At 52.9% G+C, this 141652-nt stretch overlaps 1 protein-coding gene and 3 long non-coding RNA genes across 9 annotated transcripts; 2 read left to right on the forward strand and 2 right to left on the reverse strand.

Moving 5' to 3' along the window:
* Positions 1–9111: 9111 nt before the first annotated feature.
* Positions 9112–20183, reverse strand: LOC106483662 (uncharacterized). Its single transcript, XR_001292437.2, has 4 exons — positions 20140–20183; positions 19048–19283; positions 10804–10886; positions 9112–10373 (listed from the first exon to the last, which is right to left on the reverse strand). It is a non-coding gene; the product is annotated as an uncharacterized lncRNA (long non-coding RNA).
* Positions 20184–24683: 4500 nt separating this feature from the next.
* Positions 24684–83162, reverse strand: BCOR (BCL6 corepressor). Of its 6 annotated transcripts, none has more exons than XM_067297727.1 (15): positions 83147–83162; positions 63696–63825; positions 62071–62149; positions 58316–61138; positions 57567–57620; positions 56940–57123; positions 48497–48778; positions 47745–48098; positions 42111–42439; positions 41504–41773; positions 35466–35632; positions 28165–28310; positions 26909–26986; positions 26546–26696; positions 24684–25256 (listed from the first exon to the last, which is right to left on the reverse strand). In XM_067297727.1, exons 2-15 carry the CDS (start codon positions 63779–63781, stop codon positions 24962–24964), a joined length of 5298 nt encoding a protein of 1765 aa, XP_067153828.1. In that variant the 5' UTR covers positions 63782–63825; positions 83147–83162; the 3' UTR covers positions 24684–24961. The 6 variants fall into 6 exon arrangements, with proteins under 6 accessions (XP_067153828.1, XP_067153838.1, XP_067153819.1 ...); XM_067297737.1 differs by lacking the exon at positions 83147–83162 and adding an exon at positions 82519–82550 and having other exon boundaries at positions 47745–47996; XM_067297718.1 differs by lacking the exon at positions 83147–83162 and adding an exon at positions 82519–82550.
* Positions 69599–77949, forward strand: LOC106483700 (uncharacterized). The gene is made up of 3 exons (XR_001292448.2): positions 69599–69738; positions 76982–77073; positions 77198–77949. It is a non-coding gene; the product is annotated as an uncharacterized lncRNA (long non-coding RNA).
* An 8944-nt stretch (positions 83163–92106) lies between the features above and the next one.
* Positions 92107–93032, forward strand: LOC136991128 (uncharacterized). Its single transcript, XR_010883162.1, has 2 exons — positions 92107–92326; positions 92574–93032. It is a non-coding gene; the product is annotated as an uncharacterized lncRNA (long non-coding RNA).
* The last annotated feature ends 48620 nt before the right edge of the window (positions 93033–141652 follow it).

The raw sequence follows: 141652 nt of genomic DNA on the forward strand, positions 1-141652 counted from the left end.
GTTGAAGCCCATCATCAGGCCCCTGAAGATTTGAGTTCCATTCCTAGCGCTGCCCAATAGTTTGAACAAATCATTTAATCTTTCCAGACTTCCAGATCCCCTCTATGAAAGAGGGGGAAGCACTTAATGGGGATGGCTGTGAGAATTAATGCACACAACGCAAGGGCTATGAGGGTTGTATTCCTAGATGTGTAACAGGGAGCACTCATCTTGGCTTGCCAAGCCTTTACTCCTGCCAGAGATGGGACACCATCTCCAGAGGTGGCAATTGCAGTGCTGCCAAGTTTTGCAGCAATGTGTGGCACAGAACACGGCTGCCCCTCCCTGGCACAGAGCCTATCCAAACAGGGCTACCCTCTGGGTAGGGCAGTGCCCCTGCAGCAACCCAGCCCTGCTCGCACAGATCCTGGTGGCCGCAGAGCCAGGGCTGCCTGCCAGCTGAGCGCTCGCCACTGCCGTGCTGCCTCTGCCGCCCTAAGCATGGTGGTAAGATCCAGTGCAGTCTGGACCAGCCTGTGCTGCCCATGCCGCCTCACAGCATGCGCCCTTCCTGTGCCCAACCTGCCTGCATCCTGCCTGCCCTGCCCATGCAATGCCACTGTCCCCACTGCCTGCTCTGCTTGAGCTGCCCACACCCTGCCTGCACTGCCCTGCTGCTTGCACAGTCCCACGCCCCAGGCTGGCCTGGCCTGTGGCCCATACCCTGCCAGTGACACCCCTGGCTCTGGCAGCACTGGCCACCTGCATCTCCAGAGGCTCACACAGAGCCCCCTGCAGCCCCGTCAGCCCTTCATAGCCCCCCAGCTCTGCATGGTCCCTCTCCAGCCAGCCCCCACCAACTCCTCCACAGTCAGCACTTCCCAAGTGTCTGCCCCCACTGCTGATATCCCCCCCCACACACTCTCTCAGGATCATACACCTTTCCAAGCACCCCATCATGTCTCGCACACAAGGGCACTCCTGACCTGGCTATATGGTGGCACAGTTGCCCACACCTCTGCACACCTTTTTGCACACCCACAGCCCCTCCACAACCTCCCGTTTCCCCTCTTCCTCTCACCTGTGGCCTCTCTGACACACACAGCTCAGGCAATACTTTACGCAAAGGCCAGCCTCTGCAAGTCTCACCAGAATATAAACAAGACATCCCCTTCAGCTACACACTGCCAAAGGCAGCACCTCACACTGCATGAAGGATTCCCTCTCTTTTGGCCTCCTTTACATACCAGACTGATCTACTCCTTCACTCCTTAATACAGCCACAAGCAGCTGAAGCATGCACACACCTGTGGATGCAGAAGCACTAACAACAGAGGTACATACAAGCCTTCTTTTACAGACAGGGAAAGTGGGAGGAGAGACAGCAGGGTGATGTTAAAAAAAAACTTTTAGCAGAGGCAGACCTGAAAACCCAGGGCTCCTTAGTCACAAGTCAGGGTGCTACCCTTTAGGAAAAGCTGTCATCACTCTTGTAACTGCATTCACCTCAGGCACATGCCAGTTCCATTATACACCTTGTTACAAGTTCTTCATCTCTGCCCAACTTAATACACATCTATACCCCACAGATAAATACCACTCAGGATGTTCTCAAACACTGCTGTAATGAACATCACTGCAAACCCTATGACAGATACAAACACTCCATATCAAATATACCCCTCCACTAGTCTTCCTTTGTATATGCAAACACACAAGTTCTGTGTCCATGACTATGCTACATATATCCCAAGCACTTCCTATCTAGCTATATACCTGCATACTTTGCAGGCAGTGCATGCTTCTGTGAACATCTCAAATACAGCCCCTAAAACTCCACGGCAGTAACTTCCCAAACTCTCTGTCCAGCTCAGGTACCAAGTGTACATTCACATATTCCGTATGGAATTTCATGCTGTTCAAGTCAATAGTGCTTTGCTGGTGGGACAAGTTACACTGTGGTTGCCAAATCAAGAAACAGATCCCTTAGATCTGCATTAGAGGTGGATGCAATCTGCCCAGAATGGAGACTTAGGCTGCTTGGGGCTTTATTCAGCATATTCATTTGTCCACTTGCATTTAATGAATTAGCAAAAAATCATTGTAATATTTATTCACATTTTTGCAGCAAAACATATCTCAGGATCCCATTGTATCTGAGTGCTGTATGAGCAGAGATGGAGTCAGTCCTTGCACCAAACAGAATATGTTCTAAGTGAGAAGATACAACAGCCGGCAACTACTAGAAAGGATGACATTGTGCACAGCTGTTCTATTCTCTCCTCTTACCTTATTACATGAATTTACTTTCAAAATTTCTTATCATTCTTAACATTGCAGTAAACTGCTTTACACCTTCCTGCCCTTTGGACACTAGGAAAGAACATTTTTCTCTCTCTGTCCGCTGATGGCATAATCAGCTCTGCCTTGGTTTTCCCTGGCTTCCATCTCCAGTTTCTGGCCATGAGTGCCTTTGGTGAGATCTCACCCACTTTTTGCTCTTTTCATTGCACAAGGTCAGGTCACTTCCTTGCAAGCGACCTGCTGTGGTCAAGGTTGTTTTCCTTGACTTGGTTTATTGCCTTTTTAATGTTCTTGTGTTTTCGCTGTTTCTCAGGTTGAGCTCAGGATGTTTTTTGCGCTGGTAAGAGGTTAGTACTGTAGAGCCTAGGGAGTGATATATGGATGGTTCATGCTTTCTTTTGGATTTAATTTTTCATCCTCTAGTGCTCCGTGGTGAAAGAAGTGTTTGCTGCTTGCCTAGGGAGACACCTGACATTTAGACTTTATCTTCTGTAAAGACTTGGGCCAAAATTCTCTTCTCTGACTTTGGGAGTGGCAGAAAAGGACACACAGTTGAGGTGAGGGAAGGGATAAAGGTTGTTTTGCATCCTTTTGATCCCAGACTGCAGTAAGGAACTGTACAGCCCTCTGACAAAAATCACTTGCTTCAATTTATAGAGGTTTCTCATTCCTCTGGGCTCCCTGCAGTTTGCACTACAGAAATGTCTCTGGTTCCATACAACTCCTGAGCCTGGTGGTGTAGGAGGAGAAAAGAAGAGTAGCTTGGGATATAATGTCCTAACACAAGTCCAACACCAAGGGAGTCCCCAGTGTCCATTTTTTGGAGCTTTCACAGCCATGCACAACAGAGTAGAATTCAAGGGCTGATGAAAAGGGAAAGAATCTTTCCCTTGAATATTCTGTGCTCAAAGCACTGAAATGAACAGGTCTGGGGGGTGGGTTTGGGGGTTTGGGGGTGGGGGGGTTGGCCTAGACCTAATTTTGTACTGTCCTAACCTGATTTGGCTGCCCCTGCCTCTGGCTCCAGCTCATGTCCTGAGTCAGTAATGTTGATTTAACAGAGAACGATCTGACAGGACTGAAAAAAACAGAGAAAGGAGACATTACTAGAGATAGCCCTCCAGTGGAAAAGAGATAGGTGACTAAATCCTCTAATCTCTAGAGGCACTGGGGAGCAATGATCTTTCCCTCTAGAACACTGATCCCCAAAGAACCAAGCACACTGGCTTTTCCTTAGTTGCTGACTTACAGCTGCTTTGTTGGATGGGGCTACCACCTAGAGATACGAGGGTAGCTGGCTTTCCGCTAGCTCTTCAGCTCCTGGTAGCTGCTTTCCCTACCCCGACCAAACACAGCAGCGGACACTTCTGCAAGACAGGACAGCTCTGTGGGGCATATGAATGGTGGATCATGGTCAAAGATCATGAGAGAGGTTTCTTCTGTGAATGAAAGCTTGAAAGTTTGTGTTTTTCCTACTCCTGAGATACAACCATAATCTGCGTGTAGTCTGTACTGCTTGTGCCCGCATCTACGCCTTCCTCATTATTCAGATATTTGATCTGCAATGACTGATGTTCCATTAATAGCTAAAGAAAAACCCTTGGCATGGTTGCTAAAAGAAGTATGAGCTTTCTATAATTGGTACCATTTTACAGTTGCAGGAACAAATGCTACTTAGCTGGTTTCCCAAGTTTAGACAAGGATTTTGTGCCTCCCTTGATGTGCTTAGCGTGAGAAATCATCAGTCTGGCTGTGTTTTGTGACTGCCATTGCTGGCCTCCCTATGGATAAGTAGTAACCGTTTGCAGAACTGTAGATGAGGATCTTCTGAAGAAGTCTTTTGTTTCATCAAGTACAACAGGCTGCAAAAGTTAGACCTCCAGATTTCACTCCTACACAAGAATAGAGACTGAATTATGCTGCCCAGTCCTTTTTAGCAGCAATTTCACTGGCGGGTTGTGTCTATCCAGTGGATTCTTCATAATTCAGAAAGGTTGGCAAGCTTTCCTTGTCACACTTTGAAAGGAGGCCCGAATGTCCTTGGTCTGATAGAATTTAGAGTGTGTTTAATTTCCATGTCTCTGAAATAAAATAGTATTTATTTTAGAGATTTTGTGAAATACTGTTGTTGTTTTCTAGACTAACCTTTAGAGGTTCTGTATTGCGTGGCGGTATGTTGCCATGGGGATCACCTCACATAGGTGAGAGCATGAACCAATTCATAAACATATACTGGGTGCTTTAAGTTGAGCCTGTGCAATGGCACTGTAGAACTGGAAATTGCTCCCAGAAATCTGGAAGGCTGACTCATGAACACATAGGGAGAGCCTGCTTCAACTTACATCCTTTTCTTCCTATATTTTTTGGTTAGGGTAACTTTTTCATAAGTTACTTTTTTTCTGATGGTGCCATACATTTTCTTCTACCAAATGCAACTTCTAGTAAATTGAGGTTTTAATCTATACATATCTATGATGTAATCAAGTACTTTCTTCTTTTTTTTTCTTTTTACATCACCTGCAATGTAAAAGTATGTCAGTGGTTAATTCCTCCTGCAGAAATCCAGTACAGCATTCAGAAATACTTTGCTGTTGGACAGATGGCTGAAAGGAAATGATTAATCTACTAACCTTGGATTTAGGAGATACGGATTCAAGTCCCTGCTTGCTGCAGACTTTTCATGTGACACCATTGTGTAAATATCCTAGAATATGGGCACTAGCCTCTGTACTTGAGTTCTCAGCCTGTAAAATAGCATCACCCTGTCTCCCAGGGCAAGGTGAGAAGAGTGAAGTGAAGGCACATGGCCCCAGTCAGGAAGTCTCTGCTTCCTTGTAAATGTTGCAGGCACAGCAGCAGGGTGAGAAGATGACTGGGACAGCATCTGCAGTGTGTGTGAGAGAGAAAGGGATTTCAAAATACTTTTTTACAGTTTGAGGGGGGCATACACATATATTACAAACTGTGAGGCTGTTGGATGCTGTGGGTATGGATACCATACAAGTGCCTGGCAAAAGCAAGCCTATTTTCAGGAAGCTAGAGTATAATTTGCAGCTGCTCATGCTGACACAGATTTTTCTATAGTTTCGTGTCTTGAGGACACTTCTATTCTGTATGGGCATAATTAGTGCCAGTGACCATCTCCCGAGGGAGTGTCTGAACTGGAATACAGCCATTCTGAAGACACAATATCACAAGAAGGTTATCTGAACAAAACAGGCACATCCTCCTAATCCCCCTACCTGTTCTCTTCCTCTATCCCCATATCCCATATGCACCCTCTTTCATACAGACGAAGTACACATTAACTCCGCCTTAACACCTCTGAGGGAACAGGCCCAATGTTTGCCAAGAACTCTGTCCTTCCTTGGCACACTACATGCAACATGAGACACATCATAGTCTGGCTAGAAGCACCACATCCACTCTTCCAACTCCCCTGTACAACTCAAATGCACAAGTCCCCCAAAAGGAGTGTTTTTATGTGAAGCATGTTTGTTAAACATGTGTGATGGCCCCTCCAGTGGCTAATCCACTGGGAAAAATGGTCCATGTTTGTTGTTAAAAGTGCTAGCTTCAGACCATCCTGAAAAGCAGAGTTGAAAGCACACAAACACAATGTTCCATGTAATCCCTCACACATCATCTGCAAAAGCACTATCCCCCTAAACAGAGTTTCTCTCTGCCATTTCGATGAAAAATCCATCATCAAAAGTATTTATCTGATTTAAGTGAATCCAGAAACCAAGTCCCCAAGCTGCTGTCTTTTGCAATTTCCTGAGCCGACCCCACTTCTTTACACAATTCATCATTGCTTTCTTCGTGCTCTGCCTGTCGTACCCCTAAGAAACATTCAAAGACTTTGAGTACAGGCCTTAAAAATATACGTGCCCGCACATGGCTCTCTCCACAAATCCTGAGGCTATATAGGCTGAATTCTCTAGGATTTGGAGCTTGGGGGAGGAATGCATCAAGCGGACATGTCAGGGGCAGGGACTGAGAAAGGTATTGCTGGGGTTGTATGTAAAGGTTGATTTGTTGGAGAGAAAAATCACAAACATTCCCCAGCAACTGGGAATATCATGGTCCACCTCCAAGAAGGGCTTCACATCTGGGAAGAAACTGCCTGCGGGTAATTGGGTTTGCTAGAGTTGCCTCTCTAATTAATAACTGATTTGACTCGGAAATTGAAAATAATAGTTGAAATGATGGCATAAGCACAGGGGCATTGGGGCTGCTGCTGCTGCACTATTAAGAAAGGACTTTCCTGCACAGTCTAATGACACTATATGGCAGTTTGAGGAATGTGAAGTTGTTTGCCCAGGAGACCAACAATGTGATAATATTGGCATATAACCTTCTAGTATTTGAGTAATTAGTTGCTTAGCTACTTTGGATAGGTCATTATTTTGCAAACTGGAAACATTTGCAAGTGGTGATATTTTCCTCCAGTATGGTGAAAGAGCTAAACCTATTCTGGCAGTGTTCAACTCCTAGAAATATATATGCATAAATTGTTTCTAATGAGACCATCTGCCTTTTATAGCCCCTTTGGAACTAAATAGTACCCAAAGACCACTCTGTCTTTTAGATATCTGTGGTCAGAAAGCCTATGCCTGGCAATAAAAGTATATAGGTTTTTTGCAGATAGAGAAGCTTCTTGATGCCTACATTTGAAGAGGGGTGCGTGTGCGTGTGTGCGTGATACTGCTTGTATTTGTTAAAATTATTAGAAATCACTGGCCCGAATCTCTTAAGAGATAGCATCTGGTTACTCATCTGCTAAATTAGTATTTTTAAAGACAACAGAAATTCTGATCTTTCAGTTACAGGACTGGGGGAAGCTTTGGAAAGCTGCTTTACTGCGTCGGCATCTCTCCCTATTTGCAAATGCAGCAGCATTACTTTAAGGGACCGCTCCCGGTTTAAAATCACGGCTCCGTCACTGGGGCTGGGCACCTCATGCTGAAGCAGTCGCACTTGGCCCTGCAGCGCGGACGGTGTGACGTGCAGTGGGGGCCTCAGCGCACCTACTGCCCCCACCGGGCCCAGCCAGGCCCAGCCCACGCGGGCAGGGGGCCAGCAGAGGCTTGGCGCCTTTGAATCTCAGAGCAGCTCCTGCTGCCTGGATCGGGCCTAGAGAACAAGCTGGTCCTTTCGCTTGTGCTCATGGCCATACACCGGTTACCACCAAAATCATATGGTAACTCACAACTCAGTACTTGCCCCCCCTGCCCTTCCCTTGGCTGGGGCGGTGGGGGTAGACTAGCCAGGTGATCCCTTTACAGCTAACTTTCAGTCCTTCCCCTTTCAAGCCCTGATGTGGTGACACAGGCCTTTAAAAAGCTTCCCCTGAATGCTTGTTTGTTTGTTTCTTGTTTCGCCTTCTGACCACGTGTCTCAGTGTTAGCCTGAGGCTTCCTGAAGCCATGCACTGTGTGGTTTCCCTTTAAATGTTCTTTGCGGTTTCTCTTCCAGAAGATGGGCCCGCCTGCGCGGGCTCTATCTTGCAGAGACCTCTCGGCAAAGGGGAAAGCAAACAAGTCGCATGGTTTTACAAGCAGCACTGAGGGAGAGCTAATGTCGGTTTTCCAGGTGCAAACACAGCAATTTTACTTGGGCACTTAAAAATATGTGCCTTTTTTTCTTTCTTTTTTAATCCTGTTAACTTGAACATGTACAGCATGGGCCTTGTCTGCCTCAGAGGACAAATACAACCAACCGCCCCTCGCCGCCATCCCCATCCGCCACTGTCCCCATGGCACCAGGCCCAACCATGGCCTCCCCACAGCCTGCCTGGGCCCGCCATCCGGCCAGCCAATCACAGCGCACGCCCTGCCCCACCAGCCAATCGCACACCCCTCAGGGCCTCAGGCTGGCCAATGGGGATGCCCCGTTGGCTGGCCTGGGGGAGGGTGCCAAGGCGGAGGCAGCAGGGCTGTCATGGCGGCGCAGAGAGGCGATTAGCTGCACCGGCACCCCCTCCTTGGGGACAACAGCAGCTGGAGCGAGAAGAGCCCAAAAACCCAGCGTAGACACAGCCCTGGAGGCTCTGTTTTTTGTTTTTTTTTTCAGCTCAATTAAAAGCCATTGGTGTCCCTAGAAAGGCGGGTGGGAGGTTTTTTAGGGTGCACCTGGGCGGTGACCAGCCCCAAGACAGTCAGGTGTTTCCACGATCCTCTGTCTCAGATTAAATATTATCTGCCAGGTCACGTTAATTAGCATTGCATCTGTCATAACGCAGCAGGGTACTGAACTGATGGGGGGAGGATAAACACTTTCCTATTCACTACCCGCTGCTAATTAGTGGAAGAATTAAAAGAAAAAAAGAAAAAGAAAAAGAAAAAGCCGCACTCTTTGTAAGGGACAGTGAATCAGTGCTTTGTGGTAACTGAGCTTCTTTGGGTGAATCTGGGATATCAACATCATCCAAGATTAATCCAGCACTTTAGTCAGCGAACCTAGCGCATGTCTAGTCTTAATTAAGGCCTGACATAGCCATGCTACAGCTCAGGCCAAATGCACATTCAGGAGGCTTTGGGTTTGAGTTTTTTCAGTCATCATTTCTGCACCCCAGGAAAAAAAAAATCTCTCCCTTTGAAATCTCACTTGCCCTATTTCCTCTCAGAGGAAAGTTTTTTCTGGGAAGTTTGATAAAACTCCTTTGGTGTTTTTAGAGCTGTAGTGCTTTGAAATATATCTGAACTTTCCTTTAAAGAACTTTTTCTTTTTTCCTTTTTCTCTTCCTCAGCTCAAACACACTCCACAATAGCTTGGTCTTGTGTACCGTGTGAGTAGGTTAACTAGCATAATAAGAATATCGACGAGTTTATGGTTTATCCTTTTTTATTTCAGAAGACAGTGAAATCCCATTGTCTGTTCTCAGATCAAGTGTCTAGTAATCGCCACGTAATTTCTTATTTTAACGTATGTTACTCATAGTATTTCTACACACTACTGCAAGGGATAGTGTTACATGTGGCAGTTCTTATAATGCAGATAGTTCTGCACTGCCTACATCCATCAACACAGCCGAGTCAGCTGGGGAGAGCATTGGTGTGATCCTGCCTTGTGTAGGTGCACTGGCAGAGCCCGTTGAGTAGGCACCATTAGATTAATGGTTGCTAAAGCTGCTTGTTTCACTCCTTGGCATGCTTGTTATTGTAGTTTTATGCAGCCCAGCTTTACTGCTACACCTGCATTCATGGTACAAGCACTTTGCCTGTACAGGACAGGAGTACTGCACTGCCTACCAAGCACCCTTAATGTAGATACAGAGTGACTTAGTGCTAAGAGGACAGCTGTGAGAAAGAGCACGGTTACTGTTACTCTTTGTTCCAGAGATAATGGGATTTTTAAGATACAGAGAATGGGGAAAAAGTTTACTTTTTTTTTTTTTTTTTTTTTTGTGTAACGGCTGGACCTGATTTTGACATGGTTTCCAGCAAAACACACTTTAGAAGGCAACTTTTTTTTTTTTTTTTTTTTTACAAGCTTGTTTGCAAATACAGGGACTCTATCAGCAGGTTAGGTCTTCTGCAAATGTGTGTCTTAGTGTGGTTAAAGGCTGTCCATACACAAAAGTTACTATCTGGTTTGTAAACCACAGCTACAGAGATCAGAGAGGCACTTCCCTCTCAGCTTTTGTCAGAGCTCCAAGTCACCCTTCTCTGGACTCAGCTACAGCTCTGAGCAGTCGAAATGTCATTGAACATCTTTGTGCATTGCAGTAAAAATAAACAGAAATACACATCTTAATCAAGAAAAGACACCAGCTTTTACAATAAATCAACATGATGAGCAAATTGCTTCTGTTGCATTTAGAACAGTGTGGCCCACATCAGCATTATGTACATGAATGAAATGTTACATGCATGAAATTACATTCAACCACAGGCAGAAAAAATAAAAGTTCAAAAGAAAACTCAAGATGTAGTCAGAGCAGGGAGCTCTCTCTCCCTTCCTTTACAGAAGTGGATCGTCAGAGATCTACAGCAGGCGAGAAGCAGGGATGGATCTGTGGGAAGTCTGAGGAGATGCTGTTTTAGCCCTTTTCATTCTAATTGTAATTTACTCATGTGACAGATTCCCTGGAGAAAGAGGGAGAAGTAACAAGACAAACGGCTACATTCATTTTCATAGGTTTCGGCACTAAAGGGCGGAATCCAAATTTGCAGAGTAATCGCTATCTTGTGGTATTTCACAGGGTAGTGGCGCAAGTAAGAATTTTCACTCCTTACCATCTCCAATATGAGGTGAGTTCACCAGAAAATACTTATCAGAGTGTCACTAATATCAGAGGTGAACAAAGTAAACACATTTTAGAAAACATTTCTTCTTTGTGCTGCAGTGTACCTTGTCTGTAATCAAGTTGAGAGGCTGATACGGAGAAATGTACACAAATGCTTGTGACTAACAGGTTGGTTTTGGGCATACATTTTTGGCGGTGTGTGTGACACAAGTTCACCACTCTACCTGCAAGCAAGTGCTGTGTGGTTGTTTGCTTGGTGAGTCTCATACCTGGTGTCTGAACACTGACAGGTGAATTTCAGCCATCAAGCAGAGCCAGATCCTAGACTGCTGAGCTGTCTTCAACGCCTTTCCTACAAAGACCCAAATTTCAGGCAGCAGACAACGCAAAATGGTTTTATACAGAGTTCGTCTACAGTTCAGCTTTGCTAGTTGGCCAGCTGTGGCTAGCATAATGCAATCACAATCCCACTAGCAGCATTAATGGGGAAATGTTCTTGCAACCAGTTTTCTGAAGGTTACACTGGTAATCTTCCGTCTTATATCCAGTCATAAGTAAACTGTAAGGTAGGAGATGTATGCATTCTTTGTGTGCATCTGAGCACAGAGATTTGTCTTTCCTTTACTTCCCCTTCCTCAAGCATCCCCTTTCTGACATGTAGTAACTTAACTGGCAGCTTTTCCAAAGGAAAATTATATTTATTTCTGGCATCACAATATGGTCAGGAGGGAAAGTGGCTTAATCCCCACCTTCCAGTGCAGGCAACATTCACAGACTACTAGAAACAGCAGCCCTTCCACTAAGTCCTGACATTAAAACTCTACATAAAGTACAACGACTGGCAGGATCTTCTCTTTGTATTCCCCTTTTGCTTTTTCTTGCTTGTCTTCACTTTTAGCTTAGTCTTCTAGTCACCACAGCATCACTCCTCCTCTGCCAGAGGTCAGAGCATGCTTATCAATTCCTGTCTTCAGAAAAAGGGGCATCTTAGAAATCAAATGCCTGAGGGTGTGTCTGAGGTTGTTCCTTCCAAAAGCAGAGCAAACAGGCTTTCCTGGCATACGAAGGTCTTAGCCAAAGCTCTCATAACCTGTGACTGCCAAATAGCTTCTATGCTGAAAGGAGAAGCGTTGTTAGCTTTTCTGCTTGGTCTATCTGCATTGTCCTTCAGATGCTAGAAATCTGCCAAAGAGGACTGGGCACTGAGTGGGAGCTGGCACGCTTTTGACCACTACGTGGTCAGGGACAGGCTACCAGCTTCTCCCTGGAACAGACCTCCTTCAAAGGCAGAACTTTATTTCTTGCCCTGCCTCCTGACATTGCTGGTGCAGAGTTACTCTCCATGTCCCATTAATAAAATTTTTAAAAGCCAATAAATCTCCACTTCTTTTAATAATTCATTTTCATCTGAACAGATTCCAGGTGGGTGTTTAGACTCTCGCTTTCTCCTGGGACTTTGTGGATGGCAAGGAATCTGTAAACTGCACCGTTTAAAAATACCCATGCTGACACACCTGCTCGCAGTCTCCATAACTGGTAATTGCTAGTTTGTCTGGCTGGCTCAGGCTGCCTGTCGGCAGAAGTGCTCAGTGAATCTGCGTCTTTAAGAGCTGCGTCCTTTCCCAATGCCATGCCTTTGGGGCTGTGCTCTCCCTCCCCCAGACCTTAGATTCTCTCTCTGCAGGATGTCAGCTGTCATCCTTGTCTCCTCCCTTCAGTGGGATGGCTTCCTCTGCTCTTACTGTGATAAGAGTTTGTTTTCGTCTCCAACATACCCTGGGCTACTACCGCTCTCTGCATTTTTCTGCTTTGATACCTGCATTTATGTTCTGATTTCTCTCTCTCTCCTGGGGCCATCCTGCTTTTCTTTTCTCACCCAATGCAGCTCTGTTGTAAAGACAGGTATAACTAATAGCACTGAGCTCTGTCAATGAAGCAGAGTTCAATTTACCCTTTACAGAGATCATATGGAATCTGGCGCAGGCAAGAACAGTTGGGCTAAGATTTATGTGGGACTGTTTGTCTAAATGGGTTCCTTACTTCCTTATTTCCATGGAGCAAGGAAGCTGCAGACATCTGCTCTGTGCCTGATACCGCTTCTGATTTCACTGGTAGAAACTTTCCCCAATAGACCGTAGCAGGTAAATTCCCAGACTGGCATTTTTTTTCTATCAGGGGCTCCGTTTCCACAAGGGAGATATAGGCAAGGTGGGGGTTTGCTGTGCAGCATCTCATCCTCTGCAGCTTACATGAGCAGTGGAAATCCTTTGCTCTAGGCAGCTCACACACCACTTTCTCTCTGAAGGAAAGTGGAGACGCGTACCTTGAGGTCCGCGCTCTCAGAAATTGCCCACGCCAGGCACAAGTGCAGAGCAGTTCTTGCTCTGCTCAAGCACTGTGTGTCTTGGCACCTCCGTCCTCCCCGGAGAGAAACCCTATCGTTGTTTTCATTGTTACTCTCGTGCTGTGCCAGAGGCTGATTTGAGATTTGCCAGGGAAGACTGATGCTTCTCTTGCCCAAACCGTGGCAGCACTTTCTCCTCCAGGACAGAGTACAGCTACTGGAAAACAGCTATGGAGTCAGGGCAGGCTTTTGGCTTTTGGACACTTCATGGATTTGGGACTAGACTAAGACAACAGTGAACCACAGACCCGCAGAGACACCCAGGCTCCAATTAGAGATAAATCCAGTTTTATGCCTAAAGGTTATTTATGGCTTTGGAAATGTGTACAAAAGCTCTGCTGTGTCACTTGTGGCCTTCCACGCTGCTGTGAAATAGACCCAGGACTTTGCTGTGCAGATACTCGTGCCTTCAAACGGAAAGGGGCATTCAAAATAATGAGAAAGAGACTGACTGTATACGAGCCCTGTAACAAAATAAATTGAGGGGAATGCGTTAACTTTTGTTTTATTTAACTTTGCCAACTTTCAAGTCAGCTCTCAAGCACCCAGAAGGTTTTACAAAATGTTTAATCTAGCTCAGACAATTTCCTGAACTCCCTAACTGGACCACCCCATTTTCTGAAATGCTGCCAAGAAGCCTTAGTTACTCGTGGGCTCTGGCGTGCTACTCTTTCACAACTTCTTGCTGTCCTCTAACCCCCACCCTTAAGCCGTTGTGCACGCCTTAATATAGTCCAGAAAGAGGAACCTCCTAGACCTCACTGTAAATGCCTGATTAAGCAAGCCATGCCAAAAGCCAGCAACGGGCCTGTCAAAGGATTGGCCCAGCATGTCTCCGGGCTGCACACAGTGTGAGCACGAGCCCGCAGCCTGCCTGTGCTATCGCGCCTGCTCCAGGTGTGCTTTGCCCACCTCCCAGCTCCCCCTGCCTATGGCACGAGCTCTGCACCTGTCTGTAGAAAGCGCAGTGATGCTGCCTGGCACAGATGTATGGGGCCACGGTATAGTCTCACTTTGCCCTGGCTCACGTGCCAGGTTTGCTGTCCTAATGCCTGTGGTATGGACCGCTTCCAGCAGCCGCTCCGTGTGTCCGGCAAAAAGCAGCGTGGGCTCTATCTCAGCATCACAGGAGAGATACTGTGGTGAGGATCACCTGTCTCCTCTCACCTCCACCACTGCAGACTGAGTCTAGGCTGCTTTTCCGGGGCAGTGAGCAAGGAGGGTTGCGTGTGGCACACGGGGTTGCTGTGCTGACTCCAAAAGCCCTCAAAGATGCAACTTTCAGGCCTTAAAAAATGAACTTGTTTCCAGCAGAGTCAGAGTGTAGCGCGGCTTTGGCACAGCTGCAGCTCACTGGGGTATGACTAGTTTTAGTCATTCTCCCGCTAAGCAGTGCGTGCTGTTTGGGGGCTCGCTATTGTGTTTTATCACTGTGCGATAAAAGTTTCCTCCTGAAACTTAAAGTTTCCTGCTGTTCTCCTATGCTTCCCTCTGTTGTCCACCCACGCCACAGTCTCCAAATAAGGGCAGTGAGCTCCCTAGAGCACTCCACCACCTACTCATCACCCTGCTGTCCTTCCTCCCCTGCCTGCTTGTCCTGTCCCTTCCTGGTCACAGAGGAGGCAGGAGGACAGCAAAAACTGGCTGGGCTTTTCCAGGGATTTCTGGAGGGATTTGCTCTCTTTCTCTCCCCAGATCTGAGCCTGACTGGCCCATCTTTAGGATTTTTACTGAAAGAGGTGTCATTCAGCCACAAACCCAAATGCTATAAGAAGATGGGGGGAAGAGGATAAAGACAGCAGTAAGAAAAGTGATGAACTAAACCACAAGGAGCACGTGTCTGTCTGCAGCTCCTTGCTGGCTAAAACTGGCAGAGCTCATCAGAAACCAGCCAGCAGCACTGGGGTCAGACCTAGCCCCGTGGTGGCACCAAGGGGGTGCCCGCTGTGGGGTGCTCGCTCCCAGCACCTGCAGGAGGTGAGGTGGTGTTCCCAGCTCCCCAGGCAGGGTCTGAGGGAGCGCTGAAATCCTCCCGTGCACAGGGCTTTCCTCCCCTCCGCCCAGGCAGGCAGTGCTGCTGCAGGGGAGACCCTGCCGGTAGGGAACGGCAGCATCAGCAGCTTTCTAAAGGCAAATTTTTGCCAGGGGCAAGGAGATTTCTGAGGGAAGAGCCATCCGGCACTAGCAGGGCTCAGTTTCATGTACTCAAGACGTTTGACTTGCCTTGGGGCGTGTAGCTGGCATGTGGCTCTTAGAAGGTCCAGCTTCCTGCTTTCTCTTGCTGGAGATCTCTGCTCTGAGAGTGGTGGCATGAAGGGTCTTATACAGCTTCAGAGTCAAGGAGTTATTGCTCAGGTATTATTTCCCTACCCTTCACAGAATTATTGCAGGAGAGAGAGGATTAACAGGTATGCAAATCAGAGTAGGGCGAGGGAGGAAGATCTATGATAAAAAATTAATAAATGCCACTGTGGTATTGCTTTGCAAGCTCTCAGATGCCTTTTTTTTTTTTTTTTAAAGGAAGCCTAGTGTGTTTGCAGGATGACTGCAGCCCCAATGGGAACAGGGAGCAAACATTCCCCTTCTGGCTCATGTGCTGGGTCAGGGAGCAAGATCTCCCGCATGGCTGTGGCTAGGCATAAGCAGCCAGCACACACGCGCGCACACATGTGCATCCCTTGAGGAACTGTAATGTCTCCTCAACACCCTGCATCTGGTGCTTGGGGCTGAGAAAGAGCCACAGCATCATGCCACACACTGAGCAGGAGAGGCAGCAGGTGATGGCAGAGCACAGTGAAGCCTCCCCGTTAAACCAGTGCCTGAGGCAGTGAAGGAACAGACTCCCCAGCGTGTCCAGCACTGCTGGGACTGGCTGTGGTCCCCAACCCGCTGGGCTGCACTGAGACCTTATGTCGCACTGCAGCCCACATCACACGCCTGCTCCTCCCGCTGCCAACGGCCAGTGCCAGGCAGCAGCCCGGGGGGAACCAGGCAGCCGAGTCCCTCCTCGCTTTGGGCACTGGCCCAGTCCCTTGTGCCACAGCACCTTGCCCTTGCCTAGGTCTGATTTAAGCAGGAGGCAGCACACCTGCAACCCACATCACCTAACCTAGGATCATGCATCCTGTTGGCTGGGGCTCACGGCAAACTAGAGTGATTTGGATAAGTCCCTTAGTGCCCAATCTCAATTTCTAAATAAATCTGCTTTAAATTACATTGATTTATGATTCAGGTATTTTTATTTGATCAGTCAGCAATGCTGCAAAACCTTCAGGCACTTAAAATATTTCTAATCTCCCTGTCCTGTCAGATGGAGGCTTGTTTTTAAACCCCTGAATCCACCAGCCTCTCAGCCAAGGCTCCCAGCGCTGACTCCAGAAAAGAGCCAGAAATGTGTGTCAGCCAAGACCTAACACAAACCTGTCTCCTGCCCTGTTACTGGGGCCTTCTGTTTTCCTGGCTCTTGTACATCACAGTGCCCCAGTGTGACTGGTGTGTAAATTACCCAGCATCTCTGGGGTCTCTAGCTGTCATGTGAGGGTCCCTGGGATTTACCTGAACCCAGAGTGAGGGTGTTTAGGACACTGGCTGTGACAGTACACAGTTCTGGGAATCTAGATTTTAACATTTGTATCAGGAAATCAGCTCTCAGTGTCACAAGGTTAGACAAATACCTGATAAAGAAATAAACCTGCCAAATAAATTTACTTTGCAAAAAGACTAAGCCCTGGAGAAGTCTCTGCTGTGTACTTTAAAAAAAAAAAATGTCTTACACCTTCACTTACGGACTGGCTGAGATACTGCATTCCTCTGCGTTCGTGAGAGAGCGGCAACCGAAGAGGGGTGAGCTTAAGGGAATGTCCTAGGGGCCGTTTGGTTGCAATGCAGCCGTGGGCGAGGAGCAGGGACTATCCTCGCTCTGCCTCCGAAGCAATAGCAGGGGGCCCCGCCAAGCACCGAGCACGCTTGAGCTTAACGTTGTTAGCAACTGAGCCGGATGTTTAAAGCTCTGGCAAGTCAAACGGGCTGAGCACAAAGCTGTAGTTTTGACCTGACCTGTAGACCAGCAGAAATAAACCCCGCCTGGAACTGGGCTTTCTGGAGTTTTCCAGTCTGCGCTGCCCCTGCTGAAACTCCTGCTGCACTCTGGAAATAACCAAAGTACTGGCGTTTCAATCGGGCTGATGCAGAAGTAGGTTGATTTCCTTTGGCCAGCAGTTGTTTACTATTAAGTAACCTTGAAGACAGAGACACTGCTTTGTGTCCACAAAGCCATGAGCTGGTCTGAGCCACTGGTTTCTCCAGAATAACACACCCTTCCTTCTTTTAAAGTTTCCCAACATCAACAATTGTTGCTTGCTGCTACCCAGGGCATTGACTTGAAAACTAACAATGCGCCTTTTTGATGCAGCCTATTTGCATCTCTTTGTTGACTTTGCTAATCAAGCTCACTTCTCAGCCTTTGAAAGCGGTGGTAATCAAAGGCACACTGGCTCTTTGGGCATGGCAGCCATTTCAGGAGAGGTAACCCCTTGGGGACCAGACACTTTTGGTCACTGGGCTGTTAATAGCTATGTCAGGAGCTGGTGGCTGCTCTGAGCATCCAGGCTCCAGATGCACACAACATGCTCGCTCATCTCTCTGAGGGAAGCTACGGGAGACAGCAGAGCCAAGCTAACGCCACACTGCCACCAAAAGGGCAGCACTGAGCTGCCCACTCCTCCTCTCTTGCCCTGCTCCCCCGGCTGGGCAGATCTGCCTCCTTCCCTTGGGCTGCATTCTAGGGGGTATGCAGGCCCCACTGGCCTCCCTGGGAGAGCGGGAAGCTCTCCTGGGTCCGATTTCTACCCATCAGCAAGCACAATCAGCTTGCAAGGGGAGCAGGGGATATTTGCAGTGGGGACTGCCCCCATCCAGCAGCAGCAAGCCCTCTCCTGCAGAGAAACCCCATGGGAGAGTGGCAGCAGCTGCTGCAACTAGATGCCCCAAATACCTAAGTGCTTCCAGCAGCACCAAGGGTATCACAGGGATGGTCCTCATGCTGGGGGGCTCAGTCTGGCAGGGCAGCTTGGTAGCTACGAAGCCACCCTCATGCCTCAGAGCTGGAGAGGCAAAAGGATGAATTGCTCACTTTGTGCTCAGCTCCTATCCCATGCTTTCCTCTGCGTGGCCTGCTTGAAGGGGAAACCCAGAGCAGAGCTAACTAAGTTTAACTCCGCCTGTGAGCTGGCTCACCTCAGAAATGGGATTTTTGTGTAGATTAGCAAATCTCAAAGTTATTCAAAATATTTCCCTTAAGATGTCAGGGGGCGGAGGCAGGTATCCAGCTTCAAACTGTTCAGATCAGTACCCTCAGTGCTCTATACCCCTCACTTCAGCAACACAACAAGGTTAACGGAGAGGCTGCGCCTGCGCCCACCAAGCGGTCAGACACCTAACACCCATTATATTCCTGTGGTCTTTGAGGAACTTCTCCTAAATAAGCACCCACGGACCTCTCATCTAACGTGTGGCAACCAGAGCCCCAGGCTCCCAATTCCCAGCGATGGGCTCTGCAATTAAAAGGTGGTCATTTCTGAGCAGCCAGGCTGGGTTGTTAGAAAAGAGTACCTTCTGCGTGTGTTGGCCCCAGTGTTAAATTTGCATACTGTATTTGCCAAGGGTTATTAGTGTTGATCAGCTGTTAAATAATCTGCCCTTTTCATTTCCGGAGGCCTGTCAGGACTTGCCTTCATGTAGGCTTTTCTTAAACAAGAGTTTTCTGGCATATTGGAATAGGATTTTCATTAGGGAGCCTTTTCCTTGAAATTTCAACAGCTACAAATACTAAACACCGTCTCTGATATCATGAGTGTCTGCCACTTGTGTTGACTAACTCTGTACATCCACGGCACATTAAAATGGCCCCGGCCGAGGAGCAGTGGCAATCGGGCTTTAGACCCACTGACAATAAACAGGCTGGATTTCCTCATTCTGCCAATGAAGGACCTGACAGATGAGATGAAGATCACAGACCCCATGTCAGAAAATGAAATTGTTCCCGGTTAGAAAAGGGCACTGAAAGGCGGGAATATACAGTCTTTAAAAACTGCCTCACCTTATTCCTTACCTTCCAGATAGTCTTTGAGGTTACAGTTGTCTCACGCTCCTGGGAGAAGTTTCAGCTGTGTCTAAACCCTGCCATAAACCCTTTGCGATTAGCCAGCAATAGAAACCCCTCAGCCTTGGGAGGCTGGGGGCATGGGGCTGACGTTTCGGAAGGGGTGGCTTGTGACTCACACGGAAACGGCAGGACAGGGTAAGAGCCGCCTTGGTCTCCTGGTTAGGCAACACTGTTGAAGGCAGCTGGAAAGTCAAGCCAGGAAAAAAAATAGCTTGAGGACTGAGAGAAACTTTGTAACAACCAGCTGGTTCCCGCGCACGCAGTTATATTCAGTACCCTATAAACTGTTGAAAGAGCCCGAAAGGAATAAAACACATGGGTATAGCAGGGAGGCGAAGAGGGTTTTGTTATGCATACGGGCTAGCCTTGAATAGGCCTGTAGGGAACCAAAAAAAAAGGAAAAGAAAAAAGCATTACTGCGTGAGAAATGACCATCACAGTTACCAGCGGGTGACGGAAACCGCCTGCCTCCGACCCGGCCGCTCACCCGCCCCGCTTCCCCCTGCCTCAGGGTTTGGGGCCGGGAGCTTTCCCGCGGCGCGGCGCGGGGCCGGGGGGCGAGGGGGGGGCTTCCCCCGCGCCGGCCGCTGCGGGGAGCGCGGCCGCCGCCCGCCGCGGAGCTGCGGCCAGGCGGTACCCGGCGGGCAGAGCTGCCGCCGGAGATAAGGCGGCGGAGCGGGGAGGGCCCTGCGGAGCCGCGATAGAGACGCTTCCCCGCGCCCCGAGGTGCGAGCAAGGCGAGGCGGCGGCGACCGGCAGCGCCCGCCGCGCCGGGCGGCCCCTGCGCGGCGCTTCGCGGGGAGGCGCCGGCTCCCAGCGCCCTGCAACCCCCCCCCCCCCGGGCCGAGCAGGCAAAGGCTTCGGCTTCTCTCCTAGCCCTCGGTCCTGGGGGCGGACAGCGTTACAGCCCCGGGACAAAATAAAAGCAGCCGAGTGTGAGAAATAAACGATTTGACCCTAACTTCAGTTCTTGGGCATGACCCATAAAGCACGTAAAAAACGTTTTTTTGTTTTTTAAGCTATCTGCCTGCTGCTTACCTCTCTGCTACGGTGACTCAGCTGTGCCCTTGCAGGTACTCTGCATTACTAGGTGACAAAGCAAGAAGTTAGAATTGATTAATTGGTTAGTACCTTAAACAGCTATTCCTGCTCAATTATTGACAGGTTTGTTAATGGATTACTGTTTAAACAATTCTGATATTTTAAATTACCTGGTATTTTATAGCTGCGTATTTACTAAAAAAGGGCACCCCTTGCATCTATTAACATATTAAAAGAAAAATAAAACAGCCAGGCTGATATAATGTACAAGGTGGCATTACTCTGGGTGCTTCCTAAGCTAGGAAAATCTTATTTGTTTAATAATAAGTTAGTCATGAATATGCAAATCTGCATCAGTGCAGTACCTCACTTCTGTCACTATTAATGAGTTGCAAATTAATGTGACAACAAAAGGAAAATCTATTTAGTGGCAGAACTGTGGTTCATACCTGGCTCAAGAGAGCAACCATTCACAGTCATTTCAGTCTGCTGGAGCAAAATGTGCACGTGGTGCAGAAAAGGTTTGCTTCTGGGCTAGCAAACCAGAAATAACCAATATGCTGCCTTCACCCCCAAGCCCTTATGAAGCATTGCCAACCCCATTTTAGCAGTCAAGGAAACAGAAGAGTAAACATGAGTGTGAGATGATGAAGAAGAGAGGTTTATATTTAAAGTCTTAACCTGTAACTTTGGTTATATTAAGGATCAGAAACAACAGAAACATTCCTAAAATAGTCTTTAGTTAAATCAAGGGTAAAAGGGAGCATCGCTGGTAATGATTCATCACACGCTTAACTTGCAGGGAGAGGCCATCTCTTCACTCTGCAATCAAGGTGAGCCCATGCAAAGCATGCTAAAGCGTGAAATGCAGAACTAGCAAGACTGCTGCAGGAAAGAAGACTCCATGTGAGGATCTAGTTGCATTACTTGCAAAGACCTTCACCTACTTCAGATCTGTTAAGAGACTTTTTCACCTGATGATATGCAGGCTCACAGAGTGAAACCTGTTGGATTCAAGCCACTTTCTTCTCCTGCCCATCCTCCTAGCAGGGATGCAACAGCAAATAAGCAAATTGAGAAAAGACCAAATATATGTCTTTGTAACTGCAGCGTTCAACTCATGTCTGGTATAGTGATGCCAAGCCCCCTCCTACCAACACTGGACCCATACTAGTCCAGTATGGATCTGATGCTCTGCAAACAATTTTAAACTGAGCCGATACTATTTTTCAGCTAACTTGCATCGGTACAAGTTCAAAGTAGCGATGTGTACTTTTTTCCTGTATGCACTGAAGTAATGATGCTGAATGTTTAATAGCGGTCCCCCAGTGCTGAGGTATGGCAGCTACCTGCATTTACCACTCCCTGACACCTTGTTCATATTAACGCACAAGCCATGGCTCTCATCTGTAGTTACCATGTTTAGCACAGAAATGAAGGGAGGAGTCAGCTTCAAACTCTTTGATTCCTGGGGCAAGCTTGGCCCCTGGGAGCAGTTTAAGGACAGTTTCCTTTCTGCCTCTGTGATCCTGCAAACTAGGAGCTGGTCCAGCTTCCAAAGGGCATCTGGGCTCTCCCTTTAGCGGATTTACCCCTAGAGTGCACAAACTTCAAATACAAACAAGCGCCAAACACCTCTGGCCCTTGCCTGCCACGCCAGCAGTGTCCTTGGCACAAGTTTCCAGCTAGGCCACTGGAGCAAAAGGGGGAGATAACAGCAAACCAGAAGAAACAAGAACAGCACGCAGAGGGAGAAATTACCCAAACGGGAAATTTCCGGGGCTGCTTCCACTACGCAGAATCCAGCCTAGGTGGGTAAGGCAAGTAGGCCAAGGAGGGGGTTCAGGATCTTGCAGTCCTCAGCAGTATTGCTTATCTGAAGTGAAACCTCCCAGCACTGCCCTCGCTGTGACTTCTCTCCCCTGCCATCTAGCCAGCCTGGAGTGGGGTATTTCCTGATATTTCCCAGCCAGTACCAAGTAAACATTTAGCAATGGAAACTCCCTTGAGTGAGGCTCACCTGCCTGCTCGAGCCAGCAGTCGGTCTTTCCCCGCTGCACCAGTGATTCCCCAGTATCTCCACGGGGCTGCACAACCCCCCAGTCAGCCAAATCCAAGTAATAAGCAGGAGGAATTCAAGGAAGCCCCTTGGCAACAACACAGCACTTCTACCCTGCGGAAGGCAGCATGCGGGCACTGCAGAGTTTTACCACCTCCAGAGGCTGCATTTCTATTTCCTTATTTTTAATGAACCTGGAGAAATGCCAGCAGTGAAACAAGTATCTTTGGCCCACAGAAGATGCAAGTGGTGTAGAGGAGAACGGCTTGAGTCCAGAGGCTGAAATGATGAGGTGGCCAACTCCCTGGCACCGCCACAGAGCAGGATGCAGCCAGAGCTGCCCTAGTCCCCAGTGCTGGAAACGTGGCCAGCACTTTGCCTTCTGCCAGGGGATGGCTGCCCTGCCCACGCTTGCTGTCACCAAGATAGCTCCCTGGGGTCACACTGCCATCTCTCCTCTCCCCATGGGAACTACCTCCTGGGCTTGCCAACTGCAAAACTACCTGTGCAGAAAGCTTCTTGCATCACAGTCTCTCCTAAATCACCCAGAACAGGGTCAGCCAAGCTAGCCTCCTACGATGAGCAGCATGGGACATAAGCCCTGCTCTGTCTCCTAATCTTCCACACTCTCTCAAGCACCCTCACACAAGCTTAGACACAAGGGGAAAAAAGCACTTTCTAAAAGATAAAATGGTTGCGTTATGTCAAGGGACAGCACTGCCGTCAGGTGTTCCATGCCAGGGCCCTATTTATAGGAAGCAGACAGGCCCTGGGGCAGGCACACACTTGCATTACAACAGCATTAGCTTATTACTGTATTTGAGCACCGATGCAAGTGCCAGCATGGAGGAAGCCCAACTGTACTCGGGGCGCCTGTGGAGAGATAGTGGAAAGCTGACTAAGCGGAGACATTTGGGGAGCACGTGCTCGTGATCATTTGAGGAGGAGCTGGCCCAAAAGAGGAAGCTACGTCAATCTTCTGTTCGCCCACGGGGCATGGAGAAAAGAAGTGAGGTATCTGCCACGCACTCGTGAAGTGGTACAAAGCTGATTTATGCTCAGCTCAAACCAGCCAAGCAGTATGCAGCAATCAGATAAACATGCCTGTAACAATTGCTTCTAACCTTCTCCCTTACCTTAATTTTTCTGATTCACCTCTCTTTTCCAGGAAAACTAGGGAATAAAAGCACCCAGTGTGGCAGAACAAGAATGGCCATGGGCGCTCAGTTATAGACCACTGACTAAAAAGGAACTCCAGGAGGTGCATGTAAGCTGGACAGGAGAGAGCATCACCTTTATGCAGAGTCGGGAAAAAAATGTTGGTGCTCAGCTATCAGCTTTACTACTTGTTCTCTGGGGCACCTTCAGGAATGAAGTGTCCTTCTCCCTTAGCTCCATAATGAGCCGATCAGACCCTTAAGAAAGGGCCTGTCCAAACCCAGGGAGTCCAGTCTTTTAGATTCAGAGTTGAGAGTGAAATTCTCTTCCGTGAAGATATGCCCAAAGTGTGCTCGGAGCCCTAAGGCTTTATATTAAAACTAAAGCATTTACCCTCATACTATTTCCCCTCCTCCATAGGCACCGCTGAAAAGAAAATTCAGTCAATTCATCTTAAAAAGATGACAAAGGAGGAAAAATAATTGAACCTATTCACTATCCTTTAACTAAAAGGTAATGCAAAAAGTATTGTGAATACTGCTTTTAAACCTCTGTCCCATAAAAGGCTCCCAATGTTTTCTAGTAACCTTGAATTTAGAAGGGCAATGTAGATTCTACATCAGATTTCATAAAATGCTCTCCAGCACCTGTGCCAGCTCTACTCTGCTTCAGGAAATGCAAGCAGAGCCTCCTTTTATAAACATTAACAAGTCAGAGCTCATTTCACAATCGTGTACAGAATTAATGGAAGTCACTTTAGCATCTTCATTTCTCAACAGTTTTATTGCCTTTAAGAAAATTTTTGTAAAATATAAATACAAAGGCAGGAGATTTACTTACAAAGTTAAAACACAGATCTCAAACATAAACACACAATTCAGAAAATTTAGTTTATGTACAGTTTCAAGCAACTTCAACATATGTTAGTTTTTCAATATTTTACAAGGTACAGAAAAAATAGTTCAAAGTCTTCTTTAAATAAAGAGCATAAAATGTTTAAACATATATAAACAATCCGGTTTGATGTGTGAAAACTAAATTTCACAGCTTTTAAATTAGGATATAAAAGTTCTTACAATTAGTTGATGCGTATGGATATGGTTTAATTTATATTACAAACTATTGAATTATATTCAATAGTGCTTACCTGGCCAAAGCAGGTAATTCTGTAAACAAAAAAAACAAAAATAATATCACGAAGTGCCTTACCAAATTCTGTCTCCCAAACAAGCCACATGACTTTGATCACATCACCTATAAAAAGTATGTTCTGTGTAATCAGTGCTTTGTATGAAACAAAGTCAATGTGTGGGTGTGTTCTTAAAAAAAAAAAAAAAAAAAAAAAGTGTTCCAAGTAATAACAAACTTATCCCAAAGCCTGTGTGCATTTAAAGAAACACTATATAACAATTTTGTAAAAACTGATTGAAGTTAAAAAAAAATTCTTCCAAAATCCATCCAACTGGAATTCAGATCTCTTATATAAAGGAAAGATATTTTCATATTTAATAGTGTCCTTTCTTTACAGAAACAATTGCATTTGAACACATATACATAAAGAAGTAACTGTATATAGTACTGTACATTAAACGGCCTGATGGTTCACCAAAGAATATCGAAGGGAGGGTCCTCATGTGGATGCAACCAGTGAAGCGAGGAGCCAAGCAAAGTCTTGAGTTCACTTGTAAATTCTACCAAGTCCAACAGTTCTTTGCTTTCGGGGTTGAAAGCTTCGAGGTCCTTAGCACAAGCGAACAGCTGACTTAGAGAAGTCTGTTTGTAAAACTCTGCCTCTGTGATTGTGACAACTTCCAGATTAGGGAAGTTGCAACGGAAGATGCGAGATGACATTTTTAGCCTCTTCACCACGTCCGAGAGCAAAAGCCAGTTTCGCGGTCTGTGGAAGCAAAGGAGAAAAGGGCTCAAATAACAGATACTAAGTTACGGACTCCTCGACTGGTCCCCATGTCACAGCACGACAAACCCCTCCTGTACCACTCCCACAAATAATCCCGCTGAAATCAAGAGCGCTGCCCATGGGGTGGAACACAATGGATTTTGGCACACACGTATTTACTTATACTACCTTTACCAACGGTTTTGTGGAAAGAGGAGGAACAGGCATGCAGGGTGGTGATAAGAGACACTGGTTTTGGTCCCAAGCCTATAAACCCAGGGCACACGAGTGTGTATGACAGTAGCCGTACTGACAGCTAGTCACACGTCTAAGGGATTGCCTGACTAAGCCCGATGCAGCATTTAGCAAGCTAGGAGACAGCCAATAATTATAACTGGAAATTTCAGCATCTCCACTTTCAAAGGTGTCTGCATTAAAATAAGCTAACAGAAGATTTTTTGCAGATTAAGAATACGTTTTTTTTTCCATTCAATCTTTGAACTTGTTCACTTCAGAAGACTTAAGTTATATCCATCACATAAACAATAAAAACACACCAAAATCCGTGCTTTTGCATGATTAATATTTTAAACTATTTTGCCCACACCTATCATCAAAATTGGTGCAAATGGCAAACAGTAGTTGTTTACCAAACTAATTTATGTTTTGAAAATAACATATGATAAAACTTTTCAGGTCTTTATTATTAAGTATCTCAGTATCTTCTGTAAGATGTTTTATTTGTTCGATCCAATTCAGGCATTAAAACCCATTCTGCTGCAGAGTCTTGAACAGCAGTAATGATGCCATTTTGTCACCCACAAAACTATGTCCAATGAGCAAAACAGAAAAGAACATTAAACGTGCTAGAAGCACGTGTTTCGGGGATTCCTGTTATCAAGGTGTCCGTCTGGATAAGGGAAGGAATTCTGACGTTTTGTGTTCAAACATCATGCATTCCTCTCCGGAATACGTTGCCCCAAAATAGCGCTTTTTATGCTATTGGCATTTTGTAAGGCATATACAATCGCTGGAAGTTAGTATGAGCACAACAGTCACAATCAAACTTTTTTTGTGCGTTTTACACACTTAGAGCTCTGTGAGCACGGACGAGTCAGCTGCCTCCCCTTTCACCTCCTATTAGGTTATTTCCAAAAAGCCCAGCAGGTATGTATTGATATCTAATTTACATTAGATAAATATAAATGCATTTCCCACAGATGCAAACAGCTGCCATTCCGAATAGATTGTTTCCTCCATTTTTACCCCAAACTTGTATCTGTTCTTACCCCTGAGAGAGACACACTTGAATATTGTAACACGGCAAGGGAGGCTCATCTGAAAATTCAAATTCAAACACATCGCTAAAGCCGTCGTCTTCTTCATCACTTGGGCCAGGAGGATTTGCCAAGATGTCAAATCCAGATTCATCTTTTGGATCTAAATAAAAAAAGAATAAAGATACTAAGTCAGCATTTAAGAGACTGCTGCAGGTCTTGCTTTTTCTTCCAATAATGTGATCTGTAAATAAAAATCAGTTTACTTCCTTTCTAACTTCCTCTACCATAAAAACAAAACAGCTCCCACCCCCACATGCTGCATGTTTTGAAATTTCTCCATATACAAAGAAATAAAGGGTAACATTTGCTCACCGCACACAGAGCTGCCATAGAAATCCCAGTACAAACCAGGGTCATCAACACTTCGACCTTGCAGGTCAGTTAAATACTCTGGAGAGGAAAAAACAACAACAAAAACACACTGATGAGAACAAAAAGCTGGCAAGTTCAGCAGACTGCGTGTCACAGGGAGTCTCGCTATGCATACTTCATACCTTCCATCAAAGAAAATCCACAACATATTCCTGGTGTACATGCTACAAAGAACCACATGCACATACTCGTCTTGCAAGCATTCCTGGAATTCATTTCTCCCCTGCATCCCTTCTCCCATCACATAAAATAATCGCCCATCACAAAAAATAATCACCCAAGGTCTAACAGGGACTGACCCAACCTTAAGCTTCAGTAACTAAGAGCAGCACTTTATTTTCTCGAAACACAAGATAGGCCACACTTTTTATCCTGCACAGTTGTTCTCGACACCAAACTTGGGGAAGAAGCAGTGGCCTCAAAGCAAATAACAGAAAAGGTTTTTCCACACAGATACATTCAGAAGCTGTAAGTATTTTCTACAGACTTAACTTGAGAGATTTGCTAGTGGAGTTGATGAAAAGATACTGGTATTCAAGACATTGAGAAGTCCAAGACACTGAACTTTACTGGAGTCCTGATATAGGTATGTGTTTTGCAGACTGTACCATTTTAAATGGATACGTGGATGAGTATTTAAACTCAATGACCGTGACTACTACAAACATTTTTTGGAAGTAAAATTATTAGGGAGTTCCAGCATCTTCATCCAAAATGAACAGAAAAAACTAAGAACATATTAGAGTATAGACATGTGTAAAGACAAGAACATTTAATATAGTTTCACAGCGCTTCAGGTATAAAATGAGGCTGAACTTGCAAAAAGACAAGTACTACATGGATAAAAAGCTAGACCACAGGAAAATATGATTATGCTTAACAAACAGCTATGAGATTTGGCAAGTTTCTTATTTTCATTTCAAGCAGAAAACGGAAGGCACTGAAACAGCCCACTGACCTCCTACCTATCAAATCTGATAGCAGCATAATCCTTATGTCTAATTAAAAGTTTCAATTAGAAGGAATCAACACCCATAGCTGCGCTTCCCTTCTCGAATCACTGGGGTCTCGCGCGCAGAGACAAAGCTACTTAAGGATGCTCTAACGCTTGTTTGCATGGCAGAAACAACCCAAAATTGGGTCATTTGGACTTTGGGGGCCAGGAAACACCAGCAGGAGCGCCCTGGCGAACACACCTGTGAGAAACGTCTCCATGAGCTCGCTGTGGGTCATCTTCACAATGGTTCTCCCAGAGTACGTAGCAAGCGTTGGATCAGCACCATAGGACAGCAATAAGCGGACAATTTCTAAATGGTCGTTTTCTACTGCATCATGGATTGGTCTAGGAAAAAAAAGAAAAAAGATCATGGTGTTACATTTTGGCACAATACTATTATGCAAATGTGTTTGAGAAGTAACTTCTGACTTCAAATCAAGGTTATTTATAGCAAATAACACTATTAATACAGCTGTCAATCCTCTCATTGTCATTTTTACTTGCACATCATTCCCTCCCCTCTTGTCTTTTCACAGACAGGCTGCTTGGGGCAGATATTGTGTCACATCGATTCACTGCTTTACAAATTTCTAGGGCCAGTACAATAATTACACCACTGTAACAGAAGGCAGGAGTTTGTGTTAATCCTCAAAAATATATTTTGCTTCAAGTCACTCCATCGTTCCAAATCTCTGCCAATTTAACATGTTGAGGAGTGAAGGCTCATTCAGCGAGCCTCTGGGCAGACCCATAAACCAGCTACCCAAAGCTTCTAAATTATGTATATAGAAGTAAGTTATGAAAATTTGCTAGGAATTACACTACCACACTATATCCTCTTTAAATAGTACTTGTGAAGATATTTGCAGCACAGTTCAACCATTCCACTTGGAGAATATCAGAACATGCTATTTTAAGTTTAGTCCATACAGAAGTCCGTACCAATTTTATGCTAGCAACATCAACAATCTATACAAGCTTAGCTATACACTCTGTAAGCCTACAGAAGGATTATTCATTAATACACATGCCTGCAATTCCAGGGTTAGAATTCCTTATAACTAATTATGAATTTCATTAACTTTTGCCTTAAAATTGACTATATATAACTGGAAGTTGACTGTAAGTAGAGCATATTTCACTTCAGACTAATGAAGACATGTTCAAATCCCATCTTTTCCTTAGAAGGCAATGAGCTGGGGACTGAATGCTCAAAGGGGAGTCAAATTCAACAGCCAGGGGTTATGGCAATTCAACTCAATTCTACAGTTCCTCCTCCTTCAGTCTGCCAAGCATAAACACTGCTGTCCCCCAACAAGACTTTCAAGCTATCAAAAAGTCATATTGGAACACAAGAAAAATAAGAAAATACAAAAAAATAAGAAAAAGAAGAAAAGAAAATAAAGAATAGTAAAGTAATAAGGAAAGTATACTGGACGCATACTCGGTGTACCCATTGACTCAGCACCCCAACCTGCCAAACAACACTTAGCTAATGACTGGGGATGAAATTCCCTCCTGCACGGAGGGCCATGTCCCACCAGTGCTCCACACACCAACCTCCCCACTAACCAACCACAGCTTTAGTCTGGATTGCCATCCAAGTGAGCTCAGGACAGAGCACAAGTAGTAAAGCAAAGCAAAGCAAAGCAAGACCAGGGTATAGGAGGAGCTAGAAGAGAAAAGTCCACCACTGTTTTCTCCTTTATGGCACAGCTTTGCTCTTGAAGGAGGACTTGGTGATCCAGCTTAAAAAGAAATATGTTCCAGGTGTGTTTATTCCAAGTACTTTCCAGTAGGCTGCGATTTAGGGCGATTAACATTTGTCACATGCGAAGCACTTGCTCCCATCCTGCTGGAAAGCTGTACGCAGTTTTGCTTCTAACGTGTGCACACTAAATATTGACATGAGGACACGCACTTGGGGAGCCTGAGGCTTGTTCCCTATGGAGAGAGGGCTTACCCCGCACTGCCTCCCTCCTGCACGTGCCAAGTTACCAAAACAGTGGACAAGCAGATGATCCTAAAGCTGCTGATTGCAGTCCTCAGCCAATTCATGCCATCTACCAGACCTCCTGGGCCCAGATACCAGAGACCGCAACACGTGCACGCCTGTAAAGCCCACTTTGGCATTTCTTGGAAAACCAGTATCAAATTTTAAGACCAGAAAGATCCATGAGGATCATTTGCAAAGGGTCAGAATATCCCTTATTGATTTCTTAGGGAAATATGTAATGTAACACAAACTATCTGACACGCTCAAGAAAGCTTAACGTGCTGGAGAGACAGTGCTACGTTTTCTTGCATTGAGAATACAGTATTACCACAGTCCTCTCGCGAGCCCTACCCTCCGGCATCTACCTGTTTTCTCAGTTCTCCACCACAGGGGCTGTCTCAGTATTACGTGTCCGGGTGTGCAGCACCTAACACACCGGGATCTGGCCTGTGCTAAACATCCCAACCGATACGATAAAACAAGTAACAAATAGGGGTGCTGACACGGAAGCTGAAGAAGTATCAGGTGTTTCTGGCTGTCAGCAAGTGTCCAAGGCCCGAGCAGTCAGGTCACAGCACTTTGTGCATTTATAGCAGGAAAGGTCATTCTTGCTGAAAACACTCGTGTCCCCCACTGGGCATGAAGCATCTCTTGCTGAAAGTCTGGCAACGGGCACAGAGAACAGACGAGAGTTAAGGCTGTCTCCAAATGTTGAGGATGCTTTTCCCCCCCCCCACTCTCTCATTTTATTGGAGTCTTTAATTTGGAATTGTTTTCCATTTTAATTTAGAATGAGGATTTTCTGGTTTCATTTTCTTAGGGGGGGAGGATTGTGGGTTTATTGGTTTGTGGGTTTTTTGGTTTTTTTTAAACTGACTTACCTAAATAGCTTTTGAAGCAGTAATGAATTCAAGATGATCCCTTAATTTATTAAAAACAGCATCTGCATCAGCACCCAGCATTTAAAGTGATTTAACAGCACCCGGCCAACTTTCTTAAACAGAGCCAGGGCCTTGCCGAGGAAAGAAAGCCGCAGCCCCACTGGCTGTAACCCCGGGGCAGGACCCACTTCCCCGCTCTACGGCTCACCCTGACCGCAAGAGCACATGCAGACGGGGCAGAGGCTGGGGACCCCCCGCCGCGTGGCAGCCCCCAGGGGCGATGCCTCCCCTGGCCGCGACGCTGCAGGAAGCGGCTGCCCTTCGGCCCTGGCTTTTTCGTGCATGGGAGCGCCGGGCCACAGGGAGAGGGCTCCCTCCAGGCACACTTGCACCCGGCACGAGAGGCGACTTAAAAAAAGGTAACAGGAAGGAAAGGCACAGCAAAACCGCGAGGAAGGAGGAAGAGCGATAAATAGAAGGAAGCGAGGGAAGGAAAGAAAACAGGGAGAAAAAAAAATTAAATCCCCCCCCGCCACAGATAAGACAAGGGAAAAAAAGGAATAAGAAAACACGGACAGACTCCTGTCCTCTGTTTTACCGGCTAGCACGGCTTTCCAGCAGGTCCGTGAGCAGGACCATCTAAAAGCACAGCCAGGTGCCCGTGTGCCCCCTGCCAGGGGAGGCAGAGGAGGGAATCGTTTCAGTCGCGGCAGAGCTTAACCATCCTCCTCGTAGGGCGCGGAAGTGACTCTGGGAGTTGGCAACTTTTTCGGCTGGTAAGAGGGATGCCTTGGAACCCTCTCCTGGGCTTTGCTGCCCAAATAATCCCCCCCCCCACCCCCCCAGCATCCTGGAAAGAAACAGTCTCTGTGCCCGAGGGTACAGTTAAAGGTAGCACAGCTTGTTTTTAAAACAAACACTTCGAAAGGCCCCAGAAGGCTCTGGGGGCATTCAAGAGCTGTAATATCCTACAGGAGACCCACATCTCAATCCTCTCTTGTATACTGTCAAATTCCTACTACTATTTTTACCGCTACTAGAATTAGGGAAACATTTCACTAGGGTTTTATCATTTCACCACCAAATTACAAACTGTTTAGACCAGTCAGGGTTTGCTCTCAGCCTGTCAGGCACCATCGAAATTTTCCTTGATGCAAGGAGAGGCCTCACAACACGTCAAGCAATCTGGTGTCTTGGTATTATATTTTTATTTCCATCTCCTGCGTTACACAAGGCAACCCCACAGAACAGGCAAGGCACAAGTTGCAGGAGGGCAGCTCCTCCAGCTGACTCTTCTTTAACGCAATTAGCTGCTAGAGGGGATCGTTCTGCCAAGACCAACTGAAAGGACACAGGAAGAGAGACATTTTGGCACGGTACTCTTTGAGGGGAGAGGAAAAAATAAGAATAATAAAAAAAAGGCTGAGCTCATCAGTCGCCAGAGAGAAGGATAAAACAAAACTGGCTGCGGAAAGCAGATCTCGTGAACGGACCACAGTGTTGGAAGCGAGGGAGAGACCTCGCTAACAGGCAGGAGATGCCTGCATTTTCAGCATATGGCTTTTTTTTTTTTTTTTTTAAGCAGCATCCTTTCAGCTAGGGCATGCCGAGTAGCTAAAACACGAAGAACAAGGCAATACGGCCAAATGCACCCGCAACCACGCTTGCTAATACCAGGCGTCGGTCTTAACCCCCCCTTGGTGAGCAACTCCACTTAACCGGGGTTCAGTCAGGGGAAAAGCATTCACCTCTTAAGTACGGTCTGCTCTTATTTATAGGTAAGACGATTAAGAGCCCTTAGCGACCGCAGCACCTTTGAGACAGGTCTTAAAGCTCTGGCCCCGTTCAACAATAATCTCTGACGAGCCGGTAATTCGGCAGCAGCATGCTGGCACAATCAGAGCCTGCACACACTGCTAACGATGGCCCCACACCTGGAGAGCCTCCATCAGCACCGGAGTCGAAGAGGGAAAACGTCGGCGACTGCTGGGTTTAGCCAGGGCCAGATGCGCTGTGAAAGGGGCCAACAGAAGGAGACCGTGCTCCGCAGGAAGTATTAGGTGCACGGGCAGAGCGGCAGCACCAAACCAGGGGGGAAGAGCGGCCGCACAATACCTCCACCACCAAAACACCGCTGCCTCATTTCCATTTCACTACAATTTTGTGCTTTGGGTTTGTTTGGTTTTTTATTTGCTTGGGGGTTTCTGGACTTTGCCGAGATTTCTGATAGTGCCTATTCGGAGGCTGAAATTCTAACCTATCTACTGCCCGCTGCACATAAGCTAGACCAGCGATATAGGTAAATAACAGACATCACCAAAGGAGGAGGAGTGAGAGGGCATCTCCCACCAGGTCGCTTTAAGCAACGCAGATCTCAACTTCAGGAAGCTGGGATCAAACTGAAAGCCAAGATTGCCACACTAACAAAAATGGCATATGCAGTTACATCACAGGTCTTCAAGGATTTAAATTGACTGCCTAAATAAGTTAGTTATTACTGTCTAGAAACTTGAGAACTTCCATCACAACCAAAAATGTCTTTGGCTAGTGGAGGTGGCAGAGGGGACAATAAGGCATATTCAGTGTCGTTAAAAAAGCAGGGGAGGGACACGAGGCGTTTTTATTATTAAAAATCTGGATATCTTTCCAAGTGGGTAACAGGTTCAGGAATTCCAATTAAAAAAAGCAAAGGAGTTGAGGAAGACTGACGCTTATTTCCTTCCCCCTAAAAGCTAAAAGGAGAAAAACTTATTAAGGCTCCAAGAGAGAAATGGGATTTGTCTTATGAATGTCACAATTTATTCCACTGAGATACTGAAGTCTGGCCATACCAAAAGGCAGGGGATAATGCTGATCTGAAGTTCCTTATAGAAGCCTCTGTTCTCTATCCTGCTAAATTCTGGGCAACTATACCATCTTTCATCTGTATATTAGATGTGTTTTGGATTCACACTGTCCGTTGGGCAGCTTTTCAAGAAATTAAGTCTGCCATCAAAAAACAAAGGGAACCACAAGCTGAGTTCTGACATTACCATCTATGATCAGATTATTATTATGTTTATTTCTAAGATGCATTTTCCCCAAAACAGCTTCTCAGGATCTACAAGCCAAGTTTCTTTCTTGAAATCAACTCCATCTGTGAGCTGAAATCAAAGGTGGACTCTGAACTAGGTGCTTAAAACTGTTCAGAAACTTTTTGGGGTTATTTTTCTTACACAGGTTGTTCTGCCAAGTGAAACAAAAATAATTTAGGATTCTTTTTATGGCAACTCATTGCTATTGCATAGGTCATGTATTTAAAGTTTGAGAAAGCAGAAAATGCAGTGCTGTTTCTCATCAGTCTAGATAGTTAAGACTTCTCCCTCTCTTCCCTTTTTGTTCATTTTAAAGAAAGGGCTGATGGGGAAGGAATCTGACAATTCAACCATAGTTTCAATGTTTCTCCAGAAACATTTCCTTTCTGCAGTGATGGGCTGGTAACGACTGACCATCATGAACTTCTAATGGACCATCTTCACCAGACCTCTTGGGACTTTGTTTTCCTGACTCCTCCCTTCCCAAGTTGATAAATAAAGAGTTTAAAAACAAAAGAGGGAGACTCTTAGTGATGCTAATTTTACCTCCCTGGCTATTTGGATGATGATAGTGAATGTGATAAACCATTAAAGATAACAAGCTGCAGGAGCTTCACAGAATACAAAGTGACCTGCCCCCAAAATAAATAGATTGAATAAGGTTCTGCATTTACAGAGGAAAAGTTATCCCAAGGTCAGCCCCGCAGAGATGGTCAGAGAGATATTTAAAAATCGGATAAAGACTTTTTTTTAAATTAGGTTATACACAAGAAAGCTTAAAAAAGATGCAGAGTAGCATCGTCTGTATCCACAAAGCAAAAAAAAGCTCAATATCTCTTATGCCCAGTACAGGAACTAAGCATCCCTAGTATTGTGCGAAAGAAAACAAAAAGCCAACATCAGCATAAAAAAAAAAAAAAATCAAGTCCAAAAAAAAAAAAACAACCACAACCGAGCAGATGCAGCTAACAATTAAGCAACTCAACACTTTCATGTAATACACAGAGAACTCACACACCCAATCACAGCAAAAGCCTGAAGTGCTCTGAAAAGTAACACTACTACCGAGGCAAACACCACTCTTTTGGCACAACTAAAAGGACCTGGCACGTATACAAATAGGGCTGCAGCTCTCAGTGTCATTCCTTCCCGCTGTTCAGTTGGGAATTTCACAAACACACAAAAAAAAAAAAAAAAATCACATTAATCTCAAGTCACAACAAAAATGTGCCACCCGCTTTATTAATCTGAGAGAGGAGGAGTTTACCCAGCCCTGAACCTTCCTGTCCAAGGACCAGCCGGCCAGAGGCCACCAAGCAGATGGACTGAGGCAGCGTTACCAGCTTGTGGGGGTTTTGTGGGGGTTTTCTTCGGGGGTAGGAGGAGGATAAAGAAGCGGCAGAGAGGGAGGGAAGAGGCGCTTCCTTTAATTGCTATCGCAGAAGGAGCTAATCTCGCGTCCTGGTGACATTTCCACGGCCGCGCACGGCTCTGCTGGCACGCGGCAGAGCTCAGGCTGCTTAATCTTAGTGACGGCGCTGTTGCTAACCTGGTCCCATCCTGCGCGCTGCAGTTCACGTCAGCCCCGTACTCGAGGAGGTGTCGCACGATGCTCAGCCAGCCTCTGGCACAGGCCTCATGCAGGGCACAATAACCGGCGTTGTCACGATGATTTACATCACAGATCTTGTTTTCCAAACAATACAGAACCACTTCCTGGAAATAGGAGAGGAGGAAAAACAGATACATCAAGTTAATTTGCTACTGCGGAGATGCACGGATTTTTCTTCGTTTAGAGAGAAAGAAAAAAAGGCAAAACAAACAAAATCTGTAAAATATGCAAAAGTTATTCCTCTTCCGGAAGGGACAATCAAAAGGAAAAGAAAAGGCGAAGGTGTTTAAAGTTGTATTTCTTCAGGAGACATAGCAGAGACCACAATTTCTCATGAGCAGACTGTTGGACCAAGCTGTACTGAGCCTGCATCCTGTAAAGAGATTTTCCCACAGTCTCTAATGTTAGCAATCATAGTAAGAGAGGGGGAACATGCAAATTTCACAGAAAAAAATAACTTACAGCTTCCACTTTTCAAAACTTCCATATGTAAAACTAGTAGAAAGGTTTCACTCTTACATTTGCTTTTTTTTTTTTTTTTAAAGCACAAAACACTGCAAGCGCAACAGTAGCACAGCCAATGTCGGTTCAATTTTAAAAAGAAAAAAAACACATGACCCAAAACAAAACACATTTAAGACGCTCAAAGGACAGTTTGCTACCGGAAAACAAAAAAAGCCTAGCTCTATCAAGATGAGGGAAATCCCATTTTCACCCACACTGATTTCCTGCATGCAGAACTGAAGCCAGATGCCAAGTTCCAATAACTACCCTATCGCCGTGGGAAGCCATGTGAATTTAACACAATTCATCTTCCAGTCAAATGTGCCATGCTTGAGAGCCTAGGCCAGACTTGGCGCTATGCTGCCGCACAGCCTTGAAACAATGACTGCTCCATCACTCAACCAAAAATTTGGGCTGGTGCAAGTCTTCCTCAGTTTGTGTCAGATGCGAAAAAGCATTTTAGATGACGCTGTAGGTATAAAATAGCCTCCACGTTCCACGATCAGCTGCAAGCCATTAATTTTGCATTTGCTACCTTCAAAGGTTAAGCAATATTCCTGTGAACCACCGCACTTCTCTCACAAAGCAGCGTGCGCTCGGGGGAGCCTGTTTGCTTTGTCAAAACAAAAGAATAAAATAAATGCTGCGTGCGATGCATTTATTCTCCCGGTTTCAAAATCTACCGGAAAGCCCACAATAATCTGTGCTCTCGGTATACCTGACCTGAGAATTGGTATCTAGGATACAGCATGAAGCTGTTCTTTTAGCAGGCCCTCACTAACCAGACTAAAGTGGAGAACAGCAAGCTAATGAGCTGTCTGTCCCAGGCACGGAAAGCAACCTGGTCACCTGATGCCGGGATCAAGTGCAGCAACCACTTGCAGCTGATGCACGGATCAGTTTAACCCAGGATCCCAACAGTCACACGTCTCGCCAAACAAGGGCTTTTCACGCCCCCGCTAATCACCCGCAAGGCCAAAAAGTGGTCTGAAAGGGTCACTCTTTACCCTGAGCCTTTGCCAAACTGCAAGAAAGGGCTGTGTGAAATTACACCCTGCAGGTACGGATTTTCCTTCAAAGCCAGACCACCCCATGAGGCCGGTGAGCTGAGGGATATAGGTAGCAGAAGCGGCTGTTGTGCTCGGCTCCACTTTCAACCCGCAGTTACTATTTAAAATAGATTCTGAAACTCAAAACAAAAAAAAGAACTTTCATCTATTTTTATAATACGGAAAGGCTCGTTCTAGGGCAGAATACCTACTACTGGACGAAAAAGCTAATTCTGTTGGGCAATTCTATGTTAAGAGGCTATAAGAAGAATGTCATTAACCACAAAATGTAACCATAAAGACCATAAAAGTCTACATTGTTAATTAATTAAATGCCTCATTAACTTTTTTTAACATGATTTATTCAATTTACAAAAAAATTAGCCATCATTGCTGAATATAGGAACATGTGGTGCCACAAACACTCTTTGGTTCCGTAAGCATCTCCCTCTAACGTTAGAAAAAAGCTGCAAAACTGCCATGGGGCAATTTATGTCCATTCAGGTGCTCCATTTAAACCAGCAATCTGAAAATCACTCTGAGTTAATCCGAAGAGTCAAGCTAGCACGTCACCAGCGAGATCCATGCCACCGCCGCTTCTGCTGCCTGCCGTTCGTTAGCCAAATTGCAAACAGTACCATTAAAAGGCGCGTGCAACTATGCATGCCAAGGGTTGATCTGCTAAGGGGTGCCACTCCACTTCAGTAACATGCGCCAGCCCCGCAAGACGGGCTCTCCCACCCACGTTTTGCAGGAAAGCCTTGCCCCTTTCCCCGTGCATTTTCCCTGCACAGATCGCATGCCCTCGGTGCACATCCTAGCAATAATAATAAGCGCTCCTCCTCTCTGCCCAGCCGCAAAACGAGCCCCGTGGGCAAGATGTTATAACTCGAGTGCATCCCTCTCCCCCGCAGCGCCATGCCAAACCACAGAGGCAACGCTCGTCCCCTCCCGGGGTGGGGGGGAGTCCCACAGGAGCAGACGAGGAGCCGCGCGCAGGCAGGAGGCTGTTCGGGAGCTCCGGCTCTGCCGCCGCAGGGGACCCTGAGCCAGACCCTTGCACCAGGCTGAGACCTCTCCCCCTGCCTGAATATCCCCTGTCTTTATGAGTTTTTAACCCCCCCTGGAAACAAACAACATGTTTCCTCCACCCCTATCATACACCATGCATGCCTCTGATTTCACTGCCTTTCCAGGCAGGACTTAGTCCCAAATTCCCAAAGAGTAAAAAACTTTCCAAGTCCAAACACTGTCTAAAAAAGCACCAAGCAGCACAAAGACAACCAGTGCTTCCTCTCGCATCAAATTCATTACGCAAGCCTTCTGTAATTTTTTTTTTAAAGACTTTATACTCCCTATAATTCTCCCTCCTTTTTCTCCCTCCACAAAAAGTAAATTACAGTTTTAAGACTACTATTATCTCAAGTCATTTGTTTCAAATGGAGAAAACATAATGGATTCAAGAGTGAACATACATTGCAATGGGCTGCTAATATCCTGATTAAGCAAGACCTGACGCAGAAGTCTAGTGAAGAAAACGCAGAGCTTTCCAACATCTTCGGTGGGGCTTTGCTCAGACCATATGGATTTCCAGAGCAGAAGACCATTTGCCATACTGTCTTCGAGTAGCCTCATTAGCTGCAGCCATGCAATTTATCTGACTAGACGCAGGCCATGTTTGTCCTTTGATGTTTCACGCTCACGTCAGCTTTTACGCACAAAATGACCACTACATTCCCCCCTAACTATCTGGGGCACTTTTGCACCGTGCAATTAAGAGTGGGGCAGAGGCAGCTGAGCTAGCAGCATTTGGGCTCTCTGCGGGTCTGGGAGCGATAAATGCAGCTCGTCACTCATGGGAAGCAGCTCGGGGGGAAAAGAGAGGCTGGGAATATTACCCACGAAGGGGGGAATTACTTTAGCCTCCTTTTGCAAGCCGTGCTGTCGGCCACCCCTCCTGAGCCAGAGGAGCCTGCGTGTGGCTGGCGGAGGGGCCGCGAGGGTGCCTGCTATTGCCCAGGGCAGCAGCAAAAAGCCCCCACATGCAATGCAGAGCTTGCGTTGCACAGGGGATGCCAACAGGGATGGCAGGAAAGAGGCGTGTGCAGGTGCCGCAGTTCACACTCCAGCCAATCAGCTTCACCCACCAGCCCTTTTCCTCCCCCCCACCTTTTTTTTAAGAGGAATTTGTAACTTCTTGAATACTTCAATTTTTCCAGCCCTGCTCCTAGAATCTTTCCAGAGAACAACAGAATTCAGCTTTCTACTAATTGCAGCTGGCTGCTTGCTAGAGGGAGGGGGGAAAAAAAGAAAAAAAAAAAAACAGGAAAAAAAAAAAAAACTCACACCACTACACAGTTTCCATGGCTGACCAAACTATCACAGTTGACCACAGGCCAAATTAAATTCTGACAGGGTGGTGTGACCACCCACTACTCCAGTCCTTGAAAGACACTGCCGATGCCAAATCACAACCACAGCTCACACACACCAGCCGCTTCCCATTGTCCCACTTTCTCCCGCCTTGCACTCGTATCAACAGGGATTCTGTTACTGACCTTTTAGTTTGGCCTAATAATCAAGGCAAGCAATTTGAGTATTTAAGCATATTAAAAAAGTGTTGTTCACTTGCGCTTTTGGATGAATTCAAGTCAGCTGCTAAAGGACTGCCCTTGTGATCAAAAATTAAAACCCCTAATCAAATCACGATGAGAATGTGTGGCAAGAGCACAAGGTTATCCACAGGCTTCAGGACCTTCGCCTTGGCGAGCTCAGATATCCCTGGCTTTCTGTGACCAACAGCCGCTGCTGCAGATAGCTCCCTCTGCCAGCAAAGCAATCCAAGAGTCCTCAATCCCTGTTTGAGCAAGACACCTGTCTGTAAGCAAGTTCTGGAGCTGCGAGTCCTCCCTTTGACCTCAGTGGGCTACATCTGGCGCAGACACAAGGGTCCCTGTGCAGCCTGCTACGTCCCAACAGTCATCCCAGCTACAGATACCACGCAGGAAGAAAATTCACGCCGACAGTCTGGGGCACACGTACGCTCCTATTTTAGATCCATGGGAAATTTTAGATCCATAGGAAATTAAATCATGTAAATTATGAAGATTACCATGGCAACGTTGTAACAACGACTTCTCCTCCTCCTCACTAGAGCAGAAAGAGCCCCGAGTTAGCACAAGCCTTTGTCTAGGGTAAACAAAACCTTTCCAGACAAATCCTGCCTCCCAGCGCTGGAGAAGGCTTCCCTCCAGGCTAAGCTCTCCAACTATAGAAAAGGGTATTTCAAGGTTTCAATGGGTCTTTGAGGTCAGACAGGCCTCAACCGAGGCCTGGGCTGATTCAGTCTTCCAAAGCGGGGTGCAAACCCCACTCTGAGGTCAAACTGGTCCTCTTCCAGCCAAGGCAAACTTTGTGTTGGGACTGAAGTCAGGGACTGATCTCTGGCAAATCAGTAATCACTCTCAGCAACAAAACACTTCTTTGCAAGATCTAAAGTTAAGGAACAACAACGATGCTCATACCTAGAAGCCCGTATTTCCCAAATAAAAGCATGCCACAAGCCAACAGAGCTGGTGGATTCATCAATTACTGATTTTTGTAGCAACAGGAGGTCTGTTTCATTAGACAACATTGTTCCAGCTATGCCGGGAAGCTCCAGACTTGAAGCATAAAACATTCAGAGTGCTCCTGTGATGCACTTGAGCACGCAAGAGGGCACATTAAGCTTTACAGTCTGTGTCCCACGGAGGAGAAAAAAAAAAACAACCCACAAACAAAATATAAAATTCTTCTAAACTACATGCTCTTCACAAATAACAAAAGCAAAAATCATATGGCTCATTAAAGATCACCATACAGACCAAAAACATATATATGTATCATTCTGTTTGCAGATGGTTTATGTTTAAACAGAAGTGAGCATTACTTATAAAACCTTACCCTTTGCTTGTGCATTCAGGATGCTGCTTACCCTACATTTCCCTCCCGGCTGCCCTAACAGCAGCTGGGACACACTCCCACAGCGACCTGCCACAAGACCTGGAGGAACTCGGAAGGAGATGTATTAGGAGAAGGGGAACATGCAAAAATTCAAAGACCAAACTCAAAACTTCCAATTCTCAAAATTCCCATGTGCACAACTAGAAAGAAGGTTTGTAATTTTACATCTGCAAAAAAGCAAAACAAACAAAAAACCCCATTGCTCCCAGACAGTCCGGCCTCCTGCGGTCACCCCACCGCGGGTGTCCCAGCATCTTCCTCGTGCCCAGCAAGGCACTACCTGGGAACTCCCGCAGCACGCTCCGATCGCACAGCCTGGCACCTCAAAAGTGACTTCCAGAAAAAACATATCATGTACATGACTAAGGCGAAGGCACAGCCCCCGCATCCTAACTGAGGGTACCCAGAAAGGTGCCTTACCTCGTATCCCAGGCGGGCTGCCCGTTGCAGGAGCGTTTCCCCCGCGTTCTTATTGACAATAAGCCTCCGCGCTTCGGGCGGCATGGGGCGGCTCGGGGTGGTCTCCTGAGGGAGGCTCGCCAGCTGCAGCTGTGCGGGCTGGGGCACAGGTAGCAATGAGGGGGTCTGCTGGAGGCGCTCATACAGCTTCTGCTCGTACGGCTTGGCTGGCGAGGAGTCACAGTCTGAAGTAGGCTCCGGTCGCTTCCTGACTTTCCTCATTACCGTGACCTGTCAAAAGCATCGTTATTGGAATTTTCCTGTTCCCTCCTTGCTTTTACAGTACAGCGATGGGGTTACATTTTGCCAGCCAAGAATTACAGTTTTCTACTCGCGTTTAATTTTCTTAAGAAACGTCTACTATTGCTCTTAAAATGCAAGATTCCTCAATACCTGCAATAGCGGCTTAAACTCAGGCAGGTTAAGAGAAGCAAATTAAAAATGTGCAAACCACACACAGGAAAATTCGAAGAAATCACTGCTACTCTGCATGACAGCATGTTAGTTTTAAGCAGGCTGGCTCTGCATTCAGTGATGCTAGTGGACAATTAAGTCTAAATAAAGATACCTTATCTTCAGCATTTTCGATATCTGTGGTGTCATCCCCTGTCAGAGATGACCTCCTTCTCCTCTCCTGCAGTGCCAAGTGTTTTGTTTTACACTGCCGTTTCCCTGATGGCTTCTCACACTCAGTGTATTTCTGCAGCAGAGATGCAGGTTGGAAATCCTCCTCTTCATCTGTGTACAGCCCATCTGTCTTCCGGCTTTCTTTAATTTTCTGCTGTTTGGCAGCCAACCTCGAGGCTGGAGTACAGCTTGGCTGAGCCTGCCTTTTGCTGTTTGCATTGGTGGATGAAAGGCTCTTCATGTGCGGAGACACTGGGAATACAGGCAAGCCTAAATAGGAAGGAAAGGCATTACACGTTGCATGGTGTGTTAAAAGGAAAACATATTGCTAGCACTTAACACAAGCTCCTCGACTGCTTAAGAGATCTACCAATTACATTTTCAAATCATTAATATTTTAAGTGTTCCACATTCAAATTGTAAATAGCATCTTGCAAGTTACGTTATGTAAGTTAATAGTTGTAACAGTCTGATAAAAATCACTAAATAAAATTCTCTGCAACCGGTGCCTGGGTACTGCGAGGGCCATACAGTGCAGTGCTGTGCCAGCTCTGCACTGTGACAGCCAACCTGCAACGGCAGAGCGGAAAGCCGCAACCGAATTTCCTCGCTTTGGGAAAACGCATTTCCTTACCTGGAACTGCCTTATCTGAACGGGAACCAACTTCTCCCTCATCCTGGGCCCTACTGGGCTTTTCTGCCTTTTCCAGGCTTAAGTTCAGGGCAGATACATGAATTGTAGGGGGAGGAGGGAAAAGAGAAAGAAATAGTCGCAGGGAAGAGGTCTTAATGGGACAGCACTGAGGAGTTTTGAGCTTAGCACTTAAGATAGCAATAAGATAGCAGGCATCTCTTTTGTAGCATTTTTACTTTAAAAAAAAAAAGAAAAAAAAAAAGAAAACAATGGCTACTTAAGGAGCCATGGCTGCAGAAGTCCTGTGCAAACTCTCTATCAAAAGGTACAGATATTTCACAGAAAAAGCAAGTGGTTATGTTTTCCAGAGGACACTGACTAGCTGCACCGTGAGGCTGTAAGGTAGTGGAACGCCTCGGACCAGAAAAAGCCAGTGCTTCACAGCCCTTTGCAGAATACTCACAGGACTGGGTTTTCTCCACAGATTCATGCGGTAAAAGCTGAGTCTCACAATCTGGGCCACATGCAAAAAGCATGGTTATTTTTTTCCAGAGCGCAAGCAGGTTTACAACAAAACAAGAACAAGAAAAGTTGACTTTTTATAGTCTGAATTTCCCCTGAGCAGAGAATTGAGGTGACCTCAGAACCAACTCCTTTGGAGAAAATAAATGAATTAAAGGCTGCTGGGAAGGAAGGGACACTTCATCCAGACAATACCATATCATTGAGGGAAGGTGCAGAAAAACTCAGAGCACTTGAAATAGGCTCCTTTGCTCTAAGAAGTCTCTGAAGTGATACTACTTTCAGAACAGAAGAGATGGCAGAAGCAAATACAGCACATGGCTGCCCAGTGAGCAGAGACCTTGATTCAAGAAACTCAATCAAGAGCTGGCCAGCAAAAAACAAATAAAACAAAAATAAAAATCCGGAGTCGTCTTAGTGGGCAGCCTCACACTTTTGTCTCCTTTCAAACAGACCTGAGAACATGACCTGCAGAAGGCTTTCTAGATTAAAGATGAAAACAGAAAACCCTCAAGTTCTTTAGAACCACTTTCTAGAAAAAGATGCATAACATGGCTTGCCAACCAGGTGTCAGCAAATTGATGGGACATATGATGTGCACACTGTTCAGCAAGAATCCAGTCCTTTTGGTTTTTAGACATTGTAATCATGAAGAAAACCCTTCCACCAGTTGTAGACTGAACCTACTGATGCAAGGTTGTCTTTCCAACTCTGCAAACAGCATGAAATAAGAAGAGTGTTTCTAATTCTCCTGTTTCCAACTAACCTAATTGGAGTAGCAAAAAAGCCCAATTCCAATACAGAAGTATCATCATTATCTCCTTAATCGCTTATGAAAAAAATTGTGAAGATGGAAAGCAGCAGCAATGAAGTCTGGTGAGTGCGAAGGGAAGGAAGAAACCGCTGCATGTAGAAAAACAAGAATAGAGAAGAAACAGGTCTGGAGAAGGACAAAAATACAAAAAGGGTGGGGGGAGGGGAAAAAATCACAGAAAGAAAAGCTTATCTCAAACAACTGTGGGCTTTCCCATTCGGGGATGCTGAATGAGACAATAAAAAAGTTTAATCACTGCACAAGATGTGAACTCCAGCCTGCAAGCTTTGCAAAACCTGTGCTGCGCTTTGACCATCAGTGACGACAGTAGACACCAGGCTAAACGTACACCACCGCTACAAGATGAGGAGCAGCAACTGTATGCCCAGGAGCTTTGGGATCAATAAAGTTGCAAGAGGCTGGCACTATCCAGAAAAGGCATGAGCATCAGCCTGGGAAACGCAAGAGATGCGGGTCAAAAAGAGAGGAGTGATTAATCCTTGAATCCCACCCCATCTTTCTGACCACTACATATGGAGCTGGGGGGAGAAAAACAGAGCGGGCAGGAATCTCCCCAAATATCCGTGCAAAGACAAAGCCGTGCCGCTGCCTGATGCGGGCTGTGGCAAGCGTGCCTCAAAGCAGGCTCTACCTCTCCTCCCGTGGGCTGGGCCGGCGGAGAGGTCCGCGGGGAGAGCGGCGGCTGCTGCCGTGCAGCCTGAATGCTCACTTGTTCGGCTCCCATATCCTCCGGCAGCCAGCTCCCGCCTGCCAAGTCCGGCGGCCGCTGAGCTGGCTGTAACCGTACCCGGCTCCGAGGGGCAGGCGGCAGCTTTCCAGGTGCGCCAGAGCCCTCCTGGCTGCTCTTCGTCGCAGCTTTTGTTTCCATGCTGCCTGCACAGCAGCGATTAACAGAACTGCTGGGTTTTCTCCTCTCCCCGTATAAATGGCTGCAGCTCCCCGGGGGACTATCAGAGGAGGCCAGCTACTACATCGCTTGCAGCCTGCAGCACCAGGTTATTGCTCAGCTGGGACTCCAGGAGAGACCGCCACTGCTCCCGTGTTAGCCGCGGGGCTGGGCGAGCAGTGCAATCCCCTAAGCTTGCAGGGATCACCACGCCAAGGGCTTGCGGAGCTGCTGCACCTGGGAGAGCTGCAACGGGCAAAGTCACCACCAAAGCGGGAAGCGGCAGGGCCCCAAAACAATTTTAGGCAAGGCAAATCCCAGGTCTGGTAGCTCTGCTCCTCAAGGACGACCCTCCAAGGAGGTGACAGCCAGGAGATGTCCAGCTAAGGACATCTCCAGAGGTCACCACTTGGTCATCCAGCCACAGGGCACAGACTGGGGGAGAGAAGGGGCGATTGCTCAGTGACAGCTTCACTTGCAACAGATGATTCCTCCCGCAACGAGATACCACAAATTCCTTCTAAGAAATGGCACACTTAAAAGTTTGAGGACTATTCCTGGACAAGAAAAGCTAAACATCTCCTTCCCTATGCAAATTTCATGCAGAGAGCACAATGTTACACAACGGGGAAAAAATTCCTCATCCTAGTGAATTAAGAAAAAGGAGATTCAAAGGTTTACACTTCAATGGGGTTGCAAGAGAGTTAGCAAAGTGAGCTGAACGATCTCTAGTGCCTCTGCATAATGGATGGCGAGGCATAATTTAGTCAGGTTTATGGTTTTATAGAGGCTTCCAAAACCAAAAGGTTTTTCATAACCATGGGGCGACTGAATCTAAATGTCTTTGGGAGCAGTGCGTAAATTGGGAGCCACCTTTTTTTCTTTCCTGAGGTCATGTGTTAGAGAAGTCTATTGCTATCGTGGGAGGCAATGCAGAGGAAAGCTAGAGCATCCTTACACAATGCAGCTTCTTGTTAGTGACCCTCCTTTAATCTCTACAAGGTATCTCTTTCTGAAAGTACAAAGGGGAGCAGGTGATGGGCAGGGATGTTTGAGCTGATACCATGCTCACCAAGGCAGCACACAAAGCAAGGGGGTAAGAGTCAAAGTTCCTTTTTAAGTAAGTTTTGATCTTCTGCTCCACAAATTCTTTTGGAGAACCTTCCCCATCAATAAGCATCAAAGTTTGGGTTTTTCTGCCCTCAAATAATCCTACCGAGGGGAAAGATGGGTGAGAATCTTTAGGACAGAAAGGAAGTCAACAGTTTTGTCTGCTATCGTTTCAGAGATGTTACCCTGGAAAATTCTCACCAGCGCAGGATGACCTGGATTCAACGCTTTCCTTAAGAGATTCTGACATGGGACAACAGGATCTACTTTCCTTATGCTTCTTCCTCTTGAAGTTGTCTCAGCTACACTACAGGTAAAGCCAGCTTGAGGGTGAAATGTTATCAGTTTGACGAAGTTCCCAGGTCTCTGAAGGAAGGAGTCCAAACATTGGACTCAAGAGTTCCCCTTCCGCAGAAATAACTTTTCCTTAAAAAAGCAGGCAGACAATTTGGGGACAGAGGGAGAGCTAAGAGGAAGAGAAGAAGGAAGAAAAGAAAGGAAAAAGTATTTGCAGCTTTTAGGTTTAGAAAAACCTAAAGAAAACTATCTACTGTGCTTAGAAGAGGCAGGGATTCATGGCAAGGTGCAGCAGACGTCCGGGCGGGACCAGTCACATGGACCACGTGCTGGCATTCCCCTTCAGTCCTCCAATGTTGTTACAGCAGCTAACGTGGCAGGAAGGTGGGAAAGACAACTGAGGATGCGCCGGGGGCTGCCGGCATTGCCGCCCCGGTGGGCAGGCCAGCGCAGCAGGGGGGCGGGAGCATTTCCTGCCCATGGGAAAGAATTTGACAGAGTGCCTCAAAGCACTTCCCCAGGATAGGGACTGGGCAGGAGAGGAGACGAAGAGGAAGGGGAGTGAGGGGGAAAAGCAGCCAGACACAAATCAAAGAAAGCTGACGTACTTTGAGGAAGAGACCCCCTTGGGAGAGAGCTACCAGGAAGACCTCTGTGTGCACATGTAGGGCCAGGACATTGGGGAGGAGGGCCAAAGGGGTTTACAGGAGACATCTAAGACAAATCAGCAAGGCATCCTCTTGGAGAGGAGGATGAGCCTCTTTCCTGCAAGCGTGCCTCAGAAAAGGCTGGTAAACTCAGCAGTTCCAGGGGTGATGGAGCCATTGGATTCCCGAGATACAGAACTCTTAGCAGTACTTACACTGTTTTACAGAAGGTCATACCCACTCAAATCTCAGTTGTGGTTAAACACTCTTATGCAAGCTAATAACCTGTTTGCTTTCTTCCTTACTCAGAACCATTCCTCCATTAAATGCCCCCCCAAATCTCTTCTAGAGACATAAACTTCTTTTCCACATATCTATGACAGGACTGTTTTAAAGTCAAAACACACACACGAACACATACAGTTACACACACACACACAAACACATTTTCTTGTCTGCCAAATATCAGCTACAGTGCATTTCTTATAGTGGAGCTGTCAGTCCTTATACAGATGGACATCTACAGAAATATATTAAAAAATTAAAAAAATTAAAAAAACTCTCGACAATTCCTTAACATCGGTGGCAGCATGCGTCACTGTAAATGCTAAAGCCAGCTGGTTTCCCTAGTAGTCTCTGCATACCTTGTTCATTGTCACTTGTTTTGAGGGACTCTTCAGACCAACTTCTATTGCTTTTGGCCTCTGACCTTTTCTTGGTGTGCCTTTCTTCTGTGAAGTCTTTGACCTTTGCAGTGGCCTCTGGCTGAACAGCCTCAGCTAAATCTTTCCTGCTTTGCCGGCCCAACTTGCCGGACGGGGATCTCTCTGGTGACACCTGCTGCTCCCATAGTTCCCTAAGATGCTGCAGGTGACGCTGCTTTTTGGGATGGAGCCCTGTTAATTCAATGCACACCTTCAGGTTGGTCACCTCATTACAATTGGGCTCTTCTAAGTGGTTAGAGGAATTGTTTGTCATTTCCCTCTCAGGCCAGTCATCTAATGGAAAAATAACTAAAAATTAATCAAAAAGCCCCCTCAACTTAAAACAAAAGCTACATTTCACTTTCGGGGCATATAGTCTCAGCTTTACCACCACACTATGCATTTTAAAGGTTCGCTCATTAAGGGTTACATGCACTACAGTAACTTGCACTGCTGTGGCTACAGTGTCCAATGACTACTGCTTTACCCTTATATACCAAGGTTTTTTTTGAGAGAGAGATATATACATATATATATATATACATATATATACACATATATATAATTTTAAGTGAAATGACAGTGCTCGCATTAGTAACTATCAAGTTCATAAATGGAAACACATTAAGCCAAAGGGACGTTCCTTTCACAAGACATTCCTTGAGAGAGACCAAAGGAAAATGCTTATTTACCTTTGCAGATCTTCTTCTTTTTTGCCTTTGATATAACTTCATCCTGCAGTTCATCCATAAAGTTTTCGTGCTGGCTGCCATCATTTTGCACTCTCTCACCAGAGTGTTTACGCTTCCTGTCCAGACGTGGACATGGATGTTGGCCAATATCTTCTGTCGGCTGGTCTTCCGCTTTTTCATATATAGAATGTCTCTCTAAATAACATTTCTCATTTGAGAGCTCTTTTTCCTCTGGAGTTTCAAGAAAGTGACCTTGGTTGTTTTCTGTACTAGCAAAGTTACCTAAAAATAAAAGACGAGACATAATAAATACAAAACAATGCATTGTAAGAAAGTTATGTTCTCTGATCTCTTCAATGTCATTCCCTTACCGGCACATCTCCATCACGACTTACGGTTTACAAGGCATGCAAATAAACACGAAATTGTACTTCAGATCAAATCTCCTCTGGTCAGCCTAAGACGGCAGTTTTCAACAGTTAAGCACTAATCCCCCCAAAATGCACATGCTTTGTGTTGTTTTTTTTAAATCAATATAAGTACACAATTCATAATACATGTATCCATAGAAACATCAAAATACGCTTTTTTAAAAATAAAGAAAAACCTTCAGATATCGAAAGCACAGACCCTTTTCAGAAAGCAACCTCACTCCCAAAAAACCTTGACAAGCAGTAATCCAAGCTTCGCTTTGCAAGGACTTTTTTAATAAATACTTCCTGATGATAATAAAGTAGTCTTTCACTAATTCAGAGTCTTTCTCTGCTTCCTGCATCGAATGCAGATCCTGAGTAAAGGCATTCGCCCCTTCTTCTGGGGATACAAAAGGGAAATACAATGCGCACACGCGCACACGCGCACACACACACACACACAGAGGAATACCACTAAGAATAGTGACAATATTTTACAAAAAGCACTACTTGAATTTAAGGTTATAAAAAGACTTCCTCACTTGAAGTGATCAGCCAGTCACTGTTATCCCATGATCTTTGTCACCTCCTTTTAAAACAGACCACACTTATTCAGGGTGTATTTCCAGCAGCAGTGACCAGGTAAGCCTTGAAAAGCTTACTAGAAACTAGCCTCACGAACTAGCACAAAAATACCTATGTTGCCATGCTCGCTGTGGAACTTTCAGCCTCCCCCCCCACAACGAATCTTCCTTCCCCAAATTTGGAGAAAGCTTAAGCAATTTTAAATGGATGCTTGACTTCAAATGGCATTTAATCATTGTCTTGAAGAGGTATTCTTTCTTGGGCTAAACCAAACTAGCTGGGACACGATTAGGCAGACATGCCGTACAGAGTGCAACGCTGTTAATCAGCTTCCTATTTACAGTTCTCACCAGCAAGTTGGCTTTCCCATGCTTTTTAGCCATCCTGGCTAACTGTTATATTCTTTTCACACGTCTGCTGCTGTTTGGCAAATTGTCTCTATTCTCTATTCCACTTCCCAAGGGCTTAACATCCCTTTTCCTTTTCCTCCTCCTCGCCATCTCTCCTTCTCTCACTTCCCTTCCTGCAGATTCATTTCCCTTCCTGCAAATACATCTGCTCTTTTGCTCCCTTGACTAGTTTTCCCATCCCTGGCCACTCTGACAACTCCTTTTTCCATCCCTTCTCCCTATCCTTCCCCTCAAAACTTACTCGGCCTCCTCCCCCTTACACCCAGCTTTCAGCTTTGGCTCGTCCCCCTGCCAGGACAGCCACTGTCCCCTGTCACCAGTGGCCTCCTCTCCCCTCCCACCCTGACACCTCACCAGCTCCCCCCACCACTATCTAGGCGGTGGCAGCCCCTGGATAAGGTCCAAGTACGTTCACGTTTTTATCTTGAGAGCACCTTCCTACAGCTCTGCCAACACCTTCTGGTTTCACGACCATCCCCAAAATATCTCTAATCAGCAATGGAAGGTGAAAAAAAGCCTCTCTCTGATGAGAATTTTCTTCACCACAACTTGGAAAAAAGCTCTGTGTAGTATCTAGGGCCCTGGAGATGTCTGCCGACACCAGAAGACACCACAGAGTCATTTTACACTGCTTGACAACCTGCCTGTGGTGCTACTTTAAAAACAGTGGAAGATAATTTGGCCAGGAAAAAACAAAAGTTGACTTCTTCCAGGCGAGCAGGATGGTCAGGCTTTGGCCATTCTTCTCTCCGTGAGTCCATCAGGTGTAACACCTGCTCACTTTAAGACTTTAAAATGTAGATTGTCACAGTTCTTTTGACCAGCAATGCTGACATGTTCCTCTACGAGAGTAAAGGGTCAGAAGAAGAAAACGAGTATCTTAGTAAATGACAACCATGCCTTTAAACAACCAGCATCCCCCCAGATCAGAATGAACCTGTAAACACCACACACTTGCACATCTGGCACAGAGATGCTACACAACAGCTGTGCACTATCACCACACCAACAGCAAGATGAATTTTGTTTCACGCAGTATAAAAGAAGCTGGACCAGCAACATTTTAAGTATCACTTCGGAAAGGTTTCTATCAGATTTCATTTTACAGTTTTAACACAATCTGCTATCCTTGCGCCCTTACCTAGGGAAACATGGCACGCTCAGTACCCCTGAACAGATCAGGTAAGCACACTCTCTGCCATGATCTTCGTGTTTGGACTCTTTAGGTCTCCAGCCATACCAGAAACTACACACCACAGTTCATCCTGAATATCCCTAGATTGGGGCAATTTTCCTGCTCGCAACACTGCCTAGCCTGAGAAAAGGCAGGCACATCCTGACTAATTCCCGGAGAAGCCTTTGAAGGGTCAGGAGAAGTAGCAGGCTATACAGGGTTTTGATGGTCTTAATCTTTTGGGCTTGCAGGAAATGGCAATCTAATTCCATTTCGCCACCATTGAAATCAACCGACTTTAGATTAACTCCTTTTCTATTTGCAAGAGGACTTGGCGGAGGGATGCAGGCTGCCTGGTTCTTCACAGATAGTCAATGCTAAAAAATCAAAAGGAGGGGAGAGACATTTGCTTTAACCTCGTTAACAGTTCTTCGCTGTCGTCATTTCTTCTGGGGCACTGCGTGCTGCAGAGAACAGCGCACGTCAATTGAAGTTTGTCCAGAAAACGAGTGGTAGGTCACCACTGACAGCAGTGCCCCTTGCTGCCACCAGGTCTGCAATACCCTTGTCTCTGCCACCCGGAGTCAGAAACACAGTTACGTCCTCGCCTGAAGCCCCCTCAGATGATCACATCTCTGCTGCCGCCAAGCTAAAACGGCCTCTCAGGGACCACCTACTGTACGTGCGCTTCTGAAATTAGGAATATTATATGCACACATTTCTGAAGTTAAGACCATTAGACGAGTGATACCTCCATGCATAAAACCATGTACTAAATGCACAATCATCCTGCATCGACACTGCAAGCCAGAGAAAGTGAAGCCAGGGAACAACACAGGACGCTTAGTTGCATAACTGCACCGCTGCCTGTTTCCTCCCCATTCTACTCCGCTCTATTCCTCCCTATTCAACTGTATTTTTACAGTAAAAGAACAAAGGTTAGTTTCTGTTCAGGACATCATATAACCCACGTGCTGTCATGCTTCTCGCGCAGCTTGCAGCGACACGTCACTGGTACGCTGACCAATGGTGTTAGGTGCCCAGAGGTTTCTCTCCTCGGCACAACGGCGACAGCTTTGCAGAGCATGGCGCCGATGAACTCTATTAATATTTTACCACCAGATTCCACTCTGTCCTCAAACTGTTTTGCAAGCAACCTGGATCAGACACAATGTCTCCCCAAATTAAGATATAAAAGTCAACTCAAAGCACAACAACATAAGCATATCTCGCACGCCCAACAAGGACAAGGAGAATTTATTTGCTTTTGTTTCCCCCCCTCCCACATGCATCTACAACATCCTTTTCTCTGCCCAAGGAAAAGAACAACAACAAAATACTCTGAGTTTTCACATCATCGCTATTCACACAGCGAAGAGGTAGCCAGAAACATACTAAATGCTGAGTTCTCATAGCAACACACCTCTCCGAGCAAGGAGATAAACTCTTAAATGCATTCGTTTCTCACCACTCGAGCACTTGCTAGTCCTGCAGCAGCTGTGAGAACCAGTACCAACAACTCAAACCCTTTCTTACTGTCCTAGAAAAGTAGAAACAAGGAAGAGTTAAGAAGATGCTTCTTCACATAACATTTCTGCCTGAAGCAATATCTCCTTAATGCACTGCTTAAGATCGCACGAGAAACAGTTATACACACGCGCACACACACTACAAAAAGAAAAGAAAAAAAATACAAATTTTCCTTCATTTTTCCATCTTCCTGTTGCTGTCAGCACAAGCCCTGCTTGCGAGCAGGGTCTCCCATGCAATGCAAACAAGGAAACACATCTTAGTATTTAAGCCGTGATTCTTTTGTTCAAATAACATGGCAGCTAAAAACAGCTTTTCCTCTTCCCTTAAGCAACCTCTCCTTGCACTCACTTACGCAAGGTACCTTTTATTTTTTAATCATCATTCCAACTCTTCATTCATTAATGACTATCCAAATGCTAAAAAACTGTATTCAACATCAAGCTCACAACACAAGTAAAATAATTCAGTAAGTCACCTGCAACATCAAATTTTAGGTATCCCATGGGGCAGAGGAAATCCAGTTGATTTTGTTTTCTGTTCAAAGCGTCTCTGCTTGGGAACTTTCCATATTTGTTTCCTTCTGCCTAAGTCTACTGCACTGAACAAACAAGCACCTGCCATCCTCCCTGCAGAGACTACTTTCTTTTTTGCACTCTGTCCCATTGCAGGAAGGTGACACTGACCAGGGCAAAGGACATATTTACTGTTTCAGCCTTTCATTTGTCCAGGTATACACGCAGCCCAGAAAAAAACAAAAGCAACCTATTACCATGCTACGTGCCAAGGGCCACTGGCACTGAGCTCCAATGCTGCAGACGTGTTCTTAAACACTCTCGCAAATCACGGCGTTTCACTTTCACACACAGACACTGCTCTAACTTCTTCCTCATAACCCCACACCTCAAGATCAGGTTTTATTTTTTCCTCAGTTTAGGATTAAGTGGGCAGTGTCTTCCTATTGTAAAATTAGATAAACGGGTAATTATGTTTCTTGATCAAGAAATTCACAGCTTGTAGAATTTATTCAATCTTTCACACTTCAGTATGATTTTCAGTACTGCTAGGAGAGCTTTGCTACATACCAACATGCAATCATCACATGCCCATATTGATGTGTATGTCTATGCCAATAGCTTAAATCACTTGATCTCTGAACAATTCTGTGACTCATGACATATGCATCCCATAATTTATCATGTTTGTGCTACGGCAATGCACCATAGAAGCACTGCCTCAGCAACATTTACAAGTCACCTTGGCAACAAAGCAGCTTCACTGCTGTTCTCATAATGCCCAGCAAATCCTAAACAAGATGGGAGAGAATTAAGACACTTCTAGTTTACCCCTTGGCTTACTTTTCTCATTAATGAGGTAATACAGTGACCTCTTAAATCAGGTGTGAATCTTTTTACCCTTCTCCAGAAGGGAAGATGAAGCTTAAGAAGACTTTCTCTCTCATGGAAAGCGATGCACTGCCAAGCCAGAGAAAAAGTTTACAGAATCAGACATTGAGCAAAATCTTTCATTCGCTTCAAAAGAAGTCAGTACGTATGCCATACAACAAGGAAAATTACAAAGTCCCAGGTAAAGCTAGAAGAAGAGTTTGTATACGATCTGATGGCCCTGTAAAGCGTCGTCTGCCTTTGTTATTTAGCCATTGCTGTTGTTGTTGTATTTGCAGCAGATGCACCGGAGTCAAGGGGGCCAGCAGCTGTTACGGCCCTGGTCCTTCGCTATGGTCCGCGTACAGGGAGGGCAACTGTGCAGCCGCCGGAGCAGACGAGCCCCGCGAGTCCGTCGCATGCGCTGCAGAGTGAAAAAATCGCAGTTTCTATTGTGGTTTCCTCTTCCCCATCGACATCAGCCAGGTAAAGTGCTCCCAGCAGGGGTCATGTGTCAGAACAGCTCGTCAGTTCTGTTCCTAAATTCCCCGCTTACATATGTAAGATAGCACTGCTTTACTTTTAGCCAGACATAGATGAATGCTACATAAAACGGGATGAAACATCTTTGCAGCATCGAGATGCCATGCAGGAGGCAGAAAGTAAAACAAGAGAGGTTACAAACCGTGAACCATTTCAAGCGAGAAAGCTTTAAAGCCAAACACAACAGAGTGGCTAGAAATTGGAGAAAAGGGGAAGAAAACAGAGTTTCTCCTGTGAAAAATTGTTCCAGTTCTCACTGGTGATAAACTAAAGAGACCAGCAGGCAGCACGTATCACCCCTTTGCCCGTTAGCTGGTTAGAGATGTGTCAGGAGTCCCCCAAGCAGCTCAAGCTACACCAGAGTGCCAAACCACTATACTAGAGGCATTCAAGAAGTGTGAAACTCTGCTTCCTGATTTATCAGCTGTTATCCCAAGGGGCAGGAGGTGAAACACCGCGATAAAAAACTTTTACTGAGAACTGAATCTGTACCTGTAAGTATTAGCTACTGTACGCTTGGGCGTACGAAAGAGGAGCTCCCTCAGCAGAACAGATTTGCGCTTTTAGAAGTTTATAGATTCAGCCAAACTCCGAAATATCCTGTCAATTCAGAGCTCGTTAGTAGAGCAGAAGAACAAACTAACACAAGACTGAACATAAATAACTGTTGGAAGCAGAGAAAAGTAACAGTCTCAAACGCATTTTAACCAGCAGACTCAAGAGCCAGAGATCTCACTAAACGATGAATTTAAAGATGCACCACACAGTCAGCGCCGTGTTTTGCAAGGGTGGGCGGGTTAAAGAAACGCTGATCCTCTCTCAGGTCCTTCCCCAGAGCAGGCTGTGCCCCGCTGGCCCGGCAGCCCCCGGCACCCCATCCCTGGCCCCACAGACCACCAGCCCCTCTCCCTGCACAGGGACCCAGCGGCATCACCCGGCTGCTGCTGCGCCCCAGGCTTTGCAGCGCGCCCAGGATGCTGGACCGAACTGAGGACGTCGCAGAGCCCTCCGAAGAGCAAGCAGGGCTGCGGCGACCCGACCGCAGCTATGGGGCGCAGCATGGGGACCGCCAACACAGCCCTGCCTTCCTCCCCAATACCTCGTACACCTGAGAGGGGGGACCGGGCGCTCTGCTTCCAGCTCAGCCTCTCCGTTTTCCACACTGGTACTTTCTCCATTTCAACAATTAAAACTTTCCCTCACTATTTTGCCAGGCCAACTTTTGCTCATGCTGTTATTTCAGCGACAGCAATACCGCAAGTAACTTGATTTAGGTGAGTAACTGAGCAAGTACAATTGACCAGCATGCTCTCTGCCAAAAGCATTAAAGAAAGACCAGAACAATAATTCAAAGTTATTAAATTGCCTGAATGAGATTTTCTACTAGCCTTACTCATGAATCTCCACCTGCAGAAGAGCATGCCCAACAACTAAGTTACACAAGTACACACACACACACACACACACACACACACACGACAAAGTCCTCTTGTTTTGCAATACTCTCAGCATAGGTTTTTTTTTTGTGTGTAGTTAAAAAAAAGTAGCAGAGGGGGGATTAGAGCTCCTTAATTACTTAGGTATAAGTAAAACAGTTTAGAAAGTGATGGAAGCCAGATGCTTACCAGGAGTCCAAAAAAAAAAAAAAAAGTGATTTTGCTTACATAAATTTAAAAAACGCTAATACAGTTCATTTAAGTTTGCCTTTCTTTTAGGCCAGCAGAGGTAGCAAGAACTTTCCACCTTGCCACAGCCTGGAGAGAACAACTAGCGCCACTGGCCCGATGGGGAATTTCACAGCCTCCTGCCTGCCCTCAAGGACCTGTGTCGGCCGGGTGCACCAACCCCAGTCACCACACCAAGCGGTCATCCGGGCAAGCGAGTTACTCGTAGTTTGGAGTTTTACAGCCACAGGCAGAGCAGGTAGGTTATGGGCTTTCCTGCCCCCCATTGTCCTTCCCTCCTTTCTCCCTGCTTTGCCTTAAAGTTATGCTTTTGGTATTTCACTGCATTACGGCATCTTCAGGAAGATAAACTCCTCATTGCTCGAAGCCTCCCCCTCTTTCCCCACCTCTTCTCTTTTCTGCATTTACAACATACCCTTAGATCTTTGCTTTCATTTTGGTTGGTTGATGAGCTACTTCATTATTAAAAGAAGATCTCTTTAAGACAATAACTTTGGTGACAGTTATCATCCGAAAAGCAATAATGCTGACAGATGCAACTGTAACCAGCAACTTGAAGACCCAAAAGTAAGCACAGAGAGCAACGGATGTCACAGAGGTGTCCATACCTACAGAGGCCAAGCTTTGCAATCTCATACATTACTTATTCTAACCAATAACACCCTGATGATATCAAGATTACGCTGCACACTTCAGAAAGCCATCCAAATTCGCTTACATCTGTCATTGTCATTTTGGTCAGCAATGGCATCTTCCAGAGCGACAGACTTTGGCTTCTTTTCACTGTTTCCTTTCAAGTTTTCCCAGTCTGCCTGGCTGAATCTGCAGACCTCTGAGTCTTTGGTAGCTGTTTGGCCTTCTCTCTCTTTCATCTCCAACTCTGAGAAGCGCATCATTGCACGCTAGAAAGAGAATTGATATGAAAAGAAAAGTCTTGCGATAAAAGCTATTTCATTTACCTTACCTTATATGAAAGTATTTCCAAAGAAAAATCTGCTCAAAATCAAGGTTTGAGAGAGGTATCTAGTGTAAGAGTTTAAAATACCTGACTTGTAAAACAGTATAAAAACTTCTAGTATCTATACGTAAATATCCACACAATTCTTTCATATATATGTATATACGTATATATAAATATATATATATAAAAAATGTATACTGTATATAAAAACAAAAACATTCCATTTTGGAGGTAAAAAGAGACAAAAACAAAAACAAAAAAACACAAAACTGTACAATGAATAAAGACGACCATGGCCCACAGACTTCCCTTTGTGTATTTGGAAATGAAATTTAACTCAAAGGTTTATGTAAGAGTCTAGTAATAAAAATTTGAAGAACTGACCTCACAGTAAGCAGCAGGTAGACATAAAATACTGTCCTCTTGTAATCCTTCCATCTATGTAATTAAAATGGGCACTCAATGGATCATTTAGATAATTTCATCCATTTTTATAAGCATAAACCAATTCTTTTCTTAACAATGCAAAACAATTTGGGTTAACTCAACTGTTCATTAAAAGTAAAATACCTTAAGGATATTCGTATACAATATCTGACTGTCATCCCTCAACATCAAACTTCAATACTGCTTCTACACTTTACTACGTATTTGCTCGGTGAAAACATTGCATAAGACCCACTAATACATGGCTGCTACTCCTCTCCACCAAACGTCACGTTCGGCATACTAATCAGAACTTCTGGATACACTTTGCTATCTGACAGTACCGGCCAACTGAGAAATTACAGCAATCGCTAGCTCTAACATAACATGCATTCCTTTTTGACTCCCCTCCATAACTGCAAAAACATTTAATACATACATTAACATTTTAATCAGATCTTATTAAAAGCCCTTTAAAACTTACTAGCGAACACATAAATAAAATCCATATATATTATTATTTACATAACCTGACTTTAATTAACAAACTTGTTTTGCCTTTTAAAGCCATTTCTGACCAGTATGCCCTAACCAAAGAAGTCTTATTTCCCCACCTGTGTTGCTTATATCAACTTTAATACTTGACTGAGACTTACAACAGAGAAATAATTAAAAAGCGCTTTGGTCGTTAAACCACGCAGACTCACCTGTAGCGCCCGCTGCTCTCGGCTGAGTTGACTGGAATCTGCATACAGTTCGGTTGTGACACACTTGAATCGATCACCTACATAACCAGCAGAGTTTGCAATTCTTTTTGCCAATTTAGATGGCTTGGGTTTCAATATTTTGCCATCAGCAGATTCTGCATCATCAGTCCCATCTTTGGTATACGCCTGATTAGTTTCAAGACTCGACTGTGTATTCCCCATACAGAATTGTTTTGCATCGTCCTGCACTTTGCCAAAAGACATAGCCGGGCCATCATTCTCATGAGCAGTTTCCAAGAAAGCTGAAGAAGGCTGAACTGATACTCTCTCTTTATTTTGGCTTACAGATAAATCTTCTTTCCTTAAGCTGAACACTGATGAACTCTGGGCTTGCTTAAAATTATAGGTTTCGTGAAGATCATTATTTCTTCCAAACTCCTCTCTCATTACAATAAAATCCCTGTGCTGAGACGCTTGTTCTACCTTGTGCTTTGTAGGGTCATTAGTCTGATTACTGCTTTCAGTAGCAAAGCCGGTTTTCGTTAAATTTGCTTCACTTTTATCATCTTGCTCATCTCGTAAAAGGTCTGGAAAGAGGTGTTTGTCACTTTTGGCAGAGTTTTTACTGTGGCTGGAGCTTTGGTGCAATTTCACGTTCTTGTCATTGGGTACTTCGAAATGCATCTTCCCGCTGGGTTCGAGGAGCTCTGGCAACCTGCTTCTTAGAGCTGGATCCTCGTAGCGGAGCCTCTCATGAGATCTCGACCTTCTTTCCGATTTCTCATCCTTGTTCATCTCCAAAGCCGAATGCGGCAACAACATGGGATGCACCATCCCCATCCCCAGCGCATCTTGGTAGGTCATGAACTCCCCCCGTCCCGCTGGCAGGCTGTAGGGAAGGCCAGGTTTGGGAGCCAGGTGTCCAGGGAAGAGGCTGCCGTTGGGCAATAAAACTGGATGAGGATACACAGGTCCTTTTCCATGTAGGGATAAAGGGCTTATAGCTATACCCTCCGGAACCGGATACGGGAGGTAACTTCTCGGATAGGGCAAAGGTGGAGAGCGGAACGCCTCGTTTGGTGGCAAAAATATGGGACTCGATGCAAGCGCGTTCTCATTTGCTTTGAAATTAGCTTCCTGACTACAGGATTTAGTCACTTTATTGTTATGCTTTGCCGGTGTCACCGCAGGCTGCCCTATATGCTGTATGACAGAGGCGGTGCTTTCCGTAGAGTTCCTGGTTGTCTTAGTGCAATCTACGTTAGCATTTGGAGCTGGTGACGCGGACGCCGGCCGTCCCCCAGTTGTTACAGACCCTGAACTATTGCTGACAACTGCCTCCGTGCCACCCATCCTGGGGCAAGAAGAACTTCTCTGTTGTGGTATCACCCAGTCTAACGCCTTGTTTTTCAACTGCACGTTTTTTCCGCTCTCCTCACTGGGACTTGGGCCAGGAACAATCCAGGAAGATGATGCTGTGCTGATTATTTCAGGTCTATAGATGGGACAACCATTTCCAGGAGGAAGAGTTTCTTTCTGAACATCGCTTCCAGGTATGAGTGACCCGCCTCCAGCCCTGCTGTGAACCAACACGGTTGGCGTCATTTTTTTAATATGGTCCGATTTGGTGGTTTCTGCATCAACAACTTTTGCCGACAAGTCTAGTGGTTTGTCTGTGACATCTTTGGTTGGAGTCTGCTTTTCTAGGAGCGGGGGCGACCTGCTGTCTTTCCGGTCGTGGCCGGCTTTCCTTACGTGTGGTGTAGCTTGCTGTGGGATTTCACCAGTGTCACTCGTTTTGGGAAGCTTCCCATTAGGCAGCCTCGAAGGCGGGAACTCGTTACTTACATTCATGTATGGCTTTGGGAGCGTGACTGATGAAGAGGGAGACGTGGTAATTCTGGGAAAGTGTTTGTGAAACTCGGCGTAGGCGTCTCCGACCTGCGCTGGCAGAGGAACGCGGGGGGACGGCCGGGGCGAATGCGACAGCAGCAAAGCTGGGTCCGTCGTTATGTTCGTCGGAGCTGACTTCGCAGCAGAGACTCGGGGCTGTTTGCTGTTCTGGATGTGTGGATAGGCATGTGCGTCAACGGGGTTGCCGGGACTGACTCCCATCTTCCACGACAAGCTCTTGTCCGGACAGTGCACCAAGGGTGGGATCGCTGGGGATGCCGAAGCCGCCGAGATCCTCATGGGCGACGCGAGGGACGAGGGGATGTGGGGGGTAACGTAATGGGAGGGGGGCAGGTATAAAAAACGTTCACCGTTCGTACACACGGGCGAGTAAGCCAGATGTTGCGGTAAGCTGTAAGTGGACTGCTGAGGTAGCAATGCCTTGTACATGTTCAATGAATACTTATTTGGTGAGTCAAGAAAAGGATATATAGTGGGCGTAGCACCCTCCATATACGGATTTACCCAGGGGAGCCTTAGGTAACTAGCACCATTGACGCTGAGAGGACTTTGCTTGTCACTTGCGGTTCTGTCCAAACCTAGCGTTTCTCCTGACGGGACAGAGGTTTTTTGTATTCCAGGTGGTGTTTTGTATATAGCGCTGAAGCCATTTGGGGCTTTTCCAGAGACAGCTGCATTTTCTACCGCTTCAGAGGGGTTAGATTTAAACTGTATCTCTGGATTTCTTTCAGGAGTAAATCCAAGACCAGCTATAGAACTTGTAGCATCCCGTGATTTTTCCGAGCCAAGTCCACATAAACTGGAATAGACAATACTACTGGGGACTCTGAGTCCTTCTCGCATAAGTCCAGACCTGTCCATACTCAGAGCCGCGAGACTGTCAATGCGATGTGCTGTAGTGGCATCCACCTTTACAGAATAAGAAGTATGTTACTTTCACATTTCGCTAAAATACTACTACTCACTCATGCTACAGATATGCTCCGATTTTAAAGAGAAACAATACCAATGCAAGTACATTGTCCACTGTGGAAAAAGTACAGAGGTTGATCACATGGGAGAATGTGAGAACAGGAAGCTACAGAACAATATGTATCACCACAAATGTCAATAAAATCTTTCTACATCCAAAATTCACTAACTAGAAACAGAGGTTTGAGGACCTAGAGCCTCTCCAGCCTAGATGCCGGAACTGGCATCATCGGTGGCACTGCTCCCACTCGCAGCCCCGTGCTGCGGCTGCCTCGGACTCCTGGGCCCCAGCCAAGCGAGAGGATGTGGGGTGGGAATGCGGAGAGCAGAGCTCGCAGGAGAGCGGACGGGGAAGGAGGGGAAGCCTCTCCTCCTCCTCCAGGACCTCCCTCCTCTGCAGCTCTGCTTTGGGGCTGGCCACTGCCATGCGATTCGCAAGGTAAGTTTTCTAAGCAAACAACACGAAGAAAGAAATCCACCATCCCTTGACAGCACAGCGCCGAATCACGTTTCCACTCGTTGCTCCCCGTGTGCTCTCGAAGGGGAAAACTGCCAACTTTGCTGAAATGCTGATACACTTAATGATGACACGAACTATTCTTGTTAGACACACTGGTATGCTACATGACATTATCCGTAACAGAGCAAAAGTAAGAACGTGATGTCATATGACAACATACACTGCAAAGTCAAGAGATTAACAAGATAAATAAGCAAAGTCCAATTTCACTGTTTCACGGAAACAATTTGTATGTGCCCAAGCATAGTTAAAATTGCAATAGCAAGGTACTTTAATCATTTCTCCAAAAGGATCATCTAAAAGCAAGGCGGGGTTGAAGCTGATTCAGTTTCAGCTATTAATTTCTTACCACACTGTGATTCAGGTGATTTTCTTCCCTCAACTCCAGTCTGCTTTTCGGTGCATCGCCATCATTAACTGGAATTTTCCTATTAAAAAAACACAACCATGCTATTTGAAAATATCCTGTGTACTTCTTATCATACAAGATTATATCACTGCCATATTTTGATTTCCCTAGAGAAGCCCTATATGATACCATACTTATCCTTCCGTGCATTAATGCACGGTGACTATTTTAGAAAGTAAGGACCATTTGGAAACAGATACAAAGTAAAAAGGGGTTTGACACTAAGAACGCATTGAGTACATTTCTGAGCAACCTCACCCAATGCAAGTGATTTTTGTTAAGGTTTCCTATTTTGCTTCTCCCCCCCCCCTTTTTTTTTCCAAGGAGATTATATACCATTTTAAACATACCCTACTCATGTGCCATCCATAAGCACTGCAGAGGAGAAAATTAAAACGCACACACTAATATCATACAAACATCAGCTGTTCCATGCTAAAGAGGGAGCTGTACATCTGTGCCATACCAGTGTTGCAGCACTGGGACTTGTTATCACAGAAAGCACCGATAAAGAATATACCTTAGTGCCAAATTTCAAATCCCAGGGATAAAAATCGCTGACATGTAGCAGAAGGAAAGTTTCATCATTACCCAAAAGAACTCCTTTCAATCAAAGTACTTAAAGGCACATCATCACCCTAAATCAGAAATGCAATTTTAATATATTTGTTTATTCATTTTTAAAAGATCTACCTTTCCTGCAAGTAGCATGTAAGATTATTACACCTAAGCAACTGGGAGGGAAGCTGGGGCTGGAAGGCGGTGAAGGCAGAAGGAGATGTTTTGGTTGTTTTCCTTCAGTTTCTGTTTGCAAATAGTTTTCCCTCCAAAGACCAAAAACTTTCCCTGGCTTCTGTGAGGCTTTTCACACAATGGTGAGAATACAGGCTCAAAGAGGAGACAGAAAAACACTGTAAAACCACACAAAATTGGCACAGAGAATTGAAAGCATACCTGAAACTTCTGCTGAGTGTTGTTTTTTAAAAAGCTGGATTTTAAGGGAAGAGAACACTGCCAAGTGCCTGCATCACCCCATTGAAAATTATTAAGGAGTATAATTTTAATCATCAAATGAATAGTATTCAGAAGAAAAAAAGGCAGAGACAAAGAGAAATTCACTTCTTGGAGATGAAAAGGCCACTGTCTCTATTTCACAGGACAAGCTGTTTGTTTGAAGGCAGAGAACGCCAAGTCACATGTATGAGCCCTCCTAGCTTATAGTTACTAGAAGAATATGCTTAGGGTTTAATTCTCCCTCCTAAATATGAAATACCAAATTAATTGTAAAAGTGCATTTAAAGGCTGCATTGGGGAGTAATCTCTTTAAAGATTTGCGTCCTTGCTTCACCGACCCAGGTTGCCTGTTAAATAGTAAATCACTGTCTGGCCTACCACTCTTGGGCACATCTTGTTTTTCTCCACTGCCATCACCCCCCTCCAACCAGGACTGGTCTCGATGCACGACGGCAGCTATCTGCTCCGGCGCTAGGGAAGCAAACGAACTCTGAAACCTCACGCTGCAGAATTACGGCGTGGTTCAACTTGCCAGAAGCTTAAATATTTACCTGTCTTCATTAATTCCACACATGCGGACCCTTTCATTGCTCATCCAGCTATGAACGTTGCCATACAGGGGAGTTGCAGAAAGCATGACGTCTTCTTAAAAATCGCTGCTTTTCTTCACAGTTTTATATTCTATTAAAAAGAAAGAAAAAAAAGAAAAAAAAAGTTGAGCAGATTTGTCTAGGAGGAAGTGCAAACATCACAGTGGAGCAGCCAGCCTCCCTCCGGGTAATTAATAATGAATGCAGGATTGGTGCGGGGAGTGAGCTGCCTACGTTAACCGCTAAGGGAGATACCCAGCAATAAAGGAGCAAATTGAGGGCATTTATAGGTCAGAGGAGATGGATCTTTTCCCCAGCGCACATCCACAAAATTAAGAATCATTCCAGGCTATCGACAAATAAAAGTTCCTCCAATGCATTTAATTTGAACAAGAAACGATTCAGACGGCCAAGTACATACCAGTACCCAAACATTCATCTTACGCAGGCTGAAACAATAAAGGGAGACCCTGCGCGCTGGGTGAACATTTGAAACTATGCTTGCACGCACACGCTCACAAAAGACCTGCATTAAGAATGCACGGGAGCAGGAAGTGCATTGCAATAATAGCCACATACCCTATGTATTAGCTATGCTAATTGCTGATAAAGCTTTTACGTGAGGACTTGAAACTGGAGAGGCGCTTCTACAGAAAGAATCTAAATAAAAACCTCCCCTTTAGTGTCTGCACATGACTAACTTGGAGAAAGGGGTTAAAAATAGTAAGTGGGTTGGCGAGCTCCCCACCCCTTGATTTGATTAAGCACCAAGCCCTGGTGGCTTCTGCATTGGAGCTGCTGCTGCTGCGAGTGCTTTCAGTAATTCAATGACGCCTGCTCACTCCAGGGAAAGAAATCATTAGCGGGCTCGCTGGAGAAGTATTAGCAGTCCAAGAGGATCGGCGCTGTGTGCAGCAGGAGAGGCAGGTGAAAGGTAACTGCATTTTCGCGTCCAGCGACGGAGGGGAAATGCCTTTTCCTTCTCTGCACCTTTCCTAACGCCATCTCCGCTCGCATTAAATTCTAGTTTGCTGCATGAGTGAAGTGTCAGGACAAGCTGCGTTTTATTAACAGGATTATCGCGGCGCATGATTTATTCCAGTGCAAGATTTTAATTGCTCTTTGGAGGTTGAGTTGTTTCTTTTGACTGAGCTTCAGCCTGCATCCTGCTGCTAAATGCTGGGTTAATAAGTAGGGGGAGCCTTTAATGCACAGGATATCCCTCAGCTCTTCCTCTCTCACAAAAATAGAAGCCTTGAAGCAGGAGGCATGATACTCCTTTTACACACACACACACACACACACACACACACACACACACACACAAGCCAGTAACGGGTGATTGACCACTGGGAGTTTAATGCATAACGTCTCCCAAAGCATACATGCTTCTCGAGCAAACTCATTTCCTTTGTTGGGCTACAAAATATGCAAATGATCACTTTGGCATTTAATGGGGAAGAATTCCAGATTGTGCGTTTAACACAATACTTCACACACGTTCAGAGAGATTTAAGAACTAAAACGGCAGGAAAGCCTTGTTCCCGAACACTTTTTTCTCCCCTCAGAGAGGCCTTTTGTGCAAAACTCCACGTCTGGAACAAATGTATATTAATGAAATGGCATGTTGACCCTCCTCTCTCCAGAACAGTTAGCTTTCCATAATGAAGTCCGCAAAAATTGCTGCGAGGAAACAAAAATCTGCAGAGATTAGATACTGTGCTATCATTCAAAAGGAGTTATTTCACTGGAAAGATGGTTTCTGGACAGATTTACTGTTTTCCAGATGCGCCGCTCGTAATGTTTTCAATAGAGGCAGCAGCAGCATGGAGAGAGTGATTTAGGGTTTTACATAAGGTTAGTAGCCGCCCCATGTGCTGCCTCATCCGTAAGGAATGGACACCAGCTCCGAGGAGACGGATGGGCCTCGCCAGCACCAGGGGCTGGCTGCTGTCGCCCTGTTTTCCTTCAGGGGTGCGCAAGGCCAGCCAGGAGTGCTTAGTGGAGGGGGCTGCATTCACGCTCCTCACGTCCTCGGTGGAAGTGCATCATTAAGATAAATCGGGGTGCCCGAGCTGGAGCCTGTCGATCCCCTGACGTTTGCAGATAATGCAACACCAAAGTCACGCAGGGGGCTGGAAGCGCGGCCAGGCGCAGCGGGCAAACCAGGGGCCCCCGACTCCTGCCGTGACCCCAGCAAAGCCCTGCCGGGGGCTGCCGCACGGCCAGGGTCCAGCCGGGGCAGAGCCCGCACCCCCCAAAAATCCGCCCCTCGGGGCGTGCTGCCCCCCGGAGGCGCGTACGCATTTCTAATCGCCGCCCTGATGAACTTCTTGTGAACTGTTTAAAAGTGGAGGTCTGCTGAACGAGCAGCGGCGCCACTGCCAGCCATAATTTCATTGCAACGAGCAACAGACTTTTAACTCTTCGCACGCCCTCTCCTCCCTTTTCTCGCCGCCTCCCCGCCGCCGCCGCCGGGGCGAGGGCGCAGAGGCGGCCGCACGTCCAGGCCGGCTGCGCAGAGCGGGCCCCGCCGGCTCGGCACCGCACCGCGGCCGTAAAGCCTCCGGCTCCGCTACCTCCCGGCGCCGCGGGGGCACCCTCTTATTTATATACCCCCTGAACAAATGTCCGCGGGGGCGAGGTCGTCGTGCCCCCCCCCCCCCCCCCCCGCGGCTCGGCTCGCCCCGTCGCATCGCCCCGACGGCGAGCTGGGGCGCTCCGGCGCTCGCAGCGCGGTAGGAGCGAGCGGAGGAAATCAAGGACGCGTTTCTCTCTGCCTGCCTCCCTCCTTCCCTCCTCCTCCACCACCCACGCCAGCCCACAGCGGCCCCCCCCCCCCGCCTCCCCCCTCACCAGCCTGCCGCCGGCGCAGCCCCGCGGCCGCCCCCGCTGCGCGGCGGAGCGCGGAGCAGGGCTCGGCCGCCGGGGAGCGCACGGCATTTCCTCCGGGAGGTGTCTGGCCGATAAAGCCATTTGCGGCTAAATATAGACGGTGATGCACGGCGGGCGGGAAGGGGGGCCGGGGGGGGGGGGAGCGAGACACGCAACGCAACACGCGGTTCCGCAGCGCTGCCGCCGTGTGAAACCAGTTGTGAAAAGCGCCTGCAAGCACTAACCTGCCTCCCGGCGCGCTGCCGCGCCGCGCCGCGAACACCCAGCGGAGGCTCCGCGCTGCCCGCGCACCGCCGGCCCGCGCTGCAGGGGCAGCGGCAGGGCTGCAGGGGCAGGCACAGACACACACAGCGCTGTTTGGGCAGCTGATTAAAAAGGGAAACGTTTGGGTCTCCCTCGCAACGTCAACAGACTTTTGGCAGCCATCGACGCCAGCAGCAGCAAAGTTTTGTTAACACGCTCCTGGCGTGGAAACGAGAAAAAGCCGATGCCCGCGGGGGGGGGGGGGGGGGGGAGAGAGGAGGAGGAGGAAGACGCCGCCGCTTCTCCATGCCTGCGGGGGAAAGGGGAGGGCAGGGCAGGGCCGCCAGGTGCCCCACAGCAGGCAGCGGGGGTGCGAGGGGAGGGAGGCGGAAGGGGGGGGGGGGCGGACGCCCGCGCGGGGCCGGCGGCTGCAGCGAGCCAGGAAGAGGAGGAGGAGGATTGCAGCGGCGCACGAGTTCCCTTTTGGCGCCTTTACTCTTTCCACCTCCGAGCTCCGGCTGGCAGCCCGCCAGTTTCCACTGCACAAGCCACAGACCCATCATCAGCGCAACGGCAGGCGGCTGGGAAGGCTTCGCGGGTTAAAGTCTGCGAGCCGCGGAGTAAAAAAGCCCGTGGCACCGGCGGAGCGAGAGGCACTTAAGCAAACAACCCGGCCTTTCGGAAATTAAAAACAATGCAATAAATTACCCGGCTCGGATTTTTTTTTTCCCCTCCGTTCGGTTCCAGGCCACTGAAAGGATCACTTCTGGATTTGCGAAAATCCCTGCGAGAGGGGTGAAAAGCAATTGGGGACTCGTAGCAATCTACTTCGATTAGCCCTCAAACTGTTCATCTGGAGTTTGATTTAAAGGGCAACACTTGTACCGTATTTATAAGCTTAAATACAGGCAGCTGCTTATGAATGTGTTTAGCTACCTCGTTTATCTCGTACCTCTGACTTACATATTTACGAGTTATAAAAACAATGACCTGTGCCACCTCTAGAAAGGAGACTTTAAAGACACGGTATAATTGCACCATTTACAATACGCCGTATAAAGCTCTGGCAACAGCCCGCGATCTAATATTAGACAAGTGTTTAAAGAACAGGGGTGGCTGGGCTTTTTAAAAAAAATACCTTGGGTTATTTTTTGCAATCTCCACACGGCATCACCGCTAGTGACACATTTTGTAAACCAGAGGAGGAAGCAGCAGACTAAGTAGCCGCCGCACGGATCCGCGGATTAGAGGAGAAGTTTGACCTTTACCCGGGACGTGTGGCATTTCATTTAACCATAAAGCTAAGCACAATGCGCCAGCGAGATCTCTAAACCGATTTAAAATACATATTGAGTCATGCGCGCCAGTAGTGCATTTCGGTTTAGGCAGCGTGCAGGCAGCGCAAGGGGGTCGGCGTCTATTTTTAGGGTTTCTGCCGCAGCCGCTCCCCGCCTCGGCTCGCCTCCCCCCGCGGCTCCCACACCGTCACGTGTAGGACGGCGACCGGGACTTTCTGCCGTGTAAACACAGCGCGGCAGAGCCGGGCGAGGGCAGCCGGGGCCGCCGCTCCGCTCCGCGCCGCGCCAGCGCCGGCGGCGCGGCCCTCCCCGCCGGGGCCCTGCTGCCGCGTGGGGGGCTCCGGCCCGCGGAGGGGCCCCCCCGCCGCCGCCTCCGCCGCGGGGCTCCCGCGGGGGCTGCGCGCTGGGGGGCCCCGGCGCAGCCCTCCCCCGACCGGGGGGGGGAGGCCGGCGCGGCCCGCCCCGCCGCTCCCCCCCCCCCCCGCGCCGTCTGTCACGCCTTGGACCCGGCACAGAGAGTCGCTGCGCCGCGGCGGCAGCAGCGCTTTCCCCCTTTCCCATATGCTGCGAGGCGAATCATTGCCTTGCTCTCAGCGCCGGCTGCAGCCAAAAAGGGAAGGGGAAAAAAAAGGAAAAAAAGAACGGAAAAAAAGTTTTCAATTAATGATAAGCCTAGGAACTGGGAAGGGGGTGGGGGAGGAGGCCAATAAGGGAAAGTTAAAATGGCTGGCGATCCTTCAAATAACCCTGGCCGCCTTCCCCCCGCAGCCTGCACGGCGCTCGCCCGCGCTGGCGCCCTGGGGGAAGCCCCGCACCCCCGACACGCTTCTCCGCGGGGGCGGCCCCGGCGGGAGGGGGGCGAGGGCTGCCCCAGCCCACGCCAGTCCCAGCACTTGAAGGTTATGGGGCACACGGAGGGCAGGGGCCCTCACTCCCATCTTCTCACCCCCAAACTCCGGTCAAAACGCATCGAGGGGGTGCGATGGGGGGGGGGCTACAACGACTGCAGCCCCGCCGACGGGGAGGCGACGCGGCCGGCACCCAGCTTCGCGGCGTGGCGGCGGGAAGTATTTCCCGGGACTCCGCGGGAAATACCGATCCCGTCCGCTCCAGCGGCGGCCCCGTCCCGGCGCCACGACGCCCGGCTCCCCCGGCCCCGGGCGGGGGTTTCCTTGCGCGGCCCCCGCGGCGGGCAGCCCCCCGTTTCCCCCTGCCACTGCTCCAGTGCATAACGCTGCACGGAGGCGCCGATGGGGGGGGGGGGAGCCGCGACCCGGCTCTGCCGCAGAAACCCCCGCGCATCGACGGGGCCCCCCGGCGAGAGGCGGCCTCCCTCCCGCACCCACCCGCCGCGGCATCTCCGTACCCAGCCCGGCCGCGCCATTTTAGAGACACACTCACACACACACACAATCACACACACGCACGGGAGCGAGGTTTCCGCTGCCGCTGCCAGAGACAACAGGCAGCAGCCGAGCCCGAGCTGCGAAGGAGGAGCGGCAGCAGCGGGAGAGGGGGACACGCACACACACGCACGCGCACCCGCCCCGCGGAAATGTGCATTTCAGGTAATTCCTGCCAACACTGGCTACGCCGCGTGGGGACGCGGGGCGCGCAGGCCTGGGCGCCCCCTCCCCATTACCCTGCCGCGCACTCGGCATCCCGGGAGCCCTCGTGGGTGCCTTTATTCCCACTGGCTTTTGCTTTTCGGGGGGGGGTGCGAGGAAGAAAGAAAGAGGGGGGAAGAAAAGAAAGAAAAAGACAAATACCACCAAGCCAGCCCCTTCCCCTATTGTTCGGCCGCGGGAGGCTGGGTGAGCGCAGCGCCACGGGCTCGCCGTGCACCGGGCTCCGCCGCGCCGCCCCCCCACGCACTTATTTTAGGAAACTTCACGGGTTTGGCGCGGGGGAGGGGAGGAGGAAGACCCCCCCACACACACATTTAATAAATGCGTCCGAGCGAGAGAGAGTTGAGCGAAAGGCGGCACTCACTTCCGCAGCGTTATCCCTGCAGAAATACCGGCGCACGGCCCCCGTTTCCTTCCCTCCCCACCCCGCACCCCCCGGGGGGGGGTGATTAATGGGACGTACGCCCTTGGTTTCCCTCCGGCCACCCCGGCGCACCGCTCCCCAGCGCCGAGCCGCCGCGGCACGCCGGGCGGGGGCGGCCCCCCCACGCATCCGTCGGGGACGTTGGGAGATATTGATCACGGACGACTTCATTTTGCATAATTGCGGCTGACAGGGCCTGTGGTTCCCTCATTTACGGAGCAACAGCTTCGAGGGGCTGATGGATGGGGAGCAGCTCCCTGCGCTTCCCTCCCCCCCCCTCCCCCGGCAGCCCCGCCGGGGGACGGCGGCTCCGCGCTTCATGCAGCAAATGGCCGGCGCACAGCAGCGAAATATTAAACTTGGGTCCCCCCGTCCCTCGGTTTACCGAGCGCGGCTGCCTGGAGGGCTCCCGCTTCCCGCAGGGCTTTGTCTGCCCAGCCGCGGCGGGGGCTGGGGCTGGGGCTGGCTCGGGCCCCAGGTGCACAGGGACAGGCAGCGGCCGCATGTAAGGAAAAGTGCTTAGGAAGTTGGAGCTTTTTCTTTCTTTTCTTCCCCCCCCCCCAAACAAAAAACAAACAGCTCGGTTTCTGCTAAACAATGCGTAAAAATTAGCCTCGCCCCGAAGTTGATGTCGGGTTTACAGCGCTAACGTTTCTCATGGATGGGAAATGTTTTCCGAGCACTTTTGGAAAGCGCTGGCGATTCCTCAGTTACGAAAGAAGAATTACAAGCACCTCTGCAAATTTCTCCACAACTACGTGTCCCAAGCCTCACTTCACCTTCTCCAGACCTTTTGAAGAAACGCACGTCCACACCAGGCGCAGTCACCGCCGCACACCGCCCGTCTCATTGTAACACGAGCAGTCACCACCTACTCCTGCCACACGGCGTGCGAAAACTACCGACCCCCCCCCAAAACAACAACAACAACAAAGCTCGGCTTTTTCGTGGGGGGGGGGGGGGAAGTCGTCTAGCGCGGCGGTGTCCTCCAGAAGACGGTTCCCGGCGGAGCTGCAGGGAGAGCCGCGCACCGGCACTGCGCGCAGCGCGGAGGCCGCTGCTGCTGGCCCTGCTTTCCCATCGCGGAGCTCCGCATCGAAACAAAGCAGCGAAGCAACTGCGATGCAGATGGGCGGCTATGAATTTTTGCTGCTGCTTAGAGCTTTAATTACTCGTTCTTGATCCGTGGGACTACGACACGACACCGCCAAGGTTAAAATGCCCTGAACAGCTCTGAGCAGATGTGAACGAGTTGGCAGACACGCAAATGAGGTCTGCCTCTAAGCATGATAACAAGTGACTAATACATTGCATATCGCTGAAAGAAAATTATTTTTCTCTAATTTGCATTAGCTTTTTTTTTCTTTTTTTAACGCCAGCGACATTCCCTCCTCAGAGGCAGCAGCATAATCCTGAAAATATTACTCCGTGACTTTAAAAGATTTGGAAGGAGGCAGCGATTGCCAGTGTTTTGGCTATGCAGACTTGTTTATCTTTCCGCCTTTGCTCCAAGGCGAAACTAGTTTCGCAAGCAGTATTCTTGCAGAAAAATGGCACATGTCATATAAAACACCAGTTTATAGGAACTGATGCTAAAATTGTTGAATGAGTACTGGCGTACTTTCACCACTAATAGCACAGCATAATCCATAAAGGACCAAGGGGACGGTCAAGGCCAAAAGAAAAAAAAAACAGATTGACTGGAGAAAAAATAGATAAAGGCAACCCATCGACCAAAATTACAAAAAGGGTGGGGAAAATAAGCATTTCCCCGTCCTCCCTGCTTTCCGCCCCCAGAGCAGCCTCGTCAAAAAGACAATAGTACGTGGAGGTCACTTACTATATAAAACACAGCGATTCTCGTAGGTAGGAAAACTATGTCAGGTACAAATATAGGCTGGAACCCAGTTCTCTTAAGTTCCCTCGACTTTCCAGAGGCTCTTCTGAAAGGGCCAAGAAATCGGTTTGGATACAGGAGCAAACTTCAGGAACAGGGAGCATTTTATGTTGCACTCTCAAAAACGCAAGCAGAAGGCTCGGATGTAAAGACTTTGAGGAGAAAACAGTCGGTCGGGTTATTTATGTAGGCGCAGTGTTTAAACGAGGAACTAATCCAGGGGTGCCTGCCCGTCAAGGTTATCAAAGATTGCACCCAGCGATCTCAAGAGATAACAACTTCTCTTGTACCAGCACGTGCTTGAAAAACAAACACATGCTGCCATTCACCATATTGTCAGGATATGCGCTGCCGCGCTGGGAGATACCCTAACGTTATAAATTACTCCAAGCGGATTTTGGCGTTCACCGACGGCGCGGGGCATCTCACACACACACACACACACACACACCCGCGTTGCTCTCACGCCGCGGGACCCGCGCCCGCGCTCGCCGAAGTCACCGGGGGTGGGTCCTGCCGGCGCAAATCCGTCGCCACGTCCGCGGCGAGAAACGCCTTCCTAGCAACAAACTCGGCGGGGGTCAAACGCGGAGCCGGCGGAGAAGCGAGCCGGCCTGCCGGCTGCTCCCTTAGCACCCGGGCGCTTGTAAATCAAGAGGCGGAAAAGCGAAACGCAGGGCCGGTTCCTCCCAGCCCCGGGGCGTTTGCTTAAGGGATGCCGCTGACGGCAGGGACGCGGCTCCGGAGCGCCGTGCCCGGCGGCCCCGGGGCGCCCCGTCGGGCCGGGAGCGCCGGGCGGCCCCGGGGCTGCCGCGGCCGCAGCCACAGCTTTTGTGTGCAAGTGCCGGAGAGGCGCGGGCTATTCGCGCTCCAACAGCTGTCACATTATTTGCACTAGCTGTAAACAGCCTTCACATTCCCCCCCTTACCACATAGTTAAATCCAGACTAACAATCCACAGTTAGAGATCAAACCAACAACAGCAGCATTGTGTCTGCCTTCATTGCTTTACCATCAACTACTGCAGCTGGTTTACTCGAAACAAGGAACACCCTCTGCCCACCTCCCCCACCCGCTGCCCCGGGGGGGGAAACGGGCTCGTTTCGGGCGAGTGTTCAGGCGGAGGAGCCTCGCTGCTGCGGGACGGGGCGGGCAGCTCACTTTTCTCCACCAGACCATCGGTTTATCTGCCGGGGTCCCCAGCACCGCCGCGTCCTCCCCCAAACCGGGACAGCATTACCGCCCGACGACAGTTTCGCCGGGACTTGAGCTCGGCTCTCGGGCTGGCTTTTGGGCCGGGCGCAGGGGAGCCCGGCGGTACTGGGAAAGCCTGGTGCGTCGCCGCCAGGTGCCCGCGGCTCCCACCGCGCCTCGGCCGCGACGGGCCCTGCTCGCCGCCCCCCGGGGCGAAAACCTTCCCTCTGAGCACTGACCTCCCCCAAATGCTCGCCTTTACCTTCCCTCCCCCAGCCCACAGCCCCGCTCTACCAGTTACCGCCCTAGACTCCCGCGGGGGACACGGGGGATGCCACAGCACGGCCAGCGCAAACCCATCCAGCAGAGCCAGGCCCTGCATGTGTCTCTAAAAGCGCCCACTCCACCTTCAGCCCTTTCCCTAATAATAATAATAATAATAATTTTTTAAAAATCAGCAACCTAAAGCACGAATCCAGCTTTGCTCGGAATACAACAGTCTGGCAGCAAATGTGTGTTGCACACTCTTGCACGCTTTTGCTGGGCACAGCTGGAATTCGAGCATAAATCCCGGTATCTCTTTCCCTATGCTCACTTATATTTTGTATTAGCAGCAAAGTTAGAGGAGGGGTGGAATTTATTGAACAGAAGTGAGAGGAAAATAAATCAATTTGAGGAAACCTTTCCAAAGTGTGTCTCTGTAAAGGAAAATCCTGATGGGGCAAATTTCTCTAAAAATCATGCAACTGGATGAACTCTTGAAGAGACCATGGGAACTCCAGTTATGTATGAGTTTCTAGATGCTTATATGCAGCTTTGGAACCGGCAGCAGCATGGGAAAAAGTGGATTTTATTGGAAGAACATTTCCACCTCGGCCTGACTCTCGCTAAAGGGCAGTATTTCCCAGGCAGGTAGGGTGCCTAACACTGATGTGATATGTCTCCGCTAACTTCCAAATCACATTCTCCGACAAATGATGCCACACATTTGCAGGTCAGTATCATCGACTATTCATTGCCTATACGTAGCTAGAAATCTGCTGGCCTGGTAAAAAACCCTGCTAACAAAACAATGTCAGCAAAGGCTGCAACACATTCTTGCGAGAGACCAGCGATTCGTGCCTACCGAGGCTCCTTCAGCACAAAGGCTTTTAGAGGAAGAAGAGAGAAGGAGCGAGAGAGAGAGAAAAGGAGGGAGGGCTCTCATGTTTCAGGGCTGCTGTCCTCTGGGAACCAAGAACCAAGTGTAGCTTCAATCAAATGCTGACTTCTCCTCCGGGAGCTCAGTAGGAAACCTGATCTCACTAGCTCATGCCTGCCTCCATGCATATAGGCTGGGTTTTCTTTCATACCAGCAATTTGTATAAAGAGGAGAGCCAATACAGTTTATTGCAAACGAGATCTCGCAGTAACGGATCTAGAGAGATATTTCTGTAGCTAAAATAAGACAACCTTCAGCGCCTGCTCAGGGCAGGCCACGCCGCAACCACCCCCAGCTCCCCACACACCACTCCGCCGTGGGCGCCCGTAGCATAGCGCAGCGCAGCGCAGCACGGCACAGCCTCCCACGCATCTTCCCGAGCCCTGCATCCCTCCCCAGCTGGCAGCAGCCGCTCCAGGTTGCATTTTTTCGCAATGCCAGGTTACACTTCCATTAAAACATTTACCCTGGGAGATCACTTCCTGCTGGCAAGTATTGTTCCGGCTTCCCCTGCTGCCCGCAACTTTAGCCAGGGCTATTTCTCTGCTCGCCCATCGCTGTGCGGAGACCCCGGGAAGCATCCGCCCCTGCCCGCAGGCCCCAGCCTGCCCTGGCACTGCAAAGCATGGCACTGCACAGGAGGGCTGCTGGGGGGGGGGGGGGGAGTGAGTCCTCCTGGCAGAGCTCGTTGTAACTTTGCACGGGGCCGCTTAATTCTGCACGGGGCTTTGCTAATCCACTTTGTGCTTGACTGCTGAAATGGGAAGAAAGGAAAACCCTGTGCGGGCAGCACAACCAGGCCAGAGCAAGGTGAGCCAGGGGGACCGCGTGTTGTGGGAAGGGCTTCCCCCAAGACACAGCTCAGCCTCCTACTGCTGCAGGTAAGCCAGAGAGGCTTAGAGCACAACCCAGCACCCCTGGCAGGCTGGGGCATGGGAGCAAAGGGGATTGCCCAGGGATCAGAGATCCCGGCAGGATCTCTCCATAGCCAGGAGCTTTCACATGGAGAAAGTTTGGCTCGCACGAGGGATTTACACTTAGAAAGAAGAGGCACTCAGGCTGTCCCTTCTCATGCCATTAGCAAGTTCTCTGGGAATTTCAAGGAGAGCTGAGAATATGCCCCTCTAGCTTTGATTTCACTTCCCTGCCTCTATCTGCAACTATGCACAAATGCCTTACTCATTTCTGACCCTTTCCAGGTGAGCTGCAGCTAAATGAGCCTCGCACGTCTCCCACCCCCTCCAGGACACCCCCCAGCAGCCCCGGGGCCCTGCTCCCTGCAGGGCAGGGGAAACACGCAGCGGTCTGAAGGCAGCGGGAGAGGGACAGGCAGCCCCACAGTACCTGATCCAGGTATCCACAAGGACAGCCGTCGGGCTGTCCTAGGCATGGGGTCTGCTGCCTATACAAGTATGGGCACACTTCTCTCCGCTGAGCCAAGTGCCAGCTACTCCGATACTCCCATGGAGGAGGAGATTTGACTTTTATAGCTGAGGATACAGGCCCAAATGTTTTGTAACATGCAAATACTTATAAGGCCCCTAGGTGAGATATTCCTGAGTGTTAAATTAACACCTGGGGTAAGAGCTAGAGCTACTTCACTTGAAAAAGAAAAGCAAAACACGCTCTCAGAAGTAACCTCCTGACTGGCAGCATTAGCATATCGCAACCCGTCGCAGGCCATCCGGAGGCACACGGGGAACGACCATGCTGCGGAGCTGCGTCACTGCAGCTCTCGGTCGTGCCCTTAGGAAGCAGACGGAGCCGCTCAAAGGAGAGCACATTGCACTAAAAGTGATCTCGCCCCTCCTCACAGAGGACCACGCAGAGCACAATGCCAGGCTTTCCCAGTGCTGGCTCCGCCGCGGAGCGCAGCCCCGAGCCTCCCCCTTTCCCCAGCGGTCTATTGAACACACTCAGCTCTTTATACTACCGATTCCCAGTGTGGCTGGTGGATTCTGTGCTTTCCACTTTAATTGTCTTATCCAAATAAAGCTTTGTTTTCCTTAGTACGACAATCCCAACATTCAGCCCAAGATTTTCATTGGACAGAGGAGATATTTTATTCTCCGATTGTTTAGAGAGTCAAGGCTTACATGGAACAGCCCTGGTTTGTATGCCTTCTGTTCACAATGGGGTCTTTACAGCCCTGTTCTCAATGGTGTAGATTAATTTTCAAGAGCAATCGGGAATACAAGGATTTTCCTCTGAATTTCATAGCGCTCCAACTCTACCCCGGACTTTAACAAGTCTTTTAGTTTGCACCTAGACAATAAATTTAGTTTAATTTAGCTTCCGGTCTTTAATTTTAGCAGGTCTTCTTTTTGCATGCAAATCAATATGGCAATTACCATCTAAAAGCTCGCCCAGCCCCAGGTCAATGTAAATTGATCATTGTCCGCCTTCTACAAAATAACACCGGGAGTCTGTGGTGCATAATGAGATTATACTGGAAACTGTCTTTCAGATCACAAATTATATTTCATGCTGTCAGGATCTTCTCCAAGCGGACTTCCTTGCATGTCTAATCATACGGCACCGAATCTATTAGTGCACAAGGTAGGTTTGGGGTGCGAGGAGCGCTTGTGTGTGAAGGGGAAGAGTACCAGATAATTCAGACAACATTTTACAAAAAACACATAGGCAGGTACCAAAGCGTGCTCTCATTTGCTAACTTTTCCAGTGGTGAAAGAGAAGATGGAAAAAAGTCTCCTCTCAGCCAAGAACTGCTGTCCAGCAAACAAGGAAAAATGAAATCTCTGCTGGAAAGGAGCAGAACTTTCCTAAATCTGCATTTGCTACGATTTCTTGGCCTCCTCCTTTCCATCCCCACCTCGTCTGCTCATCCATTCAAAGGCGCGCTACACACTCCAGAGAAACCCTCAGGAAATGTGCATTGCCTCCGGAGAAGACAGCTTATTCTAGCCACAGCCTCAGGTCCCGAACAGCTCGGAGGGAAAGGTCGCTTCAGAGCAACATTCGCTATAAGCCTGCTCCGTGAAAGGACACCAGGATTAAACGCAAGCCAGGGCTGCTCACGGCCACGGGAACTCCCCCTGTCTGCAGCCGAGGCCTCCGTGCTGGCTCCTGCACGCGCACACACGCACATACACACACAGAGTGAGCGAGAGCTGCTCGGTGTAGTTAAAAGGGCTTAGCCCGGCTCTCCAAACGAGCCTGCTCGATTCTGTTTAGGTGCTCAGATTATTGCAAAAACACGAGACAGGGGACCAGGCCTGCTGCGGCTATCAATTATTTCTAAAGCGGCATCAGCCTAAGGAGGAAATATTAAACTCGGCTTTATGCTGTTCTTCATAAGCCCGCACTAAAATATGATCTATTGCAGCGTTCAGGGGAAAGATAGCGTATCGCATATCACCTGTGCAACTGAATGATATTGCGGAGCCCCAGCAAGAGCCCAGCAGCCCAGCCGCCTTTGTCTACACTCCTCAGCAGTGAGGGCCCAATTCTCTTCCATGCCCAGCCCTAACAAGAGCCACACTTATTCCGTGGACAACGCGGCTGCTAGAGCCACGACGTGGGCTAGAGCAGGCCTTTTGCCTGTCTTTTCAAGGGCCACTCACTGGTAGAAGTTCAGAGATCTTTTAAACGACAGCCACAGATTTGCTAAGACCACTTTGGTATGCGCAGCACCAAGCATTTCATGCTGCGGTGGCCTCAGTCCATTTTCTCCACAAGCTGAGACCCAAAAGCATGTCAACAACTTTGTGTGGTCTCACGGCTAAACAGCTCCGCAAAGTTTGCTTGTGCGGACTGTTACAGGATCCTCTGACGCTCAATAGCCTCGCCTCTGGCATCACGCTAAGGGGACTGGATTTGGCTTCTTTATGCTCTTGGCCTCAGAAAAAGTGAATTATTGTGGGGTGGGGGACGAGGAGGGAAAGGGGACAACAATTTCGAACTGCCTGAAAAGCTACAGCTCTCAGCACATCCTGGTAAAGGCAGATGCAGTGCGTGACACGGAGCCTGGATTGTCCACCAGCGTAGGAATAAAGCCAAGACACCAGTATTGTTTCAAGACCCAGTCCATATTTGGGCATACAGTTCACACATTCTAAGTATTGCTTTAAATATTAGAATGGAGACATTCGCCAGTGGGGTTCATAATATTCTCAAATGGGAGAAGTCATTTCTGCTCAGTCTCAGGTTACTAGCTTGGTCTTGCTGGTCTTTTTTGGGGGAGGGGGGTGAGAAGAGAGGGAAACCCTGCTGAGTCTGTTTGTACTGGTCTCTATTAGATATGCAATAAATCTGCCGTTTCCGGCGTTGCTTCTATCTAATTAGAGATGTATTTAGATGTGACGTGTAAATAAGCGCTGAGCTGCCTGCTGCCCTGGCTCCGCGGACTGCTCGGGAGCATTTCCAATAAGGTTGTAGCGCCCGGAACCAGGGCTCAGACAAAGAGGAATGGGAATGGTCTGTGCTGCAGGCGAATCCAACAAAACCAGCTTTTATCTATCGCTCGAAAGCATTAACTGCTTTTAATCTGTACCGCCCAGGCTTGCACAGCGCGATCGCATCTCGTCCACCGAGAACGTCGTAGTACAAAAGGAAACACACACACACACACACACACAGAGCAAATAACCCCAAACCCACCCCAGCCGGAATGCAAGCCCTGCTCCCTCAGCCTGCCCTTTCGGTCCACGAGGTGTGCCCTCTGTCAAGCCTAATGTGCTTCAAGACGTCCTAAGGTAGGTATATGCCGGGCTCCCGCGCCCCACGAAACAAGCCGTAATGCTGCAAAGCCAAATCGACCCCCCTCTACACCCCCCTCCCCCCGCCACCCCCGGCCCAGGGTGGCGACGGGCTCCGCGCCGCGAGGGGAGAAGCTGCCCGGAGCCGGAGGCGGCCGCGGAAACCTGGCTCCGGCCGCGGTGTCGGCCGGCGGGGCGGCGCGCCTCCGCCGCGGGTTTCCGTCGCAGCCCGCGGGGGGGCCGGGAGCCGCCGGGGCCGCCCCGCCGTCGGGCGCGCCCGGCTCGGGCTGCCGCCGGGGCCCCGCCGCCCCGGGGGGGCAGCGGCTCCGCCGGCCCCACCGCCCGCCGGCCCCGGCCGCCGAGCGGCTCCGCGGAGTTTCCAGAGAGAGGAAACTTCTGGGAACGAAATAATCTGGCGCTCGCCTCGTAAACTCTTTTCCTGTTGTGGGAAGCAGCTCTTAAAAGGCAATTAGATGGACGGGGCAGCACACCTCGGGCCCCCAGAGCTGCCCCGTCGCCCCCCTCCTCCGGCAGCATCCCTCCGACAGCTGCTCTCGGCTCCTTCCAAGCCAGAGCTGCCGGCCGCGATCCCCTCTCGGCTTTAAGGGTTAACAGCCGCGGCCACCAAAAAAAAAAAAAAAAAAAAAAAAAAAAGAAAAAAATATCGCGGTGACCTTTTCCTCTCCGACTCCCCCACTCTCCCTTTCAGGCTCCGGTTCCTGAGCTCGCAGGGAGCCTGAGCGGCTGTCTAGACCGATCTATCACAGACGGACAAACAATACCAGGAGAAGCCCCTGCCCGGTCCCTCAGCCTCCGCCACTCACCTTAGAAATGGCGAAGAACAGAAAAGTGACCGCGATACAATCCTCCCCGGTATATTTATAGCCTTCCACACAGCCCACCTTCATGCCTGACAAATGAGATTTTGTCTGCTCTCTCAGCGTACGCTCCAACAAACACACACACACTTTTTTTTGCCTGTTTGTTTTTGGTAACATTCCGGGCTCATCCCTCCGACCTCGCGGCGGGAGAGGGCCCTCCACGCCCGTGCAGGGAGGCAGGTTTGATAGCCGGGCCGGGGCGGGGGGGGGAGAGCAAGACGGAGCCGGCCGCTCGTCCGCACACAACCTCCCAACCTGGAAACTTCAATGTCCGTATTAATCACGCCCCTGCGCACCCAGTCCCCCTCACCCGAAGTGCTCCCTGCTCCTTGCCAGCCCTCCGGGTTACGTATTAAAGAGGTACGGTGCGAGGAGCCGGAGGTCCAACGCTGCAAAAGGCTGGGGAATAACTAATGAGCTGTGCAGCCCATTGATCCAGTGCATACTTCCTAATTAACTCTGAGTCACCTATTTGTGACAGCAATTCAAAGAACTGCACCAGGGATAAACTGCAGCCCCGGCGTGCGAAGGCAACCGGGGGGGGGGGGGTAGGGAACAGAGAGTGGGGGGGGGAGAGAGGAATTTGCTCCTAATCCTCCTAAAAGCAATTAGGGTGAGCGCTGCACTGTCTCGTGGAAAAGAAAAAAAAAAATACCCAGCGGCTTCGACAGAAGAACTGAAAGGAAATGAATCGGTGTGTTGCAAGCGCGGTGGCACCGGGCTCCAGACGGATATGCGAGCAGCAGCGTCTCGAGGGCGAAACTAGGCGCGAGCAGCGGCAGGAGGAAGCGGTACAGCGGGGCTCCGCGGCCAGCGGCGCGCACAATGCGCCGCGGTACGAGCGAGCGCCTGGGGGGGGGGGCGCGCTGGCGGCGGCGACCCGGGCGCCGCGGAGCCACCGGCGGCGGGTGCGGGCGCTGCCCCGGGGCCGCGCCGCCCGCCTCGCCCCGCGCCCCCAGCTTTGTTCCCCAGCGGCTCTTAGCGGGGCACGGCTCTCCCTGGCCGCCCCCCGCGGCAGGGCCACGGGGAGGGGGGGAGAAAAAAGTTAATAAAAAAAAAAAATCCGGGCTTTGCTGCAAGGCTGCATGGCGCGGGCAAGACTCTCCCCCCCCCCGCTTTTTTTTTTTTTTAATACAAACAGGAATACAAAAGCTGCAGGCTCCGGAGAGCAGATGAAAGCAATGAACGGAGTTTCTGGAAAAGATTCATTAGTGGGAATTAATGCTGCGAGGAGCTCCGAGGCGATACCATTAAACGCAGTCCCCACACTTTGTCAGTTTTACACAGCTCACTACGTCCGGGGCTTTTTTTGTCGGGGGAGAGGGGGAGGTGCTCTTCGCCTCCCCCTCACCCCCTTGCCGATCACTAAACCCTGGATCCGACAGACATCGCGGAAACGAGAGAGAGGGAGGGGAAAAAAAAAAAACAAGAAAGAGGAACGTGAACGCTCCGCAGTCCTCGCCCCCGGACTCGCTCCGCGAACATCAAATGCATGCCTCATATGCTGCGCAGAGCCGCCCCACTTGGCCCGGGCTTCACAAAGCAGCTCCGCTGCCTCCCTGCCTGGCCGTCCCCCTCCGACCGGCCCTTTGATGGCAAGCTCCGAGCCTCCCTCCGGCTCGCTCTCCAACACCAAACTACATTTTAAGCCTGACTAAACTTCCGTGTCACGCCGGACCTCACGCCAGCACGGCTCCGCGCACGGGAAAGCCCCGGGCCGCCCTGCCCCACGTGCACGGCGGCGCCCGCGGCGCCCGCCCCGCCGGGGAGGAGGGAAGGGGGGACGCGGCGCCGCGGGCTCCGCGGCGGACGGCGCGCAGCGCCCCGCGGGCCCCCCCGGCCTCTCCCCTGGCCGCCGGCCCCGCTGTCCCGCGGCGCGGCCGGGAGCAGAGCGCGGCCCCGCGGGCTGCGGGACCCCGGCCCGCGCGGCGCGGCGCGGTGGTGCCGCCGTGCCCGGAGCGCTAGCGGCTCCCCTCACCCGTCCCCCCGGGAGCCCGGCCGGGCCGCTGGGGCTTTTTCAGCGCCTTCCAGATCGGAAAGTGAGAGACGACGGGAACACCCCCCCACCGCCACCTCCGCCGCCGCACTGGAGCAGACAGCCCGACCAGCACTTCCCCCCCCCCCCGCCTTCCCGCCGCCCCAAACACGCATCTTTGCAAGCAACTGCCTCCAAACTTCCCCTCCGACACCCCAGCGCCGGAGGCGCACCGGGAGGCCCCGCTACCCCCGCTACCCCGGCCGCAGCTCGCCCCCTCCCCCGCTGGCCCGCGCCGCAACTTTGAGCCCCGGCGCTGCCGTGCCGGCGGCGGGGGCGAGCGGAGCCCTGCGGCTGCCCCGTCGCCGCGGGACCCGGCGGCGCCGGCGGCGCTTCCGCACGGGCGCTGCTCGCGGAGCGGAGCACTGACCTTCCTGCCGCCGCCGCGGAGCTGCGGCGTGCGCGGTCCGCGCCGCGGGTCCCGGCGCCGTCGGCTCGCCCTGCTGCTCTCCCCGGAAAGGCAGCCCCGTCGGGGGGATGGGGGGGGGCGGGAAAAGTTTTCTGATCTCCCTCCCCCTGCTCTCCGCGGGTGCGTGTGCCGCGGCTTGCCCCGGCGCGGGCGGGCCGGCGAGGGGTGCGCGCAGGCGGGGAGTTGCAGAGCGCGGGGGGCAGGGGCACGGCCGCCGCCCGCGCCGACGGGGCAGGTGCCCGCGGGGAGGGCTCCGCTTCTCAGCGCGGCGCGGCGCGGCGCGGCTCGGCTCGGCTCGGCTCAGCGGCGGGCGCGGGAGCAGCAGCCCGCGATGCTCATTCCGGCTGCCGGCTCTGGTTTGGCAGCGCCATGTTGCTGGCTTGCTCCGGGCGAAGTTCCTGTGCTGGCGAGCGCGGCGCTCCCCACATCTCGCCCGCGCCGCCGTCTCCCGTGCCCTGGCCGCCGCGGCTTTGTGTGTGTGTGGCTGGGGATTTAATTCTCCTCCTCCTCTTCTCCTCCTCTCTCTCTCTCTTTTTCTTCCTCTTCCCCCCCCCCCCTTTAGTCCGCCGGGAAAGCCGCTCTTCCTCACCTTGCCGCTGGGAGACCGGGCTCCGTCTGCTGCACGCTGCGCTCCCCTCGCATCCCCCCTCCCTCTCTCCCTCCTCCTCCTCCTCCTCCAGCCGCCACCTCCCCTCCCTTCCCCTCCCCCCGGGCAGGCGCTGCACCGAGGGAGCCGCCGCCAGCAGCAGCAGCAGCGCCGCCACCGCTTTTTCCCCGTGCAAGTTTCCCCCTCCCCTGGCTGCGTTTCCCTGCCCAGGCTGGGCTCGCCCGGCCGCTCGCCCGCTCCCCCCCGCCTTGCCCTGACTAATTGATTTGCTCCCCCCGCCGCGCCGCCGGCCCCTCGCCTCGCCCGCTCCCCGCCGCTGGCACAGGTCGCTGCCAAGCTGCGGGCGCCCCGGGGGGACTCCGCGATCCCGCTCTCCCCGGCCGGGAGAGGAAAGCCGCCCCCCTGCCGCCCCCCCCCCCCGATACTCCCCTCGCTCGCTACCCAGAAGGCCAGTGGAGAACCGCAATTACCATAAAGCTCCGCTCACTCCGCTCCGCCAAGCTGTCAAAACCCCGGCGGCGGCGGCGCTGCCAGACATCGCTGCGAGGCTCCGCGCCGGGCCGCGCCGCCGCCGGCCGCCCCCGCTCCGCTCCGCCGCTCCCGGGCGGCCCGCGGCTCCCCGCCGCCCGGGCACCCCCGGGGTCGCCCGCCGCCAGACCCACACGCGCTGCCTCCCCGTCCCCCTGTCCCCCCCCGTCGCACGGGGGCGATGCCCCCCGCGCCGCCCCTCGCCAGGACAGCCCCCCCCCCGGGTCTCGCCGCCCCGCACCGGGCGCAGCGCACATGGACCCTGCGGCTCGCAGACTCCCCGCGGCCCCTCGCTACTCCCACCCCGCCGCCCCCAACTTCCCATAGTCCGCGACTCGGCCGCGCTGCATTGCTCGCCTCCCCCCCGCCCCCCCTTCGCCTTCTGCTGGCTCTAAAATCAGAACGGAAAAAAGACACTCGTTTGTCAGCGCCTGCGTTGCGCGGGGCGGCGGGCGCGGGGGGAACCTTATTAAAGTGCCTTTTCGCCCGGTCTGCGTTTGGAAGCCTTTAACGCGTTTTTTACTGCGTGCGAACGGTGTGGCAACCGAGGGCGGGATGGCGACTGAAGTGCAGTTTCCCTCGCCGGCATTTCCACGGCTGCTTTAAGGCTTCTGCCCGGGTTCAGGAGCCTTTTAATCTCCGGGTTGGTAGTTATCGGCTGCATCTATTTACTTTGGCAAGGCAACTTTTGGCTCGGGGAGCTCGACTCGTAAATTTCACGTTCATAACGCCCATCGCGGCTGTTACTCCCAGGTTTGGTGCGCGGAGCCCGTGGCGCGCCGCGCGGAGGCTCCCGCGGTCGCGGCCCGGCCCCGGCCGCAGGGCCCCGCCGCCTTCGCGGGGAAGCGGAGTTTGGCCACGTCGCTGCCGCCGGCGCCGCAACGAGCCCTTCTGCCTGCTGCTCCGTGTGTGAACTACTGCCAGACACGAGGCGATTAACGTGGACAGATCGCCCCGGGGGACTTTTAATCGCCCCGTCCAGGACCCTGCCTGAAAAGGCTCCGAGGACGCAATGAGCTGCAAACCCTTCCTCGCCGAGAGCAGAAAACAGGCGAGCAGGGCGACGAGCCTTCAGCGCCAGAGCAGGACTGCCGGCGCTGCCTGCCTGCTCGCTAACGCTGCTGATTATCTCTAGAGATGGAAAAGCAGGAGTTCCCTAATTTTGTTCGTATCAAAGCGCCCCCCCCCCCAAAAAAAAGACCCAAAAGTTGCTAATCTAGAATCTAAGACACGTCAGGAAAAACGCCGGGGCCGCCAGCTGCCCGGAGAGTGCGCGGAGGACACACAGCGCGCACACACACGCATGGACGTGCACACAGCCGGGGACTGGGGGGGGGGGGGGGGGGAGAGGATTGGCATTTTATGAAACTGCCTTCACGGGACTTTGGTTTCTTCCTACGTATCTCTTAAAAAGTCGCCCTGCTCAAAGCAGAAGTGAAATATCCACCGCCTGAAACCCGAAACTCCAGCCGCGCCGCTCGGCTTCCCCGCCCGGGAGCTGCAGAGCCGCGGCGGCTCGGCTCGGCTCGGCTCGGCCCGGCCCGGCCCGTCGGGGCGCACGGCCCCGCGCCGCAGCGAGGCCCGGCAGCGCCCAGGCTTGATCCCGGCTTTGTAGGGCATGCATCTGAAAAGGCTCCCACACGTTTTTTTAATCTCCGATAACAAGCAGAAGGACACCTGGCCTATTATGCTGTAAAGCTATTTTTTATAAAGACGTTTAGGGCTAGACATTAAAAGTTATTAGACTGAACACACGTGAGTTACAGACACACAGCTGGAGGAAAGGCCTTTTTTATTATTTTTTTTCCTAGGGAAAACCTCATTAAAATTGCTTCTTTCGCTCGGAAAGCAGAACTATCGCGTCTCTTGGTGAGGTGGCCACAGCCACGGCTTCCCGGCTACGTTGATCTCGGCTTTGTCTCTCCCCGCAGGTCTGAACCCGCGGTGCCATCGGCCCGCACTTGAATCGCAAATGTCGCTCGGTTCCCTTCCCCCGGGCAGCAAAGCCCAGATCACATGTGTGTGCCTACAGCGTGGGTTTTGTATTTTTTTTTCCCTTCAGCTAATGACTTCGAGTTATCTCGCGGAAAACTCGCTCCACTTTTATTTTTAACTGTCGTTAAACTTTCTTTCTTTGTGAACGCAGTTTCCTCTGTGGCTGGGAGGAACAGAACCGCGCTTGTTCTCCTCTGTGCCTTTTTTGTTCCCCGGGTCCCCGAGCTTTGCGGCGGGAGGCTGGCGGCTCCCGGCGAAGACATTGGGGCTTCAGTTCGCTCCTCCCGCGGCCTGGCTCGGCCCGGCTGTGCGCCGCGCCGCCTTCCCCTGCCGCGGGTGAAGGCACCGCCGAGCTAACCCCGGAAAATGCAGAGCAGGCTATTGCCTGCAGATTACCGGGCCGCCTCCCCCCTCCCACACGCCCCGGAGGGAGCTGACCCGCGGGTCAGGCCGCTGCACACTGCTCCCTCCTCGGCAAAGCGTGGGGGTTTCCACGGCGGCTCCGCGCACAGATGCTTGGGGCTCCGCGCCGCTGCTGCGAAGCAGGGCGAGGATGCGCTCGCAGATAGGGCTGCTCCAGCAACGCTAAGTTCTTAACCTCCTCGTAAAGGCAAATCCATTGTTAATGGCAGAAAGGACTTCTCGCAGGAGGCTCCCGAATGAGATGGCTTTACTCCGGCTCTCATTTACCTCCGCTGCTGCCTCTAATGGGAAGCCTCCCGCCGCCCCCGGCCCGCACACCTCACTCTGCAGCTCGCCTCAGCGCTCGGGCAGCGCCTCTCAACGCGTCTCTCCTGCTCCAGAAAGTTGGGGGTTAAAACGCACAAGCGGCGAGGCTGGGCCCCTGGCCCCCTCCGTTCCTCGCTCCCCTGCTGATAAAATGGAAACCGGAGCACTCGGGTCTCCTGGGCATGGGAAAGGAGAGAGGGGAGATGGGCGTTGCGAAGGTAAAATGAATTAATGCGAGCGAGGTGCTCAGACAGCCTGGTGATGAGTGCTAGGAAAAGCCTATAAATAACAGATCACTGTCCTAAGCTCTGAATTGCCCTGCTTGAGTGTGTCTTAAATCAGACCTTTATCATTGCTTATTGTAAGGCTGTTTTTAATGGAAGTGTAGAAATCTGAATAACAAAACAAGACAAGCCTCAATTGGCGTTATACAGGGTCTGCAGCGCTTTCAGACCTGACACGGTGCCAGCATATTGTTACACCGCCATGCAAACTCCCCGTGCAATCAAGGGGATTTTGCATAGCAGAAGTACTATAATTTTACTTCGTAGTTCAGGGCTACTCTGTTGACAGGAGATCCATTATTTTCTCTCCCTCTCCCCAGAAGAGCCCGAGACGCGTTCAGTTCACGGACTAAGCGCCGCTATCTTTCTTACAAAGGGAGAATGACAAATCTCCCCGCTTCTGTGCGCTTGGCTCTGCACCCTTCCCCCGCTCCACAAAAGAGCGGCGATGCCCGCGATGCGCGGGCCCTCTGTGCAGCTCGGAGCAGGCAGCCCGAGAGGGACACGCTCACACACACACACACACGCACGCCTCGGCTAGCCTCCAGCTGGCAGGCTCGGCCTGCTGCCGGGCCCCGCGGCCGCCTGCCGCCGCCGGCCCGGGCGGACCTCGGTGCGGTGCGCAGCCGGGAGTGCGCAGCGCCGAGCACCCGCGCCGCGGCGGCGGGGCACCGCCGGATGTGTGTGTGTGTGTGGGGGGGGGGGTTGCAGGCACTGCCGCCGCCCCGGGCTGGACGGGGAGGGGACCCGCAGTCGCAGCCCGGCTGCCTGCAGAGCGGGGATCCCGGCTGCCCCCTCCATCTCTCCTGCTCACGTACCTCGGCCATTTTGTCTGCTGGGGGGGGGTCGAAAGGACCCCTGTATGCAACCCCCTGCCGGGGGGCGATGCGGCCGCGAGGCGAAGCCCTGCGGAGAGAAGTCCGGAGAGGAGTAAAAATAGCCCCGTAGCCCTGCTCGCCTTCCCCCCACGGCGGCGAGGGGCGGCGGGGCGGGGGCGGGGGCAGGGGCACAAGCAGGCGCCGAAGCCAAACAAAACCCCGGCGCCGGGCCGAGAGCAGTGCAGCCCGCTCGGTTCAAAATCCGCGTTTCAGTGAGGTCCCTGGCGCCTGGAGCCGCGCTCCGCGCCTCCCTCTCCCGGCGGGGTCCCCCCGGCGGCGGGGCCGGCGGGCGGCTCGGGCTGCGCCCCGGCCCCGGCCCCGGCCCCGGCGGCAGCGGCCTGCGAGCGGCGCAGGCAACCGACTCGGCGGAGGGAGGCACCGCGGCCACCGCGCTCCGGAGTTTAAATATAATCCGGCGGCCGGGGGAACCGCCATGGTTTGAAGGTGTGTTTGTGCAGACTGCAGCTTGTATGTTAATAATTGGATACAGTCGATGAATCACCTCCGTCCTCCTTCTGGTTTTGTTTTTGTGTTGTGTTTTGTTTCAGAGGGGGTGGGGAGAGAAAGAGAAGAGACGATGCCGTGGCTGAGCGCTGAATACCAATTCCGCGGCCGGGCTCATAAACACTGGGGTTATTCACTCCGCCCCAGGGGTGACCGCGGGCTGCGGGGCGGCGGCGGCCTCCGCAGCGCTGCGCGCCCCGCGGCACGGCCCCCGGGCCCGCCGGCGTGCGGAGCGGGATTTGCGCCGCGGCTGGAAGCGCGGCGGCGGCGGCGGGTGGCTCGCCGGGATGCATACATACGAAATGAGAGCGTGCAACATCAAAGCGCCAGCGGAGCGGGGGCAGGGAGGAGCCCTCGGTGTGCACACGTGTGTACTTTTCCAGAGAAAAGCCCCTAATTTTTCAGGGAGGATCTTTTTTTCCCCCCTCTCTCACGGCAGACACGCGGAGAGATTCTTTAGTCCTGTACTTAACACTTCACAGTGTTTTTAGCAATTAAGGCGAGAGGGGGGTGGGTATAAAGATAAGCCACTTTTTCGCCCTGCAAGTGTGAAAGATAAGATAACAGTAAGCTGGGGCAAAACGTCTGCTTACAACCTCCCCCCAGCGATTCTGATCGGTCACCTCTTATCGCAGAAATGTTCATTTCGAAAGCAGCTTCAAAAAACCAAGGGAAAATAAAAGCATTTTCCGTTTAAAAATGCCATTTAAACCCCAGTTCTTACTTCATTCCCCGCCCCCCCGCGTCTTCCCCCTGTCGTCGCTGTACCCAAAACAAGGCAGAAGTTGCTTCCCAGCGCGTGTCTCTCGGAAGCCAAATCACCCAGGTAATCAAGCGACTGAAAATTGCGAGGCGCCGAGATTAGCCGCGCAGCCCCGCTCCCAAGTGCAGCCTGGCCGCTTGCACAGCGGGCAGGTCGCTCCGCTGGGAAGAGTCCCAGCCCGACACGACACGTGGCGGCTGCCGAGGCAGCGCAGGAGCCGAGCTCGCTCTTACAGGCCGTTTCGCCGCAAAAGCCCCGACGGGAGCGGCGCGGGGGCGGGAGCCCGGCCGCGGCGATGCCTCTCGCCGGCCTGCGCCGAGCGCAGTTGCAGGATCCCCTGTCGGCGGCGGCGGCTCTCGGCGTCGACTCACTTCTGCTTCCTCCCCCCCGCCGGCCCCCCCCCCCCGGCCGTTTCCTACCCCGCGCCCGCCCCCGCGCACCGCGGCCTCGCAGGCGCACGCAGAGGCCGCCGCCGGCGCGGGCGGCTCCGCGGCCACGGGCGGGCACGACGCCCGGCACGCACGGCGGCGGACCTGCCCTCCGCGGCTCCGGGCAAGGCCCCGCCGCGCCCGCGGGCAGGATGCAGCCGCCGCTCCTCCCCGCCCGCCGGGCACCGGGGCTCGGCGCGCCCATGCGCGCCGCGGCCGGGGCCGCACGCTGCTTTCCCACCCCAGGGGCCTGCCCCCGGGGCCGGAGTTTCCCCCTCCCGTCCTTGCTCCGCCGCCGCCTGCGATAAGCCGCGATGCCGCTTAAGAAAGGCGCCCTTGCCTTCCCCGAGGGCAAGGCGCGACCGAGCAGTGTCCCCGCCGCCCTCGGGAAGCTCCGCACGGGCCTCACGCGAGGCCGTGGGGGGTGCGTGGGGAGGGGGGTGCGTGCGCGCCCCCGCTTCCCCCAGCGAAGCCGCGCGCACCGCTCCGCACGCGAGCCGGGACGGCGCGGACGGGGCGCGGGGCCCCGCGGAGCCCGGACGTGCGCTGCCTGGGCCGGGCGCAGACAGGGCGGCTCGCCGGGGAGGAGAGGGGGTTCCCCAGGGCCCGCCGCAGCCGCGTCTCCTCCTGCCGCCCTTCTCAGAAACCCGTCGGTGCCGCGTTTTCGGAGTGAGTGGGTCAGCAGCTGATGACACGGGGAAAAAAAGAAGAGGGAGAGAGAAAAAAAACCTCCCAAACCCTAGCCTGGTGCGATTACTCATCCCCAGAGTTCCCCTAAGTCAGAGAAACTTGGCGAAGTCCCAAGGCCGAGCCGTTAGCATGGTCGGAGGCTGCCCGGGCACCTTCCGCCGCGGGCGCGGGGCACGGCGGCGCCGGGCCGGAGCCGGAGCCGGGGCCGGGGCCGAACCGGGCCGGGACTGGGACTGGGGCCGGGGCCGGGGCCGGGGCCGGGGCCGGGGCCGGGGCCGGCGGGTGTGCGCGTCCCCAGGCTCGGCGCTCCTCGCGCACGAGTTATTGTGGAGCTTTTTATCTTCACAGTCACATCGGCAGCTAACGAAGCTCGGCGGCTGCAGCCCACACGACTTTGGTTCTCTGCATTTATCCTTCAATAAAAGCCGATTCCTTTATTAGAAACAGGAGACGTGTCTCCTACCGCCCCTATCAAATCCCAACTGGCAAGGCGCAGCCGACACCTCCCCCTCAGCCCCCCCCCCCCGCCAAAGAGGGGCAGACAGCACCACCCTACGGCCTACGCCCCCCCCGGACCCCCCACCGAGAGCATCCAGCTCCCCCCCCCGGCAGCCCCCCACGACCGGGGCAGCCAACGTCGACCCCCGAAATGCCCCCCCTGGGCGGGAGCAGCTGAGGCGAGCCGCCCCTCGCCAATGCGCGCCCCCCGCGCCTGCACGGGCAACCGCCTGCCCCCCTTCTCTTCACCAAATCAATCGCCCCCACCAGGCGCACCCACACGACTTTCGTTCCCCTGCATTTATCGTTCAATAAAAGTCGTTTCCTTTATTAGAAACAGAGGAGACGCTTCTCCCACCGCCCTCACCTCAAGCCCCCTCCGCGGGCGCAGCCAGCAGCCCCCCCTTCACGTCGCCCCTCGCTGAGCACAACCAGTCCCAACCCCCCTCGCTCCCACCACCGCCACCACCTAAAAATAATAACAATAACTGTAATAATAATAACAATAATAACAACTGCCGTCCCCGGCAGTCGCGGCAGCCAGCCCCCCCATCCCCCTCCACCGAGCCCAGCCATCCCCCTCCCCTTCCCTCTCAAATCCCCCATCGCTAGGCGCAGCCACCCCCCCCCGCCCGCCCGCCTTTCCCCAGGCGCAGCCAACGACCCAGCAAATCCCCTGGCCAGGCACGACGCGGCCCCCTCCTGCCTCGCAGTCGCCCCCCCCCCCCGGGCACCGAGCAGGTCTGCGCGGCGGCCGCGCGGCTGCTTGCGCGACTCCGAGCCGGAGCTGCCGCCGCCGCCGCTGCTGCTGCCAGACGGGGGAAGGTTTCCCCGGGCGCCGCCGGGAGAAGCCGGTGCTCGGAGGATGCCAGCTCGCCTCGCTGCGCCCCTCCTCCGCGCTGCGCCGCGGGGAGAGCGCAGCGCCGAGATCTCCCCGGGCGCCGCGGAGGGGCCGGTCCGGAGCGCGCCCTGTATCGCATTAAATTAATCGCCTGGCTCCGGAGGAGGCAGGTGATTCTGCCAAACACAATGAGGGGTTTGAGCGCTGCGGAATAAAGCGCCGTTCATGGGGCCGTGGGCGGCCGTGCCCGGCTCCGCCGCGCCCCGCGGGAGCCCCGCGCTCCCCGCCCGCCGGCCCCGCCGCTCGGCGCGGCCCTCCCTCGCCCTGCGCCCGGGGGGCGGCGCGGGGGCAGCAGCCCCGGGGGCGGGAAGGAGGGGGGGCTGCAGCCGGCAGAGCCCCCCGCTGCGCGCCCCGCCGGGGGGCAGCGGGGCTGAGAAAGGGGTGGACATCACCCTCCTCCCCCCCTCTCCGCGGGGACGGCCGGAGCCCCCGGGGGGCGGAGGGCGAGCGGCAGGGCCCCCGCGCAGCCCGTCGGGCAGAGCAGCGCAGCGCAGGGCGGCCGGGAGCGCGGGGCCCCCGGGCGGCCCCAGCGCGGGGCGGCGCGGGCGGCACTGCCCGGGTTCAGGCCGTGGCAGGCGTTGTTTTCCTCGGAGAACGGAGGAGGAGGAGGAGGAGGAAATCTCCGGGTTTTTAATGAGGGGGTGCAGCAGGGCTGAGCGCTGGGATTACACGGCGCGGAGACGGAGCTGCGGGCTGTGTGCGCAGGGCTGGTAGTCTCCGCCTGTCTGCCTGCTAATCGCACGTTTTCCGCTGTTAAAAAGAAACCGAGACGCTGTGGCCGAGCCCAGCGCTGTCTCTGTGACTATGACATGAAAAGATGGCGCTCTCTCCCCTCCCCCAGCCTCCCTCTCGGCTTACACTTCCTCCCCAACAGCTTTTGCCTTCCAGTTTTTTAAAGCCCTCTTTTCTCCTTTCCTTCCCCCCCTCTCCCCCGGCCGGATACCACGAGCTTCCCAGCCGATCGGTGGGTCTCTTTATTACGACGATTTTTTTTTCTTTTTTTGTAATCTCTACCTCGCTATTTTCGCCTCTCCTTTTTCTCGGAAACCTCGCTCTCCCTCTCTTTATGTCTCGCTCTCTTGCGAACTTCTGCTGCTAATGGGAGGCAGTTTGCAAGAGGCGGAGAGGGGGGAGAAGGAGGAAAGGGGGGGGGGACTTACCAAGCTGCTTCTCCCCCACCCTGTCTATTTCCTCCCTCTCTCCCGAGGCAGCAGGGGCAGGAAGGCGAGCCGGATCGCCGCGTGTGCGTGTCGGCGGGGCAGGAAGGAGGCTCCGGGAGACGCCTGCCCGCGCCGGCGACCTGGGCGCGCTGCGGCTGCCCCCGCCGCCGCGGGAGCGCCGGCCGCCGCCGGAGCGTGTGCGCTGCGCTGCGCCCGCCGGCGCGGCCGTGCCGGAGGCTCTCCCGCCGCAGGAGTTTACCTGCCTGGAAGTGTTTTATGGCGCTGCGCGCACAGAGGTGGCCCGGGCTCCCGGAACGGGATCGCGGGACTCGCCGCGGTCCCTCTCCGAGGCAGAAGGGCTCCTCCGTCGCCACCGCCTTCAACCTCTCTCCCTGCGTTCATCACCAGACTGCTCCAAGTGTTAAGTTTTTTTTTTTTTTTTTAAGCCTGCAAATTAAATTCAGCGCCGCTCTCTCCTATTTTAGTGTCTGTTATGTTAATTGCACTTAGCGCTGGGGCGCTGCTCGCCAGGGATGCATGAAGGCCTCGGAGATTAACCGCAGACTCCTGCTCGGACTTTTCTCAGCCAGCAGCGAGTTGCGAGCGGCTGCCGAGGAGTTTGCACGATACTGTATGCTTTCTGGGCGTGCTGCTGAGAGCTGGCCGCTCTGAATCCAGGGCCACCGACTCTCCGCTGGGAGGTCAGGGAGGCAGCGGCTCGGTGTGCGCCCGCAGATCTATTTGCGTAACGATTTGCATTGCAGGAGGACAGGTATTTTTCCTTCCCGTGGATGGTAAAAATGCAAAATTAGCGCGACTGTTTCTAGGCAGAGACGCCACGATTACGTGATCTCGCTGAACCTGTCTGTTGTGCTTTCTGGAGAAGCAGGGAAACCGGACACCTTTATCAATGACTTCTGGAGCCATTCTCCTGACGCTTGCTCTATTTATCGCCATCTAACCCGAGATAGTCCGCGAGTGCCTTGTCACAGCCCCTGCCCTGACCAGGGATGTTCGTGTGGCCAGCTGCACCCTGCAGAATTACCTTGCCACACCGCTAAGGAGCGGGCACGTGTGGCCTTCTCGATTGTGTCCTTTCTCCAGGGCGTATTTCATCTATTCCTTATCAAGGGACGGTGTGTGGAGTGACTGAGCCTAATAAGTTGTCCACTTGTTCATTTCAGGAGCATTGATTTCTGGTTCCAAGGCACTCTGTTCTAGCACTGGCTACAGCTGCGGGGCATTTCGCAGCTGGTCTTTCGCCTAGACAAATATCAGCGAGAATGTGAGCGTTATTAGCCACATAAATAAATCATTAACGTGCGCACAAATGTTATTTTAACATAACTTGCAAGGAGAAAATATCCCAGCGGGCCAGGATGGAGAGGCGCATTGTGTGCGCCGGCCCGCCCGGGACTTGCCTCTGCGCAGCTTGGCGGGGAGCCGCGGGGCGGGGGTGCGCGCCCCCCCCCCGCGCGGAGTCGGGAGCCGGGGAGAGGCACGGCTCTGCGGGCCCGTTTCCCGCTCCGGATTGAACATTAACCGAGATGGTGCGTGCTGGCGCGGCCGCAGGCCTTGCCCGGCAGACCTTTGTCTGCTCTGCTAAGGCCGTGTGGGGACCGCGGGCACTTTTCTCCCCAAATGCGACGGGACTAATCACATTACCGCCGGGCCGGCCGTGGCTAATTTTGCGAAGTGCCAAGCGTGCGGGCTGACCCTGGCGGCCGCGCTCTTGGCTCCGTGCAGCTCGCGGGGAAGAGCGCCTCTCGGGTGGTTAACGCAGAGGAAACGGCAGAAATTACATTTGCCTCGGCCGGCGTGCAAAAGGGCTGGTTTCGCCTCCCCCCTCCGCCCTCTCCCCCGCGGGGAGGGACGGGGGAAGCGGGAGAAGGGCGGCCGCGGCGCGGTGCCGCGGGGCAGCCGACGGGCGCGGAGCACGGGGAGCGGCAGCCGCCGCCGCCGCCGCCCGGGCCGCGCTGGCCCGGCCCCGCGGATTCCCGCGGGTGCCAGCAAAGCCCTGCCTGGGAGCCCTGCCAAGGCGGTCTCGCTTTGATATTCCGCACCACGGCCGCTCCTCCGCTTGCTCGTAATCACGCAAATGCGAGCTCGCTCCGGCACTCTCCGTAATAAACACTGAACGCATTTCTCCGGGCTCCCAAAGTAAATATTGTATTGGAGGCGCAGGGCTGCGCTGGGAAGCAGAAATCTTCCACTTTTTAGCACTTAGCAACCGACTGAAGCGTTGTGCGCTCTCTGCCTGAGCCAGGCTCGGTTTGATTTACTTTCTGGTTGCGATGCAGATATTCACTTGTCAGTTCAAGGGCAGGACAGAAACTGTGCAAGCGGAGTCTTGCGAACGGAAATCTCCCATTTACAAGGTTGTGCTCCACCACCAAAAGCCACCCTGGAGCACCTTTGTTCGGCATGCAGCTGCTTTTATTCTCCCCCCCACACCCCGCCAGCCACATCTCCATCCGACCCTTCTTCCCACCTCTCACTTCTCGGATGGATTCCGAGTCTTTTCCCGACTGACCCTGGGGGAGGAGGCGGCGGCAGGGGGGGAGGGGGAGGGGACGGGGAGAGGTTGATTATGAATGACAAGGCAAATGATAAGCGCCGAAGCGACAGCAAAGCAAACAGAAGTGGTCTCTGCTCACTCGCGGGGCCCAGCCCCGATCGCGGCCACACGAGTTGTGCCTGTGCCGCGAAAGCGAGCTTGGCCTCTGCACGCAGCCCGGCTTCTCCAGGGCGAGATAAACACATTTCAGTCACGTGGCGAGCCTATACGGTGCCATGCTCGTATTTGCCTTCCCCGGTCGCTTTTCACAATAACATGCCATCCGCCAGCCCGCTCCCACTCTCGCCCCGCCGCCCGGCCCGCCAGCACGGGCCTGCGGTGGGGGGAGAAGCCGCAAATCCCGGGGGTCGGGCTGCACCCGAGCTGCGGCTGGCGCAGGGGCAGGGGCTGGCTGCACCCCCTCTTTGGGTCGGGACAAGGGCTGTTTGCACCCCGAGCTGAAACTAGGGCTGGGGCTGGTTGCACTCCAAGCTAGGACTGGGGCAGGGGCTGGCTGCACCCCGAGCTGGGGCCGGTGCTGGGGCCGGTGCTGGGGCCGGGGTTGGCTGCACCCGAGCTGAGCCTGATGCAGGCACTGGCTGCACCCCGTCTTTGGGCTGGGACAGAGGAGGCTGCACCCCGAACTGGGTTTGAGACTGTCTGCACCCCGTCGTTGGGCTTGGACAAGGGCTGGTTGCACCGCAAGCTAGGACTGGGGCTGGGGCTGGCTGCAGCCCGCGCTGGCCCCCGCTCTGGGACGGGGCACGGGGCGAGGGCGGGCGGCCCCGGTGAGGGGCGGGGAGGGGTTTCGCCTGGGGACTGCAGGTGCGGGGCGTGTGCGCGGCGGTGCCGGGTTCAGGGCGGGGGGAGCCCCGGCTCTCCGGGAGCGGGGCCGGCCCCGCGGGGGGGCAGCGCACGGGAGGGGGGGGGGTCGGGGCTGCCCGTCGCTCCCTGCTCCCAGAGCCGGGCTGCGCGACGAGACGCGAGCCCCGCCGCTTTAAAATGGCTGAAAAGGGTGTCTCCGGGCCCCCCCCACCCCCTACCCCGGCACCAGCGATCCCCACCGTCCCGAGCGCCGGCGCCCGCCTTGCTGCCGGCCCCCTTCCGCGGGCCGCCCCAACAGCCGCGGCTACGCGGGTTTCTCCGCGGAACAATGCGCCAGCGCGCAGCGGCCCCGCGGGCGCGCCCGGCTGCTCCGCGCTGCCCGGGCCGCGGGGCCGTGCCCGGGGGCGGGCGCGGGGGGCCGGCAGGCGCGGGGGGGGAGGCGGCCGCGGTGCCTCCGCGCACGGCTGGGCGAGCGTGCCGCTTAATCCTTTTATCCCCGCTCGCCGTGACGCTGCGAGCCGCGGGGCCGCGGAGCCACCCGCCCTCCGCCCGCCGCGGCGACGGGCTCGCTCCGCGGCGCAGATGTCGCCGGGCCGGAGCGGGGAGCCGATCCCCACCAGCACCACATGGGCAACGACCGCCGGGGGAGGGGGGGGACCGGGGGGGGAGGGAGGTTTGCAGGCTCCCCGCTGCCTTGGGCGGCCCGGGGACCGCCTCCGCCGCTCGGCCACGCACCGGGGTCTCCCCTTGCCCGGCTGTCGCGTCTCGGTGGCGGCTGGGCCCCGAGGTCTCGCTGCCGTCGGGCACCGGAGCCGTGCCCCAGCACCCCGCTCGGCGCCCGGGGCCCCGCAGCCTCGCTGCCTCCGCTCCCGGGGCAGCCCTCCTGGTTGCCCGCTGGGGCAGGGGTCTGCAGTCTCTGCTGCCGCCGGCCCGGGACACCGTCCGCCGGGGGGGCCCGGGCGAGGCGAGGAGCAGGCACCGGTGTCGTGCCCAGGTTCGCCAGCAGCCGCTCGGCTGCCCGCGCTCCGAAATCCGGCAATTATGCAAATGTCCGGGATGCTTTCCCCTTTGATCTGAACTTCCTCAGAATGATCCCTTCTCATTACGGAGCATGAAAATGCCTCTTGGACATGTAAAGTGAACTACAGAGCTCCTTTCATCCCCTTTTGTTCCCCGCACAAGGCTCGCCTCTCGAGCCCTGCATTCCCCCAACGACGCGGCACGGCAAGGACGCGGCTCCGGGCCGCCCGGCCCCGGCCCCGGCGGGGGCGGCGGGGGCGGCGGGGCCCGGCGGGGCCGCCCGCCCCCTGCGGAGGGCTCGGCTTGCTGCCCCGGGGCAGGGAGCCCCGCCGGCGCTGCGGGCGTGGGAGCAGGCCGGGCTGCCGGTTGTCATGGCGAGTGCGAGCCTGCTCGCGAGTTATGTGCGACTAATGGGTTTATGCCCGGCTCGGCTCAGGGTTCACCTCGCCCCCCGCGGCTCGGCTCCCCGCTGACCCCCCCGGCGGGCGGGGGCACCCCGCGCCGCCCGCGCCCCTCGGCGCCCTCGCGGCGCCGCTCCCCTCCGGCTCGCTGCCGGCGGGCGAAGCGCTCCGGGGTTTAGAGCGGAGGCGGAGGGCGGGGGGCACCAAGCCTCCGTGCCACGGGAGCCCCGGCCCCGAGCGGCTTTAAACTCCCGTCTTTTGTTGCGCGGCTTAGCACCTCTCGCTTCGTTTTTGGTAACTGGGGCTAACTGGGCGCTGAACGTATCATAGGTTTAGTACGTCCACACAACTGTGGCTTTCATTTACAAGGCTCCTGAGAGACACGGCAGGAACTTTTGTTGTTGTTTTTTTTTTGATTCTTGTTTTGGTCTTCTAAGGGAAATTACGGAAGTTTGTGCTGTGTCTTGGAAACTACTCCGGTGTAAGAAAAACATTCTGATGTGCTAAAAGACCATTTGCTGGAGGCCATTTTATGAAACCTCAAGATGGTTAATAGCTTGTATAATTTCAGGAATACTAGGTGTCTCCTTAATACCTTTTCCCTTTCCCCTGCCACTCATTCAGATAAGCTACAAGCTCTGTAGGCCAAAGACTAGGTTTGATAGACAATGGATTCCCACCTATATAAAGGGGCTGCACAAGAAAAAGGATGAACTTGTTCCCTACTCCACTTATGTGCAGTGCATAGAGAAAGCCTGTAACACCCCTGTGACATGAAGGGATGCATTTAAAGGAGGGTATGGAGTAAGAGGGCTATCCAGAGTATGTATATTACTTATTTTATTTTGCTGGAATTTAAGATTTCATGTAGGGAACCAATGGTTGATACAGCATTAATGAAATTGCGACATTGAAAAACAAAGCTGAGTAAATGGGAGAATAATTAGTTAAGCGCTCTAAAAAATGTTGTCATGTTTCTTAACAGCTGTTTAACAAACACTTGAAAAAAAGTTTTTAAATGAGAAGAAGAGGCAATATCCCTGCTTGCTTACAATTAAATGATGACAGCTTACAAGGCATTCCTTGAAGACCTCCACTAATATCAGGGCTCAGGGACTTGAAATACCTGATTCATAGATTTTTAAAACAAGAAAGGACTGTTGTGATCAGCTGGTCTGACCTGCTGCATAACATGGGCCAGTAAATTTCAACGAGACATTCTTGTATCAGACTCATAAATTCTGGTTGAGCTTTTAGCCTGGCATACAGTCTTGCTCTGGAGACTTTTAAGTAACAGAGAACCCACTGCTTGCCTTGATTGTTCCAGTGGTTATGTCCTCTCACTGTTTTTAAAAAAAATGTGCACCTATTTCTACTCAGAATTCATAGAGATACATTTTCCAACATAGGATCTCATTATGCTTTTGTCTGCCACATTAAAGAGATCTCTGCTATCAGAAATCTCCCTATAGAGACACTTAGGGCACTTAAAGACTATGATCAAACCAAGTCATAGCCTCCTTCGGATAAATTAATAGATGGGATTTCTTTAGTCTTTGCAATAAGATGTGATTCTCAGACCTTGAATCACTTTTGTAGCTCTTTTCTGATCCCATACTAATTTGCCAATGTACTTTTAACATACAGACACCACATCAGAAGTGGACACTATTCTAGCAATGGTCTCATTCATGTCATAAACATTAATAGCATCATTAAGTTTACTTGTTTAAAACCCTATGCAGGTTACCTTTATAGATAGCCTTAGCAATACTGACTTTATTAAAATCCCATTTAAAAAGTCGCCTGTCTTCATGCAGACTAGTGTTGTTCATCAAATCCAGAATGCTGAGCATCGCTTGACCCAGCTGCAGAGAGTTAGTGTTTCTAGCTAGGGCTTTTTGGTGCTTCATTAGCCTTAGCGTTCAGCAGAGCTTCATATTTTTTTCTTTTGTCTGTAGGAAGCGACTGCTACATGTACTCACAATGGCAGTAACCCCAGTTATCCACTAATAGGCATGGAAGTGAACGCACAGAGCTCCACTACAGAATTCCCTCATTTCCCTCTTCCTCTCCTGAAACACCGAAGCACCAAGTGCCAGCAAGACTCAGGGAGTTCAGTCTTTCAGCAGCCGTAGCAGACCTTAGTTTTGGGACATTCCTCCCCAGGTAGTTCACAGACAGCTTACACTAGGGCTTCTTCAACAACAGCAGAGAGTCTGCTTTCATACCCAACTCCACCCCTCATCTCCCTTCACATGAATGTCTACTCCAAGGGAAAGACAGTAAGCAGAATAGAGCTGTCCTGTCAGATACCAGTTGAAACATGCCCACTGGCAAAGAAATAGGAGCTGTCCTTGCTCAGCCCAACCTGGTGATGCCCATCCATTTTTGTCTAACTCAGCTTCTGAGATAGCCTAAATGTGCAAAGACAGTGTGCAATGGCAAGATCTTGGATGGGCCATGGTCCACATGTTATGCAAGCATTTGCTGCATGGCCCTGCTATTTTTCCCAGCTCTCATCTTCTCCAGCTACCCCAGGGGCTTTACATGAAACACTGCGTGCAAACTTCTGTGCCACTTCTCTGACTCCTGCAAAACTTGACTCTGTTCTGTGTAAGAGGTTGCTTGAGTTCTGGGTTAGAGACCCTGTATTATTTGTGTGAGAGAAGTTCCCAGACACCTCAAAAATAGCTAGAACTGCATCACATTAGGCCTGGCATAAGGAGGGGGAAACAATTTCTGCCCCAAACATCTCCTTCATATTGTGTGTATCTTCAACAGTAGGACATCACTCAGGACAGACATGGTCTTGGAAACGACTATGCTTCAGCTTCATACGTGACCTCTGTGTCTCCTAGCTGGGCTGACACCTAAGGGAGACTAATTTATTTTGTTGTCTGCCACATGAGGTGTCTTTTTTTCTGAATAGATTCCATAGGCCCATTTGGAGATTGAAGTTAATCATGACATTGCAGTCACGCATCAGACCAGAAGTGCTATTCCTACCAATAAATGATCCTACCATCCTATGACATCTTCTAGCTCCCTCGGTTCCCCAGGCTGTTCCCACTGACATCTCTGCCATAGCAGAGGGCATGGCATGCACTGGAGACCAGGTGAATGTTGTGGGCCTGCACCACTGGCATGCTGTTGTGGAAAAGCAGCTACAGCCTGCCCAGGAAAGATGTTTCCCCTCTAGGAGCAGATCCCCATGCGCACAAAGCTGACTGAGGAACTCTTACATCACTTATTTTGCTCCTGCCTCCAGGGTTATGGCACCAATACAGTGCAAAACCCATATAGCTACGCTTTTACCCTGGGATGATCTCTGAGGTTCTTCCTATGCCAGAGTACCTTGAAGAGGCTACTGTAACACATGGAAAAGACCAGCTTGCATAAAACAACACCAGGATGAGGGCAGCACAGGACTGAGGGTTAAGCTGCTTTTGTGTGTATGCCCCCACTCATGTTCTGTGCTATATAGTTGCACCACAATTCCCCTTTAAGTTTAAAGTATCCCCGGAAAATTATTCTTCCCATGACACATGGCACAACCTTTAGGTCCTAGTAGTAGCAGCCATCCCTTTGTTTATACTTTCCACATGCCCTCGTTTTACTATGAGTCAGACACACTTGTCCTCTCTTCCTATGACTTACACTTTCCTACCTCAGAGGACACGTATGTCAGAAGATCTCTCTGATGGCCCAGTTTATGGATATCTTCTCATACAATTGGCATCAGTCCCTTCTGAAAACATTGCTGGATAGCCAATAGGTTCAAATCAAATTCTCAGTTAGCCCTGACTATAAAAAAAACGAACACAGAAGAGTCACCTTTGTTATAACAAAGCAAACTTGAGTCGTACATAATTCTAGTAGGCAGCACATTATCCTCATGTAGTGTACCAAAATGCAATTTATAATTTTAAAAAGCAATATCATTCAAACCATCAGACCTACAGCTTTGAGTCGCTATGTGACACTGTATAGGATTGTTTCTATTCTTTCTAATTTACTTGTAAGTGCATAGTCTAGTTGCTCATTACGACGTGTTCTTTCTTCCAGGCTGCTGCAGCCAACTGTATTTGGGTCTGAGTAACTGTTTGGGGGTCTGCTCTCCTCAGACTCTCAGAGGATTTTGTCATTAGTTTTCGTGGAGAGCAGAACGGGGCTGTATGTGGAAAACCAATATTGACATTTCCCTGTTTAAATATCATACATCAGAAGGGGTCACAGGAGCCAAGGCCATGAGAAAGGGTTCCCCCACAAGCTATTATTTCCTTTTAAAAAGCACCAGGGACCCAGCAGTCTCAACTGGGCCTCACACCCGCACGTTTGCTCTTCTGTGCAAGCTGGCCGGCTGATGTTGGTGCCACTTAGCAAATACAGATGTTCAGGCCTTTTTCTTTTACCACGGGTCTCACTCACTGCTGTGTGGAAGCCTGGTACTAAACGAATGCCTCATTTCAGTCCTCTTGTCAAGGCTATGTAAAATACACACCCCTGCACTCACCTTAGTCTTACGAAAAAATACGGCACTTCCCCATCAAATTTGAAATAAACAAAGAGTTTGCTAACTTATTTTAGAAATTAATTGAACCAATACATCAACAACTTTCATATTTCCAAAGCCTGCATGGCTCTTGCCTGAGAAATTAGAACCAGAGGAGACTAATTCTGCATTTAAATTAGCGGAGATGTCTTTTCATGTGAGGCTGCTTTCCTTCCTTTTCAAGCCAAGCAGTCTTACTGGAGTTTGGAAGAAGAAGAACCCATCTGGCGTCCTGCACCTACTGCACACCCAACCTCCACACCAGGGACGGTTTCTTGGGGGACAGTGAGGGTGTCACTGCCCCACTAGCACCACGCAGTATGATCGGCTCCAGCCGTGCCATAGATGGGTATTTCTACTCCCATATGCTCCAGTTCCCTCAGCCTCCCAGGCACCTGAGCTGCACCTCGCCCTCTGTGCCTTCCTTCCTCCCTAAGTTTTCCCTCTCATCCCAGTGTAAGACTGCTTCACTCGGAGAGTGGGTATGCTCTCAAGGTGAGATCAGATGCTGAGCTAGAAAAAAAGTGTTTGGGGACTGCTCAGAAAAGGAATCAGAGAAAGCAGTAGAAGACATGCCCTTTCCCAGTGAGGGAAATGCTGCAGGATTTCTCTTTTTATCTAAACCCCTGAACGGATTTGCCACTAAAAGAAAGATAATCCACATTATGTAGAAACAAAATTACATTCACATGAACACACGCATACAGATGCACACTGTTCTGTTCCAGCTGCAGGACACGGGCTCTGGGAGCAGTGGCCTCGAAGACCCCAGCAAGCAAACCTGCAGATGAAGCTAGGACCAAGCCTGCCTCTATGTACCACTGGTATGGCTCTCCCTGTCATCTGGGGTGGTAGTTTTTACAGTTTTACTTCCCTTATTTGGGCAGGCAGGAACAATCTGCCTTCTGTGCAAACGTAGTTCCCAGCAAAGTAAAACTGCTGTCAGGTAGCGCAATACTTGCGAACACAGTAAGACAAAATACCAGAAATTTACCTGATGCCTCCAAGGTAGCGTACATCATTTCCCCCTTTTATCTCTGTGCATCCTAAGCTTCTCCTTGCCCTAGTACAAAATTTCACTCTGCTGTTATCTGTTTATCCACAGTACATTAGACAATGCAAGGCAGAGTCATACCCCAAAGAGCTTACAAGTCTAAACAGAGCCCAGACAGCCAGCATAAACAGAGGCTCTAAGGATATCAAGACATTGTTTAGGTGGTCACGTAGAGGTCTTCAAGAGTTCTTGGTGACAGGATTTTTTTTAATCATTTTCCCCCTTCTCAGGAGCATTCTGGAGACAGTGAGACGTGAGCAATCAGTGAAAGAGAGAGACACCACAACTTGACAAACTGTTACTGGGACAACGTCAAATGTGTAAGTCTAGCTGCAAGGAGGCTGCAGGCTGCTGAGGATGGGACGCGTGCAGCCTGCTATTGCTGGCAGAGAAGGGCCATGGTTATGAAGAGAGGCTGATCTGTGCCTTCACTACAGCACTGAGCTGCTCCAAACTGAAGCAGCCTTCATACCTTTCAGTGTGCCTGCTGACTGCTCTGAACTATCAGGGCTGGCCCCTTCTGCTTCAGTAGTGTTCTTGACTGTTTTGTTTCCAAGGCTTAGCAATCACCACATAAGAGCACTTCTAAGGAGGTTTTAAAATGCCTTCAGTGCATCAAGGGACAGCAGCAGGAGGATGATATGAACCATTTTGGTCTGAGACATTTGGACTTAGATGCATCCAGGCATTAAGTCAGTGAAAGCCGGGCAGGATCAGGCCGAAACTGGCATTATGCGCTGTTGGAAGCAAATCCAATTCACATAGTTTTAAGCACACGCAAACCATTTTCTAGGGGGACTTGGAGTGCTTTACGAGAGTGCTCAAGGGACCAGGTGACTTTTAGCATGGTGAATTTCTGTAGTGTAACCAAAGCTTAATGCTATGTCCATAGCCTTCCCTGAGGCAGAGAGAACTGCAAAGGCCAAGCCAAGAAGTTTGAATTTTTTCTTCCTTTTCAATTACCACTGTCTTATTTTCTGCTTCTTGTTATGTATAGCGCTTCAGGAGAAAAGCCCTGTATCTTATCATCATGATGCAAGCCTCTGTTTTTCCATCTCTGTTAAGATGTTGCATGTTCATAGTGAGAGAACAGCTCTGTGCAGAATCTCGATGGAGATGCAGAGACCCTGGGGCCACCTTTGGCTACAGCTCTTCAGATTGCTCAAAAGTTTTGGTCCTACCTTCTCTTGGTGAACAACAAGGCCCAGGGCTAGAAACAGCGATAGTGTATAACACCTATGCAATATTTCTCCTGTGACAAGGCAGGAACCATACAAAGTGTGGGATGGTGCAACTAGATGCAAACCCCATCAAGACCCAGATAAATGTGTTCCAGTATTGGCCTACCACAAACATTGCCCCCAAAAAAGGAAGAAGGACCTTGTCTCAAGCCAACCTGAAACAGCTGCATAGACACACACATATCCGCTGCTGTCTCGTTCTTTTACTCTTCCTTCAGGTGCTTCCTTGCTGTGCAAGGGGGTGTCCCCAAGCCCTCACTCACATATACCCACAGGACTGCTTCCAAGCCACAGCTTTCCCTAGATAAGAGTTACTTTGACATCTTCATGCACACACACATAGGGGTCTTTCTGAATGCCACGGGCATGGCCCTTTGCTCTCCTGCTTCCCAGCAGACTGGGGCTTAACCTGGTCAGACATGTGCCACCACACACCTGGTTCCCATGTTGTGGCCAGGGTCTGTTCCTCTCTCCCACTCCTTCCACAGCTCGGGCGCCAGCCACATCTGTGGCACCGGAGCAACCACTCAGAGTGCAACAAGGGCACGAGTCATTTTTCTCTTAGCCAGCACTGTCTGCTGTGCTCTGGTGGGAATGACAGCGCTCTCGCTCCATGTTCTTAGGTGGTGTACACAGATACGGGGCACATTACAGATTTTTGCCTCTCTCTGGCTTTTGGGCTTAGCAGCAGCACTTTGTACTCAGCAGGCCTCGCTGCCTGCTCAGCTGCACGGGCTGCCTGCTCGCTGCACTCCCGCTGCACTCCCCCAGCCCCCGGCGCATTAAAACCTCCTCCAGGCCGTGGGGCTGCAGGCCAGGCCAGGCAGCCCAGGAGAAGTGGGGCCAGCCCAGCGGGGTGCCCCCCAGGCCAGGAACTGCTCCAGGGGGCTGGTAACAAGTGTGAAAGTCACCCGCCTGCTCTGCAAACGCAGGGGGTCGTGGGGGTGAGACAGTGTCACTAGCACTGCCCGGGGCTGGGGGCCACCGCCGGGTCGGGGGGGGCAAACACCCCGCTGGGTTGCTGCAGGGCCAGGGCACAGCTCGCTGCATAGCCCCGCGTCGGCCCCAGCCCCCCCACCGCACTTCACTGGTTTCCCCTGGGCAGCAGCACGTCTAACCGGGACGTTTCCCGGGCCGGCAGCCCTCCCGGCAGGCTGGCCCGGTGGGACACCTGGGGCAGCCCTGCCCTCCGCTGCCGCCCCCGGCCCCGGCCCCGGCCCCGGCCCGACGGCGCGGCTCGGCTTGCCTGCCTCCCTCCAGCGCTGCGCGGCGGCGCAGGCTGAGCCCCGCGGCCGAAAACGTCCGCAGCCCCAGCCCTGGCTGTGCACGGCGCCCTGTGGCGGGAGGGGGGGGGCTCGACGGCCCGCCCGGCCGAGGGTAGAGGGACTACAGAAAATAGCGAGTGCGTGCTTGGACTACATCAAAGGTATTTATTTCGATTATCTCTTGGCTATAACTTCCATCGTTCCTCTTTGTTTTATAGCTGCTCAAGTTTACTTGCAGAATTAAGACAGATTTTGGGGGGAGGGGGAGGAAGGGGGTAGGAAGCCTTTGTTCTCCGGAGTGTGCTTGTCTTACTTTTGCATCATGTGGCCTGAGCAGCAACCCCCCCCCCCCGCCGCCCCGATCGTATTTACTCTATCTCGAGTGAGTCCTTTGAAGGAGAGGGCAGAGTCGTCGTTAACCCTCTGCGCGCCTGCTGGGCGCTCGGCCGGCAGAGCCTGTCTTTGGTGGAAATGCAGCGGGTCCTGAAACCCAGAGCCGCGGGTGTCGCTCTGACGGACGGCATCACCCCCCTCCTCCCGTGCGCAGACACACACACACACACACACACACACGCACAACCCATTCTCTCCCGGGCGGCCGTCTCGGACAGAGCCGCGTAAGGGGAGCAGGCGGCGGTGGGCCTCTTGGAAAGAGCATGGGGATACCCTCTTGATCACTAGCAGGCCAGTCTGCTTAACACGAGGCTGGAGATGCCTACAAACTCGAAACAGCTGCTGGGCTTTGCTTTGGCCTGCCTGCTAAAATACGCCGATCTCCTTTTAATCTGTTTCATATTCACAAATTAAGCACTTAGCCTAGGTAATAAATCATGAGGCAGTTTACGAGGCTAGCAGGAGACAAACAAGTGGAAAGGGAAAACAATCGCCTAAAAGTGCTTTCAACGTAACTGCAAAGACGCGCTCGGAGGAACCCTCCCCGCGCTCCCCTGGGCCACGGGGCGCAGAGCAGAGGCCGCGCCGTCCGCGGCAGCCCGCGGCCCCGCGCCGGGCCCCGGCACCGGCCGCAGGGCAGAGCCGAGCCGAGCCGAGCCGCGGCCGGCTGCGGGGCTCTGGACCCAGCCGGGGCTCCCGCCTTTGTCTCCCCAAGGTACCGGCTGCCCGCACCGGCTCCACCTGGAAGAGACTCTCCCGGCAGCCGGCTTGGAAATAATGACTCAGGCTGGCGATAACCTCGTCTCGCACACCCACACCGGCTTGGCCTCGGCTGGGGCGGGGAGCGGGCAGGGAAAGGGATGCTGAGAAAAATAAAGTGCAGGCTTGCCTGCCGCCGGAGCTGCTCGCACCGCCCGCGGGGGACGTGGCGCTCCCCGAAGCCCCGGGGCTCCGCTGCCCCGGCCCCCGGCGGCGCAGGGCTCCGGGCAGCACATGCGTGGCCGCTTCTCCCCGGGGCTGCCAGGGGCGACGGGCACCTGCAAAGCGGCGCTTTGGCTACCGGAGTCGCCCCACGCCCCCCTCGCCCCCCTCCGGCCCGGCGCTCCCGGCCGCCCGAGGCCCCGCGGGCAGGACAGAGCCGCGGAGGACAGTGCTCAGCCCGAGCCCCGCGGCTCCCGCGGCGGGAGAGGGGAGCCGGGAGGCAGGCGAGCCCGCAGAAGTGCCGGCCGGCCCTGCTCGAGGGGGCCGGCGCAGTGCAACCCGCCGGCCGCGGGACGCTCCCGGCCGGAGAGGCGCCCGCCGCCCCCGGGGGCCGCATGCGAAGGCCCCAGACAAAAGACCCGGCACTAAGACCCCTCCTGGCAAAGGCGCAGCCTGCCGAAACTCTTTCAGCAGAGACTTTTCTCCCCCCGCGGGGCTCCGCGCCGAGCCGCGCCAGCGGGGCCGCCCGGCGCGCACGGTCCGGTGCTCCCGCACCGCACCGCGCTGCGGGGAGGGCGAGCGCGGAGGGGACGGTGTGCGGGGGGGGTCGGCGCCAGCCCCCGGGAGAGGTTGGCGGGGGGGGGACGGAAACGGTGATTTAAAGGGACTCCCGCGCAAGGGAGCGACACAGACCTGTGACCGTCCGCCTAGTGAAATCTGATGAGATCTCGGTGCGAAGAGGCGCTGTCAGAGGCTATTTATCTCTCGCCAGAGTGGAGGCTCCGGTTCCCACATCGCCTGTGAGTAACAATGGCAGCGATCAGCAGCTTTTCACGCGCTTCAGTGAATGAATGGATTGCGGAAGATGCCTGCGCTCCGCTCAGATGGCTCGCTGATGCAGCCCTCTCGTCCAGACCCTCTCGCTACTGCCGCTCCGCCGAGAGCGCCGGCCCGCTCGCCCCTACACCCCCGCCCTCCCTTCCCCAATTTTCCATTTTCGAGACTTTGGAACGGAGCCAGAAATGTCAGGAGGGGATGAAACTTGACACAGAGATCTCAACCCAGAGCGATTTCCTCCTCCCCCCCACCCTCCTCCCCCGCCTCAGTCCCAAGCCCCCAAGTTAACTTTAAGATAGTTTGGCCATATTTCAGTTTGAAAAGAAGGGGAAATTGCAGGTCACTGGTGCATGGTCGGGCCGGGTGCGCTTTTTTAATTTAAAACGGTAGACACGGAGGCCTGAAAAGCATCTGCAACTCGTGCACTTTAACCGCTGTTCCCGGCCGCCGCTCGGTTAACCCGTGTGTGCCTCGGCCGCCAGCCTAGTGCCGGCGGGATCCCCGTGCCGGGCTCCGCACCCCGCCGGGAGACTTTGGACCCGTCCGGGCAGCGAGCCCGCGGGCAGAGCCGCCGAGGGAGGCAGCGCTGGGGGCGCTGAGCCTTGCACCAGCCCGACTCCTGCTACCCTTCGCCACCAAAGTTTGGGGCTGCGTTGTACCAGCCGACAGGATGCGGCCCCGGGCGCGGAAGAGCGGCCAAGCGGCAAGCAGCCCGTTTTGGGAGGGGGGGTGCGCAAGCCCGCTCCTGCCCCCGGCGCTCCCCGCTCCAGCGGTTTCCGCCCGGCCCCGTGTGCCGGGGAGGGGGGGCTCCCCGGACCCCCACCCCGCGGGGCCGCGCCGTCGGGGGCCGCGCCGGTGCACGGCAGCGGGAGGGGTGCTCGGCGCTGCCGGCTCAGCCAGGCCCCCTCGGCGGGCACGGCGGTGCCGGGACACCCCGGGCAGCTCCCGTCGCCGGCTGGCCGGGCCGATAAGGGCGGGCGATGGGGGCAGGGGAGCGGGGACGAAGCCAGGGTGCGGGAGGGACGGAGAGCTCCTGAAGCGAGGAGCGCAGACAGCGGAGCCCGTGCTAACTCCGAGGAGGATGCCTCAGCACTTTCTCTATTATGCATTTCCAGCACAAGGAAAGCTAATTCCTCCGCTGAGGGCCTCAATCAGGCATTTATTTGACACTCATGATGCATGAACGGCTAAACACTAGTCTAAGCGGAGGATCAGCCGCTAGTTTATAGCTCGCGAGTTTTTTGATGCAGGTGAATTATGTTGATCTCTGAATGCCTCGTATTCCTGGGGGGGGGGGGAGAGAGAGGGCGGGGGGAGAGGGAGAAGGGAGAAAAAAAAGAGAGAAAGAAAACGAGAAGGGGGGAAGGCGCGGGAGGGAGCTGAACTTCTTTAGGCTCTTTAGGCTTTAGACTGTTTAGGCTTTAGGCACTCCCGGCAAACTCTCCGGCTGGAAGTTTTGGCTGGCACCCCTCCCCGCCCCCTCGGCCGTCTCTTGACCCCAGGCTCTCCCTCCCGCCCCCGGCCTCCTCGCCCCTCCACGCTTTGTGCTCGCCCGGCTGAGGCCGGCGCGGAGCCGGGCCGGGCCGGGCCGCGGTGCAGCTCGGCGGCGGGGAAACGCTCCCTCGGGGGCGAGAGGCTTAACATGGAGAGGGGAGAGTCACGGAGACAACATGGAGGGGGGAGAAGAGGAGGAGGAGGAGGGGAGAAACCATATGGAGTAGGAGGGAGGGAGGCGACGTGGAGCGAGCGAGCCGGGAGAGCCGGGGAAGGGAGCGCGGAGCCGGGCGCCCGGCGGGGCCCGGGACACGGCGCTGTGCGGGGCGGGGGGCAGCGGCGCCCGCAGCCCCGGCCCGAGCTGCGGAGCGAGGCGCGAGGGTCAGCCAGGCCCGCCGCCCACGCTCCCGAGGCGCCGTGGTTTGCCCCCCATCTCCCCGGCTCTTTCCCCAACACGGCCCTTAATTCCCCCCGTGGAAGATTTTTTTTTTCTTCCCCTCCTCCTGGCCTCTTTCCAACTGTTGTTCCACGACCGAAAAAAATAACAATTAAGTAGGAGTCATGTCTTGTGACTTGCACAATCTCTTCTAACGCCTGAGTTCAATTTTACACAACATTTAATACAAATATTAAAAATCAATATATCAAGGGGGTTGTTAATGAAATGTTACAGTGAGTGTGTGTCACCAGATAGAATTTCGGTGGGAAACGTGTCTGATTTAGCAAAGCTGAATGCAGTTGTATGCTTAATCCCCCCTGCTAAAAAACAAAAGATAAAGGTGTTCATTAAATCATATCAAATCGAATTAAACTCTATTGGCGGGTCCTTCCAGCAGAACAGGAGTCTGAAAAGCAGGGAACGGAAAATGAATCTCAATGCATCTCTTGACAACGGAACAGGAATCGGAACGCATTAAAAATAAATCAGAGCGCTGCTGTAGGTCACAACACAAGAATTAGACTGTACTAGAATAATGGGACGGGAGACAGAAAGACCGAGACTACCCTGCAGGTACACCCTGTCACTAGAAGGGGAAGCCAGTTTTTTTTAAGCAATAGGTCACGCAATATTTCGAAGAGACAGACAATCTTTGCCCCATCCAGGCTCTCAGCTGCTTCTCCATCGCCTCCTCCCTGGCTCTCAGGACTGCAGCGTGCCCCAGCCGTAGCCACTCGGCATGCTGCCAACCGAGCATTTTGCTAGCTGTTGGCTTTGCCCGTCCCCCCGGCTCTTTGCACCCCTCCCTTTCCTCCGTGAGTAACGCAGTTTCAACCCTGGCCGGTCCCGGCTCCCCCTGCCCGACTGAGATGCTCCCTGTTACCCCGTCTGCAGCTATCCCCCGCGACCCCCTTCAGCCCTAGGATGAGTCCTTCGGAAACGCCCGCCGAGCGACCTGCCAAAGAAGCGGGCAGCTGCCGGGGCGGCGAGGAGGGGAGCGGCGGTGCCGCTGCCAGCCCCGGCGCGGCGCGGCGCTGCCCGGCGCTGCTGTCCCGGGTCACACCCGGCGTTGTCTCCGCGCCCAGCTGCGAGCCGTGCCCCCGGGGCAGGGCGCCCGGGGGGAGGCTCTGCCGCCGTGCAAGCGGGAGATAGTGGCGAGGACAGAGAGCACAGCCCACCCCCAGGGCCCGCGGCGGTGTCACGGGCCTCCCCACGGCCCGCCGTGCGCGCCGTCGCACCGAGGCGCCCGAGGAGCTGCGGGCGGCCCCGCCGCGGTGGCAGCGGGGGCCGGGAGCCGCCCGGCGGCCTGAAAGCCGGGGCAGAGCCGATCCGAGGCCCGCTCCGCCAGGGCGGCGGGGAGCTCCCGGGTCGCCCCCCCGCAGCCCCATCCTCCGCGGGGGCCCGGGCCCGGCCCCGTGGGGCGCGCTCTGTGCGCTGCTGCTCGCCTCCCCCCGGGCCTCCCGCCGGGGCGAGACGGCCCGAGCCGGGGCCTCACTCCGCCGGCGCCGAGGGAAGCCCGGAAACCTGCTTCCCCGCGCCGGGAAACGGCTGCAAGCGTCGGGCTCGCCCGCGGGGGGAGGCGGAGGTTTCCCGGCCTCTCCTCTTGCACTCGTTCAGCTTCCCAAGCCGCCGCCTGGACTTCGCTCTCAGCTCTCCCTGCTCAGACCCACAGAGACCGGCTCGCTTCTCCCTCCGCTCCTGACGGCATGCCGGGCCCGGCTGCCCCCAACCCCTCCGCCCCGAGGGTGGCACGGCTTCTGCAGCCCGGCACGTCGGGGCGTGTTAGAGACGCCCACCCCCGCCGCTCCCAGGAGTGCGCCGCGCTCTGCGGAGGCTTTGCACAGCCCCTTACTCAGGTCTGGGCCGCCTCTTCCCCTGCGTGGGCCTAGGGCAAGGCAGGCAGAGGAAGGCGCTGCAGAGGTCAGGCCACAGCTTGGCACGGGAACTCGGGGTGCTGGCGAGCGGGGAGCGGACCCCCGAGGGTAACGCGGACGCAGGAGCGAGCGCGGGGGCAGGCAGGCAGGCAGCAGCCGGGACTGCTCGGCGCTCAGCCCCGAAACGTGCAGCTCTCGAGAGGCCACTGTGCCCCCGAGGTGCCGGCAGCAGGGCCGGAACTGCAGAGCCGTTGCTGACCCCGGCCGCGGAGACGGGGCCCCGCTGCTCACGGCCCGAGCGGAAACCCGGCGGCGAAACCTTGAAAACGCTCCAGCAAACGCGGTCGCGGCGCTTTCCCCTCCGGCTGCCCTGCTCGTGGCTCGGCTTTCCCTCCCTGCCGCCCCCCCCCCCCCGCTCCGGCCCGGCCGTGCTGCGCCGCAGCGGTTAGGCGCTCAGGCGGCGATGCACAAGCGCGGCAAACTCCCCTCCGCCCACTGACAGCCCGCGCCGCGGCGGCGCAGCGCAGCGCGGCACAGCGCGGCGGGCCGAGAGCGCGCAGCCCCGCGGGACCCCGCCGCCCCCCCGGCCGCGCAGCGCGCCTCCGCCCGGCGGCGGGAGCGGGCCGGGGGCCGCCGCCGGGGCCAGGGGCCCCGCTGGACTGCGCGACCGCCTGTTCGCCCCGCGGGCCGCGCCGCGGGCTCCTCTTGCCGGGAGCGCAACTTGTGCTCCGACCTGAACTCACAGCTCCTCTGTTTGTTTATTTCCCCGGCCGGGGTGGCTGGCTGCCAAGCACGCGGACCTTTCCTATTAAAAACCCATTTTTCTTGCCCTGCGCGGAGCAGCAGTTTGTTCGCTGCGCTCTGTTGTTCCCTTAAACTAAAAGGGATGCAAAGGCTGTTTACGTGCCGGGGGTGCCCGGCGGGGAGGGGTGCTACTCCTTGCTCCCACGGCCCCCTCCGTACTCCCGCCCCGGGGCCAGCGCGGTGCGCACGGAGCGGCTGCGGCGCGGGCGCCGCCGTGCCCCGGGGCCGCGGCGGGGCGGCCGCCTTCGCCCCCGCCGAGCCGCTTCCTGCCCCGCCGCGCCGCGCCGGCAGCGCGCTCCCCTCGCCGGCGGCCAAGCGGTAGCTGGTTCTGGCTGGGGGAAGGCGGGCAGCGGGGCAGGGAGGGGAGACGGCGGCGAGCTGGAAAAATCAACAAGCGGCAGCGGTAGCAGAGGGCAGCGGCTGATCCCATTAGCTGCGCCAAGCCGGAGCCGGGCTGAGCCGGAACGGCGGGGTCAGCGCTGCTCCGCAGCACCGGCGAGGCGATGCCCGCGCCGCCTCGCAGCCGGGCGGGCCGCCGCCGCCTCGGGGGCCGCCGCCGCTGCCGCCTCGGGGCCCCTGGCCCTTATCGGCCGCGGGGCCGGCGGAGGCGGGCGCCGGAGGCGACGTCGCTCGCTGCCCGCACCTCGGGGGCGGGAGGCCGAGGGCTCAGCAGCGCCGGGCTGTTTTCGCCTCGCCGCTTTGTTTGGCGGCGCCGCTGCCCGCCGCAGCCGCCCGGCCGTGCAAGCGGTCAGCCCGCCCCGGCCCGGGCCCCGGCTCGCAGCTCCCTCGGCCTTGGCACTGCCCTTGCGGCCGGGGCTCCCCGGCTCTCCGCCAGGCTGGCAGGTTCGCTCCGACCGGCCGCGGCTCCGCCGCCCTCCTCCGACACCCTAGGGCGGCCTCGTTCACTTTCCCCGCTAGGAAGATCTAAAAGTCGGCCGAACCAAGCTGCTTTTAGAGCAGATACAACAATAAAGTATATTGAAATAAGTCTGCGGTTGGTGAGTTTCCAGCGATACTTAATGGCACTCACAGTAAACAGTCACTCTCTGTGCTAGCGGGGAAAATCATCCAGACACAAGCACATTCCACCCTCTTTAGGGCTCCCTGGCTGTTATTATAGTTATTGCATTACTCTGGTGTAAGCCTTTTGTAACTAAGCTTCTATAAAGCCCCGCTTACAAGCACCCTGATTAGAATTTTCCTTGCCAGTAACCAAAGGCCACCCGCTTTCCAGTGCTATACAGAGGGAGCCGTCAACAGCCACCCCTCTGAATGTACGCTTTGTTCCTGGCAACAAGGAAACGAGTGGGCTTCTATTTGGGAGAATGCAACCCTTCTTTTAAATATCGCTCAGCGAAAGCTGATGGGGCAGCGGGCGCTGGAGGGGCCGCGACGGAGGGAGAGAGACGCTGTGGGGTCACAGGAGCACAGGGTGACCAAGCCCTAATGCTACCCACGAAGAGCCCGGCTGCCACTCAGCCGACGGCCGAAGGATCATCTGGCTGATCCAGGCTCAGGGGCGGGCGGGGACGGAGCCGCGGCCTGTCTGGAGAAGAAAAGGAGGACGCTGGCTAATGGTTTCGCGGCGATGCATACAGCCCCAGCACCCTGGCGCCCAGCGCCGCAGGCGCACGGAGGAAGCGGCCATCCGCACGCCCTCAAGACACGCAGGCCCCAAAGCACAGGGACGCTTTTGGGGGCACCGACCCGCCTGCCCGCAGCCCCGTGTCCAGGCGGAGCGGAGGGGGCGCACGGCCCCGCCGCGCCTCACCTCGCCCGGCCAGCGCCCGAGCAGCCCCGTTCCCCGTCCGGGGCCCCTCTGAGGACACTCGGTGCCCTGGGAAAGCAAACGCCGGGCGGGGAGGAAATCGCCATTTTTTGCAAACACGGCTCGGCTGCCGGGCACCGCTCGTCTCCAGGGCGGAGGAAACCCCCGTGCGGCTCCGCGGGCCGCGGGAGCCGGGCGGCGGCGGCAGGAGCCCCGCTGCCCCCGGCGTGGCGCCCCGGGCCAGCCGCAGCCGCAGCCCGGCTCCGCGCCCGGAGCGAGCAGGCGGGCGGCGGGCGGCGAGCGCGGCGGCCTCCTGCCGCGGCTGGCTCCGCAGCGAGCCGTGCTGCGGTGAGCGCCTCGGAGCCCGTCTCGCCGGGTGCGAGTAATTACTTTGATATGTCCAACATGCACGGTAGTGACATTACTAAGGAGGCGAGAGCTTGGCGCTCGGAGGCCGAAATGCTGGGCTTTCACTTTCATTCAGGATGTGTGTAACACAGAGTCTTTTCTCAGCTCGCCTGATTTTTAACTTCCTCTAAATCTCTTTTTTTTTTCTTTGCTCAGAGAGCAGCAACGAGAGACCGAGAGGAAACACGCTGCTGCTGTGCAAAATGTGGACCATGTGTGGGAACTATTTACTCAGAGTGCAACTGCAGGCACCAGGCAAGGGGCTGGCAGAGCCGGGGGGGCGGTGGAGAGAGAGGCTACGTCTCTCTCGCGCGCGCTTTTTTTTTTTTCGTCTTCCCTAAAGCCAAACCACGTCGCTGTGTGTGTAACGGTGCGTTTTACTGACTTCTCGCTGGGCGCGTGTTGGTTTTTTTTTAGTCCAAGGCTTTCGCGATCTGCTTTTGTGCTCACCCACCCCAAGCCTTTGCGGGCAAAGGGTTAAATCTTCGGAGCCCTTAAAGGAAGCAGCTGAGTTTCAACAAAACAGAAGAAGAAAAAAGAAAGAAAGAAAGAAGAAGAAAGGAGTGGGAGCGGGGGAAGAAGCGGGAAGAGAGAGCTGCATGGTCCCCTGATTGCCTCTTTGGCTGCTGTAGAATAATAAAAATAATTAATAACAATAATAATCCGCAGCCTTTCTTTTCCATTTGGTTGTATCAAGAAGTGCCTCTGGCCTTGAAGCTCCCTATTACCTCTCTTCCTCCCCCCCCCTTTCCCTGGGAAGTGAGAAGAAAAAGGTCTGCAGCTGACAAATATTATCCATCCTTTTCATCGATCGGAGCATATACAGATGTGATAGCTTGATGTACACTGCAAACCGGCTGATCCATCGCTTTCTCCCTCTCTCGCTGGCTCTGGTTCGGCCCCCTCCTCCTCCCCTTTTGTTCTCCCCCCCCCCGCCTTTCCCTCTCTTTAAATAGATTTCAAGGCGCTGCCTGTTGGAGAGCAGCTCTCCAGAGAGAGCGAGCTATTGCTTCCCTGCCGATAGCCTCCCCCCTTTCTCCGGTTTCCAAACAGAAAACAATCCCCGGTCCGAGGAACCTGTGCTCGGGCTGCCGGAAGGAGTTAACGCGGCAGCGAGGAGCGGGATAAGGAGACAGCTCCCTGCCCGATCTCTCGATCTCTTCCTATCCCAGCGTAAAAAAAAAAAAAAAGAAAGAAAGAAAGACTCCCCGTGGTGTGCAGTCATGTGGGGAAGGGGGCAGTTTCGCCTCAGCCGGCTCCCGACCTGGCGTGTTTCTGTCCCGGGCAGGAGCTGCCCCGAGCCCCGGGCTGGGCGGCTCGCAGCGGGCGGCGGGCGGCGAGCGGCTCGGCGGCGGCTGGCTGCGCGGCGCGAAAGGGTTAAGCCTCCCCTCCACCGCCCTCCTCTCTCGCCAGAGAATAAGCGCTCGCACGAAGCGTTTCTGGGGAGGCAGGCTGCGAGCAGGCCTTTCGCTATGGATCCATGGCTACCTAGCTGTCTGTCACTTAAATTATGACCCTCCCTCGGTGCCCCGTGCGGTCAGTACAGACTGTTAACAGGCACTTGCAATCAGTTTTTCGAAAGGTTAGCCAAGGTCCCCGGCTCTTGCAGACGGGAGGCATTACGAAACCGCCTTTGTATCTGCATGCACTTACACAAAAAGGGAGAGAAGGCGAGCGAGCGAGAGCAGCCCTCCCGGGCGAAGAACGAGCCAGGTCTGCAGGCTGGGGGCTCTTCCCGTGCAGGCGGCGGGGACCCGCACGGGTATTTCCCTCCGCTGAGTCAAATGCGCGGCCCCGCAGGCGGCTCGCTCCGCTTTTCGTCCGCGGAAAAGCCGGGGTGGTAACCAGCCCTCGCCTCCAGCCCCCCCCAAAAGCCCTGCCCGGCGCTCTCCGCGTGCGGGAGAGAGCCAGCCGGTGGCAGGGCTGCCGAGGCGAAAATGGAGTGGGAGGAGGAAAAAGTGCTACCCAGAGAGATGTTGTGACAGATGCTAAGCTTTGCCCTACGCGTGCTGGTGAGAGAAGGAGTTAAAAGCAAGCTGCTTTTCGATCGAGCTGCTTCCCCGAGCGTCGGAAGGAGCGGCTTGCTAGAAAACCGTCCATCAGCAACCAGTCCAACCTGCCCGTGATAATATGCGATCAACACCAAATAACCCCCGCTAGGCACGATCCATCATCGCTACGATGCAATGGGCCCTTGTATGGATGTGTCTACACGGGGGGCGGGTGGGGAGGGAAGGGGAGGGAGCAGGAAAGAGAGAGAGTGTGTGTGTGTGTATTTGTGTGTGTGTGGGGGGGGGCTGCATCATCCACCGGAATGGGAGCCGCAGCCTCCCCCGGCTCTCGGCGAGCGGAGCTGCCCGAGCCAGCGGAGCCGAAAGTTGCTCGGTCGGCGCTGAGCAGGGAGCCTGGCACACGGCCCCGCCGCCGCCTCCGACTGACATCAGCCTCCTCTCCCCCCCGCGCCCGCCCGCTCCTCCTGGGCAAGCTTGACTGGCGTAAAATTAATAATTAATAGGGTGAAATTGATTAAAGGGCTCGGCGCGCGATGGGGGCGCTCGGAGAGCCGTCCCCCTTCCCAGCCGCTCCGCAGCCGCCTCCCCGCCAGCAGCGGCCCGCGAGCGGGGACGCGCCGCCGCCGCGCCGCGCCGGGAGCTCCGGGGCAGCCCAGCCCGAGCAGGAAGGAAAAGGGCGGCGGGGACCGGGGAGGGGGAGGAAGGCGGCGGCTGCAGCAGCAAACCCCGCTGGGTGGCTGACTGTAACCGAGATCGGCCGCGTTAGCAGCAGCGGCAGCAGCAGGCGGGGGCTGGCCCCGGGGCTGGCTCGGCTCAGCGCAGCTGGGTGTGTGTGTGTGTGTGCGTGTGCACAAAGCCGGGTCCCGGGAGCTGCCCGAGGGCGGTGCTCGGCACCGCAAGGCCAGCCCCTCTCTTCCCCCCCCCCCCCTTTTCCCCTACCGCGATCAGTCTCTGCCACGGAGGGAGTGGGGAACCGCAGGGGACGCGGCCGGGCCAGCGCAAGCCTCAGCCTCCAGCCCCGCGGAGGTGGGAAAGGGTTAAACGTTGGAGGGGGACGGGGGGAACGGGGGATGGGGATGGGGAGCGAGGGGAGGGGGCTGCCGAGCGCAGCGCTGAGCGCAGGGAAACCACAGCGCACCTGGGCTCGGCTCGGGAGCCGGAACGAGCCGCCGCCTCCTCCTCCTCTCTCCCTCCCTCCCTCTCTCCCTCCCTTCCTCCTTCCTTCCCTCCAGCTCGGTGCCTGCCTGGCCCGTATCGCGGCTCTATCTCTGCAGCAGCGGGAGCCGAGCTCCTCTGTTCCTATCAGCGGCTCCCTCTAACCCCAGTGACCCAGATAAGCGCGGCGCCCCCCCCCCCCCAGCTCGCCGGGGGCCTCGGCCCGGCTTCCCACCAGCCCCCCCGCCCCCGCCCGCCGCCTGCCGCTTCCTCCCCTCCGGGCTCCGGGGCCGCCGCCGGCCAGGCGCTGGCTCGCCGCGGGTAGCCCGAGCGGGCTCGTTCCCCCCCCCGTCCCCCCGTCCCCGGGGGCGGCGCGGCCCTGCCCCCGGCCGGGGCAGCAACTTGGCCCCGCGCCCGCCGCCGCCGCGCGCTGCCCTTTGCGCTCCGGCTGGGGCGGCGCTGCCCCCCCACCTCCGCTTCCCCCCGGTGCCCCCCTCGGACGGTTTGGGGGCATTATTTGCCTGTGCTGAGCCAGCCCGCAGTCAAAATAATAATTAAAAGCAAAACAAACACCCCGATCCGGTCTTTCCTGGACACGCGGGTCGGAGCCACCGCAGCCGAAGTGTTGTTATTCCCGGGCTGGAAATAGCCCTGGCTCCGCCCTAGACAATCGCCTGTCAGAGGCCTCTTCTCTCCCCTCCCTGGAGGCCCTTCCCTGCCCTGGTTTATTTACTTTTGAAGTGTCTGGATTGATGGAGAACTGCGAACGGTACTTTCTTCCCCTTGCTCCCTCCAGCACGAGGGCTCCGGCTGATTCTGTTACTGCGCCCTGCGCTCCGCGCCAGCGCCGCATGACCCAAGATAACCCGGCCGCGAGGAGACTGGGCCGAGCGGGGGAGGGCGCTGAGCCCAACCAAACACATCGATCCGTCCCCAGCCAGGGCCGGGGGAGCCGGGGGGAGAGGGGGCGGCCCGTCCCCTCGGCCGCCCTTCCTTCGTGGGGGTCGCGGCTCCCGCGGGGGGGGGTGGGGGGAGGGAGGGAGGCGATCGCGGTCGGGCCCGTAACGACACAAGGGATAAACACCAAAGTTATCACCAGCCGTGACCAAAATAAATGCGTGTGATAAAAAAGCACTGACAGGATGATCCATTATGCGGGTGTCACTACGTACAACGAGGTTCAATCAGATACGTCGGTTGCTGTGGACAACGAGGGAAGCGGCGGTACCGGGCTGACTACTTTTCTAGAAAGGCGGGTGGTAGTTGCCATAATGGAGGTCAAACAATGCAACTTGCACGAGGGTGGCCCGGCGCTGCGGGGGCACGGGAGCACCTCGGCGCTCCGCAGGCGGCTTCGCCCTCGCCCCCATCCCCGCCCCCGGAGCAGGCTGGGTGGCCGGGCCCCGGGGTGCAGGGGAGGCCCCGGCTGTTCGCCCGGGAGGCGGCCTGAGTCCCCGGCACACCTTCGGGGAGAGCAGCGTCCGCCCCGCACAAGGCCCCGGCAGTGTGCGCTGCGCGCCCGGGGAAGCAAACCCTGCCGTCGGCGCCGCGGGCATTTTCGCGGCGGGGGCCGGGCGCTATGCCACCTCCCCGGAGAGGCGAGGCGAGGCAGCGCGGGGCCGGGGGGCGCGGCTCGGCACGGCTCGGCTCGGCCCGGCTGCCCGTTCCCCGGCCGCCCCGCGTCCCTCTACAGCCCGGCGGCGCGCTGCGGATATCAATGAGCGTTTGTTCCGTGCAGCGCGACCGTCTTTCTGAGCGATGCCCTGTTATTAGCGGGGAAGGGGAAAGGCGCGGGGAGGCGGGGGAGAAATGCTCTCTGCAGGCTCGATACTGCACGTCCTCGCCTCCGGCAGAGCCGCGTGCAGGTGCCGGGGCGAGGGGCCGCGGGAGCGGGTCTGGCTGGCAGCGCCGCCGGGGGAGAGCTGCACCCCGGGGCGCGGCGCTAATCACGGCGCAGGTCAGCTCGGCGGGACTCCCGGGCCCCTCGGGGAGTGCGATTAGTGAAGGCTTAGAGGCAGCGGGGAAAGCCTGCGGGCCGGTCCTCCTTGCGCCACATTCCTCCAGACCGGGCCGCGCCGCGTCCCGCCGCGGGGAGGCGGCGGGGGTGCCGGGGAGGGGAGGGATCCCCGCAGCCCGGCGGTGCTTTTCAGCACGGCCCGTCTCCGCACGCCTCGCCTGCGGGTCTCCGCCGGCCCCCGGGAGCCGGCGGCCTTGGGAAACCACGGCAGGTCCGGGGGGGGGGCGGCGGGTCACAAAGACGGGCCTGAGCGCGGGTGTCCCCGCCGTGCCCCGGTGAGTGACATGCGAGTCTCGGGCTTGTTTGGGGAGCGAATCTTCCCGGTGCCAGCGATGGGTGACTGCGCTGCCGCAGCGCAGCCTCCGGTCCCGAGCTTTTCTTCCGAGAATAAATGTATTTCCCCCCCTCCGCCGCCACCCCCTTCCCGTCACGATTTAATGCTTTTCATGTTCTTCGGCAACTGCGTTTCCGCAAAGAAACCCCGGCGCGTTCCCAGCTCCGCGGCTCAGCTGTATTGTGGCGAGCTCAGGCACAGCCGGAGTGAATCCATTACGCCTCGATCCTACAATACAGGTTTATGCGGATACCCTCTGATTTACATTTAAAACAGTGCACAGGCATTGTCTGCTAGCCTGAAAAGAAAACACAGCCCCGTAACTTCAAATGACCTTCAAAGAAATGCAATTAACTGTTGTAATTATCAGTACACGCCTTTTAGAAAAAGACACAGGTGCTCGCCTCGGTGCTGTTCCACCTGGTTAAGCAGCCTCGTCCTACGAGTGAATGAGACCCCCCCACCCCAACACACACCTTTGCAATGCCCAAATCTGGGACTCTCTCCTACGTTCCCACATTTCGAAATCTCCCTTCATCCTCCCCTTCCCCCGCCCGCCGCCTCGGCTGAGGGACAGCTTGCTCAGCGCTGCGAGGCTTTGTCACACCGACACACACACACCACATCGCTGGCTGGTGCCGGAGACGTGCGGCGTGTTTGCTTCCCGGCTCCCACAAAGCGCTCCCCTCCCGCGGCGCCTCCGCCTCCGCCGCCGCCGCTCCCCGCGCCGGTGCCGCGGGCAGACCGTAGGCCACGCAGATATGAAATTTAGGTTAATAGGATGGGCTTTGATCCGTGATCCCCTTCGCCCTCCCCTCACCCCGAACGACATCGATCTGCTACATTTACTCCTGCGTCGATCGGCCCCCAGCGCTGGCGGAGTCACGGTCTGAGCGACCGGAGCTAATAAATATCCCGGCATAACCGAGCGGCTGGCAACCGCCGGCCCTGCCTCTCCCCCGGCCCCGCAGCCGGCTCCGCGGAGGTGCCCACAAGTGGCAGCTGAATGTGCAGTGTCATGATGGCTCCTGTCGCCGCGGGCAGAGGGAGGCGCCCCCGGCGCGCACCGGGGGGCAGCGGGGACGGGGCGGCCCGGGGGGCTGCCGGGCTCGGCAGGCACCGCTGCGCCCCCTCCCCTCCTCCCCTTTGCACACACACGCACACGCACACACACACGGGCGCGCACGCACACACAAAATAAATAAATAACGAGGCGGCTGGAGCCATCTGGGGTTGGATGGCTTCTCATCTCATTACAGAGCATTAGGAGAAACAGGCAAATATACAGCTATTAAAATTAATCGCCTCGCGCTGTCAGCTGAACATAATGGAAATTATTTATAGGCTGCCTACGATGCCTTTCTCGTCACGGAGGCTTGGTGCGGAGCGGAGCGGCGCGCTCGCGGCTCGCGGCTCCCGGCGCGGGGAGCCGCCGGGCGCGGGGGCCGCGGGCTGGGGCACGGCCAAGTTTGGGAGCTCGGGCCGGCGGAGGCGGAGGGGGAGGGGGAGGCAAGCAGCAGAGGCGCCGCTTTTAGCGAGTTATTTCTTTTTTCTTTTTTTTTTTTTTCCCCAGGTGACTGGACAGGAAAAGGCAGAGGCGCAAATAGGGCAAGGAGACTCTCGGTATTAAGGGGCCTCCCCGGGCTGCTCCGGCGGAGTCTCGCCGGGCGGTGCAAGGCAGGGTCCGGGGGAGCGGTCGGGCTCCTCCAGAAAGATCCTCCCCCCCTTAAAATGGCTTGAGTGCTTAGTAGTGACCCGTGTGATACGGAGAGGGTACGCCGCGGAAGCGGGGGGGCGGGGGGGGGAAGAGTCACTTCCCCGACAGCGTTAGTCTCGAGCTGTCTGCAGATCTCCGCTAACATGAAATGTTAATTGTCAGCCCTTCCGCTTTTCCCTTCGGAGCAGCCTTTCGGAGATACGTGCTTCTGCTCCGGGAGAGGTGGGGGTCTCTTCCGCTTGGGAAAAAAACCCACAATCGGCTTTAACAAGGCCAGCCGTGTTGGCCTGTTTTCCCAAAAGGGAAAGAGAGCACGTTTCGGAAGCAGGGAAACGCTGCCGGAGCATTCCCCCCACCCCCGCCAGCCGAGACCAGCGTCGAGGCTGCTTTTGCGAAGAGCCCCGCTCCTGGCTCGGCCGCGGTAAGCCGGCTTCCCCGTACAGCTGTTAAGCGAACCGCGATCTTCTGGTGACATGAGGAATGAAAGCTTGCTCCGCTGGGGTCGGGCGGCCCCGGCAGCAGCGTGTGCCTGGAGGAGGCAAAGTACAGCTGGCTCAGTCAGGGAGAGCCGCAAAACCAGCCCGGATGACACAGGCTGGGATGGGGGGAAGGTGCGAGAAAGCTCAAGCGGGAGGCTGGAAGCGCTGCTCCGCCAGGCTTGAGAGGTTAATAAATACACCCGTCCCCTTTCTCCAGCCCGCCCGAGGCTAAGACTCGCAGCTCAGCGGGTAATTGACAGCCTCAATCCAAAATTGAAACATGTGTTAACAACAACGCCACGCATCCTAGGAGCTACCCGGGAGATCGCCACCTCACGGTCTTTATATATTATTTGAATCCACCAGAGGAAAGTGTCACGAGGTTTTCAGAGCACGTTTCACCCCTACCTGCAAATCAACTCTTATCACTGCGTGCTGCTCAGACGGAGCCAGCCTCTGCTCTGTAAAGGCAGCAGGAGGCGAGCCGTTTCCCCCTCGCCTCGGCCCTTCCAGCGCTGCTCTCGGTGTCTCCGCCGGGCACCCCGGCTGCCCCCGGGCACCGAGCCTCGGGGTGCGCCGGGGGCGGGGGCGGGCGGGACGGGCTGCCCCGAGCGCCGGGGCTGCGCGGCTCCGCGCCGCCGCGGCCGGCTGGAGGCGAGGCGGGTGGGACGTGGCTCCCCGGGTGAGACGTGGCTCCCCGGGGACGCGGCGGCCGCACCACGCCCGGGGCCGCATCCCACCGCCGCCCCTGGCCGGCGGCTCCGTGCCTCCCCCGCCGCGGCGGGCAGCGCTCGCCGGGGGTCCCGGCCCCCGCGAAGAGGGTCACGCCGAGCGCGGCACCGCCGCCCGAGCCAGCGCAGCATCTTTCCATCGGAGGAGCCCGTGATGCCGGGAGCTCGCCGCTCGCACCGGCGCTGCAATACCCGCCCCCTGCGCCGAGCCGAGGCCCATCTCCCCGGCGTGCTCGCACGGCCGCAGCGGGTCGCCTGTTCACTCCGCAGCAGGGAAGTCGCGGACCCCCCCTTCTCCCGGCCGAAGCCCCTTTAAGGGCATTTGCTGTCCCTGGCAGGAGGGATCGGGCCAGCGCAGAGAAAAAGCAAACTTGTGCCGGAGCGGTCGGACGTGCAGAGGCAGGACAACACTGGCAGGGTTCCCCGGGAAGGGCAGGTCTCCAGGGCCTCCCACCGTCAGCTCCATCCCTTCCCCCGCGATTGCCCTCGTCTCCCTTCCACGCTGCCAGCCTGTGCAAGGAGGAGCAGCCGATCAGGCGGCGGGAGCTCCCGCAGCCGCTGCAGCCCGACCCCGCGCAGCCTCCTGCGCTGGTGCCTCCGAGCCCTGCGCGGAGGTCACGACCAGCGGAGCAAGCAGATGGAAAATCCCAGTTCCTGCTGCACATAAACAAGGTGGGGACGGGCAGAGCGGGCCGCGGCGCTGCGCGGGAGGAGAAGGGCGTGGGGTCCCTCCTCCCTGGCCCTCTGCCCGCCGAGCCGGGCGCCTCTTGCCCCGGGAGCTCCCTCCCTCCCTTCCTCCCCTCGCCGCAGGCGCCGGCCGCGCTGCGGTGGGGCAGGAGGCGGGTGGGCGCGGGGGCTCGCCCGGCCAAGGCGCGGAGCCGGGCCGGGCCGCGGGCCGCGGGCGCCGGCAGCGCAGGCGGGAAGGTGCTGCCGCCGCGGGCGGGCGCGGGCACCGCTCCGGGGCGCGGATCCTGCTGCGGCCCCCGCGGCGCTTGGCAGCTCGCACCCATGCGGGCGCGCAGCCGCCCTCCCGCCGGCTCCCGCACGCCGTGTCACACACACGCGCCTCGTCGCACGCGCGTGCGGACTCCCACGCACGCTCACTGCCTCTCTCGCACAATCTCACGCACCCCCCCTGTATATCATGCACACACTTTGACTCCCACGCACTCGCCACCTCTGTCACACACACGCTGTCGCACACGTTAGCACCCACAGAGCTCTCTCTCGCACACTCACTACCTCTCTCTCACACACACGCCACTCACGATCACACATTCTCGCACATGGGCTCTGTCACACAGCCGCAAACGCTCGCAGTGACTCGCACACACAATCATCCCCGTCTCTCTCTCTCACACACACGCAGTTTCCCACGCAGACACACGCACACTGCCTCTCCCGCAGGCTCGCACACGGCCTCCCACACGCGCTGTCTCGCACAGGCCGTCTCAGACCCCCCCCCCCGCAGCCGCACGCCGCCTCCCACGCAGCCCCGCGCCTCCCGCGCACACACGCGCGCAGATGCGCGCGGTCTCCCCCGCGCGGCGCCGTGCCTGGGCGCCCGCGGGCTGTGCGCTTGCGGGAAACCCGAGGACCTTTCCTGTGGCCTCTTTGGCAGCGCTGCGCACCGCAGCGCAGCGCGCCGCCCGGCCAGCTGCACGGCCCCGGTCCGGAACAGCGTGTGCTCGCCCCCACCAGCCGCCGGGGCGGAGGGAAGGGAAGCGCCAGCCGGGCCCCACGCTCCGCGGCCGCGCAGCCCGGCGCGGGGGGCACCGCAGGGCGCGGAGGGGCGGCGCCAGGAGCTACACCTGCCGCCGGGCACGCCCGCACCCCACCCCGGAGACCCCCCCCCCCCTTCCATCTCCCTTCGCTGCCGTGGTTTGTTTCCCCCCTCCCGATCCGAGGTGGCCCCGGCGGAGACAGCGCTGCGCGCTCGGCGGCTGTGATGTGCGTGCTGCGAGAGGCAGTCGGGGAAAGGCCAACAGCGCCCGAGGCGCGGGCAGAGGTAGCGGCTGATCTCTTGGCAGATCTGAGAGCGATTTGGCCGCCACCGCCGGGAGGCCGGCCCGGATTATTCATCACGGGCGGACGAACACAATCCCTCCCCCTCTCCCTCCGCCAGCCGTGGATATTTTGTCCCAGCCGTGCAAACAATATTCAACTTGTATCCTCTTCCGTGAAGGCACCGCGAAGCCCGCGGCTGCCAGGAACAGGCTCCCGTGAAGCGCGCGGCGGCGGGATCCCGTTTCCCTCGCAGCCGCGGCAGAGCTGCCGCCGCGCCGCGCCGCGCCGCGCCAGCGCGGGAGCTGCCCGGGAAGCGGCCGCTTTCCGCCCCCGCGGCCGCCCGCCGCCCGCCCGGCGGCCGGGGCCCCGGCGTGCAGCCGCTGCTTTGCAAACCGCACGCTTGCAGCTTCCCGAGGGCGGCCGCCGCTCGCAGCCGGCGCCGCCGGCGCCGCACGCCCGGCCCGGCCCGGCCGCCCCCACCTCGCACACAGCGCGCCGCTTCCTTTCGGGAGCGAAAGCCGAAATCAAAGAAAGCCCCGCAAGCCCCGCGAGGGCTTGCCGGGCGCCGGCTTCCCCTTCTCCTCCCCGCAGGCCCCGCGGAAGGCGGCTGTCCCCCGGCCCCCCTCGCCCACCCCGCTCCGGGGAGGTCTCCAGCGCGGCCGCGGAGCCGGGGCCCCTCGCCCCCTGTTGGAAAGCACCGCGTAGCGCGGAGCAGGCTTCCCCCGGGCGGGCGGCTCCGTGGCGGCCCCCCCGCCGCCGAGGACGCGTCCTCCCGCCGCCCCGAGCGGGGATCCGCCAGGGCGGCCGGCCCGGGCGCCGGCAGGCGCCCTTCCTCTTCCTCTTCCCTTTCCCCTTCCCTTTCCCCCCGCTCCCTCCCCTTCCCCGCGCCCGCTGCCCTCGAGCGGGCCATCAAGAGGAGTTTAACAGCAATTCAGCCGAGTGCATCGTGCTCTTAAATCAAGCCTGGATATTTAAAGCTTAACTCCCAGTTTATTTTCGTACTAGACCAAAGGCGCTCGCTACTTATGCGGGAAGCTATTTAAATACTCCCCCAACCTACCCTCGAGGCTATTAGTGTTTGCTGTTGGGAATTTCAAAAGAGTATTTGCTACTGTCGCCTCTTCTCACCAGGACACGTAGCGGGCGCAGGGAAGAGGGCTAGCAAGAGCATTTTTAAGGGAGGGGTGAAATGTGTGTGTGGCGCTGAAGGGAAAAGACCTTTTTTCAGCGAGAGAATCGCGGTGCTTCACAGTCACTTCATGGTTTATTACTACAGGAGAAATCTGTTTATAGTCAAACAGTATTTACACTGGGCCGTATCGATTTTTAAGCAGTACTCCCCACCGATTTAATTGTTTTTAGGAATGTCAGTTGCAGCTCTCATGTTTCTTGAATTCATCAGTGTTCCAATGATAAACTTAATCATCACTCTAAATCATACCGTAATCTCCTAGTTACTTGCCGTATCCCCTCCCTTCCCCAGCGCTATGCACCAACCGGACTTTACATGTCTCAGGGCATATTAAACTTTATGTGGAGTCCCAGCAGAGTGCTCCCACTTCTCTCCAATTCATAGCCCTCCAGTCCGTCTTTTAAGTTTCGCTGTGTTTAAATTAATGCCCTGAAGAAATACAACCCTACGTTAGTCATGGTTCCTGGTTTCGGGTTCTACAGCTCAAAATCCCCATTTCAGTTCAGAGAAGATAAAACAGAAAAAAAAAACGCACAGAAGTCATCGAGTCTTTAAAAAATAGTCAGGAAGACAAGCAGGCTGAAACTGCGGACAACACGCTGGAAACTCCACGCTGATGCTCGCCGCTGCACGCTGACGGAACAGGCGGCTGCGGTAATCCCTGCAGCGGCGAGCAAACACCTCGCCTCGCCTCCTGCATATTAACCTGCAGCTGCATTTGAGAGAGCCGCAGCAGGGCAGCTCCCCCGCCCGTCGGCACTGCCCGGGCGGCAGCGGCCGGCCCACGCCGCGGCGAGGCGGCGCCCACGCGTGCACGGGCAGCCCGCCGGCGCTGTAAACCAAGGTCACCGGGCTGCCGCGGCCAAAAATGACAGCGAGTAAACGGGAGCGAGCGGCGCCGGGGCCGCAGGCGGGACGGCAGCGCTGGGGCAGCGCCGCCGCCGCGCAGAGACGGCGGAGGGGGCTGTGTGTGGGGGGAAGGTGCCTCTGAGCAGGGGCCGGCACCGTCCCCGGGTGCCCCGGGGGCGAGGTGTCGGTGAGCGGCGCTTTCCCCCGCCTGCTCGGGACGCACTTTTCCCAGCCGCAACACGGCTCGCAGGCACGCTCAGCCCTCCCGGCGGCTTCCCCCCGCTGCACCTTTAAGTAGGCTCCTTCCATCATGCACTCGGCGCGTTAGTTCCCAGAAATATAGTTAAGCGCATTAAAGGCGAGCAGTTTAATTTGTGCTACAAAGTTATTTGCTATCGCTCGGGGCGGGCGGGGGGGAGGGAGGGTTGTAGCATCGCTGGGAAATTAGCTGGGAGATCAGAAGCCGGCTGCGAGCCTTACAGCGGCGGTATTTACAGAGATCGGGGCTTAGCGAGCGGAGCGTGGGCAAAGCAGGCAGCCTCCCTCCGCGGTGACTTTGAGATCCGCTAGGGCGTTTAAGGAGACGCCGGGCCGCGGTCTGCCCTCCGCGAAACGCGGGCAGCACCGACCGCCCTGGCGAGCGCGAAAGCTCCGCTGCAAACTCGGGCAGAAATCCGCCCCCCCCCCCCCCGCGCCCCCTCGGTAAGTTTCTGCACAGAGAGGACGGCCAAGCAGCGCACAGGAACCGCACGTACGACCGGGAGAAAACCCCAGGGCCTGACCCTTCTCTCCTGCCAGGACTTGGCTCAGTCCCGCTCTCCGCCACCCCCTTGCACAGCAGCAGCGCCCCTTGCCCCCATTGCTAGCAGCTCGCAGCCTCCTGACTGCCCCCCGCGCGCGCACACACACACACACACACACACACACGCGCACACACAAAACGTGCATCGCGCCGCCGCCCCGGCGCCGGGAGGAGCCGCCACCGGCCCCGGCCTCCCGCCGCCCCGCGCCGCGCTGCTGCCGGCTCCGCGGCGGGCAGCCCCGGCCCGCTCCGCGCTGCGGTGCGGTGCCTCCGCTCCCGGCCGCCAGAAGCGGCGGCGGGGGGTTGGGGCGCCCCCGCGGAGCCCGCCGGCCCCGCGGCCCCTCCGCGGGCTCCGCACCGGGCAGCTGCGCGCCGCCGCCCGCGGCCGCGCCGCCCCCTCCGCTGCGCCGCGCCGCCGGCAGCCCTCGGCTGCTGTTTATTTTGTTATCAAATCAATTAAGCTGCTGCTCTCATATAAAACGGAGGCGGGGGGGGGGGGAAGGGGAGAAGGAGGAGGGGGGTTGGAGTAAAACCGTGGCCACTCCTTTGACATCGCCTCTCCAAAGCAAAGAGCTCCTCCTGTTGGAGAAAAGTTTCCCTAACGGATGGGAACCCCCCCCCCCCCAGCAAACACACAAAAAGTGCTGATTTATTTTATTTTATATTACATTATTTCACTTCGGTTTATTTTGTTTTACTTTATTTGATTTGTTTTTACTTTATTTTATTTTACTTCATCCATCAGTGGTCCCTGCGCTGGAAATCCACATCTGGTCCCTGCTTCAAACGCTCTCATGGCCTACTTGTCTACCACCATCACATCTGGCCCCAGTGCAATTGGGAGGCCTGGTCAAATCATGACCCCAAATCGGTGACCCCTTCCTGCTCTGTGTGTAGGAACAAAGTGGTGCCCTGACACTACTCAGCATGTTTTAAGTAACATTTAGCAAATACAGGATTTCTTAGCTTGATCTGAAATCTACTGCAATCAGCAGAAATCTGTATCCCTGCCACTGGAAAGATTCACGTAGACTCTCAGAAGCTGTAAAATCAGCTCTTACACAGCATGCTGGTAATTTTTAACCTCTGGGCTACTAGTTTGTGTTAGTACAGGCTGGAACATGCAGGATTAGCTTAAGGGTTTTTTTTGTTTGTTTGTTTAACTTATAGTTTGCATTAAATGAGCTAAGCTGAATTGGGTAAAAATCATAACCATAACTGGCATCTCTTGGGACAACCTTAGTGGGAAAGCTAAGTATTGGATGAGCAGAAAGATTTTCTCAGAGCCTTATGATTTGCTGGAAAGCGTGCCTCTGAATTCACTGTCTGGGTGGAAGTATTGATCCAGCTGCCCGAGGAGAGCACCTGGCCATCCCAGTGTGTTGAGAGCAGGGCTGTGGGATTTCAGGCAGACTCTTTTGCTCCTTACATTGAATGAGTTCTGCTCTTACCTCTCAAGATGGTGCCAGTATAAGATTGCACCCTACTAAATAGTGATACATGATATCATTCGATTCTTTTATAGCACTGAAAAGGGAATCATGATGTCACCACTCACAAAATGCTACGGGTGAAAGAGAAAGCATTTAACTGTTTCCTTCTCTCCTAGATGAACTGATCCCACCTGGGGGACCAGGACCTATTCCTGGATGACTTTATCCTGACATGCATGCTGTATCACAAGCTGAACCAAAGACTGTTCCCATTGCCCTTTCCCCAAGGTATAGGATTGCTCACCCCAACAAAGCCCCTTCTTTCCCTCATTCACTTCCTGGGAGCCACAGATGTTGAATATCTTGGGGATCTCTTCTGTTTGGGCATGCCATTGTGGGGAAGGAGGAGTGTGTATGGAGGGGTGCAGAGCTCCTGCAGCTTCTTGAGACTAGAGTGAGGATGCTACGCTGCAGCTCCGAGGAGGAGAGCGGGACTGCAGCAGGGGAGTTTGGGGAACGCAGAAGCACAGAGGCACAGCAAGGCTGGGCAGTGCAGAACAAGGCTCAGTGGCAGGGCAACTCCAAATAGCCACAAAATCAGTATCGCTGACGCCTCTCTGGCACCAGCTGTCACCTAGTCATCAGGTGTCATGCACATTTTGAACTGTGATACCACCATTGTATCACATTGCCCATTACAAATATTAACAGCAGGAGAAAACTGGTGTTCTTGCTCCCCGTGTTACAAGTACTCTGAAGACAGATTCCAGTCCAATGTATAGGTATCCTGTGGGAGACATTTTCAAAAATAGCCACTAATTATGAAAGCCTTCATTTTTGGGTCACTCAGCTGCAACCCTGTACTCAAAAGTGGATACACTTAGAATCAGCAACTGCTTAAAAAAATCCTAGTTTAAATTTGGTTTGTCAAAAATGGATAAAAATAATAAGACAAGCAGGCTACGTGCATTGGAGGATGGTGAAAACGGGGAGTAGATGGTGCATTTCAAGACATTTTCTACTGTTCTGTACAATGAGTTTACCCATTTTAAAACAATTTACTTTGTTACCTTGGCTAAGTACAGTTGGTGTTTGTTGTTTAAACAATGATTGCACTCTCCCAGGCCATTTGCTCCTCCTACCCAATCCTGCAGTGGCCTTGTGCTTCATGTGGCGTTGCAGATACTTTCTAGCCAATGCACAATATAATGGCATAAAAACACCGTTATGTATTCACACCAAAATGGGGAGAGAAGTGAGAAGGGGAAAAAACTTAGCAAAGCCAACAGCTGTGACATGAAGGTGTCAACAAAACATCCAATTTGGAAAGGATTACAAAAATATATTATTTTGTTAAGTTTCCACGGTCACTTCTTACTGCTACTCTTGTCCTCTTTCAGTATTTACTGAAAAAAAGGAAAAAAAAAGACTCACCTATACAAAGCACCAGGAGAGTCAATGTAGCCCTCAGCCAGCTCTTGCAATCTGCGAGTGTGATTTCACCTTCTCCACATTACGTCAGCCACATCCACCACCCACAGCCCACATGCCTCCTCCCTCCATCCCCACACGAGACAAGTAACTATACACTCAAAGCATGCAGCGTGGTTAGCCAGAGGAGCAATTGCTGGGCATGGCGATGCTGTTGGAAATAGCTGGAGTTCAGGGTTTATGTTTTTCACAGTGGCTGAAGGGCATTATGTAAGAGGATTGAGGATGATGCAAATCATTTGTCTGTAAGTGGCAATCAGTTATAAGGGTTTCATGGCCACGAGAAGTTATCCTCTGTTCTGTGTGCTGCTGGGTGATTTAGGTGGCCTAGTGAGGAAGTACGGTGCTGTTTTGTTTTTTCGGCGGGGGAGGTTTATGCACCGAGTTAAGCTTGCAGGTTTGGGGTGGAAATAGAGGGAGGAAGCCTGTGGGTTCTAGGAGCTGGTGTGGTGACGTGCTGAAGGTGAAACTGTGGTTAAAGGCTTCAAAACATGGGTGAAGGCTTGACTAGGGACTTCATGGCTCTTCAGTGTTTTTGTTGGTGGGATGTGCCATGAGCAACTTCAATGGATTTCTAACAATATTTTTGGTTTGGTGGGATTGCCGTGCAAGCAGTGACAGATGGCATGGGTAGCACATCTCTATGTTCCTCCCATAGAGTCTTGCAAAGCCCCAGATCTTCACGTATCACCTTTCTTTCCATATGACCTCTTCACTTGACTTTCCCTCTCTTTCTCCTTTTCCAGATCATGGCCTGGATTAATTCTATGTTCTGTTGCCCCTATAGCCCAGATTACCCCTTTCTTTCTTTCTGTTTTCTGCCTCTCAGGGCAGCTCTTCCACCACCCATTCATACAGGTGAATCACTGTAGATAGCCATATGTGTTGATAAACATGGGCACTGAGAAAAAAACAAATGTGGCAATGGAGCAGGGAAGCAGAAAGAGGTTGTATATAGGGTGGGAAGGAGTGGCAGCATGAGAAGGGGTGGTAAAGATATTGAAGTGTAGGAGGGGCTTGTTCATAATGCACTCTTGGGTTTGCAGGACTGGCAAGCTCAGATGGGGAGGGATGTGAGAAAGCTGGTTTTGTAGCCAGTCTGGGCCTGAGGAGGGAGAGACAGAGGAACTGTGTGCCGACAAAGCCTGCACAGCCCATCTCCCCCATGTGAGCTCTCGCTTCCCCATGCTTCCCCCCCGCCGCCGCAGCTGACCTGCCTCCCTGCCGCCCCTGCTGCCTGAGCTCGCCCTGGTGCTGGTAAATGATATGCTGGGGGAAGAGACCGAGGGAGTGAGGAGCAGAAACAGCGCCGAGTCCCCAGGGTGGGCAAAAGCCCATGGGTCTGTGCGGCTGCGGGGGCAGCACTCGGAGGAAGCCAGTTGCTCTTGCCTCAGCTTGGCGGTGCAGTGAGGTATCAGGATGGTGGGCAGGCGCAGAGGTGTTGCTCTTGTGGCATGAGCACATGGTGGACAGACAAGTGGAAGGGGGTGCAGGCACACATCAGCAAGGAGGGCTGTGCAAGTACGCTGGTCTAGCGCAGTACCTCGGGGCCAGGCTTGGTCAGTCCTTTCTTCCTCTGCTGCGGGGACATTGGAGCATCTGGGACTAACCAAGGCTGAACCATTTACCCCCATCCAGCGCTCAGCCCTTTGCATCAAGTGCCCTTCATGGCACGTGCACACACACACACACACACACACACACCTACATATCCTACTCTTCTCACTCCCCTTTTACCCTGGAAATCCACCTCCATAACTTCTATTAGCAGGTGCGCGATGCAAGAGCCTGAAGCCTTGTAAACCCACATTGCTGACAAACCCCAAACAGTCCCGCTGGCTAAACTAAGCATAACTCAGGTCTGCCACCCAGAGCAGGAGGAATGATTTCTGGTGGTTGAAATTTCCAAGATACAAAGCAACAGAAACCTTGGGGTGCCATTCGATCCACTGTGTGTAAGGTTTGGTGTTTACAATTATTTGGAAAGAAATGTGAGAGAAAGTGAGCAACATTTAGAAATGTAGTAAACATGCTAGAAAGCAATGTATAACCCCCCTCCCCCATCCTATGCAAGAGCTAGATAAAATCTGGAGATTAAATTCAATCATAAAAGTTTTACACAGAGAGATTTAATTCCTCTTCTGGCTGCAAATTCTGAAACAGCTGTAACTATGGCCTCAATACAGGCATCCACCTTTTTATTAGATTGAACACAGTTTATTTTAGCAAGTGTGCACAGCAGCTTCCCCTAATATGAATCCCTGTCATAAGGAATGACATCCCTTAGAAATGCAATGGAAGGTGTTTGGTCGCCACTTGAGAGCAGACAAGATATTCCAGATAGAGAGTACAACTGAAAGCAGGGCATGGAAAAAAAAGGATTGAGAATTTAAACTAGGCTCTGAATTCTCCCATTTACGGAGGCACCGAGAGCAAGAGCCTACCCTTGGTTTGCAGTATCGTACACACCTCTGCAATGACTGGAGTCACCGTAGGTCGAAAGCGGTGCAAGCCAAAACAGGACCTGATCCTCACTTTTGAGCAACAGGCTGTATGCTATCGGTATAGTAAGGTGGCCAGTTTATTTATACAGTTCCTAATGGAGGTGATGGATTAGCCAGCCTTTTGCACTGTACTTGGGCTGAAATGTTTCTGACCTCACCTTAAAGGAGGAAACTGTGTATTTGCCTCCACCTTCAGTGTTTTGAGCCACATGAGCCGAGCCAGACAAAACACAGGTCTAAGTCCAATTAAAATGAATGTAAACATTTATGACAAATCATTTGAGTAACCTTTTTGCCTCTCTTTCCACAGCTTAATGGTGCTATATGCTTTAGCCTGCAAGAGGGCAGGCACTGTTTAATCAAATGTAATTTTAAATGCCAAATCCCAGCAATTTTAAACTTTACTAGGTTGTGGAAGATAGAGTTCTCCTTTGTTGGAGATTCTTACTAAAGACAAATATTAATGGTATTCATGTCTGAAAATACTTAAGAAACTACTTCTTAGGGGAGAATATATACTCCAGGAATCTCACTGCAACAGTACATTGCTGTCCGTGACACAGCTTATGCGTATTTAGGGGACCTAGCCTTGCCCTCTACTAGACAAGGTAATGGGTTGCCTTGAGGTTCATCTGCTCATCTCGCTGTCATCTGTCATGACATGTTCATATGGGACCCAGCTGCTGAGGCTTACACTAAGAAAGAACAAACGTGGAAATAATTGGTTGCTGTTTACGTGGTTCCTTCGGCTACACCTGTACAATCCTTTTTCAGGGCTCTTTATTTGAAGAATCATTAACCTTATGTATGCTGTCCTAGATCTTAAGTAGTGTGCCCTTCTGCTGTTAAATCTTAAATAATGCATGTGCAAAAAAAGCTTTGTCACTACTGAGCACCTCCCAGTAAAATCTGGCCATGGTTTAATGTCAATACTAAAAGCATCATAACATTTTAATAAACTTATTTCTAAGGTGAGATTGATTCTCCTAGATTTTCTGGGAGATGAGAAATCTTTCCAACTCAAGATTTTTAGAAATGTTCGTCACTGGAGCCAGCAGTCTGAAGATGGTGAAAGCTTTCATACTGAGCCTGAGCTTGTTGAGGGCCTGCCACAAAACTGTGCAAGACAGAAGGAAGTCAAGTAGCATCCCACCACAGGCATCTACCCCAGACTTGCTCCCTGCAACAGGGGCGTTGGGGATCCTCTGGCAATGTAGCGGTTGTCATGGTGGGCCCTGCCTTCTCCAGTCCTGTGGGAGGAGAGGACACCCAGATGCCTACAAACCAGCAGCCTAAGGGCTCAGGCCTCAGTGAGGACAGTGAGGATGTAGGTACTGCGCTGTGTAGCAGAGTCATCCTGGAGGACAGAGGGGAATACAGGTTCGGAAAAGCATACGGCAGTGGCCAGTTCCCTCTGAATGGTCCCAAAAGGGTCCAGGCTGAACATAGCTGGGTCACTGTAGTAACAACAATAACAAAGCAATGTCCATTGATTTGATATCTCCAACACAGCACTGGGTCTTAAATAGCATCCTCAACCTGGTCACTATAGATACAGAGAAAATGAAGTGCGTACCCACCTTTTTTCATTTAAGAGACTGATTAAACTGCAAATGGGTAGCTATGGAAATAGGTATTTCAAACAACAGTAAGGTCCTTCCCTCCAAAACACAGGCATCTGGTATGTCCACAAGAAAAGCATATTGGAGGTTGCTCAGGAGCTTAAACTATGAAGATGAAGCAGCGTTACTGGGTATTGCTTTACAGGAGGACAGTTGCTTGTATGATAGGCAAGAGAAACCACGTGGAAGGCATCAGGGAAGTCAGCAAGCAAGCAGTAAGCACAGCACCACTCGTAGCAGGACTGAAAAATGCTCAGAGAAAGCACCCTGGGGTTAAAGTGCTCCCTGAAAGCTGTAGGCAAAGAAAGTGTATTCTGTTGCTTGATTCCGCCTGTGTTCTAAGAAATGAGTGCTTGCAAACAAACAGAATTGCACCAAAAAATAACTCACTGCTTTCAATTTCTAACAGGAACGGACTCCACATTTTAGCCACTGTGCGCATCAAAAAGGGCACCTATGCACTGAAAAAGGGGCAAAAATGTAAACACATTTTCAGTGAATGAAGATTTTCCCTGTACCCTTTTGATAACTTCTGATTATTCTGGAGATCGTGTGTTCTATGAGGAAAGAGCAGTAGGAAAATCTCACAGGTTAATGATAGAGCAAAACACCTGTATTTATCGTCTTTGAGGACCAAGCTTGCAAATACTGACACCCCTCTATTCTAGAGACCTGGCCTCTGAGTACTGCTGACACTGGTTCACGGCGAGAGAGCGCAAGCTCTTGTGCACACGCGGCTCTGGCTGCTGACAGAGCTTAGCGCTGCCTTGGCCAGGTTTTCTCCCAGCAGAGTTAGTACCGTCAGCAATGTTGGCAGCACCTCAGCTATGCTTGGGTTATATGCTTAGGCAATATGCTATGTATATAGGAATGTGCTATATATATACTTGGTATATGCTTAGGCAATATGTTACTAGCATTGGGAAAGGCTTAAGGGAAAAAAAAAAAAAAAGCATGGCCTCTTAAAATAGAGATTCACACAGCAAAGAGCCCTTTAAAAGAAAGCCCTATAGCCCTGGAACACAATTTCAGAGAATTCAGAGAATTTCACCCTATTGTTAGAGGGTAAAAATACAGTAATTAGGATTGGAGACCAATTGTGCTCTATTGCTAGAGAAGATAATTTAGATAATGTACAGCTAGCTCTATTTTTATTCCATCATGTCTTTTTTGAGCATGCTGAAAAACTCAGAGAAGAACGAGTGGCAAACAGAATTCAGAGGTCTGCAAGTAAAGTTGCTTTTGAGCAAAGCATAATCCATCAGGACACTGTTTACAGTCTCTTTTTTTGGTAAAAGTCCCCAAAGTTTAGTTCTTCCAAATTAAAATAAATATTGATATAATACATAACGTAGGCAACTGGCTTCTGGATTTTACTGTGCTATCATCTATCACTGTAAGTAGTTTTTAATGTAAAAATAGAATATACATTCTGCTGCTGCTGCTTGTATTTTGTGCAAGGTTGTTTGTTTGTCTGTTTTTAACCATAATGTGTTAGATGGGGAACATGATTTGACCATCAAAGGGCGATGTTGTGTATACATCTTTTACAACTGCCAGCCCGAGAGACTCCTTGTGTGAAACTGCGTTAGGTCAGACTGTATTGTGCTTGGTGCACGGAATCAGCGGGTCTGGAACCAAGGCAGGCCATTGCTGGGCACCAGGACTTGCTGAGGGGTGATGCCAGAGCTCCTGGAAGTGGCATGGTCGTCCAGCAGCCCTGACTCATTCGTTTCTGCACCTTGGTCAGGCAGCCACAATTCAGCACCTGCCTGGCTGAGAAGTTCAACGACAAGCTTCAGTTTTGTTTAGCTTATTACCCCGGCTCATGCTTTAGCAGCCTCTGCAGACATATCACGGCACACCTAGATGTGCTCTCCTTGGAATGAAATACAGAATAGGGCCACTCTAAACATATCCAAACATTATTTTTGGCCTCAGTGAAAGTGCTCAGTGAACAAAAAAGACACAACACAATGCAGAAAAACAATGAAACTAAGGGAACATATTAAAAGAGCTGAAATAGCAATATACTTCTCACATGAGCTGAACATTGCATTTGCATATCTGAGATATTTTTGTTTTATAATACAATAACCCTTGACCACAGCCCAGAATTAAAGCCCATCAAAGGCTGTGCTCCCCACAGGTATATTTCTGCACATAATGTCTGCTACCTATAGCTTTCTGTGGTGTGAACAGAGAAGACCTGGGCATAGGGAGACCCGGTTTCAGCCAGCACTAGCATTTGGGAGGTAAGCAAAAACAAGCTGCATCTGGCCCAGCATCAGTGGGACTGTCAGTGACACCTTCAGAGAAATGGAGGGCAGCTTCAGAGGGCTGGACAACCAGCAGGACATCTACAGAAAACTTTCAAAAGGTCCAGACAGACACTCTGGAGGCAGGTTTATGTGGCTGAGGATACCCAGGAACCGACAAGGATCCTGGAGGAGTCATCTGTGCCACCCTGCACATGTGGGACACAGCTTTCTTCTGTGATCAGGACCAGAACTGCAAGGGCACCCTCACAAACTTTCCCAAACCTTGAGGATTGCCTTGGTTCACTGGATTAGAGAAATAGCATTGTTTTTAATTCACTGGATTTATTTTTAAAGAGAAGTGGAAAATGCTTCTTGCTTTCCTGGCCAGGACAGAAACAGACCATTTTCTCTTCTAATCACCATTTGACAAAAATGGAAGAGCAAATGACCTACTTTTTTTTCACTGTGGTATTCTTCGCTTCTTTTTGTACTGTTCTCTCTGGTAAAGAGTACATATCCCTGTGCCCTCCACTTACCAGTCTTTCCTGGGGATCGTGTGTTATTGTGGGAGCAGCACTAATACCAGGGAAACTTGAAAGCAGCCAGAGAAGCCTGTAGGCTCTGTCGGGTATGAGGGATGAGTTGTTGCCCTTCACACCTCCTTGTTGGAAATCCCATTTGCTGTTGTTGCTAGTGAAAAGAAAATTCTGCCCTTTGGAAGTGTTTGGATCAGTCAAGGGAGAAAGGACTGTGTGTGAGGGCTGGTTTTAGCAATAGTCAGAGAAGGAATGAGTCCGCTCTCTCTGAGAGCCCTCACTGCAGCTTCATTATCCTTGGGACTTGGCTTTCCTGCTTGCACCGTTTCCCATGCCAGGCAAGGGTCTGAGCTGGGCTCCCAACGGTGCTCCCATCCCGGTCCTTTGCCAGGGCAAGGAATCAGGCCAGCCAGCCAGGTGCCAGGTCAGCGCCGGGTGGTGGGGCTTGCGAGAGCACAAGGTCTCAGCAGAGACACCTAGGTCCCTCTGAAACTCTGGATGCTGCAAGGATGGAAGTGGGCAGCTGTTCCCCATAGTGAAAAATCTGCCCCTGTTGGGCCCAGTCCTGCTTCCACTAACACTGATGGGAGCTTTGCCTTTGGTCTGGGTGAGAACAGGCTCCAGCCTGCTATTTTCAGAGCTCCTTGCTTTAAGTTCAGGCTAGTTAACATGAGTAGTCCGACCCATCATAATAGTCCTTCTCTGTTCACCGACCACGTGAGGAGCAGCTTTCCATTTGCACAGGCCTGTGATTTGCAGTTCTTCAACCCAACTTAGTACAAATGCTCTCTAGCCATTATTTTCCCCCCACAAGCCAGTCGTTAAGGGCATTTACTATCTGTTATTCCTGCCGTATGGCTCGTCGCTACCTCCCATGGTATTGTCTCTGAGGACTGACCTGATCTAAGCGCTCTGTACCGGAATCCCCTCTCTGCTTCCAGAGTGTCCACAAACATATTGAATTGTTCACTGAATCCATTGTGCTCCCCAGGAAAAAAAAAAAAAGGGAGATTTCCAAAACAGCTGCAGAGCTACTTCTGATATAAAGGCTTTCACAGGCACAGGGTCATGCCAGCACGTTTTATTTCCCATGGACATTCTGGGGAACAAAAAAACTGACGTATCTGGGCACCACTGAATAATCAAATAAAAGGATGGCAACCAGCAGCAAAGCTAATAAAGAGACTGATTCACAGGACTAAGGTGAGAGCTTTTCTGTAGCATTCACCCTGCTGACATAGATAGGACTACGGAGTAGTGCTAAAAACTAAACATCCTTCCCAGCCAGCACAAACCGTTTAATAGTACATTACGTACACTTCCTGAAATAGCTGCCCTCTGATTCCCCAGCCACACTCGGGGAGGAGGTGGGAGGGAGCATGCACGGATGGTAAATGCCATTGCAGGCTCCCCTACGCAGGCACCCCCAACAATGCCAATTTTTGATCCAGCAGCACAGGGCGGATTAGCAGTAGAAGATTAATTCCTTCCTGTCATCTCCCTGGGGAGGTTAAATGATCTCAGGAGCAATTTCTCTTGCTTAGAACACCGTAATCCAGAAACAGACTGCTAACTTCTACAGTTTATATGGTGCTTTAATGGTAGCAAAGAAGTTCCAGGTTTGGAGAAGGGTCATCAGCCAGAGATAAATTTATTTAATTAAATGGTGATTTCTTGCAGCCCTTCTCTCATGTGACACCTGTAGCTCACAGGAACAGTTTGAGCCACTTTTAAAATGTCTGAAGGAGAAAAAGCTTAATTAATTAAAAAGAGAGTCCTACTGCATATAAGTCATGGAACATGTTCCATGGACTTGGCATTAGCTATGCATGCTACCAATTTGTGTTCTTGCCCTGCTTAGTCAACACAGATACCTGAAAATGAAACTCTGGTTTAAACTTTATGGTTTGGTCATACAGTCTCTGTGCATTCACGGTTCCCATTGATACGCTCCTCTGTAGCCTGCCACACCAAACTGCTCTAACCCTGATCTCCATCCCTTGCTAGAAGATGGTCCAATGAAAACAGATCAGTTGAGACCTGCAAGCAGCTCTGTGACATCTCTGCTCCTGTTGTCCTTTACTGGATGCCTCTCAATGCAGGAGGCTGTCCTGCCAGCAGGAAAAGAGACATGAGTACACACCAACTGCAGAATCAGGGGTGACTGCTACAAATCCATTGCGGTACTGTCCTGTTCGCTCTCTGAAGACAAGGCACCTTCTTCTCCAAGCCACTCCTGCTCTGCTAGAAGCATGCTGCCACATCATTTCTACAGCACAGTAAGTACGTGTGGGGCTTCCCTGTCCCGGAACACTTACAGACAAAAATAAAACGCGGAACAAGTGAATAGTAAGGAAGAGCTGAAGAAAGACGAGACGAGAGGAAGGCTTTTGGTAATCATGGGTTTGAAAGAGAGCCTCAAATAGAGATGGTTCTTAGCAGCAGGAAACAGAAGACAGTTTGAAGTGGAGAGTGCCACGTGAGTGTAATACAAATGTGAGTGTGGGAGAAGGCAACTGGGGTGGCTGGAGCAGCAAGGGGGGAGGGAGGGGGAGTCAAAGGGAAGGAAAGCAGAGCTGTAGGTGGACTTACCATTATGCCTGGTGCTAGAGGAAAGAAAGAGGAGGGTGAACCAAGGTCTTTGGGCACTTTTATTGTTAGAAGTACCAGAGTGTAGATCTGTGGTACATCAGCTGGTCTGAAACACTGTCTGCGTGCACGCTTTAGCTCTGGGAGATGTGCAAGGTAGCACTGACAGAGAGCTGAGGTGCATCGCATTCACTGCATGTACCACTGGCTGAGAGCATTGGCAACCGGGTAAATTACTATGGAGCAGCTGATGCACCGTAACTCATTACCCCACTGCAGCCTGCTCCTTTGTCAGAGTTCTTGTTCCAGTGCCCAACTTCAATTTAAACCTGGCTCGTAGGAGTTTAATGTGCACCTGTAAATTGCTGGCTATTTAGGGCTTGTCTGTACACAGAATTCGTATCACTTTAATTTAAATCGGATGAAAAACTAGTGAAGATCTCTCTGTAGATAGGCTGTTTAAAGCAGATCCCTAGGACCTATTTTGTCCTGGACATTTCCAAGTGCAGTGTAAACTTGTGTAAGCCACACTTCAACTGATATGGGCCTATCTGTGGAAATGGACCACTGTAACTTAACTGGCTAATCATCCCACCTTTGGAGAAACCATGACTGTGAACGTCAAAACAATAAGGATGGAGGAGGGGGCAGGAAGCAAGGGTATTTTGGAGTGAAAAACAGAATGAGAGATGAAACGGGGATTACAGAGGTGAAAAGAAGACCATTAAAACCATGTCTGATCCTATCCCTGCACGGACTGCGAGGAATTAATAGCAATAGTTTCACGTATCTTGTGTGTGGGTATGGAATCAAGTCCACATGGCAAAGGATGAATTTTAGGAAGATAACCAGCAGCAAAGATGATGGCTCAGAGGGCTTCTCTGCTAACCACATCTTCAGTTCCAGTCACCATATGTACTAATCCAGCAGAGCAGTCAAATATATGCTTAGTTGTAAGCATGTGAGCAGTTTCATTGATTGCAAAGGGACTACTCAGTTGTTTTAAAGGTAAGCATAAGCTTAAGTGCTTTGCTTCATCGGGTTTTATAAGAGCTGGGGACACAGCTTCTAAATCAGCACCTTAAATGGCACCCTGACACTGACACAAAGTCACTGAGAATGAGAATGGAGGGAAATGAGATACATGCAAGGTGAATGCTTTTTAAATAAATTGAATAGGATGAAGGTGAACTTCCTATTTATTAGCAATTCATTCAAATGGTTTACATGTGGATTGCTCCAGTAAAGTTGCAAGATTGCTGCCATTCTGTTAACCTCACAAATCAATAGGGGCACCCAGAGACTAGAAGGGTTAATCAAAAATGTACCTTTGGCTCTTATGAATCCCCTCACACAAAAGTTAGTGTTTAAAGGAAAATAACACTGTCTTGGTATTACAAATATTAAATCCAGGCATACCTATTCTTGACTGAAGTTTTATCTGGAAGGTATCTGCTGAGTAACGATTACAATTTCTGTTCACAGAAACGTTAGCCTGCAAGGTAAAATGCTTAGGCTTCTAATACAGCACATGGCAGGCTAC

This window comes from Apteryx mantelli, chromosome 1 (assembly GCF_036417845.1).
Source record: "Apteryx mantelli isolate bAptMan1 chromosome 1, bAptMan1.hap1, whole genome shotgun sequence".
Taxonomy (NCBI): domain Eukaryota; kingdom Metazoa; phylum Chordata; class Aves; order Apterygiformes; family Apterygidae; genus Apteryx; species Apteryx mantelli.

What these genes read in the sequence shown, in the direction of transcription:
- BCOR (XM_067297727.1), bottom strand. Translation starts at nt 63,781, where the DNA reads ATGCTTTCTGCAACTCCCCTGTATGGCAACGTTCATAGCTGGATGAGC. An exon ending in CCAAAATGACAATGACAGAT is followed by an intron (nt 48,779 to 56,939) that starts GTAAGCGAATTT and finishes TTTTATTTTTAG; the next exon opens with GTAACTTTGCTAGTACAGAA. An exon ending in AAAGAAGAAGATCTGCAAAG is followed by an intron (nt 48,099 to 48,496) that starts GTAAATAAGCAT and finishes TTTTTCCATTAG; the next exon opens with ATGACTGGCCTGAGAGGGAA.